The following is a 105,007-nucleotide window of genomic DNA, read 5'->3' on the forward strand; positions in this document are numbered from 1 at the left end:
CAATATAAGAAACTTTAATCCAAAATGGCCACCCAAAAATCAACTTTTTTTAGCCACTAGCTAATCTGGTTGTACTGTCATGAGTTTGTTACACAAACGGGGCAACCACCACATACTAGCACACACCCCGCTGTTATGGGAACAGATTTGAACCATGGAGGTGAAGACTGGCCCCAAGCATTCTTTCGTCCGATGTGTCGTTCAGCTCCCATTACTATGGCACTTTAAGTAGAGCTTACTGTGCAGTAACATATAAAATTTCAACCAAATACTTTCCATTACTCAATAAAATTATTTGGTTCCGAGCTTTTTTTTAAAAAAAAAAAATAATTGCAACAAATCTAAACATGCTAAAATGGAAAGTAGTTTTTGGATTGTTATGGGTTAACACTGTGAAACCTAAAGGCTGGAATATATGAAATCAAAGTGTACACACATATCTGTCTCTCTATTTATCTATATATCTTTCCATCTCTCTCTCTCTAGTGGCGGATCCAGGATATGATCAAGGGAGGGGCTAAACAATAATTTGCCGTTTTATCCAGTGTAAAGCAAAATTGAAGCCCATTTTATCCAGTGTAAACCCGAGGGTCAAGGGGGGCTATAGCCCCTTAGCCCCCCTTGGATCCGCCCTTATATATATATATACAGACACTATAAAGCAAGTGGGCTGATAGTATGGGGCGCGGACAAAATCCAAGCGGATAAAATCCAAGGAGCAGTATCATGTGCGTAGCTGTGGTATGTGCCTGTGAACACCGTAATTAAATTGTATGTTTGTTTCTTTCTTCAATTGTCATGCATTCTAAAGTTTTATCAGTAATTCTTCAATTTATTGAAATAACATTTCATTTACTTTTAAAGAACTGAAAATCCAATAAAACATGTAAGATTGTCACAGTAAAAGTGCAGATGAGCTTTAATTACTTACACGTCCATATGAAAGTATGTAAAAATATTATGTGTGTACAAATACATTGTAAAAGTATGTATTTTCTTCTCAATTTTATTATATACAGTATAATACATTTAAGACACTCATCATATTATTGTGAGACCAATCATTGGAGTGTTTTAATTCCTTTCTTATGAGGTGGGACACAAAAGTCTTGATTTGTTTGTTGGTAGTGTTTTATGTATATTTTGAAACAAATAATTATGATATACTAATCAAATTTTCGTCAGAAATGATCAAAATGTGAAATATGTAATGTGTATTTTTAATAATGTAATAATGTGTGTGAATTAAATAATGTAAAAGTGTTATCTAGAAAATCGAAATGTGAAAATGTGTCTAGACAAACTAAATGAAAATGTATATATTATTGGTTATTTTGACAAGTGTAACTGAAGTAAATACTTTGAGGGTAGAGAAGTATTTTTATCTAAATTATATCATTTTAATTTTATTTTTACTTTAATTCTCAATAAATATAATAGAATTAAGTAAGTAGTGTACTCGTTTTAAGGCTGGGCTGTTTTGCTGTTATTTGTTATCTCTGATATAGCAAGCCAGTGCTTTCATTTTCTGGCTATATTTTCTGGTTAATTTATGTGAGTATACTCTTTTTAGTCAAAATATTTCTGATCATCCTAAACTGGATTCACCTGGGCATGTCCTAGCAGTGACTAGACTATTTTATGAGTAATAAAAGCTCATCTGCACTCTTACTGTGTCAATCTTACATATTTTATTGGATTTTCAGTTCTTTAAATGTAAATGAAATATTATTTCAATAAGTTGAAGAATTACAGATAAAACTTTAGAATGCATGACAATTGAAGAAAGAAACAAACATACAATTTAATTACGGTGTTCACAGGCACATACCACAGCTACGCACTTAATACTGCTCCTTGGATTTTGTCCTCTTGGATTTTGTCCTACACTCGATAGTATACGATAGTGTCGGGGATGGTGACACCTTTACATCGAACTTTGCTTGTCGTGTAAACATTATTTGACACTAGTGTCTTCATCTCTGACGTACCTATGAGCAATTTACTGTATATTCGTGTATTGAAACTGGTGAAACAAATTTCAATGTTTCAGAATGAAAAAAAAAAAAAGCCAGGATCGAGAAGCCTCAGACAACTAACAGCAGAGATATATTATCTTGTAAACGATTTGTCCTTGCCTTGTGAGCTTATTTGAATTTATTTTTAAGACCTTTAGGCAACTTTGGCCGAATGGATGATGATGGGAAAATAGTGGAATTAAGAAAGTTGTAGGATACTAGACAACTTCGAGAAAACACATACATTCGAAAAATGAAATGAAATGAAATGAAATCTTTGAGTTTTACGTCCCACGTTTATGCCGGTTAGGCTAAAGGAGACAGTGATGATGAGTAATGAATGAAATGGTGGAATGAGGAAAGTGGGAGGAAACGAGAGAACCCCGAGAAAACCCACGCACAAAGTTCACTTTGCGGGGCTGGGATCGTACCCGAGACCCCAAGCACCAGAGGTGAACGTTCTACCACTGAGCCACCGCGGTCCCCACACACATTCAATGCTTGTCCACCAGAAAGCTCACATGGCACTAATCGAGATCGAACCGACTACCACATACGCCAGAGGTGAAGGCTTCAGGGTGTAGCTACCGTGACATTTCTTGTCTTGTGTGTTCTGGGTAATACTTGTAACTTAGTTGTATCTTGATTAGCATGGTGCAGCCTGCTACATTTTACTTTCGTTCCCATGATATGCTGCTATATTTTTACAAGACAAGACGAGACAAAACGAGACAAACAAGACGAGACGAGACGGGACAGAACCTCTCGAGACGAGACACGAGACGGGACTAGAACATTTTTTTCGAGACGAGACACGAGACGAGACATGATTTGCACGAGACGAGACGAGACAGCCTGAAGTCTCGTCTCGTCTCGTCTCGTGGCAACACTAATAATCAGACGAGAACTGTCATGTAAGGCGGAGGCTACCTCGGAATTAAAGAAATTATTACGTTCACGCCGTCTGTGTGAACCTGCAGGGGCATACGAGTTGCAAAACCGGATATTGGCCACATTTCCAGTAATAATCCGGCCGGTGGGATGTTTGTATAACTGTTCAAATTCTATATCATTACGAAATATAAGTGCAGTACCCGTGCCGTTAACAGTTTCGTTAGAAAAAAAGGTGTGCTGATAAAGGCCTTGAAGGTCGGTCATTTAATGAAATCCAAAACAGCACTTTGCTTGGTGGAAGATGTTAGACCATTAAAATTGACCGTTCCTATTTTAAAATAGTACATTAAGAGCTGCAAGGAAAGGCTTGGTGTGGAGGAAAAGACACACACAAAAAAACCGGCAGGCCCAAGGAAGGCAGCAAAAAGATGCAATATTAACAAAAACAAAAGTCCCAAACAGACAACTAGCATAGTCTCACTGGGTAGCAGGTCTGTCCAAAGTCTCGGGGACAACCTCCCCATCATTACATGTAAGAGCATCTAATTGAGACATCTGTCGTAATCTAGTGCGGGTTAATCTACTGGTCGAATCATAGGTCTTCCCGGTCACTTTCAGAACTTTCCCAGTATTCACCTCGTGACTGGAACGTTTCTTCTTTTTCAGTTGTTTACTAATAGGGGGTTTAGGAGTGTCATCAACACTGGATGTAGGCGTAACTGGGAAACCACTACCAGTCGAGTCGAGCACATCGGAGAGAGGAGGCACCGTGTCAAGGAAATCACCAACAACCGGTTCAGGCCGAGCAGGTGCTGAAGTATCGAAAGTCATTGGCTGGGGTCCGGGACACTCAGTCTTATCAGATAAGTCACCTACCTTATTTGCGTCGGAGTTAACCTCAGGAAGAATTTGGCTGGCCATACCTTCTTCATGAAACGGGACCTGTGAGGATGTATCACTTGGTCGGGACACAGAAGCTGCCTCGCAGGGGGCTGGCGGGGTAGAGTCATCCAGAGTTGTCGGCATGGTAGTAGTAGCGAGCCCGCTTTTTGTCGGCAAAACCGGAAACACACTATAGTTGTGAATAGCAGGCGCATCCTTCAGTTGTAGGATAGGTCGAGCAATTCGGCTACCCAAAGTAGAAATTCCAGAAGGATCACTGGACCGATGATCTAAACGGGCGCTAAATGTTCGGCGTTCACACTGGGACACCAAATGCGTTTCACTGTCACACCTCGCACAAGTTTTTGTCTGTCCGGGATACGTCACCCAACAACGAAGAAAACTGAGAGTAATATAGGAAGGGATATTCTTTTTTAAAATCATTTTCACAACTTTGCGGCCAGTACGTACTTTATAATAATGACCATCAGTATAAAGTTCGTCACTAACACTAAGAATTTCACCATAAATTTGAAGTACTTGTTTCACTTGGTTATCAGAAATTTCCATAGGTACCTCGTGGATACGTACCAATTTAATTGTATGAGAAGCCGAGTCAAGCGGAAGGTCGTAAGTACCTTCTGCATCTACATACGTTACTTTATTGTCAAATTTAGTAATGATCTGTTCACAGAGCTGTTGAGTAATTAATTTGATATATTTAAGTTTACGTGGAAAGTCTAGTTCAATACTTAATACTGCATCTTGTGCAAGCTCAAAGGTGGTTCGTATCCACTCATGGAGCGAAGTCGAATTGGGAACTTTGGAGACAGGTTGAAAACTAATGCGAAGAGTGTTAAGCCTAATATTGGCCATCGTAATCAGTCGTAATCTTGCACTTCACTTAACAAAAACGGGGAGAAATCACCCACATCAAGTGGTAAGCTCACTCTGCTCAAGTCCAAAAAGCACAGCAAAAACACGCACAAAAAAACTATCACTACTGGCAGAATCAGCACCAAGGCGCGAGCAACACAGGACGTGTTGCCTCGACGAAAACTCAGGCGCAACTGACCTTTGCCACACCGTCACTTGGTGAATTCGCGCATCGTACGATATATACGGCGAGTAGAAAACATTAAGACGGTTTTTCTCCGTTATTTTTGGCCATTGCGCTCTCCCAGTTTGTAATATTAACTCTTTAAATGTGCACTACCACCTCGCAAAAAATGGCCCCGAAGTTCACTTACCAAACTCTGCCTTCTCCTTGTTAGAGATACTCATCTCAGGTAAGTAAACAGAAACAAATGAAAAAGGAAGGGTAATGGAGGCCTTGAAAGTAAAACGTTGACAAATTCAACAGTGTTCAGAAGCATATTTTTAAGGACGCTCGACCCTAGCAATAGGAGCTAATTAGGCGGTTCTGATTTGGTGAAGTTATCCGTTTCTCGCCACCTACCATAAATATAACAGAAATGAACTACCTACTGTTGTCGGTCTTCGTGGCTGACTGGGTTCCGGTTCCCCCCACTATTGTTTAGTTTAGTTAAGTGGTAATTTGTGACAGCTTCACATCATCAAAAGAATGTTTCACTTCCCCTCCCCTCCCCCAGGAGTTCGTGCTGGATCCACCACTGGAATCAATAGACACTCTTGCTATTCTTTTTGTCACCCTTGATTGTGTAGGGGCTCCCTCGTACAAATAAAGAAGCGGTAATATTACAATCAAGGGGCGCTATATATTAGGTATTTTCTTAGCTACCTACCCTTAACCGCACAGGGCCATCTTTCGTAGAATAAAAAATATTACGTGATATTCCAATCATGAAAGGGGAGAGGATGCTGTAAATATATTTCTTATTCATTTTGTCTGTCCTGCTTATCAAAAATTACTTTCTGTTGGAAGGCTACTGAAATGAGAGGGGCAAAATAAAAAGTCGTACCCCCTCCTACATGGTTGCTCAAATAAGTACTAAAGAAAGCATTTTAAACTAAGATATTTAAGATTTAAACTAGGAAACTAAGATATCCTACATTATGTAAGGATGGTATATTCAGGATTATTATTATTATTATTACTATTACTATTATTATTATTATTATTATTATTATTATTATTATTATTATTATTATTATTATTATTATTATTATTATTATTATTTGAATGTTTTTGGAGCACCGAAATTTTGTGAGACGAACAATGATATGTAGAGGTTTAAGATGGGTGGTCATAGAGGAGGAAAAACCAGGATTTTTCTGTCTGACTCTCTAACGTAAAGATTATGTGCTGAAGGTAAGAAGCATCATCATTCTACAATAGGTTGCTTTTATGTAGAATATCAATTACTTGAGTTCTCCTCCTTCGTTCTACTTACCTTATGTAGTAAATTCAAAACAATTTCAATTCAATACAAATACATTGTAAAACTTTTCCGTAATTAAACATCTAGGGAAAATTAAACATTTAATAGGGAAATCTGTTATCAAAATATCCAAACACGTAGATAGAAGACTATCTAGTGAGAAATATTGTGAAACTTTATAAAATTCTCCAAATTAGAATTAACATTTACTGGGAAACATTCGTTATGCGCCAGCGAGCATATGGTGAGCAGTGAGCACAGGGGAAATAATTACGAAACTGTTTGCAAACAAAATTAGGGACGCTAATGCAAGTGCGACAACAGCATTTTTTCTTTTTTTGGTATCGTCATGAGTTTTACACATGCGTTACAATTTGATTCTTTCCCAAATAAAAAAATAAAAAAATAACCGTAGTGTAGTGATAAAATTGATAACGGCACTTCTACGGGATCGAACCCGCTACCTTCAACATACAGACTCGTTGCTTTAACTAACTGAGCTATTTGTTTTTTTACGTGAACTGAGCCTGTTCCGGTAAAGACGATATTTCATTACGATCGTCCTACCAATTCGTCCTTTTCCATAGATAATTTCCACTATTTGCTCTATCTTTATGTTAATACTTAGCATATATTCATATATTTGGAGTTTGCAGATAATGTATATAATAAGACATACTAGAAATATTCGTTAAAAGTTTAGTTTGTAGATTTAATCCACATTTCTCTCAATGACATAGATGTCGCTGCTTCGTGTTGAACTGCAGAATTCCCTCGTGTTCTTGAAAATTTCCCACTTTAGCAGAGTTGGTAATTCTCGAGATTTCTGTCGATTTAATGTTTTTTGCTTCTAATTTCTTTATTTTAAGCTAATATCTAACACAAATATTAAAAACGGGTTTGTTATTAACCTGTCCTGCTGGGGAAACCTTCCGAAATTTCGAACATATAAAGAAAACGGAGATATTTTCAAAAAACTTCAAAATAAAGAGACGCGTCATTTAATTTGCTCATGGTAGTACCGTGGTGAAGACAAATCCTACTTAATTTCTGTTTAGTCATCCGAAGTTTCAATCAAACAGGGTTTAAAGAAAACTGTAATATTTCGAGTTTGCTGTTGCTTTAATGGAAATAGTTCGTGCGCTTCGTTCTTATGCACTGATAAATGATGTGTTTTCAGGTCTAAAGTGTTTCTGTTTTTCATTTTTATTGCCACTTTGCTTCGATTTTTTGCATAGTTGCATAACCCATAGGGATGCTCCCCACTTGCCGTAACAACTTCGAAGTACACATGAGATTTACTTTTTGCGCTCGCCACTTGCGTTTTTCATTTTGCAAATTTCTTCTTACTGGACGTTTGTGGCGTTTCGTCAGCAGACTATCTGAGGCAAAGCAACTGAACGGTGAAAAACAAATCTCTCTCTTGCTATATTTATCCCAGGACGAGCCGACAAACTTTACCAGCTCGAAGGTCAAAGGTTTAAGTTTACTCCAGATAACACACACGTTTAGAATAATGTCTGATTTCCCGATAAGTAAACCTTATTCTTTAAAAACGCAGGAATGCATCGTAATCCAGCACCAATGACACATTTCTTTGTGCAACAAGCTTTGATTACAATGACATCTGTAGGGCCTGAAAACGAGTAATAACTACAGAAAACTCGAACAACCGATTTACAAAACGATATACTGTAGCTATATGCTACAGGGGAAGATCAACTCCCACGAATTGCATAAACTACTGGGAACACATTCACTCCAGCGGCATTTTTACTGAAGCCAAGAACTTCAAGTGAAAGATATAATGATTTTTCTCCTTTCTACATTCTGTAAAAGAATTCAAGTAGTACCGGTACTTGTGCAAGAGTCTTGGTCTTGATCTTGGTCTTGCAGGTATGGTCTTGGTCTTGGTCTTGCATCGGGATTTCTGGTCTTGGTCTTGGTCTTGCAGGCAAGACTCTTGCAAAAACTGCAAGACCAAGACTCTTGCGCTCAGCCCAGTACGTGTGAGACACAATTCGTTGATCGGCTTCTTCAATATTTCATGTGATCGTTTCAATATTAGTTACTTTTCCTTTTAAGTATACTATAGCAGGAAAGACACTGTCGTTTATTACCATTCCGCTTGTAACAAGATTTAAGTCTGTTGAAGGTTTTTCAAGTATCACTTTTCTTTTGTTTCGTTAATGCTTGCAGTTTTATTTTATTTTGAACAGTATTCCAGAAGTTTTCAATTTGGATTGGTATTAGAGTCTGAGATTGAAGGCAAGCGAGATGAATAGCGGTAGTTCATGATCTATTTGCACTTTCTTTGAGTACTTTTTTGAGTAAATTGTCAAAAATAAAGTGTTTTTCTTTGGCTGGGCACACTTTAGTCGTTCGTTCAATGACGGTGTCTATTCCTTCTCCAAAGTTCTTAAATAATAACATCTTCATCATTCTTATCTGCGACATAAAATCAACAACTACAGTAGTCCATTCCGGAAATTCTGGATGAAATGAGATACTCTTGTCGATTTTTTTCTCCAAATGTAATACTAACTCATGTTTGTTGGTCTCGAAGGAGCATCACCTTCAAACAACTGACTGATGGTAGGTGTCACAGTTGTGTTGTTTGTGATAAGAGTTTTGAAGGTGGGGGACACAGGCTTTTTCAACTCTGTTCGTCAGTTTCCTTTCCTTGATAACAAAGCGCTCTTTCCTAAACTTCTCATAGTTACGTCTCCCATCTCTTAATACACCTAAAATTTTTGCCCTCACATCCTCAGGAACAATTTATTTTGTCACAATGTTGTGTGTGTTTTGAATGGATTACCTTCTGTTATTATGAACTGAAGCACACATGTGACATTAGAAGTGAAACGATTGGCTTTGCTTCCCTGTTAATTGATGATGAACTGTTTCTGTGTGATTCATTATCTGTGCACTTGTAAGGTTGTTACAAACATTGACAATGGCGAGAACTTCGTGATAGATCAGTTGCCATTCAGTGACGTACTGAGTTTTACGCGTTTGTCCAATGATTCCTCTCGTACTTTTTGAGCTCGTTGATTGATTGTTCCAGTTTCATATCGGGGGTCGTTGCGTGGAATGGTGCAGTCTTTTCAGGAACTACAAACTGACCATCCAAAAACTTTTCATGCAAGCAACTATTTCAAGGCGCTTCATAAACGCCAAGTACCATGATCCATAACGTAAATAATTCAGGCAATTGAATTGCTGAAATATAGGGATTAATGACTCAACGGTCTCAACATGTAAATTCCAGTCTCCTTTGCGATCAGACGTTACAAGATTTCCTACAATGTTGAGGAAATTGTTGAGGTTACTGCAAAGTTCTTATTTCTCGATACATTCGTTCACAAGTCTTAAATAGCCTCTTAATAGTTGATTTGAGTATGGAGGAATTTACACTTTTCTTTTTCTTTATTTTGCAAGGCCAGTCGAAACTGATTTACTTCTTTGAGCAAATTGTTGCATGCTTCCTTTTCGTTACTACCCCAAAAAGCATCCCAAATCATTTTCTCGAATACTTCAAAGACAATTAACATTCCTTGAAATGCCTGGACATAATATTTTCCATTTAGTACACTCTTAACTGAATTCACTCCGAAGATTTCTGTTTCAACCAGAGCATCATCGAAACCGCTACCAAGGAGGCACCTCCTACCACAATGTAGAGCCACTTTTGTGCAATAAAACATTCCAAACATTGGCAATATGCCATGAAATTTCTCTGGGTTACTGAGAACTATGTCCGCTACTGTATAGAACACTCCTTCGTCGCAGAAAACCGGAAGGTTGGGTTGTCTCAATTGTTGTCTCACAGATTCAATTTTTTAAGGGCAGTACACACAGTAGCGTAATCAGTAACTGGAGGAGGAATAACTGGCAGAAACCCAACTTGTTTAATTGGTGCAATCTTGGATGAAATTAAAGAGTGTATACTGCTTCAAGTTGGTGATATAGGCTGTGTGTCGCCTAAAAACGCACCACATCGAGTAAGAGAAATAACAAACTCAGTTTTTAGAGCGCATGTGGATGTCTCGTCAGATGAATGAATGGTAACATCCTCAGCTACTTTAGAATTGTTCGGAAGAGGAGGTTTGATTATACTCTTTCTTCGATTTAGTATTTTTTGACACGATAGCTCACACTGAAGTTTACAATTTCTCTTCATCAGTGCAGTTTGTGAAATATTATTTTCTTTCTGTGGAACTCTTCTGACGTCTTATGTTGAAAAAGAGCCATGGCAGTAAGATGACTTCCCAATCTACCTAAGAGCGATGATTTGTCCTCAAAGTCGAAGTTGTCAAGAGCTTCTATTGTGAAATCTCTTAAGTTAAAATGACTTGGTATCGGTGTGTCAACATTGGACATTCTCCGAAATAAATTTCTTCGCACACCCCTGGCTGTATTATACACAAGACTTCAATATATCGCAAATGTAAGGTAATATTTGAATTCTCTGACCCCGAAAACCTATGATTCGACACCAAGATCACTTTCCTAGGTGACTTAGCTCCTTAGTTATGTATGCTAATTGCTTATTTGGCGGTCATATTGGAAAATGGTGTCTGGGGAGTTAAGCGACCAGAATTGAGATATCTATCCAAGAAAAAATAGAAAGCGATAGGTCGAAGAACACAATGCAACAATAAAACTTCGTGCACCCACAAATTTTTACGGGCATGAAGAAACTCGTATTTTTTTTAAATCTTGATAGACTGTCTCGTTCAGCGTCTATAGGCATCTGTTTTTGATTAATCGCAAATGCTGACGTCACCGGTGGCCTACGCGAGGAACTCAATGTGAATCAGCAACTACGCCCTTGTATGAAGCTGATAGACTAATAGTGCAGTGGATTTAATAGATTGTGTTTTGGGTTCGTTTTCCTAGGTGACTTAGTTCCTTAGTTATGTATGCTGATTGCTTATTTGCAGGGGCGTCATTTCAGACTTTGCTTGGGGGGGGGGCAAGAGCAGCACCGACATAAGAATTTCACATTTTGAACTAGTATATTAGACAATCGACTAAAGTATATGTGTTCCTCAAACTCTTGGGGGGCAATTGCCCCCTCCTGCCCTCCCTAGATGACACCCCTGCTTATTTGGCGGCCATATTGGAAAATGGTGTCTGTGGAGGTTAGCGACCAGAATTGAGATGTCTATCCAAGAAAAAATAGAAAGCGATAGGTCGAAGAACACAATGCAACAATAAAACTTCGTGCACCCACAAATTTTTACGGGCATGAAGAAACTCGTATTTTTTTTAAATCTTGATAGACTGTCTCGTTCAGCGTCTATAGGCATCTGTTTTTGATTAATCGCAAATGCTGACGTCACCGGTGGCCTACGCGAGGAACTCAATGTGAGTCAGCAACTACGCCCTTGTATGAAGCTGATAAACTAATAGTGCAGTAGATTTAATAGAGTGTGTTTTGGGTTCGTTAGCAGTCTTCCTTTGTGTCAAATTCTTGAGGGACATTTTTGTTAGTTGTTTCTCCTACGGCATTAGTATAAAAAATAGAGAGAGAGTAGTGTTGTGCGAAGCAGTGTTTCTTCCAGACATGTTTCTGGTGGTGACACTGCCTCCCGGAGCTCTAAGATTGCCCCCTGAAGGATATCAAAATAATACGTTTATAATATAATAAATGTAATAGTACTGTGTGAAAATAATGTGCCCTCCGAATACGAAGTGTGGCCCCCTCCGGGAACATTTTTTCTGAAAGAAACACTGCTGCAAAGTAGAAAACACGTGTTAGTTCAGCGCGTGCTCTGTCTGTGAAGTGAAGTAGAAATGCCTAACACGTGCTGTTTTCGATTGTAATTCTCGTGCGATTAACATTAGAAGCACCAGGGGGAGATTTTGCCCGCGAGTTCTTTTTCATGTAGTTTATACGGATTAATATGTATTCAGAATTCTCTCTTTTTTCTTTTGTTATTGTTTATTTTGATGAAAGATTCGTCTTCGCTTTTTCCAACTAGAATATAGGCCTACCTTTATTTATTTATTTATTTATTTATTTATTTATTTTATTTATTTATTTTTTTGTAAAATGTAACTCCTATTGCAGATGCGAGCATGGACTTTCTCGGGTTAAACCTGAGGACATAAAGTATCTCTTTTTATGTTACCAAGTCGTGAGAAATCACCAATTCGATATAAATTATGGCTCAGGAAAATCAATAGGAAAAATTTTGTGCTAAATAAAAACACTCGTGTTTGTTCCAAACATCTTGAAGAGTCCGACTTCGAGCACTCGTGTGTACTGAAAGAAAAGCTAATGCTAGAAGAATTACTTACATGCAAACTGAGAAAGAATGCTGTTCTAAGTATATTGAAAGGTTTAAAATCCGAACCATTGAACAAGCGCCGATCTATGTCCAGTTACCAACGTAAAAATATCGTACAAGAAGCAATTGACGTTTTTTTTTTTTTTTTTTTTTTTTTTTTTTTTTTGTAGTCAAGACGAGGCATTAGAAGTAATAACGACGGTGTCACTCATGATTCTGAAGTACCGCTTTAGAAATAAGTGTAAATACAATTGGTATACAATGTGAATTTGGGAGTGAAATATACCGGCTTGTACCAAGGTAGAAAGAATTAGTGACGATTGACAGTGCTCCTCAGGGCATTGATTCATCGTTTAATTTTTTCTGTATCAAGTGACAATGATGATGAAACGGGTGAGGACAATTGTTCTGTGGAGAGCGATGCGATGCGAATAAAACAAAAACCAGTAAAGTATTTTTCGTATTCTGGCAAACCTTACAGAGGTTATTTCATTTTTGTCACATATGTCGCTCTCCTGTACATATCTTGAAGCACAAAATTATAGGATCAGCGTTGAAAATTGCAACAAAACGTGAAAATGAACATATTTATGTTCAGGAATCGGAACCATGATTAAAGGAAAGGTACTTAGGTGTTGTAATAACCTAGTCCGCCATCTATTTACATGGTATTGGTTTCAAAATTTCAGTTCCTTTTGTGAATCGCTGAACGTATACCTTGTAGGAAAAACTACGTTTTATAATATTATAAAAACTTTTGAGCAGCACACCATCAGATATTGTCATTTTCTACATGCAGATGACATTTCTAAGTTTTTGCAATCAGTTCTGTAAATGGAAATCTCACTTTAGAACGTGCCACCACACCTCTCACAAACGAAATACTATGTGTGGAAGCCTGATCTCGCTGCTTCACCACGAATGACGTAATCACAAAATCTTTCTTCCTTTGTTACTCGCTAATGACTGAACGTATCGCGATCAAACAAACACCATTCCTTTTAGAATTTTCAACTCTACAAATTGAAATAATTTGTAAAAACGCATTTCTAAGTCGAACTGCTCCTTTAAGTTATTCAACTTGCCTAATTTTGTCCAAAAGGCTGTTTTTTCCCCTTTGGGAACTCAATCGCTGATAACGCCGCGTACACATATATCATATTTAATTTTATAACAATTTTATTATCATACTTATTTTAAATTTTATCATCGTATTCATTTGTTTATACGTTTCAACGACGCTAAGGCACATTCGAAATTTGATTTACAAGTTATTTGATTTTAAGTCCTTTTTTTTCGGGTCCATTAAATGCTTGATACAATTTAATAATTATTTACATAAATTCAAATATGATAAGAACACAAAAGTAAGGATTGCTTAAATATGAATTACTTAGGAAAATCATAAATTATTAACTTCAATATATATTTACATTGAAAGCATTACAAAAATGTTTTTAAATATATTTCAATAACATGGAACGCGAAGAATGTGATTGATATTGCGTTCTGCTATCATAGGAAAACGCATGAATATTAGGAAATACAAATATTAAAGAAAACACAATATTAAGACATTTGTTGACATAAAATTGAGTAACTGCCATTATAGATATGAATTCAAAGATTAAATGACATAAAATAAAATACATTAAAGAAACTTACATATCCATGAAGTACTTCGTTTTCCTCCTATTTGAAAACTAAGTTCCCTCTGTTAATTATTCTTTATATTAGCTTTCCTTATAATCTCTGGATGAATTAAAGTTTTGACTACATCCATCCACCGTTTTCTAGTGTTTTCAGTAGGTTGCCATAATTTAATTTCATCAATATTTCGTAATCCTAGAATTTTCCCAGTTCTTATATCCATAAGTTCAAATACTTTAGGATTAATTTGTTTCGTACATAAATAAGGTCCAGCAAACAAATCACAAAATTTATACATCCTTTTCAATGATGCATCACTCTGGGGATGTAATCTTACGAATACCAAATCATTAGTCTGAATTTTAATTTTACCCAATTGCTGTTCTTCAACTTTCAAGTTTCGAGACTGAAATTTCAGCATTCTGCGAAAATGAATCATACTCACAAGATGTGAATAATCAGTTTCATTGTTTCCATTAATTTGAACTCCAAAATGGTGTTCAATCGGTGCGACATAATCTGTCTCATTATGAATATTGGCAGGTGCAACTCCTAACGTATCAGACACCGAATAATTTAGAAAATATGTAATTTCAGTTACATATTTGACCCAATCACTATGTTTATCACGACAACAATGTCGGAATAACATTCCAAGATTTCGATGGATATTTTCACGTCTGTGAAGTTGTCCCGCCCACCTAATGAATTTTTCTTTTTCTTATCTACATCGTTAGTTTATCGTTAGTTTACGTTAGTTTTGCTAAAATTATCGTTAGTTTTGCAAAAATAACGATTTTATTCGAGAAATAAATGGGCAGGCCAACTTCACGGTTCCCCGCCCACAAACGAATTTCAAAAGTTTTTCATATCACATCGTTAGCTTATCGTTAGTTTACGTTAGTTTTGCTAAAACTATCGTTAGTTTCGCAAAAATAACGATTTTATTCGAGAAATAAAGTTTCCCGCCAACTGTGAATTAGCCCGCCCATATTGAATTCTCATAAAATTCCAACTCATATCGTTAGTTTATCGTTAGTTTACGTTAGTTTTGCTTAAACTATCGTTAGTTTCGCAAAAATAATGATTTTATTTAAGAAATAAACTTTCCCGCCAACTGTGAATTAGCCCGCCCATATTGAATTCTCATAAAATTCCAACTCACATCGTTAGTTTATCGTTAGTTTACGTTAGTTTTACTAAAACTATCGTTAGTTTTGCAAAAATAACGATTTTATTCGAGAAATAAATGGGTAGGCCAACTTCACGGTTCCCCGCCCACAAACGAATTTCAAAAGTTTTTTCGGTCATATCGTTAGTTTATCGTTAGTTTACGTCAGTTTTGCTAAAACTATCGTTAGTTTCGCAAAAATAACGATTTTATTCGAGAAATAAAGTTTCCCGCCAACTGTGAATTAGCCCGCCCATATTGAATTCTCATAAAATTCCAACTCATGTCGTTAGTTTATCGTTAGTTTACGTTAGTTGTGCTTAAACTATCGTTAGTTTCGCAAAAATAACGATTTTATTTAAGAAATAAACTTTCACGCCAACTATGAATTAGCCCGCCCATATTGAATTCTCATAAAATTCCAACTCATATCGTTAGTTTATCGTTAGTTTACGTTAGTTTTGCTAAAACTATCAATAGTTTCGCAAAAATAACGATTTTATTCAAGAAATAAAGTTTCCCGCCAACTGTGAATTAGCCCGCCCATATTGAATTCTCACAAAATTCCAACTCACATCGTTAGTTTATCGTTAGTTTACGTTAGTTTTTCTAAAACTATCGTTAGTTTCGCAAAAATAACGATTTTATTCGAGAAATAAAGTTTCCCGCCAACTGTGAATTAGCCCGCCCATATTGAACTCTCATAATCTTCCAACTCACATCGTTAGTTTATCGTTAGTTTACGTTAGTTTTGCTAAAACTATCGTTAGTTTCGCAAAAATAACGATTTTATGCGAGAAATAAAGTTTCCCGCCAACTGTGAGTTAGCCTGCCCATATTGAATTCTCATAAAATTCCAACTCACATCGTTAATTTATCGTTAGTTTACGTTAGTTTTGTTAAAACTATCGTTAGTTTCCCAAAAATAAGCGTTTTATTCAAGAAATAAAGTTTCCCGCCAACTGTGAACTAGCCCGTCCATTCTGAATTCTCATAAACTTGCAACTCACATGGTTAGTTTATCGTTAGTTTTACTAAAACTATCGTTAGTTTTACTAAAACTATCGTTAGTTTTGCAAAAATAAAGATTTTATTCGAGAAATAAATGGGCAGGCCAATTTCACGGTTCCCCGCCCACAAACGAATTTCAAAAGTTTTTTATATCACATCGTTAGTTTATCGTTAGTTTACGTTAGTTTTGCTAAAACTATCGTTAGTTTCGCAAAAATAACGATTTTATTCGAGAAATAAAGTTTCCCGCCAACTGTGAATTAGCCCGCCCATATTGAATTCTCATAAAATTCCAACTCACATCGTTAGCTTATCGTTAGTTTACGTTAGTTTTGCTAAAACTGTCGTTAGTTTCGCAAAAATAAAGATTTTATTCAAGAAATAACATTTCCCGCCAACTGTGAATTAGCCCGCCCATATTGAATTCTCATAATCTTCCAACTCCTATCGTTAGTTTATCGTGAGTTTTGCTAAAATTAACGTTTGTTTTGCAGAAATAACGATTTTATTCGAGAAATAAAAGTTCCCGCCAAATGTAAACACAATTACATAGCAGGCATACGCCTATCATGTTCCCTCAGGTACATGAGAATGTGTCCAGCATGTGCCTTATATACTTCTTACGTATGCCTGTTATGTAAATGTGCTGTTAGGGTTTACATTTGACGGGAACATTTATTTGTCGAATAAAATCGTTATTTTTCCATAAGAAACGTTCATTTTAGCAAAACTAACGATATGAGTTGGAATTTTATGAGAATTCAATATGGGCGGGCTAATTCACAGTTGGCGGGAAACTTTATTTCTCGAATAAAATGGTTATTTTTGCGAAACTAACGATAGTTTTAGCAAAACTAACGTAAACTAACGATAAACTAACGATGTGATAGAAAAAACTTTTGAAATTCATTTGCGGGTGGGAAACCGTGAAGGTGGCTTGCTCATTTATTTCTCGAATAAATCTGGTGTTTGGGGTCCCGGGTTTGATCCCAGCCCCCGCCAAGTGAACTTTGTGGTGGACAAACACCGTGTGCGTGGGTTTCCTCGGGGTTCTCCCGTTTCCTCCCACTTTCCTCATGCCACCATTTCATTCATCACACATTCACCGTCTCCTTTAGCCTAACCAGCATAACTGTGGGACGTAAAACTCAAAAATTTCCTTCCATTTTCATTTTTTCTCGAATAAAATCGTTATTTTTGCAAAACTAGCGATAGTTTTAGTAAAACTAACGATAAACTAACAATGTGAGTTGGAATTTTATGATAATTCAGTATGGGCGAGCGAATTCACAGTTGGCGGGAAACTTTATTTCCCGAATAAAATCATTATTTTTGCGAAACTTACGATAGTTTTAGCAAAACTAATGTAAACTAACGATAAACTAACGATGTGATAGAAAAAAGTTTTGAAATTCTTTTGCGGGTGGGGAACCGTGAACTTGGCCTGCCCATTTATTTCTCGAATAAAATCGTTATTTTTGCGAAACTAACGATAGTTTTAGCAAAACTAACGTAAACTAACGGTAAACTAACGATGTGAGTTGGAATTTTATAAGAATTCAATATGGGCTTGCTAATTCACAGTTGGCGGGAAACTTTATTTCTTGAATAAAATCGTTATTTTTGCGAAACTAACGATAGTTTTAGCAAAACTAACGTAAACTAACGATAAACTAACAATATGAGTTGGAATTTTATGAGAATTCAATATGGGCGGGCTAATTCACAGTTGGCGGGAAACTTTATTTCTCGAATAAAATCGTTATTTTTGCGAAACTAACGATAGTTTTAGCAAAACTAACGTAATCTAACGATAAACTAACCATGTGATATGAAAAACTTTTGAAATTCGTTTGTGGGCGGGGAATCGTGAAGTTGGCCTGCCCATTTATTTCTCGAATAAAATCGTTATTTTTGCAAAACTAACGATAGTTTTAGTAAAACTAACGTAAACTAACGATAAACTAACGATATGAGTTGGAATTTTATGAGAATTCAATATGGGCGGGCTAATTCACAGTTGGCGGGAAACTTTATTTCTCGAATAAAATCGTTATTTTTGCGAAACTAACGATAGTTTTAGCAAAACTAACGTAAACTAACGATAAACTAACGATGTGATATAAAAAACGTTTGAAATTCGTTTGTGGGCGGGGAACCGTGAAGTTGGCCTGCCCATTTATTTCTCGAATAAAATCGTTATTTTTGCAAAACTAACGATAATTTTAGCAAAACTAACGTAAACTAACGATAAACTAACGATGTAGATTAAAAAAGGAAAATTCGTTAGGTGGGCGGGACAACTTCACAGACGTGATATTTTCAATAACTGAACTGCTGGGATGATACGGCGTTACGAAATGTATTTTAATGCCAGCAGTATTCATGGCACGCATGAATATATCACTATTGTCATCCATTATCACATAATATATGTTCGACAGGACCATAATGCGGGGTATATACGTTCAAAATACGGTTAACTATCGTTGAAGAAGCTGTTCTACGTAAAGGATACGCTACTATGTAGCTTGTAAAAATGTCCATTACGGTAAGCAGAAAGGTTTTGCCAGTAGGAGCTCTTGGAAGCGGTCCATATAAATCTATAGAAATGAACGAATGTGGGCGTTCAGGTATTACGGACAACATAGGTTTATATATAGATCGATAATTATGCTTGATCTTCATACATTCCTCACAGTCATTGATATAATTTTTGATTTGAGATCTAAGCTATTTCCAGTAGAAAGATTTATTAATTAAGGAATACACTTTTAAATATCGAAAATGTCCAAAGTCATCATGATAAGCTTTTAATATGCATGGAACCAATTTTGGAGGGACACAAATTTTAATCCTACGTTCATATTTGAAGTCCTTAATTACCAAAACATTATTCGACATTTGATACAGGGTATTCCAGGAACGAGGACAGTCACATTTATCCAAACATGACGTCAAATGTTGAATGATTTTGGCATAGGGCTCATATTCTCTTTGGGATTTTTGCAATTCATTCACGGAAATACTGGCAATTTCTTCCTGTAAAATTTTGAAAACATTTATCGATAACACATGATTTTCACTAGGAAACAATCTTGATAACGTATCCACTGGAATGTTCTCAACTCCTTTTATATGTTTGACTTCAAAATCGAAAGATTGCAATTTAACGACCATCTTAATAAACGACTATTGTATCCTTGTATTTTCTTTAAATGACATAATGAACTGTGATCCGTGATGACAGTAAAATGACATCCACTAAGGTAAGGGGCAAATTTTCGTAACGAAAAACGTACCGCAAGCAGTTCAATTTCAGTAATGGTATACCCCTTTTCTGCATTTTTCAAAGTTCGTAAGTGCACCACCACATTGAACAAAAAAAGGACGATTATAATCAGGATGATTTAGATGAATATTTTTCATAATACATGTTTTCAAATGTTGAAAGTTTTGTCCTTGGGCATCTCTCCATTGCCATGGTACTCCTTTCTTTGTTATCGAGAATAAAGGTTCGGCGATTTCAGCGAATTTTGAAATTGATCTCCTAAACCAATAAAAAAGGCCCAATATCCGCCGTGTTTCCTTTAAATTAGTGGGAACGGGTAAATCTCTAATTGCTTGAACTTTGGAATCACTGTAACACATTCCACTTGCATCGATTGAGTACACCAAGAATTCAATTGACTTTTGAAAGAATTTAGACTTTTCAATATTTACTGTTAAGCCGAAATTTTCTAATCGCTCAAGAACTAAGTCCAAGCTTTTCAAATAATCTTCTGCTGATTTACCCATGATCAAAATATCATCGGCATAATAGACTACATTGCTACGTAAATCTTGCTTTAACACTTGACTCAAGCAAGATGCCAATGCTGCACTACCATTTATCAATCCAAACACCACACGATTATATTCGTATAGCTGAACTTCGAACAAAAAGGTAGTAAAGGGTTTCGAACTTTCATCCAACATAATTTGATTATAAGCCATGACCAGATCTAAATTCCCAAACACGGTGTTACCCTGTAATAAACTGAGGATTTCATCTACAGGAGGATATCTTACTTGTAATTTGACTTGTGAATTTAATTTTCTGAAGTCCATCACTATTCTCAGTTTTCCGCCTTTCTTTGGTACTACGTGCAACGGGTTTAGATGTATACTTTGAGAAGGTTTTATTATTCCTTGCTCTAACATCTCCGATATCTGTTTACGCAAATTTTCTCTAAAACGATATGGGATAATATATGGTTTCGTCACAATGGGATCTTTAGTATCTACTTCAATAGTATATACAAAATCCTTACAACAACCTGGTTTACGTGAAAACACTCTCTTATGTTTATAGATTGTCCTTAAATAATGAAATTACTTTGTTATCAACAGAACCCAATGAATTTAGAATATCATTTACACATTTATAAAAGGAAAGATCCTCATTCTGTCATAAAAGATTCTTTTCCCATTTTATCAGCATTATTTTTCTTCCACTCATTAATTTTAATATCCAAAACGTTATTTATGAAAGGCTGGCATTGGGACGCAGGCTATCCTTAGCAGGAATTAACTTTTGAATTATCACATTGTCTAAGGTGTGTATAGCAAACGTTTTGTTTTCAAAGTCCAAAACGGTACGTAGTTGCGTTAAAAACTCCAATCCAATTAGCACTTTTTCGTTTAATTCACTAATAACCAAAATAGGGATATTGATTTTCACTGGCGCAAATCCCGGGGGGACGAGGGGGACATGTGCCCCCAATCTTGGACCTGGGAGGACTGTCCCCCCAATAATCTGACTTAAAAAGTGCTTTTGCGGGTAAGTGTGATGATTTGTGCCCGACTGTCACAAAGAAATGTGAGGTGAAATTGATTTCTCTTGGCTTTTCCATTTCTTTTTAAAAAATCGTATTCTGTAGTATTTCAAACTGAACTTCATGCTGTAGTGCGTTTAGTAGTCTCACCAATATGTATTAATTCCACTTCCGCTAGTTGGGCACATTTTGAAATGAATGTCAGAGGAGGATTCCCCCATCTCCCCATGCTGAAAAGATGTTTCACTTGAAGGTACGGGCACAAATTCCGGGGAAATGGGGAGACATGTCCCCCCCAACATTGGAACTGGATTCTCTCCCAATAATCCGATTTGAAAAGTGCTTTTTGCAGATAAGTGTGTTGATTTGTGTCAGACTGCCACACAGGAAAGTGAGATGAATTGGTTTCTCTTGGTTTTTCCATTTTTAATGAAAATGAAGGTGAGCGACTGTGTGTGACGTAACCTGATATGAAATCTTATCTCCTCCTCTCCCCTAGGCTTTAGAACACGAAGAGGAGGGTCTGTATAGACTATCCAATACGAGTAGAACCCTTCTTTTCAGTAAATGCGCATTTAATCTATTTGTAGTTTCAGCGTAGGCATCTACTCATGCTTCGTAAGCCAAATCTATGGCCTATGGTACCCGGAGGTTCAATGCCGCTCCATTGAATTCTATCCTTAGCCAAATGGATCCAGTTTCTACTTTGCATTCCTACTTTTGCGAGATCCATCTTAATATTGTCTTCCCATCTGCGCCTAGGTCTTCCTAATGGTCGTTTTCCGATTGGTCTTACCGCTAACACTTTGAAAGCGTTCATACTTTCTTTCATCCTAGATATATGTCCTTTCCACCTAACCCACCTCGACTTGATTACCCTAACAATGTTTGGTAAGCCGTATAATTTATGTGGTTCCTCGTTATGAAGTGTTCGCCATTCCCCATTCCCGTTCCTCTTGGATCCGAATATTCGTCTGAGGATTTTGTTCTCAAATACTTTCAGTCTATGTTCTTCCCTCAGAGTAAGCTACCACGTTTCGAAACTATACAGAACAACAGGCATGATTATCGTTTTATATATTTTAAGCTTCAAATTCCTCGACAGAATTCGCGACAAGAGATTTTGAACTAAACACACCAATTCCCTGGTTTTAGTCGATATTTTATTTCTTCGTGAATATGATTTTCGTATGTTAATATTGATCCTAGATTTTTGAAAGTATCCACTTTATCAAAAGCAGTATTTAATACTTTAACGCATTCATAATTTGCCGTGTTACGGTCCCACCGAACTTCCATGTATTTAGTTTTCTCTGCATTTCTTTCTATTGTTCTCATATTATTCCATATTAAATTTACATCATCAGCGTACGCACAACTTGGTGAATACCGTTCAACTCTAGGCCCTGGTTGCTATCTTTGATTTTCATTGTAGCATATTCCAGGACAAAGTTGAATAATAATGGCGACAACACATCTTGTTTCAGGCCATTCTCGACGTAAAAGCTCGTGGCCAAAAATTTTCCTACCCGGACTTTACTTTGGGATTCATTTAAACATGCCTTAATTAGCTTTTTCGGCATTCCAAATTCTGTAAGAACGTTGTACAATATTTCTCTCCTAACCGAGTCGTAAGCCTTTCTAAAATCAATAAATAGTTGATGTACCGGGCTACTGTATTCCCACTTCTTTTCGAGTATTTGGCGAATGGTAAATATTTGGTCGATAGTTGATCGATTTCGTCTCAATCTGCACTGATAATCTCCAATAATTTCATCTGCGTATGGGGTCAATCTTGCTAATAGAATGTTTGAAAGAATTTTCTGGGATGTTGACAGAAGAGAGATGCCTCGATAATTATTAGTCAGTTTTGTCGCCTTTGTTGTGGATTGGAAGAATGATTGATTCTTTTCACTCTTGTGGCAATTCTTCCTTGTTGTAGGTAAGGAAGATGAGTTTGTGTATCCTTTTCCACAATGTTTCGCCTCCAGCTAAAATTAACTCAGCCGGAATTTCGTTTACACCCAGAGATTTGTGTTTCTTTAATTTCTTTATAGCGATTTCTACTTCTATTCGGTTAGGTTCTAAAATATACGGTTCTGCGGTGTGTATCTCCCTTTCTCCACACACATTAGTTTTTTGCTGCGTGTTAAGCAAATGATCAAAGAAATCTTTCCATCTATTTAAAATGCTATCTGTATCAGTGAGAACTGTTCCATCAGTTTTCTTTAATATAATCACGAGGTTGATAGCCTTTCTTAAATTCGTTGGTTCCTTTATACATGTTTTTATTTTTACTATTATCTTCAAGTTCCTTAGTTTTAGCTTTCAAAAAATTGCGTTTCTTCGTTCTAAAAGTTTTGGAAGTTTCCCGCCTGATGTCAACGAAAATTTGTGTAGTTATTTCATTCGGATTTTGTAGCCAACGTAATTTTGCCTGTTTTCTCTTCTCTGCTAGTTCGAACCATGGTTTGTCCCTACGTATTTCCGCTTGTCCCAATTCTTCTTTTGAGAGAGGAACCTTCGTAAGCAAAGAAAAGAATTCAATTGCTGGAATATTTTTCTCCATAATCTTAAGGTTACATCTGTTAACTAAAGAGTATATGACGCGTCAGATTTCTGTAACGATTCCTGTAATGTTATTAAGATTATCATCATTTTGCTCAGAGAGTATTGTTGCGTCACACATAATTGATATTCTTTCTTCATAGTTTTGGGGAAGTCATTATTTACATTATTATAAAACAATTTTAACGTGGATCTTTGTGGATGCCTAATTAGAAACATATCAATTATAAAGACGTATGTATTCAGATTTTAGAATGTGTTCACGGCAGTGATTTGTAATACTGATATGTACTACTACTTTATCTACATCGTCTAATATATAATATACCCTAAAACAGTTGATCAGATTCATCTACCGTAATATGAGTTTCATCTCCCTTCTGTAGAATAAGCCTCAAATCTGCCCACCTCCCAATGTTGAAGACAACCAATGGCGTATTTAGGATTTTGTATCGAGGGGCCATGCCTTACAGAAGGAAGGAAGTGGGCAATTGAGAATTAAATATATTTTAATTTATGCATAAATTTAAGTTATAATGGCAAGAATTTCAGACCGATAAATCCTATATGATATGATACAAAAATTTAGGAGTGAATCTAACCCGTTATTCTATTCATACAAGAAAAAGGAAGCATCTTCTTAGCCTTCCTAATTTCCCGGGCTAATTATTCCCCCGTTTTGATTTTCTTTAATTCAAACATTTCCTTCTTTTAAAAATAACTAACCGATATAATTTTTCCTTTATTATAATAACCAAAGTCCTGTCATGTTGATATCCGCGCAAGTTGGTGTGGGACACCAGTTTCGCTTATCAACTCCTCTTAGTTTTGGTGTTACTGATGACGGCCGACTTGAATCACAACTGACAACGGTCGATAAAGTATGATAAGCGAAATTAAAGAAAGTAACATCAAGAAAAAGAAACAGAAAAGTAGAAAGGATGAAAGAAAGAACATAAGGAAGCAGTTCTTACATGGAATGAAATTTGACAAATACAGTATTATTTCTGAACAAAGAGCATAAGGAAATGGAAAGTCAATGACATTTTTAGAAATGGTAAGAAGGATTATTGTTGTGCGTGGGATGCAAAAAACTAACAAATTTATCTCGGGGGGAGCTTGAGCCCAGCCCGATAGCCCTCTAAATATGCCACTGAAGACAATTCTGCTCCCGTGATCCTCCACAGCATTGTTTTTCAACTTTATAAATATTTTGAACATTGCTTATATATATATATATATATATATATATATATATATATATATATATATATATATATATATATATATATATATATTATATGGGAACGGTCTTACCCGTCCCCCCAAATGTTGAAGACAGATTTGCGCCGATTTTGATTTTATAATTTTATATTTCAATTTCTATTTGCGTTTTACCCATCACTCTCTTCTTATGCTTGCCAGTGTAATCAACCAATATTAAATTTTCTACCTTTTGTAATCTAGGATTCGAGTAATTCTTAGTATTCTCGCGCCAAAAAGCATAAGAAAAGGGATACGATAGCTCCCGTATCAATTAATGCACAAATAGGAATATCGTTAATTTTTATAGTAACTCTTTCTGTGCAAAGTTTTTTAAAAAAGACAAAGTCCTTTTCAGTGGTATCTATATCTACTTCCATATCATCGTCGAATCTCCAAAAACAGTTAACAATTGGTAGGTATTGATAAACGTTATTTGTATCTAAGGTTTTTAAATCAGTTCCATAATCAGAAAATCTATTAGAAACATTTAACGCCGATTGATTAGAGATATTTAACGCTGACGTGGATTGAACCCCTGCCACATCAGCACAAGCTAGTTTAAATTACGTTGACTCATGACTTCATTTAAATTACATTGTATTCCACAATCCTGAGTACTATCTTGGCGATTACGCACTGTTGGAACATTCGAGTTTCTATTAACGTAATTCCTGCCCTCTGAAAATCGATTTTGTGTAAAAATGCGATGATTATTGTTCATATTGAAGTTCCGATTACTACTTCTAAAATTCCTGTTCCCATTTCTGCGATTAGGTTGTGTCTCATTCCTGGTAACATTGTGATCATTTATTCTGCTATTAAAACAATACGAATTGGAAGTATTTTCTGGTTGTATATTCAAGTTGCGAACTGGAACATATTGTATATGATTACGACCAGAATTGCCTTGACCTCTGTCCTGCCCTCTATTACCATTTTGCATTACAAATTGACTTTCGTAATTTTGGACGAGCATAATCAGATGGTTAAAATTGATACATTGCGCAAACATTAATAGCTGTTTTAACCTAAAAGGTAATAAAATCCGGATAGAAGCAATGATTCGTGATTCTGGATGACTCGGATTTAACACTCTTAACTTATTAAATGTAGAAACAAAAAATTCAGTGACGCTTTTATGTACCTTGGGACTGAATGGTTTCGTTCTTAGCAATGCATCCCTATTTGCTATCATGAAATCGTTCTCATAGTTAGATAGCAATGCGTTCTTAAAGTCGGAATAAGTACGGAGACTTCTCCTAATGGCCTTGAACCAAGTTAGACACTGTGGCAATAATATATGTGGTAGTAATTTTAAAAATTGGGATTGGTCTACGCCCATTAGTTCACATTCGTCCTCAAATTTTTCGAGGAACCCCATCGCTGTTATATCTTCCGGAATACCACTACATTTTGTAAGTGATCACATCACTAAACTGTAACAATTTACCTGTGTTGGTCCTCAAATACCTGTATTGGCTTCGTTTCTGATGTAATGATTGCCTCACTCTTCTTTCTCCTTTGGTGCTATCTTCATTACAGCTCGAGGATTCATTACGTTCATAAGTTGTTCGGGGATGACGTATAGATTCCCAAGCGGTAGATGTGGGATGTACAGTATTCGAGTGTCCAACAGTCTGCATTGCAATTTCGTGGATACGCCTTTCTTTAATGAAGTTTACTTCATCTTGCAACTGCTTGGCTTGGTTGCGTGCTCATTTACCGTTGTCTCTATAATGTCTACAGAGTCTTGAACTTCATTGAATCTATGTACGATCTTGCCCATTTCTTCATCATAACGCTCGAACCTAACTGTAATTTGCTGGTTCATTTGACTTAATTGTTATTGTATTTGGTCCCATTTGCCATCGTAACATTGCTGCAATTGCTCTAACTTTTCATCAAAATGTTGAGCTTGATCCCGAGCTTGATCCTTAATCTATTGATTCATCTTTTGGTCTAATTTCTCAAATTGTTCATCATTACATTGCTGCAATCGCTCTAACTTTTCATCAAAATGTTGAGCTTGTTCCTTAAACTGTTCATCAAACTTTTTGTCAAAATGTTGAGCTTGTTCCTTAAACTGTTCGTCACTTCGTCGAGCTTGTTCTTTAATTTGTTCCGATATTCCCCTTAAAACATCCATCATGTTTTCTGGAAAATTCATATCAGTATATATATTTCGGCTATCCGTAACACTCATGATATTTCGGGATATAATCTTGCCACTTCTTAAGATGGTACAATTAATATCAAGCTCAATGTTGCTCGTTTTTACTTTTCTTCTTAACGATACAACCCATTCCCGTTGTTTCGGCACCAATATAAAACGGTTCAACTTTTTCTTCCTTACCGGGTTTCGGCACCAATATGAAACGGTTCCCTTCTAATTTATTGAGCCATTAAAAATGCAAACTCCGTTGAATAAAAATCAATTTATTTATATCTGTTGTCTTGACAACGACCTTTCAAAATCCTATTATTTAAAACATATGAATATCTTTTTTTATGTCGATATTATAATTAAAATATTTCTTTTTTCTTTTTCTTCTTCGAATTATACAATCACCCTAGTACATATTTTAAAATATCTTACGCCCTAAAATTACTATAAAATAAGGATTTATAAGTAGTAAAAATATACAGCATACTGTTGTAGGGTAAGTACTCCCTATCGTTGGTTTGGTTCTAGAGAATTTACTAATGAAGCACTAACGTCATTGGTTGGCGCACTAAGAAGCAATAACGATGCACTAATGAAGGCACTGATTTTTCGTTACTGCTTGAAGTGGAGGCACCGTGAACTTAGCTTCCCAAAGGTTTTTACTTGTAGCATCTACACTGAAAAAGCACTAACGTTATTGGTTGGTTCACTAAGAAGCGCTAACGATGCACTAACGAGTACAATAAAAGATATCATTAGTGCTTTTGAGTTTGGCGGGAATCTGACGCAATGAGAAAATTGTCCATGCATTTTATATGGGTGTTTTGGAACTTATAATTTGCTATATCTATACTAATAGTGAAGAATTCACGAAACAATCAGTGTTTTCCAGAAACACTAACGATGCACTGACGAAAAGCACTAATTTGTTCGTCAGTGCTTAAAGTAAGGATCAAGATCACGCTGACCACAAAGTTTTGTTGATGCAACACTACTTGTTGCATCAGCACTGATGAAGAACAAACGTTAGGGGATGGTGCACTAAGAAGCACTAACGATTGCACTAGAAGAAGTCATAAGTGCTTTTGAATTTGCCGGGAATTTCACGCAATGAAAAATTCCCATGTATTTCTTTAGGGAGTTTCGTGACATATAATTGGCTATATCTACTCGAATAGTAAAGCATTTACTATACTATTAGAATTTCCTAAAAGCACTAACGATGCACAAACGAATGGCACGAGTTTTTCATTAATGCATAGTGTGGAGAGATCAGCGAGGGACCATTGCTTTGGCTCTAAAACCTACACTAATGAAACACTAGCGTTTGTGGTTAGTGCAGTAAGAAGCACTGAGGATGCACTAACGAATTGCACTAATTATTTCGTTAGTCCTTAAAGTGGGGCCCAGAGCCAATTTGAAACCCTCAAGATGTTTTACTTGTAGCATGTACACTAACGAAGCACTAACGTTAGAGGTTGCTGCACTAAGTAGCACTAACGATGCAATGATGATTGACACTAATTTTATCGTTAATGCGTTAAGTGGAGACGCAAAGTTCATGGACGTGTAATTTCAACACCACTAACGGACAAATTGAAGCACGACCAAGCACCAACGATCAAGCACAAGCTGTTTGCATTAAATATAAAATTCTACCTCAATTAGCTAATAAAAGCGGGGCCAACATGACACTAATTCATTTCATTATAAGAGCGTTATTTCAACAGCACCAACGCTCAAATTTGAGCATTAACCAGCACTAACGTAGCGCAAAAGTTTGGCTTTATAAAATCCATTCTATCTCAATTAGTGAAAAAAAGCGTGGCCAGCTTGACGCTGATTAATTTCGTTACAACGGCGTTATTTGAAGAGCACTAACGCTCAAATTTGGGCACTAACCAGCACTAACGTAGCACAAACGTTTGGGATTAGAAAATCCATTCTATTTCAATTAGGTAAAAAAAAAGCGGGGCCAACTTGATGCTAATTACGTTCGTTAAAACGGCGTTATTTGAAAAGCATTAACCGTAAAATTAGGACACTAACCAGCACTAACGTAGCACAAACGTTTGACATTAGAAAATCCATTCTATCTCAATCAGGGGAAAAGGCCGGGCCAACTTGACGCTGATTAATTCGTTATACCGGCGTTATTTGAATAGTACTAACGCTCAAATTTGGGCACTAACCAGCACTAACGTAGCACTAACGTTTGGCATTAGAAAATCCATTCTATCTCAATTAGGGGAAAGGCGGGGCCAACTTGACGCTAATTAATTCCTTATACCGGCGTTATTTGAAAAGCACAGTAGTACTTGCGACACCCTGTCTCACTTTGGACTTTGACCCCGACCTTTATGACGTCATAGGTCAAAGGTCAATGACCTTGGCCCGGGGTCAATGACCTAAGGGTACCTAGGACCACCCCCTCTAAATTTTGGCAGGGGTGCCTTGGCCCACCCCCTAAATTTTGGCAGGAGTACATAGGACCACCCCCCTTAAATTTTGGAAATTGCCAAATCTAAAAATTTTTTATGGTAGCCTAGGACCATAGTATGTACCTCTATCAGTATTGGGTGTCTATGTCGTTCCCTTTCATGGGTAAAAAATTGCCAAAAATCCAAATTTCGGGGGTTTTTGATCTAATTTATCCCCTTTGATAAGGTGTTATTACCTTATATGGTTATATGGGCGTATACAGGGGTCCATTACCTTTCATAAGAAATGGGTATATTAATGCACCCCTTGAAAAATTTGGGAGGGGTGCCTTGGCCCACCCCTTAAATTTTGGAAATTGACCAATTTAAACATTGGGTATTATAGTACAAGATCCTAATATGTATTATGATAAATTTGGGTGGTCCACCTCATTTCCTTCTAGGGGTACAAAATTGCCAAAAATATAAACGTAAGCAATACGTTATACCACGTGTTTGGTTTTTGGTCGATTTTATCCCCTTTGATGAGGTGTTATTATCCTATATAGTTATATGGTCATGTATAGGGGTCCATTCCCTTTCATAAGATATGGGTATATTTGTGCACCCCGGGAGGGATACCTTGGCCCACCCCTTAAATTTTGGAAATTGACCAATTTCAACATTTGGTATTATAGTACTGGACCCTAACATGTATTATGATAAATTTGGGTGGTCCACCTCATTCCCTTTTAGGGGTACAAAATTGCCAAAATTTTAGTACAACCACGTGTTTGGTATTTGGTACATTTTATCCCCCTTTGATGAGGTCCTATTACCTTATATGGTTATATGGTCATGTATAGGGGTCCATTATCTATCATAAGACATGGGTACATTGGTGCACCCCGGGAGGGTTACCTTGGCCCACCCCTTCATTTTTGGAAAATGCTCAATTTAAACATTTGGTATTATAGTACAGGACCTCAATATGTATCATGATAAATTTGGATGGTCCACATCGTTCCCTTTTAGGGGTACAAAAATTTGCCAAAATTGTACCACGTGTTTGGTTTTTGGTCCATTTTATCCCCTTTGATGAGATTCTATGATTACAGGAGTCCATTTCCTATCATAAGACATGGGTATATTGTTGCACCCTTCTTAAATTTTGGCAATGGGGGTCCACTGAAATTGTCCAATTTAAGCATAGTACAGGATCTCAATATGTTTCGGTGGTCCTATTGTCAAAATTTTAAGTACAACCACGTGTTCGGTTACTGACTCAATTTATCCTATTTGATAAGGTATATACGGGTATCCCCTTTCAATTTGGTAGGACCCTTCGGGTGTTGTACAGTCACGTGATCGATGATTTGGTTTTGATGCGCGACGAGGTCCCTGGTCAATGTTCTCTAGGAATTAGGTGGAAACTTTGCCCAGGGTTCTCGTCTTATATCGCACAGTTCTTTAGGAGAATCTGATAACGTTGTATGTGGAATGGACAATAAAAACACTTAAATAAGCATAAATTGTATTTTATTCATTTTTCTGGTTTCTTCTTTTTCTTTCTTATTGACAATGTTTGTATATTGAGCTGGGTTTCTTCATTAGACCGCCTCCTCTTCTTGATTGTAATGATTTGTTTCCATGTTTTGCAGCATAGCACCCGTTTGCAAAGCTTCGTATTGTGAATTCTGTAAAAAAAGAACGAGGAAAAAGATGATTAGTATAGAAATAGATGATGATTAAACAAATACACTTTCAATGATAAATATGATAAAATTACCTGGAAGGTATATTGCAGCAATCTACGATCATTAACCGTGGGTACTGTTGTGAACAAGTATTGAATTTCACGCACAGATTCTCCTTGGGCTTTACAGCACAAATAAAAATAAGCATAATAGCCACATACGGATGAACCAAGACTTTGCATTTGGCTATTATTATATTTGTAGTACATACAATGGAGTTTTAAGAATGCAACATGTTGTGGTACATAAGGAGGAAGGTCATAGCTATCAAAATATTCTCCAACACTGCGATTATCAATATAAATTGCAATCCAATGGCTTCCTAGTTTTGTGGATGGATCTGTATTTACAATGATTGCCAGAGGAAGAGAAATCCGTGAGGGCAACTCATCGCTTGCAAATACCCCGGTAAAATGATTTCTGAATAATGGACTACCGTTTAAAGCACTAGCTAATTGTAATGTATTCAACATCGTGAATGGAAATGATACATAACGTATACGTACCTTGTAATTTAAAAGTCCAGGATAATGTTGCGCTGGTGGTCGATCTCTAGGAGTGAGGAAAACTCTCCATACACAATACAGTTTGCAGGTGCTGCTAATTTCTCTTGGAAATGAACTTCCAATCGGATGGCTCCATGTCGTTGTAAATTCCAATAGTGACAATCTCCAGCAGAAGAATCGGGAGTTAGGTCAAATACAAACAGTGTATATCCATTCTTGTAGTCGGCTCTTGAAATTGTATTTCCAGTATTGGTAAAATGTATGCCAGAACCTGAAAACAATGTGTGGTACGTGACATGTAGAGATTTTCTTCAAAGTTGGGTTGCAATGGTTTTGAAGATACAGCTTTTCCATCCACGTACAATGTAAAGAAATTAATGTTTAGATGTTGAAATTCAAATGGATTGGTGGTAATAGTTCCACTGGATGCTTCATTCGATGTAAATCCTACAATAATACGATTTGGCAATGTTCCCATAAACAGGTTATCAATAGTTTTGGATTGTATATCCTTCGGGATGGTAAATGATTTCATTTGAAACCTTGTCAGAGGATACTTTGCCGGTGTAGATTGTAAAATTTTATTGTGTGCCAATTTGACACTAGGGCTGATGCTGACTTTTTTCACCTGCAACGATGCATCTAGAATATTGATTTTTGCATTGACACCACTTTCACCGGCCATGAGACAAAAGTTTGGCTTTGCAGGAATAAGTTTCACACGTAATTCCACTCCATGAATTAAAAATTTATCTTGATTAAAAATGTCACAATGAAGATGTCCAATCATATCGAATTTCATACTTTGTTTTGTCAGTTCATAGCGTTGTTGAAATCCTTTGTTCTCACTTGTGGTTGCGTTCATATGACCAGCCGTATCTTGAAACCACATTGCTGTTTGTAAATGTGTATTTTTAGCTCCATCACTATAATTGAGCAGTTTTTCCAGGTACGAACGATATGGATGATTGTGTGACGGAAATGAAATCAGTTTATTGTTCAAGTAGATTTGTACGTCACTAAACATAGCATTTAGAAAATCATTGACAGGTGCAATTGCTTTATCCGTATTGGTGAAGGAGGAACCATCTGGTTTCACAATTTGTGCTTGGATGTATAATAAGGTTTGTGGCAAATCAATATATTCATCACTGCTACCACTCACTACAAATTCTATTGGTGAATTTTCAGCTATTGAACCAATTGGTTTGTAGCCTATAATACGATTGTCCAGAACACTGGTTTGCGTGGGTAATGTTGAAAAAATGTCCAATTCACTTTTTACACATTCACAGGATTGATGATGTAAGAAAGCCATCGTTGAATTAATCAAAAATATCTGGTGACGATGCCAATGATCTCTTCTTCTTCTTATGTGATAATTTACGTCTCTTTGTAGGATTGATGGTGGTGTTGATCGTTGGAAGGTCAACCTCAAACTGAGAGCAGTCATCCCATTTTCGTTTTATGGTATTCACTTCCCAGCATAGTTTTCAACTTATTTTTAGCTTTTTCTTGTAAATTTGTTTTTGCCTCTTACATACGTTGATGAAACGATTCTTCCAGCGGTTGATTCGAGATCACAACATCATTAATCATATTGGCACCTGATTTTAATAATTCTTTTCCCACAGTTTTAGCTCCTTGCTTCACAAGTGGTAACACTGAACGAAATAAACCACCAAGGAAACTTCCAATGCCATGTCCTGCTTGATAGGGACTTCCCACATAGACGTTGCCGATACCGGATAACGCTTGTTTTTGGTAGTATTGCAAATACGGATCAGTCATGACGACGACGACGGAAATGTAGTTTTGTACACACCGTTCCAAAGGTGAATGGCATACGATGACCTGTGCTATCGCTTATATCGATTTGTATTTGCTCAAAATTCATTTTTTCCACCGGAACATAATGTGCAGGATTAAAGATTTGTACTGCATGACTTCCAAAAGTATGATTCACAGGATCCATGTTGACAATTCGTAGCAAGGGTACCATTGTATCTCCAACAATGACAGATTCAATAATGTCACAATAGACGTACATTTGTGATGGTAAGCCTAATCGTACATCCGGTGTATATTGTCCCTTTTCCATATCTTTTAAATCACTTTTTGGTTCAAATCCAAGCATTAAACTAACACTTGGTGAGATTTGTACAGAAGTATGGATTTCCTTTTTGGGATGTCTTATGAGGCATATATTATTAGTTGCGTCATGAGATATAAATAAATTGGTTTCTTTATGATGTATATTAATTGCATGAATAAGATCCCGTATATTGTTATAATAGCGTACAGGGATCGTTACAACCTTCCACGGTTCTTGATCATTACTACTTGATGATTTGTAATATATTTTATTGTTTTTACTGTTAATGTTCAGCAAAGAATGTGGATAATGAATCTCTACAATTGCCACATCCCATTTCTGGCGAAACTCTACACGTCGTTGTAATTTCGTAATATATGAAGTCAATGTATTTTCTGGAAAATAATCCATGGAACTATTACTGGGAAGTGTAACGTAAAAATCTTGATCAGGTTCCATTCTTCTTCTTCTTCAATGAAGTTGCAGGGATCCACGAATTGAATGAGGAAGGATATCCTTTCCACTGGACGAGATACTCCTTTCTGCGACCTTTTGTTCTTGTACGTAATATTTTATCGATGAGGAACGTCGAAGGGAGCGGTACTGGTTGTAATTCTTCTCTGTAGAAAACACCATCGATGAGTTGATGATTTAAATCCTCTAGTCGATACACTGGTGGATTTCTTGGTACAATGGCTTTTACTCTGAATATTTCCTAAGTCCAGTTCTCGAGGTAACCCTTGTCAAAGATACGTTTTGTTTTACTTATACGAACAGTATCACCAACAGATAAATCCGTATATTGTTTTGAACGTTGTAGCTTTTTGTCGTATAAGTTATGCCACACCTCCAGTAAATTGTCCTGAGAAACGTTTGCAGGTGCCATTTTAATACTGGAATGCCGACTTTCATTGTATGCTTTTACAAGTAAAGGCAATACTTTGATGTAATTGTATGTTTGATATTTGGTAAAGTATTTCCACATACGACGTTTCAATGTCTGATTAAATCTTTCTGCGATGCTGGCTTTAATATCTGGATCCTTTGTTGTAACATGTTGCACGTTGTGTTTCCTGAGAAACTTTTGTACTGTCTTGTTGGTAAATTCAGTTCCTTGATCACTACGTAGCACAATTGGTTTCCTCTCATGGAAAATCATTTCAAATGCATTCACTATATCCTCGGCACTTTTTGATTTTAGTGGTACAGCCCACCCGTACCGACTAAACACATCAATCACTGTAAGAATATAGCGGTAATTGTCATTATAGTTTTGAAGTGATTGTAAATCATTTAAATCACATTCCCATTGATCATCAATATTGTTGACAAGATAAAAATCTCTACGGAAACGACGACGTACAGGACGATGTAACGTGTAGGTAGGTTGTTTGTTTAATCAAAGTTTTATTTTGGCTAGAGGTATAGATTTTCCTGTGGCTTGCCATAATTTCTTTACAGTAGAAAATGATGCAGGATGTGCTGGATTGTAATAAATGGATTTCAACTTTTGTTCATGGTTTGTACGTTGACCATTGTGGAATGATACGTTTTCTTTTTGGTCGGACTTCTAAAACATCATCATCATCATCTTCTTCTTCTTCTCCGGAAGAAAATAATTCAGGTGCCGGTTTTGGTGGTGCAGATCCTTCAGATGCTGTTGTACTATTATGCTTGACAATATAGTTTAATCTTCGTGGATTACCAATCAATTCTTGAGGTGTGTTTGACGATGCAAGGTAGTTGCAAAACAATTCCCAGCCTTGAGGATTAGAATGTTTCCTCGGTCGAGTCACATCACACATTAAATCTACAATATTGGATCCATGTAGTTTATTATCGTTGATGTACACTGTTCCTTTATGATCCCACGTAATTGCGTCATCTTGTTTTAAACGACGGAATAGTAGTTCGGCTTTCTTACGATACATTTGTGGTATTGCGGCTAAAATTTCTTGTTTCGTGCTATCGTCAACATTCGGGACGTCACCATCAGGTTTCATTGATGTAATTGTGAGTGGTATTGGTTCTTCTTGTTTACGTATCACATAAAGATATTACTGTAATATTCTATTGTACTGATTCCATTTTTCTTCATCACTTGGATACGATGTATTCAATATAGATTGCATTTCACGATCGAGATTAGATTCTCGATTTTCACTCACACGGGATGATGATGCATGCATTCGTTGAAGCATTTCTGGTGGCACTAAAACCATCTTCTTGCTATGTTCCATGATGTTTATTGTTTAAACAAAATACTGGATAACACACTTCCTACAATAGGTGCAAGTAATGCAGGTAAGAATCCTCCTTGTTGTACGGCTAAATGTTTCTTCTTTTTATCCAATGATTTTGTATTGTCTACGAGATAGCGGAGCGTGTTCTTGTAACGCTTTAATCTTGACTTCTGCGCACTTGTCAGTGGAACATTGCCTTTTAAGACATTATAACAACATTCACAAATACTATGAATTAATGAAGCGTCTGCATTGGCAAAAAAGTTTTAAATGCCAAGAATCTTGTTCAAAGTTTCCACCTAATTCCTAAAAAAAAAAATAATAGCTTTACGCAATCTTGGTTTAGCTTTGTGCAGAGCACGTAGCAGATCAGCGTGTTTCACTGTAGAAGACATCGTGACAGACTAAGTCATTCTTTTCACATGTACAATAATTTAAACTTGTTTTGTTGGTACGTAAACATAATGATGCAAATCGTCGGGAAAAATATTTGTACGAAATCGCATTTCATCGGGTGTATCTTGTTTAAGATCCATCAGTAAATAACCATGTGGATTTCTTGTTGCGTCTGCATAACTTTCTTGTAGAAACAGTGGATGCTCAGGCATGATTTGATAACTCATATGCTTGATTTGTGACTTGTCACGTGAATTTTTAAACAACACCAAATACGAACAATTTAAACTCATATTTCTATTTGCTTTACTTTGATGAAATACATTTTGTGTTATAAAAATCACACTAATATTTCGATGATGTGATCCTTTCGTGAACATATCAACAATATCACTATTCACTTCTCGCATATGGTCATCAATAATAATCAAATGTGGTCCATCTTGAGGCTGAAAATCTTTCATTCGTGGAAGTCCTTCGTGAAATTCTACTGGAACAGGCATTGTTGCATACACGTCTTGCCATTCTGCATAATACCAATATATCTTACGAAATTTTGCATTGATCATGGTTGGGAGATGTGACAGTAATCGCTTCACAATTGTTTTTCCACACCCACTAGGCCCTGCGAGAATACAGGTAAATGGATGTTTCCACTGTGTATCCATGATGAACACTGACACCTTGTTTCAAAAATGATGCGTATTTAAAGCGAGTACAAATTTTTTTGTTTTAGTTTGTAAATTCTTGCACTCACTGGTGTGAAAAGGAAAAAACAGTTCATCTGTTTATCGAGTAGTTGAAAAATGTTTTTTTGTTAATCGAATAGTTGAGAAACCGTTTATTTGTTAATCGAATAGTTAAAAACCGGATAAAGTTTAACGGTTAACCGTGAAAGCTGATCACTGTTTGATTTAAATTCTATTTGAAAAATTTTTCGTTTCAAATTTGTTTTGAAATTTTTTTCAAAAATGTTGTTTGAAATTTTTTTTCAAATTTCGGGTTTGAAATTTTTGTTTGTAAATTTATTGTTTCAATTTTTTGTTTGAAAATTTTTCGTTTCAAATTTTTTTTGTTGAAAATTTTTCGTTTCAAAATTTTTGTTTCAAATTTTTCGTTTCAAAATTTTTCGTTTCAAATTTTTGTTTTGAAAAATTTTTTAGTGTCAAGATTTCTGTTTAAAAGTTTTCGTTTCAATTTTTGTTTTGATTTTTTTTTAAGTGTGAAAAGTTGAAAAAAAAGTTTTAAATGCCAAGAATCTTGTTCAAAGTTTCCACCTAATTCCTAGAGAACATTGACCAGGGACCTCGTCGCGCATCAAAACCAAATCATCGATCACGTGACTGTACTACACCCGAAGGGTCCTACCAAATTGAAAGGGGATACCCGTCCATACCTTATAACATTAATTGAGTCAGTAACCGAACACGTGGTTGTACTTAAAATTTTGACAATAGGACCACCGAAACATATTGAGGTCCTGTACTATGCTTAAATTGGACAATTTCAGTGGGCCCCCCATTGCCAAAATTTAAGAAGGGTGCAACAATATACCCATGTCTTATGATAGGAAATGGACTCCTGTAATCATAGAATCTCATCAAAGGGGATAAAATGGACCAAAAACCAAACACGTGGTACAACGTATTTCTTACGTTTATATTTTGGAAATTTTTTGTAACCCTAAAACGGAACGATGTGGACCATCCAATTTTATAATGATACATATTGAGGTCCTGTACTATAATACCAAATGTTTAAATTGAGCATTTTCCAAAAATGAAGGGGTGGGCCAAGGTAACCCTCCCGGGGTGCACCAATGTACCCATGTCTTATGATAGATAATGGACCCCTATACATGACCATATAACCATATAAGGTAATAGGACCTCATCAAAGGGGGATAAAATGTACCAAATACCAAACACGTGGTTGTACTAAAATTTTGGCAATTTTGTACCCTTAAAAGGGAACAAGATGGACCACCCAAATTTATCATAACACATGTTAGGGTCCAGTACTATAATACCAAATGTTGAAATTGGTCAATTTCCAAAATTTAAGGGGTGGGCCAAGGTACCCCTCCCGGGGTGCACAAATATACCCATATCTTATGAAAGGGAATGGACCCCTATACATGACCATATAACTATATAGGATAATAACACCTCATCAAAGGGGATAAAATCGACCAAAAACCAAACACGTGGTATAACGTATTGCTTACGTTTATATTTTTGGCAATTTTGTACCCCTGGAAAGAAATGAGGTGGACCACCCAAATTTATCATAATACATACTAGGATCTTGTACTATAATACCCAATGTTTAAATTGGTCAATTTCCAAAATTTAAGGGGTGGGCCAAGGTACCCCTCCCAAATGTTTCAATTGGTGCATTAATATACCCATTTCTTATGAAAGGTAATGGACCCCTGTATACGCCCATATAACCATATAAGGTAATAACACCTTATCAAAGGGGATAAATTAGGTCAAAAACCCCCGAAATTTGGATTTTTGGCAATTTTTTACCCATGAAAGGGAACGACATAGACACCCAATACTGATAGAGGTACATACTATGGTCCTAGGCTACCATAAAAAATTTTTAGATTTGGCAATTTCCAAAATTTAAGGGGGGTGGTCCTATGTACTCCTGCCAAAATTTAGGGGGTGGGCCAAGGCACCCCTGCCAAAATTTAGAGGGGGTGGTCCTAGGTACCCTTAGGTCATTGACCCCGGGCCAAGGTCATTGACCTTTGACCTATGACGTCATAAAGGTCGGGGTCAAAGTCCAAAGTGAGACAGGGTGTCACAAGTACTACTAGCACTAACGCTCAAATTTGGTAATTAACCTGCACTAACGTAACACTAACGTTTGGCATTAGAAAATCCATTCTATCTCAATTAGGGAAAAAGCGGGACCAACTTGACGCTAATTAATTTCGTTATAACGGCGTTATTTGAATAGCACTAACGGCGAAATGTGGGCACTAACCAGCATTAACGTAATACAAACGTTTGACGTTAGAAAATCCATTCTATCTCAATTAGGGAAAAAAGCGAGGCCAACTTGACGTCAAGTTGGCCCCGAAATTTAAATTGTTCATAACTTTGTTCTTTTCATTGCACAAACGCTGAAATTTGGGCACTAACCAGCGTTAATGTAGCACAAACGAATAGCATTATTTATTTTTCTACGTCCAAAAGTGGTGAGGCCAACTTGATACTAATTATTTTGTATCAAAACGTTCGTGGACTTAGAACTAAAAGTAATGTTTTTTCTTCTGTTGCTGACTGTTCTTTTGATATTATTGCTGTAATTGAGTCATAATTTAAGCATAAACAACATACTGATGACTATTTTCTTGAAACTTACAAATGTTTTCGTTCCGATAGGAATTATATTACTGATCAACGTAGCAGAGGTGGTGGTGCAGTTAAAACTAATATAAATTTGCCAAAGGAGATTTGACTTGGATTCGGAAATCGAGTGTGCTTGGATTGTGATCGATACATTCAATGGAAAAAAATTATTAGTTGCACGTTGTTATTTTCATCCAACTTATTCTGTTACAAATTTTATGAACTATCTTAATTACATTGTCTCAAAAGTGAACTTTTTGAACTATGAAGTAGTCATTATTGGTAATTTTGATATATCTAAAGTTGACTGGACGAACAGAAATCTTTTAAACGATATAAACAATTATTCTAAAATTAAAGCTAAAATGCTATTTAATTTCTTAGATGATATCAATTTCAACGTTGATTCTGGGACGTCCGGTCTTGATTTAATTTTGTACAATACCTACGTTCAATCTAGTAATTCTGTAGCATCTCTGGTTCCGCCTGATCAGTATCACGATCCTATTGAAATTATTGTTAAATTATCATCTATATATATAAAAGAGAACGTACAAAATCCTTTGTCCGCTCATCACGCTAATACGGCTGAACCAATTTCTTTCATTTTTGGGGGGTTATTAGGATTTGGACCCTAGATGGTTTTTATCATATCACTTTAATTTTTAATTACCAGTGTCTTGAGATAATTGACCATTCAAGTGTCCATAACGTACAAATCCTTTGTTATTAGTTCATCATAGGTAAAAATAAACGTATTTATATGCAACCCGCATGACCGTGTCACTCGGCGGGTTAACATAAATGACAGGCGATATACAGCGGAAAATAGCTTGAATCTTCTGTTTAAAATTTTTTAATTGATTTGCTTATTTTTACAGACACTTTTACAATATGCCAGCACCGGGATGACCGCAGCGAAGCGGGGCGGGTTAACATAAATGACAGGCGATATAATGTTAAGATTTACTGCAATCTTCTATGGTTTTTATTATATCACTTGAAAGCGAAAAAGTAAAAATTATCTAAGTAACAAAGTTTATTGCGTTCCGGGGTGACCGCAGCGAAGCGGGGTGAACGCTGCTAGTCTCTAATACAGGAGATACCAAGAGATAGTATTTTGTTATATGAAAAGGGTGATTATCTTTCTTTATATAAAGAAGTCCAAGGGCTTCTTTGGGCCAATATTTTGCTGAATCAAGATATTGATATTGTTGCTCAAAATATTAATTATGTTATATTGAATGCAATTAGGAATAATGTTCCTTTAGTAACCAAACCAATTTCCAAGTATCCGAGATGGTTTTCTCGTAATTTAATTTATTTGCATAATAAAAAGAATAATGCTCATAGGAGGTATAAAAGAACCAGTAGCATAGCGTGGTATTCCGAAATGGGGATGCGAAAGTTAGTCACTTGTGCGATACAATACTACTAAAATCAGCAATACATAGCTATATTGATGCAAATATAGGGTTGTAAAAAATTTAGGGGGGAGGTCCCCTAATTGGTGGCCTAGTGGGGCATACAAAAGCAAATGCGTGGATTACGTCAGAAGCCAATAAGCAATTGTCTCAGCTTCTTCTTACCACTACCATGTGACAAGAAAACTCGGCCCCCCTGTTGTATGAACATTGTTTTCAGTATAGTTCCCTTTATTTCCTTCTCGTGGGCAGCTTCTTTCTCCCCATACCATACTTCATTCTCGTTCTTTAAAAAGTCACCCCTAGAAATTTGTCATCTTGAGTCCGAAACTCAGACGCCCATTCGTGAATATGGGCCTGAGTGTATACGTATATCATTTGAAGATGTAAATAGAAAACATTCGGGGAAAGGGTAAAACCGTTCCCATTTATTAAAGCGATGTTCAAAATATTTATGAAGTTGAAAAACAATGCTGTGGAGGATCAGAGTTGTCTTCAACATTTGGAGGAGGGCAGATTTGAATGAAGAGGGCATATTTGAGGCTTACTCTGGGGGGAAGGGTGATGAAACTCATATTACGGTAGATGAATCTGATTTCTGAGGTGAACCTGTTGTATATTATATACCAGGCATGTAGATAAAATTGTGATACGTATCAAGTGTCGTGAACACATTCTGAAATCTGAATACATGTATATTTATAATTGATATGTTTCTATTTACGCATCCACAATGATCCACATTAAAATTTTAGGACATTTGTTTTGTAATAATATAAATAATGACTTCCCCAAAACTATGAAAGAAAATCAACTATGTATGGCGCAACAATACTCTTATTTGAGCAAAATTATGATGATCACAATAGCATTATAGGAATCGTTACAGGAATTAAACAAATAGTTGAAAATAGACTAACAATAATAAATGATAATGAAATATTAAAAAAAACACGATTCTTTTTTAAAATGAAACAAATCAAGGGAAATAATTTCATCCCACTTTCCTTTGTGGCATTCGGATACAAATCATCACAATTTCAAATCGGGTGGAGAGGACATGTGCCCCTCATCTCCTCGGGATATGTGCTAATGACTGAAGAGCTCAAGCAATCTTTGCGAAGAGCGAGAGTGCTGGCTCTCTTGGTCTACCAGATCGGTGACCGTGATTCTACAAAATGTTTTATATTTATGCTTATGTGTGTGAGCTCCCTCAAAGAGTTTCTGGCCACGCCACTGGACATACTATGTATTTATGATGAAGATTAATAGTTTGCCTTTAATTACGATTACAATTACGATGCATTTAATTAAGATTAAAGCATAACTATTTTTATACTATTATTTACATAACCGACATTCTTCAAAAAGGCATTGAATTAGCCATTTCTGTTTTGTTCTCTTTCCTTGACGTTAGCGTTCGTACGTTCTGTACAGAAACTATAGCTTAGTTTAAAATAGATAGAGTTGGAAATACTTGAAGATATGCCAGCGTATAACTAAAGCAAAATGTAGAGTTGCAAGGGGTGAAGGGAGTTAAGAAAGAAAGTAGTTGCGCATGCGCACTCCACAGAAAGCAGACGAAAACCTCGTTTCTTGCAGTAGGCCTGGATGTCCAAAAGATAGAAAATGTGCATCTGAGTGACGCGCATGCGTAGGTTCCGCTTATCAAAGTAAGGCGAGAGAGCACATCCAGAAGATTGCAGTGGAAATAATTGTGATAATTACAAGCAAACAATTTATATACAATGAAATACGTATTTTTTCTTATTAATAGGGGATGCCGGGCATACCGGCGTTCCCTTACGCTAAGCCGCTGAAAAGAACCCAATCTCTTCAAGATTATAACGTATTCTCTAAATATCGTTCTGATTTTAAGAAGCAACTTACTATTGATAAAACTAAATATTATAGTAAAATTGAGAATAGTTTAAAAATAATCCTAAAAGATTTTGGAAGTATACGAATAACAAAATAAATGCTAAAGATGGACATAAGGCAATATTAGTTGACAATGAATTCCTTTCTGATCCTCGAATGTTATCTGAAGCTATGGCCAAGCAATTTGTAGCTGTTTATCATAAAGATGAAATTAATGTGAATGATGATAATGATACTTTTATGGCCACTCAATTTTGTAGTGATAAAATATTCATTTCTACTAAAATATGTACTTGATGTTATTAAAACTTTAAATGTTAAAGCTTTTGTAGGTCTTGATCAAATTCCGATTTTTATAATTAAAGGTATATCTGAAATAATAGTACCAATTTTGACATCATTGTTTAATTGGAGTTTAGCATCTCATTTCTATCCAAATGTATGGAAAACTGTTGTAACTCCAATTCCGAAAATTGATGGAAGGTTCGTAACTGATTATAGGCCTATCTCTATTCTTGATGTAATACCTAAAATTTTTGATCAACTTATTTATAATTATCTTTATAGTTCCGTCGAACATTGTATTATTTCTGAACAGTATTGTTTTATGAAGGGCAAATCAAGTGAACTAAATTTGAACAAATTTTTGACATTGGTTTCTCCTGTTGTTCATAATCGTGATCAAGTCGATAAAATCTATTTTGACTTTGCTAAAGCTTTTGACAAAATATCTCATTATATTCTTCTTAAGAAACTTCATTCTTTTGAAATTCCTAAATCTTTGCTACTTTGGTTCGCTTCCTACTTGCTTGATCGTGTATTTGTAGTTAGATGTATGGGTTGCAAGTTATCTGTCTACAAGATTTCTTCGGGTGTTCCTCAAGGATCAAATTTGGATCCACTATTGTTTATATTTTTTTCTAATGTATGTCAATGACATTGTAAATATTTGAAGTGCCCCTTTTAATTGTACGCGGATGATCTCAAGATATTTTCTGAAATAATAAGTAACCAGGATCACTTTAAATTACAGGCCAATATTAACTCAGTTTATCAATGGTCCATACAAAATTGACTTCCCTTGAACATGAATAAAATAAAAATTATATCGTTCTCTAGGAAAACGAATATATCCTATTTTTCATACTCAATAAATCAACATACAATTCAAGCTGTTTCAATCAACAAAGTCCTAGGTGTTCTGATGGATTTCAAATTACTATTTGATCATCATGTTTCTACCATGGTATCTAAAGCTAGAAGAAATCTGGGAGTTATCAAATGGGTTGCCAAAGATTTTAAAGTCATTTTAACACGTAAAATCTTATATTGTGCTTACGTTCGATCCCATTTGGAATTTGCTAGTTTAATTTGGAATCGTAATCTTACTAGTATCACTCAAGTTCTTGAGTCAGTCCAGATTTCTTTCTTGGCTTGTTTAAAATATATATTTAAATTACACGAGATGACTAATAGGGAGATTCTTGCTAAGCTTGGTTTACTAGTTCTTGAAGTTAGGAGAAATTTAAGGCCAATAAAATTTGTTCATGATATAATACATGCTAGAATGAATTTAATTGAATATTTATACATTAAAGTTCCCCGTATAATTCTAGGGTTTACCGATCTATACTATGTAACAATCAATTGGTTAGTTCTCCACTATTTATTAGTATTGACAATATAAATAAAAAAAAATCTCTCATCGCTTCCTACTTGCTTGATCGTGTATTTGTAGTTAGATGTATGGGTTGCAAGTTATCTGTCTACAAGATTTCTTCGGGTGTTCCTCAAGGATCAAATTTGGATCCACTATTGTTTATATTTTTTTTCTAATGTATGTCAATGACATTGTAAATATTTGAAGTGCCCCTTTTAATTGTACGCGGATGATCTCAAGATATTTTCTGAAATAATAAGTAACCAGGATCACTTTAAATTACAGGCCAATATTAACTCAGTTTATCAATGGTCCATACAAAATTGACTTCCCTTGAACATGAACAAAATAAAAATTATATCGTTCTCTAGGAAAACGAATATATCCTATTTTTCATACTCAATAAATCAACATACAATTCAAGCTGTTTCAATCAACAAAGTCCTAGGTGTTCTGATGGATTTCAAATTACTATTTGATCATCATGTTTCTACCATGGTATCTAAAGCTAGAAGAAATCTGGGAGTTATCAAATGGGTTGCCAAAGATTTTAAAGTCATTTTAACACGTAAAATCTTATATTGTGCTTACGTTCGATCCCATTTGGAATTTGCTAGTTTAATTTGGAATCGTAATCTTACTAGTATCACTCAAGTTCTTGAGTCAGTCCAGATTTCTTTCTTGGCTTGTTTAAAATATATATTTAAATTACACGAGATGACTAATAGGGAGATTCTTGCTAAGCTTGGTTTACTAGTTCTTGAAGTTAGGAGAAATTTAAGGCCAATAAAATTTGTTCATGATATAATACATGCTAGAATGAATTTAATTGAATATTTATACATTAAAGTTCCCCGTATAATTCTAGGGTTTACCGATCTATACTATGTAACAATCAATTGGTTAGTTCTCCACTATTTATTAGTATTGACAATATAAATAAAAAAAAATCTCTCAAAATTGATCTGTTTGATCCTAATTTTTCTTTACTTAAAAAACAATATTTGGAAAGTTTTATTTACTAAATATATAAAATTAACCATGGTTTGGTATATTGTCTATTGAATTCGTATTGTCTTTGTCTTATGTACATTGTTTATATATATTTGTGTGTATTATTATATATATATTTTTTTGTAATTTGTTCATTTTTATTATGTTCATTATATATTATTTCTTAATAATACATCATGATCGATTCAATAGCTATTTAATCAAGCTTATGTCGTAACTTTACAATTTAGCCTGTATCAAACTCATGTGTTAATGTCTTATTTTGTATTTGTCGAGATGATTTGATGTATTTTTAATTTATTTATTTTGTTTTATTTGTATTTCTTTAGTAATCCATCATTGTATATTATTGTATATTATGACCATTTTGGCTTCGGCTGTGGTCTTTATTATCAATAAATTCAAATATAATAATAATAATAATAATAATAATAATAATAATAATAATAATAATAATAATAATAATAATAATAATAATAATAATTATTATTATTATTATTATTATTATTATTATTATTATTATTATTATTATTATTATTATTATTGTATTTTTGACGAACCCATGAACTGATAGTTCCTAAGGCGGAAAAATAAATAATTAAAAAGAAAGTTTAGTCGATGACGCCACATAATATTTGGTATGTGTGTATAGGTATGTGGAAGCATCTTCTTCGTAATAGCAATTATTTAGCGGCCTCCATGATGTGTTTCTGGTTAGATCACTTATCAATGTTGCACTAATTATTGCATTGGTTCGTAATTATTATAATGTGTTAACGTTTAGATTGTCTCTTTCATATCTACCGGTATACCACTATGTAAAAGTGACTCACTTATCAATATAAAGACAATATTATTATAGGTATAAACATAAAATTTCGACAGGAAACACCTTTGCCAAGAAGTAAGTAATAAGAAAGAACTTTTTAATATAGGGGAAGTTCCTCTAAGAGCGCGCGACCTCTAGGAGTAAAGAATATGAAAAGGTAAGATAAGAAAAGCTGTCTGGTGTCCTTATTTCATACTTTAATTTGTTCTGTTTAACAGACCCTAAATATTGCGCGAATTACGACACACTCTCCCATTTATGATTGAAGAGATACTTTTTCCTTCTTGCGTGATCATCAAATACAAATTTAGCAAGGAAAAATACATTGACGATCAATTCAGATCGACAAACAAAAATTAAATCATTTCCAAACCAGGTTTTACAAAAGTACGGCAGAAGAAAAATTCATGATCAAAATTAAACAAGAAAGATACATTTATGTGTTGAACTACCACTTCTTGTTCTAGACTAAGTTGTTACGGAATTTAAACCTGAAACTTTGACTTCACTCTACATCGACAAAGACCTCACTCTACACCCACTGGACTGGACAAAACTTTCATTGTAAAATTGTACCTCGAAAGCAATGGTGGATCCAGGGGGGCAATCGCCCCCCCAGCAGGAAACTTTCAAATTTTATATATATAAAAAAAACCATCCCAGAGTTTGTAGCTCTAAGTAGTAGTATTACAACCCATCGCCCCCGAGACATCCGTACTGCATCCGCCCCTGCCCAGAAAATAACACACATGACGAAATAGACAGTTTAAATGCGGTTTACATGCAAACACTGTTTAAATTCATTGATTAAAATTTCGTCAATGAAGCAGTTCTGCGCTGTCGGTTGAATAACAAAATAACTAGTAGTTAAAGCCCGTCGTCGAAAAAAAAAGAAGAAAACGTTCTTTTACTTTGAAAGGGATATTCAAGAAATTATTGCAATAACATATGCCCTTTTCGAATATTTTTTCTCTCTGAAAACTAAGGAGCCCGTAGGGAAAAGAATGGATGCGATTTTCGAATTCCTTGTTCGTTTAGTAAAATCAATTAGCTACACAAATCTTCCTAAAAGCTTCCGTTTTTAGGTGAGACATATTTGGCCTTATGCAGAATCTTTCTGAAGTGTGATTAGAATTACACTAAAGAGTTGACTAACATATGTTTCCTGCAGTAGTCAGACTTTTAGTATGACGCTAATCATCCATCAAAACGACCCTGCATAAGGCAGATTAGCTCTTTCAGGTTGTAATTTTTGAATCTGAAGAGCGAAAACCGGAACAAATAGGCGTCCCGAAAACCTTTTTCGGGACAGTTAATTCTTTAATCGTAAACAGGGACGTCTGGCAACCCTAGAGGCCCCTCTCCCTCGTTGTTATACCAGAGAAAAATAACAAGTAGTTATATCTAGGTACTGGCCTTTTTAATGTGAACTTTTTATTTTTCTTATCTCCATATATTCATAAAGTTATGTTTACAATAATCTGGTTTATTTCGCATCTAAACATCTATTCGCAATGTCGTTTATTCATCTGTCTTTCGTAGTTGTCGATCAAGGATTTTATAAGATCCTTGTAGTCAATTGCCACAAATACTGGAGAAGAAGAAAAATTAACCTCTCCCGAAAAAAGAAAGAAAAAGATTATGTTTGCTGATAATTCAAAAGAATGAAAACGGTGTTCGACATTGGCCTTGACCTTTTCGGCGATTGTGTCCTTCCTTCCCAATTGTGTCCTGAATTTTATTCAATTTTGTTCCTGAATCACAAATCCTTCATGAGAGGTACAAATAAAACAATTTTACAATTGTACCGCACATGACTTTAATGCTGGTGCGCCTACCTATTTGACCGATAATGGCGTTAAGTCAAGACAAGACAAGAAAAACAATACAGCAATGTGACTACTAAAATTGAATAAAGTAGTTTTGTTATCTACTATATAAATCGTGTAAATCTTTTTTAAAATATCACGCAGCAACATGTAAGTATAATCGGTACAGGTGTAGTTTTGGCGCACCACATTTTGGAATATTTACTGGTAAAATTCTGTGCAGGTTTACTTTTGCTGCACCACTCGAAGTGATTGTTGAAAAATTTTAATACTCTCACTAATTTCCTTTCTATTGTCTCCAGTAAATGTTTAGCAGACGGGGTCAAGAAGTACGTAAAAAATATAAAATTTACTGAAGGAATAGAAGATGCAAGTTCTTAGACTTAACCCTACAAAGACACCCTGGGGTCGCCGTTGACCCCACGTGAGTTGACTTGTGCATCTGTGCCTACTCTAAATAACCTAAATAGCTAATGATTTGCCTAAGTTCAGTGCTTGAGTAGTGGTCAAAGTAGGAACATTTAATTCTTGGTTCTGCACATTATTTGTATTTATTTTGTGCAGCTGCGTCATATACAGTATGACCCCAGGGTGTTCTTTGTGCTATGAAAATTGCATTATCAGAAATTTTTAGTTTTTCTTTCGAACTTTTTATGGCTGAAGTGCAAGATATCGGCGTCAATGTTCCGTTAAGGGGGTCCAGTGTCTTTGACATCACTTCTTTCTATTGATTACATAATATAACGTTATATTAGGTTCTATTATGTTAGGTTAGGTTAGCTTAATGGGGGTCCAGTGTAGTTTTGGACCCCCTTAACGGAACATGGACCGCGTCAATAAGTAAGGAATTCTCATTGGGAGAAATATCTGCAATACTGAGTGAGGAGACATCAGAACCAAATCGTGAAAGAATCACCAAGTGGCAGATCTGGTCGGTGTTTTCTGTCCCCGGGACAAACAATATACGTATTGCTTACGCAGCTTATGTGCTAAACATCGCTGTGGAACTTGTGGCGACTGTAAAGATGTGAAGTTAGTGATTTATCTACACCACCCAGCACTCCCTAAAATTTTCGGACACCCCCCTGGAAATAAATTCCTTACACTCTCCTAATTAGGAGGGTGCAATATTAGAAAAATCCATTCTCGTTTTGCCTAAAGGCCACTGCTGCCAACTCGCTAGTGTGAAATGTCGCTAGTTTAGTACTCTGAAGTCGTTAAACGCCTCCTGTCAAGTTGCCAAAAAAAAGTCGCTATATAATTTTACAAAGGAATTAAAATAATTTAAATATTTTCCATGTACAATGGAAGACTCGAGTATTTTTTCTTTTAAAAAATGACCATCTTGACAAAACCACTGCACTATGCGCTTTGAAGAATACAAAATTAATAATTATAGCATTAAAAGTTTGCAAATACTCAAAATTTTGAATCACTTTTCCCCATTCCCTCTTATAATGTTGACTGTACGATTATCTTTTCTGGGGGGGGGGGGGGAATTTATGTTGCTTTCGTATTGGAACACTTCACCGAACTCACCCCATGAAATTTCTGTATAATTTATATTAAGAACAAGCGCAGTTAAATTAATATTTACATCACGCACTACACTGAACCAGAAAAGCACAATGTTCTCCAGCGTCACTGTCACTGTACGCACTGTGCAATGCAAGAGGTTACCAGCTATTACGCAACTAGTTAGATACGGGAAATCCTCGGGTTTCCAAACCGCAGTGAAGAAGGGCATAATACTCATAGCAGCGATGAATCCAACGAAGTCGGTCATAGCAGTAGTGCAACCGAGTGTGTAAAAGTAATTATTAGTATCGCAAACTGCAAAATTTCGAAAACTTTAATATAAATATAGAACTAAATATTTGAATTCCTAAATGTCGCTAGATTTGTCGCTAGGCGCTAAATACATTTTTTTGCCGTTAGACACTTCCGAAAGTCATTAGTTCTAGCGACAATGTCGCTAAATTGGCAACACTGCTAAAGGCCTTCCAGGACTTTGTAGAAAATATTTTAAATTATCTATCTTTAGGCAGAATGGGAATTCTCGTTCTGTCTAATCTTTGGAAACGGAATTCTATGCGAGGAGGATATATTTAGGCAAATGCAGCACGGAAAAGCTTGACTCCTAGCGTGTTTGTATGCAGATCGGAACTCGTATAAAATGGCTGTAGTAAGGAGGGCGGGAACTAGTGATGGGTAAATTCCCGGGAAGATTCCCAAAATAGGAAGTTTTCCGGGAATTTATGTACAATCACAAAGAAAAGTGCTTTCTATTACTATATTAAGATTTCGGAGTTAAATTCGTTTTTTTTTTTTTATCACAGTATATTATTACACTTGTCTCCAGGGGATTCTTTAAAATGTATATTCAGAACGAAACTATGTTGCTTTATTAAAATTTTATTATGCTTAGATAATACGCATAAATGTATATTTACTTACAATATGCTCTGTAAAAGTAAATATGTGGAAAAAATGGTATAGTAAGTCGACATATTTTTACACCGCTAAACAGTTTAAATTTATAAGTACGTGGATTTTCTATACTTGACTCTACTACTGATATTATAAACATATTAAACTTTTAAATTTTATAAAGAAATTAGACTGGGTAGCTGCCGTAAGATACATGTCTCACCAATTTATCAACATTTACGCATACGCATTTATGTTCACAAAATTTGCAAGACACTGATTTATCTTTATAATTTAGCACGTAACATTGCCATACACGACCTTTCTTCCTACCTATTTCTCGAAATTTCATGCATTAATTCACATGTAAGAGAAGTCCGAGTACCTCTTCAGAAATTCGTGACAGACCGACGTCTATTATTAACGGTGGTTCAGGATTTATTAATAATACTTCATCTCTATTTCTACATAATTCTATATTACTTTACAAAATGGTTCCTTTTCATTATTTGTAAATTAGTACTTTGCTAATTTTGGCTATTGTTTAGCATTGGGGGGTTAGCTTTTGCACCTACTTTTTTGCGATGTTCTATTCCGATGCGATTTTATGGTTTCATACGTTAAATTACGTTGTCAACATTAAATTCAGACAGCACTGCAGAGCGAGCGTTCGGGAGTGAAGGCAAGTTAGAGCCCCGCATGGCACGTTGTTATCTATCTTCGTTACCAACAATTCACTTTCTTTTCTCACATAATTTACTTCCATTTACCTTTACGGTTTGTACAAATCCCCTACTGCCCTAAAGAAAATTGTGTTCGATAGTTTCTTGACTACTTGAACACCACTATCAACTCATTTCTTCCGTAAATCATCCTACTCTTTGCTAGTATTCCCCCCCCCCATATTAGTATTATTATTACAATTACCTTACTTTTTAGTGCAAATGGAAATGGAACTTAAAAAATCATATTGTTAGTTATATAAAGTACAGTCAAAGAATTTTTAAGTTTTTAACCTCCAAATTCTTTAAAACCTAGAAGTAAATCATAATATATTAAAATAAAGTAATTTGTCATATAGTTCTTATAATTTGGAAGATAAAGTAAACAAATGGAAATAAAATCCTTCCCGGGAATTTATAGGCCAGGGAAAAAAACCGGGAATATTCCCATTTTTTTAAATTCCTTCCCACCGGGAATATTCCCACTGCCCATCGCTAGCGGGAACTAAATCCAAGCGGTCACAATGCAAGGAAAATTCTGACGAGGACAAAATCCATGGAACAAAATCACAAGAGTATATATTGGATGTACCAGTGCACACCCTCTATGATTATTTTTCAACTGAAATAACTTTTTCTTTCTTTTATAATGCTGAAAACCCAATAAAACGTGAAAATGTTATAATAAAAGGACAGATTAGCTTTAATTACTTTCATACACATCCATATGAAAAGTTCTGGGTATTCCTATTTATTATACCTTTAATACATTTGAAATATGTTTAGCATATTACAGTAAGATTATTATTTGTTTTAATTACGAAAAGTAACTGTGATGCTGTTTGATTTAAAAAAAAGAAAAAGTCGTTCTTGTGTGTTAGCTTACAGCAAGCAGTCTTTCATTTTGAGTAATGTATATTTATTTTACTTCTGAAATACTGATCGACTTTCTTTTTTTTTTTCTTTTTTTTTTAAGATTAAAATATGAAATATATACTTACTATAATAGTCTTACGTCTTTTATTGGGTTTCTAACACTTTAAAAAATGTTATTTCCGTAAAGTGAAGAATTTCAGATAACATTTTAGATACATAACAGTTGAAGAAAAAACATATTTTACTATTCTGTGCCTATGATTCTGTCGCTTGAATTTAGTCCGTTTTGTCTGAATTTTCCTTGGGGTTTGTCTTCTTGAATTTTGTCCTACATTCGTAGTAATGTTTGGTAATTCTAACAGAAGCTGTAAGAAGAATAACTACTTCTTCAAGTTCCATCATAAATGTTAGATGTTATTCTTCTTGTTGTTCTTGGAAAAATGACGAGGATACAATTCTTTATCAGCAGTGTTATTCACATCTACTTTGGTAAAGATGAATGTGATTTTTTATCATAAAATAATAACTGCGGGAAAATGGAAAATTGATTGACTCAGTTGCAAGAAATACATTTGATATTGTATCTGAAACGAACATAAAATAAACTTAATTCGGTATAATATCAAATTATTTCACATCAAGATTTTATTCACTTTTTCACAGGGTGGATTGATTTAAATCAGATTGATTTAAATCAAGATTTAAATCACTTGATTTTTTTAATAAAAATCGTTGATTTAAATCGAATTCAGAAATAAATTAATTTAAAGTGAAAATAAGTAAAATCCCGTTTCTGTTCTGTTATTTCGATTATGGAAGTTAATAATCATAATACAATAAGATTCAAATGTACAGTATAGTATGAAAACAAGTGTAATGCAGAGGATGATTAGGAAAAATCCCGTTTTGAACAGGTAACGGAGCAATCCTGCTTTCTTCTTTTCGTAACATTGGGTTTGGGTTTTAAAATCGTTAACTATTCCAACGAAGAAATTACCATCGACATTTAAGACGAATATTCTTTTTTGAACGTGTCTGTTTGTTTGTTCCCAGACAATTGGGCGTATTTAGAGGGGTCCTATCACCTCTTTGTTAATTTTATAACTTTAGGCGAAATTTATGTATTTCATGTCGCAAGCTAGTTCTGAGTTTTAAAAAATGGGCCCTTGCCAAATATCAGTAACTTTTGTGAAAAAAAGTGTCATTTTGATAAACGTTGTTGTACTTTTTCCTTAATGCTTAATCTTTATAACCTATTTTTAGGTGATAGGGTAGAATCTTCATTATTCGATTAAAAAGTACCAATAAGGCTTTTTACTTAGTTTTTTTTCAAGACTGGAGGCATTTTAGAACACGTTACATATGCTTTCATGCCTTTCTGCGTTGAGGCATAGTGTGTGATGACGTCATAAATTTAAAAATATATTTTTTGTTATGCGTATTATTATTATTTTTGGCGGGTTACATTTTGCATTCAGAAGACTGAAATTTTACACACTCGTTCAGTGCACCCCTTTATAATTTTCAGATGTTTTCAGATCTCTGCGTGGAAACAGCGGGGTCCAGAGGGGCAAAAATGTTTCAAAAAGGATATTTTTAACAAAAATAGCTTTTTTCATGATTTTCCCGCCTCAGATGGAGACATATGAATGGTACCGTTTGAAAGGCTGTTCTATTCTGAAGAAAATGATGTACGTACTATGCTCCTAGGATAAATAGGGATGTCTCAGGAAACTGTTACCTGAGATTCTGTTTTATACGGGAATCTAGGGTATTTGGGGAATATTATTTTTCGCGGGCTTACTTTTGCACCTACAAGACTGAAATTTTGCACATTTACTCAGTGTACCCCTCAGTATTTTTCAGATTTGTTTCAGATCTCTGCCTTAAAACAGGGGGAGGGTTCCACAGAGGTAAAAATTTAAGAAAAAAGATATTTTTAACAGAAAATTCCTTTTTTCGTGATTTCCCCGCCCCAGATACATGATGGAGACATTTGAAAGGTACCGTTTGAAAATTTGTTTTATTCTGAAGAGAATAATGTACAAATCATGATCCTAGGATAAATAGGGATGTCTGAGGAAATCTTTATATTACATCCGGGTCATCTGGGGCATTGTGGGAATGTTCTTAGCTCATTGTTAAAAAGCTTCCTCACCCTTACTACTCAAGATAGAATCTTGAAATTTTGTATACACATTTAGTACAGCTCTTAGTATTTCCTAGTTGATTTTGAGATCTGTGCGTTAACACAGGGGAATCCAGAGGGATTTTTTTTTTTTAATGCCGATTATTCTCAAAATTTCCCGCTTCAGGGACATGATAGGAAAATGTGAATGTTACCGTTTCAAAAGCTGTTCTATTCTAAAGAGAGTGATGAATGTACCATGATCCTAGGATAAATTGGGATGATGCTGTAGCTGCTTGACTGGAAGTCTATAATTTACCTTTAAAAAGAGTCATAATTTAAAAGGTTAAATGAACATTGTTTGGGATTGATATAGATTAACGATTGGGGATAATTCAAAATTCAACCCCAATACTTTCACTTAAATGGCATAATTAGCATTTAATACTAATTCCTAATGCTTTTTCTTCAGTTCGCGACTTGTATTATACGAGGAAAAAGATTTGATTTAAATCAAAAAAATCGATTTAAATAAAAAAAAATCAACAAAAATGATTTTTTTTTTAAAAATCATGATTTTTTTCCACCCTGCTTTTTCAGTAGTTCATCTCTAACATGCTAAGCGTCGCAGTACGGCACCAGTTCACATCCTCAAGACATGTTTGGCCATATATAAAGTAAACAATGCAAGAGGATGCATAAGTCGACCCTTAACCCTTTTAGGATTTCCACTTTTTGAGGTAAATTTTAGACTCACTCAAACAGCTGCTGCTTCCTTACTATTTATCGTAGGATCATGGCTCATACATAATTTTTTTCAAGATAGAGCATACTTTCCAACGGTACCTCTAGCTTGTCCATATTATGCACCAGAAATGGGAAAAACTGGTAATTTTTCGCCGCTCTGACCCGGGCCTAGGTTCACGTAGGGATCTGAATTAAAAAAAAAGAAAATAATACGTGGTTATGTACGTAAGACTTGTACAAAATTTCAATCTTGTATCTTAAAAACTAAGGTCGGGAAAAATTTTTCAAAGTGAAGGTGATCCATTTTTTCGTGTATATATATATATATATATATATATATATATATATATATATATATATATATATATATATATATATATACATACGAGGATGGTTCAATAATTATTGTCCCTGACCTATAAGGAGTGTTATTTTTCCAAAAAATCTCCTTTCATAGTAATGCACTTCTTTCACCTATGCTGTAAAGCCACTATGCCAGCTTCAAATAAAGTCTCTGGCTGAGCCGTGAGCCATTCCTCCACAGCTTCAATATCAGCTGCATTTGAGTGAAACTTCTTCCCCTTGAGGTGCTCCTTCAACTTTGGGAACAAATGAAAGTCACTAGGGGCGAGGTCGGTTGAGTAGGGAGGATGTTCCAAGACATCAAAACCAGCAGCATGGATTGCGGCACCAGTAAGACGGCTTTTGTGGGCCGGAGTATTATCTTGGTGGAACAGCACTGTTCGCTGCAACATCCCGCGCCGTTTTTCCTTGATTGCTTCGCGTAACTTAGAGATTAGGGCTGCATAATAGACCCCCGTGATGGTGTGTCCAATCTCCAGGTAGTCAATAAGGAGCACACCATTCTCATCCCAAAAAATTGTGGCCATAACCTTGCGTGGTGATGCTTGCACCTTGAACTTGCGTGGGGAAGGCGAACTGCTGTGCCGCCACTCCATGCTCTGTCGTTTGGACTCGGGATCATAGTGGTGGAGTGACATCTCATCCATTCTCACAAATCTATCACAAAACTGTTTCAGGTCTGCCCCCTAAACTCCAAACCAGCCCTTGAACATTGAACTCTGTCTTTCTGATTTTCACGAGATAACATTGTGGGTACCCATCGCGCTGACATCTTTCTGAATCCCAAGTGTTCATGCACAATGTTTCCACTGAGCTTACATAGATGTGCATGATATCTGCTGTTGCACCGGGATTCGTCTGTCTGCTATAATCGTATCATGCACAACATCAATGTTTTCTGGGCTGCATGATGTTGTTGGAGGACCAGCATCAGGGGTCTATTGACAGCTTTCCCTGCCGCAATGGAAGTCGCGGCACAAGTTCTTTACCACCTGGTAGGAAGGAGCTCCATCACCCAACACACTGATCATATCCTCATGAATCTCCTTTGGGCTTAACACCTTTTTCTGGAGGTATTTGATGACAGCTCGCTGTTCGGTTTTCTCCATTTTTCAAGCTAGGCGCCACCCCTCACACCTGAAACGACAAAAAAGAATATTAATATAGCAGCTATGGTTTTGAAGTTTAGCATATAGGCATCTAAGACATTAGGCTACAATATCCCCAATCAGCCATCCCAGCTCAAGTATTTTAAATATTTCGGGGACAATAGTTATTGATCCTCCCTAGTATGTATATATATATGTATATATATATATACATATATATATACATACTATACATATATACATATACATATATATATATATAAACACTTCAAAAATGTACTGCGTCATTACTATTTCACCTAGAGTCATGGATCAAACGACATTTTCTTCAGTATAACAAGCTCTTTCCAACGGTACCACTCACATGTCCCTATCATACAACTGAACCGGATAATTTGAAAAAAAAAGAAAGAAAGAAACGGATTTTTTTTTTAAATCCCGCCACAACACTTTGCACCTCAGGCCCAGGCCTGGATTCACGTAGGAATCTGATTTTTTTTTTTTTTAATCGCTGTTATGTACATAATACGTGTGCAAAATTTCAATCTTGCATTTTGAAAACAAAGGGCGAAAAAAAATATTGAAAGTCTGAATTTAGGCTCTACACATATATATACATAATATAAAAATGTACTGCGTCATTACTATTTGGTCTAGAATTATGGTTCAAACGCCATTTTCTTCAGTATAACGAGCCCTTTCCAACGGTATCCCTCAAATATCCATATCATCCACCTGAATTGGAAAAATAAGAAAACGGAAAGTGGGTGTAAAAGTAAAAATTTCGGAATTAGCCATCCCTATTTCAAATCACAATAAATATATTCTTAATTTAACTGGATGTCCACATTCTGTAAAGTCAGTGAGAGTCAGGGAAATGGCAAATTGGTCAGGGAAAAATTTATTTAGGTCCATTGGTCAGTTATTGAATTTATGAAATAGTAAGTGTAACATGGGTCTAATGCATATATTTGTAAATGTATATTCTTTTGGATTAAAGAAAATTGTAAAGGAAAGAACAGAAGTGGAGAGAGCACAAGGTCAGCTTATGAGGAAGGTGGAGACAGAAGTTTCTTTTTTCTTATTTTTAAATTATTCAATGGAACTTTGGTCACGGAAAGTCAGTTTTTTTTTTTTTTTTTTTTTTTTAATTGTATTGACACCCTGTTTAACCATCAAAGGCTCAATACTTTTTAGACAAAAATATTGATGAGATAATTTCTGAATCTAATAGCGTGATTAAAGGCTCGCGAGGAGACCGGAACATCTCATGATTTTTGTATCTAATAGCTTTCTTTAAAAAAAGAATAGTATTGCTTCTTCTATTCTTTATTTACTGATGGATCATAGTCTTACCTACTACTAACTCTTTCTGAATTTTGTTCAAGACAGTCCAGAAAGCAGGATACGAATCACATATGTGGTACTGAAAATTAATAATTAGATATAATAATAATATGAATTCATTGAATTTATGATTTTTTTTTTATTTTTCTGTATTTTTTTTTCTCTTTCTCTTTAGCTGCAAGGTAGTTAAGAAAAAGTTCCGTTAAGTCATCGAAATGTCCAAGAACACATCTCCATCGAACTCCGAGTTATCGGAAATGATATATTGTGCTATTAAAAGTCATAGAGGCAAAAAAGGAACTTCATTACAAGCCATCAAGCGTTATCTATGTGACTGCTATAGTGTTAATATGAAGAGGTGCTCCAAAGATATTATTAAGTTTTTGAGGAATGGTGTGACCTCAGGAACCTTAGTTCGAGTGAGTGGAAGAGGAGCAGCAGGTTCTTTCAAGTTAGGATCCCTTCCGAAAAATTTTGCTTTAAATAAAAAACTTCTCTCCCGTCCTAAAAACCGAAAAACTGTTCCAAGCCAGTGTAGAGGAAGAACAAGTTCATTAGCTAAAGTGCATGACAAAACGACTTTGGAATCAAAAAGTAATATACAAAAGAACAGCCTGAAGAAATCAAAGGTCAAAATACCAAACCAAAGGTAAGATTTTAGTCTGTTTCAGTACTGTTGTTGGTTAAGAATAATGACTTGGTGTTTGCTTGTGTTTTTCGAATGGTGGACCACCGTTGCCACAAACTTGGAATGCAAAGGTATTTTTAGGCTATCTACGTTGTTAAAATGAGTAACCTAAAGTTGGTGAAAGGTCTAGATTAAGATAAATATAAGATCTTTGAAATTGTAAGGCTAAGGTTAGTAGCACTATAGTCCAATTGTGCTAGTTAGGGATGGCCATTTCCGGAATTGTAACTTTCCGGAGTCCGGGAAGTAAAATAACAAAAAGATCCGGATTTCGGACAAATTCTGATGTTGGAAAAACCCGGAATTCGAAAAAAAAAACGGAACTTTGATTCTGGAAGAGTTGAGTTGAGTTGATTTTGAGTTTAACGTCCCTTTCAGCAGCGAGGCTATATGAGACGGGATTTACTAATTAACGTGGAATCCAAAATATATGAGCTCCCGCCGGGAATCGAACCCGGGTCTCCCACGCCAGAGGCGCGTACGCTAACCGCTTAGCCACGAAGGAGCTCCGAATTCCGGAAGATTTTGGCCGTCCCTAGTGATAGTATTTAATGAATGACTCAAGAGTTTTGTTAGTGCTTAAGTTAATAAGATTCTCGCGAATCTAAAGCTCATTCTTTTATCTGCTAGAATAGATGACACGGTTCTTAACACGGTTATATACCTATTTGCCTACATATTAGACGTACTTTTTCTGTTTGAAAATACATCCATAAAATGCGGCACATTATTTCAATTTCAACAAGTTTTCCTGTTTCTGAGTACCAGTAGTTTATTGTTTTCTTTGCTTTCTTATGGTGTACAACAGCATTCCAGCTTCGTAAAATTCAGTGACTCATCACCATGGGCAGAGTTAGGTATTGTCTGCTGGGGGCAAGAGGAAGACCTTTTCTCGGTTGGTAGGTGGCCATCTTATGTGGCATTTTCATTTTGTGTCAAAAAGTTGTGGGGGGCATGCCTCCAATGCCTCCCCCATAGCTCCACCTATGCTCATCACTCTATTTACCATTTCACAGTATGCTTTGTTCTCGACCCATATACTCAATAGACATTCTCAGAACAATGCAATTTTACATTTTTTTAATGTAATACATAAAAATATCATAATATATATAATATAACATGCACTGAAAATATTTTTCCTCAAAACTGAATACAGAAAATTGAGTGTGTCTTATATGCCAAAAAATACTGTATATACCTTACAAATGTATTGCTGCAAGGGCTGTTTGTTAGTTCATAAAGCAGACACGTAATTTTAACTTTCTTGCTTATACGAAATACATAAATATTACAAAGCTTACAACGACTCACCAAAGGTAGTCGTCAACCCTGGTTCGGCTAATAGTATAAGTAAATCTTTAGTGGCAATAATTGTTTACACCTTAAAATATCTTCCGTAATTATATTCACTAGTATTATCACCTTTTCTACTGAAATTACAAGTCCATGATAAGTATTAGATAATTTATTCGTTGATTCTCCTTTAACGTATATTCACACAAACTGACTTGCAATCAAAACATGTCCATTGAGTATCTATAAACAACTACATAGCAACCAACTATACAATAATAATGTATATTTCTTATATCTTAAAAACATTCTTCTTTTGTTATTTTTAAGTAACATTATATCAGGTATAGTGCTTGTGTAGAAGCACTTTCTGCCCAAGATACAGGTAATTATCGACCGATACAAAGTATCTCGTTGTAAGCTGAGACATAAGTCTTGCAGACTTCTGGTGTACACAATATAGCTGTATTTATAACAGTACAAGCAATGCAGGTTAACATTCAAAGTATAGACCCTCGTGTAGGACTGTCTGCAGCCACCTTCCTGATAGTTCCTCTATTCCAGTCGATACTACGTCTTGTCCAAAGAAGTCAGTCACTACTGTTTCCACCTCCTGCTGGTTGGTGAAGCATCGTAATTTCAGGAAATGCACTGTGGATCGAAGCAGCCGTTAATCCAAAGGGACAAGGTCGGACTATAATGCCGCATGACAGATGTTTTGGGTTGCTGCTAGCGTTATGCCCGAGTTCGAACTTACTTCGAACTCGTATACAGTAACAGTTTACGTATCAGATGTTGTTGAGCGCTCATCGTCACTACCACTATAAAGTGACCGAAGATACTGACGGAGTGGTGTTAGCTCCGTTTTAAATAGTTCGTTTGCGACACTACCTTTTGGGCCAGTTTGACCTTGGACTTACGGTCAATAGCGGCATATACACGCACCTGCAGTTTGGGTTGTGGATACATTGCAAGACTTGCAAGACATTGCATTCATCCTTGTATTACATTAACTGTGAAACACGTTAGCGTGTTAAGAACTAATAGGAAGTACTTAAACGTATTCCTGCATTTATAGTTCAGCTTATTAGTTTGTGTATGCTACCCTATTTGAAGGATTATTGAAAGATTGGCATGAATCTCAGTTTTAAAAAAGTATAGTATAACAAATAACAATAGACTGAAATAGTGTGACGTCACACCTTTTTCGTTGCTATGGTGATCGCCATTTTATTTTCTATACAAACACGAGCGAAGGCTGAGAAATAACGTAAAAATGGTTATGTGTTATGTGCCTGATTGTAAACATTATAGCGATAGCGATTTTTTCACATTTCCCATGAATGAAGCAGAAAAAGGAGATGGGAAAAACAATTAGGTAAGTAATATTTAGTTTCATACAGAGAAAATTATAGGCCTATATTGAGAAGTATTAAAATGAAATAAGTGCAAGTTTACATTCCCTCGGAAATGTTCTTTTTCATGTCGTACTTTTTTTTTTTTTTTTTTTCATTTTGATATTTACAATATCTGTCAAAGTGCATCCATCTTATTCACTGTAAGTTTAAATTTTTCACTCAGTGGTATCGATATTACATACAGTGTTCCAAGCACGAAGAATTACTGTTTTAACAGTTGTTTTAAAATATGTGCAGAACCACTCATGACTAGTTGTTTCTTGTTGTACCTTTTCCCACCAACTTCACTTCGTCCTCAAAGTATTTGAACATTCTAAATAATTTCACAGTCATTGTTCGTATGCACATGAAACTACAGAACACCTCATACTTCAACTCACGTTTGTGTAGAAAAATAATTGGCTATCACCATGGTAACAGAGAGGAAATGACGTCACTACGATTTTAGTCTGTTGTGCTAATGAAGGAATGCCGGCTCTGTGTGCCTTTTATGACAAAAGTGTGTATAGTGATAAGAACATGTTCCTGGAGCATTAGAACTTGGAAAAGCTACAAGAGGCTCAGAGTGCCTGTAAATAAGACTCAAGACTACAAAATGAAATATGATAGATTGAAGATAGAAGGTAAAAAGAGGGAATAATAATTTTATTCTGAAACAGTAACTGAGTGTTTACTGTAGCTGGCTTCATGCTGCGTGTATCTACTCGTTGTGAGAAATGATTTTGTGCTAGGAATTGCTCCAGTTAGACAGCTGCTGTACTTAAGCAAGACGTTAAAGTCACGTCTGGGGGATTTTCCAAGGCTTCAGTGGATGGACTCTCAGCTTGATTTCGTATAGTAAGGACCTAGGTAAGTCATCCAGCAACATTATGTCCTGTCACCTGTGCTGATGTTGTTAAGTTTAACATGACCCCTTAGCCCAATTACCCACAGCAGTACCGGCTATCTTGATTCAGTAATAATCATAAAGAAGAAAAAGGTTGAAGAGCCACCACGAGGAAGGAAGAATCGCATGTCGTATTACATAAATAAGCTGTATGAAGATTGTTAAATTTAATTACAGTTAGTCATTAATCTCCATTAGTCTAAAGGACAAAACCGCAGGACATTAAATTAAAGACTTCTTTTAATGTAATTTCAGAAGGCTTCCTCGTTCCTCCATACCTGGTTCCTAAAGGGTGTTCTATTTATAACCGCAACTACTGCACTCGAGGGTATTATACAGGGTGAGGCAAAAAGATGTTAACATTAAATGGGGTTTTACTCGCGTGACATAACAAGGCAAGGATTTGGTTACAGGGCTTCAATTTGGCACCCATCCCGCTTAGTGCACATATGGAGTTTGTCCATTGTTGATTGTATGGCCCTCTGGGCAATTTGGGCAGGGATAGCAACGATGACCTGAGTGGTGCGGTCCTTTAGGTCGTCCAAACCAAAAATCACATGGTGTCAGAATGTCCGGTTCCATGCGCACCATTTAAAGATAATTTATACACTATTCACACGTGCTTGCTTGTCCGCGTTTGTGAGATGCTACACAATCTGCAAGTGGTGGCTTCATTCGTAAATCACGGTGTAAAATTCTAACCACTGACATTTGAGAAGTGTTAATTTCTAGAGAAAGTCTGCGCGAGAACTTGATTTGGCTGGCTACTATCACTTCAAGGACGAGGATGATATTCTCTTCAGTTCGGACAGATTTCTTTCTACCACTGTTTCCCTTGCAATCGTCTTAACCGGAGCTCTTCATTACAAACTTCTCGTAGATTCTACCAATCGTCAGGCGCGAAGGTGCTTCTCGTCCAGTCCAGGGCGTGAATTTTTCTTGTACGATGTTTGGGGACTGAAAAACTTCCATGCAGGCAGCTAATTTTTTTTCGTTACTCAATGGAATATCGGCACGCCATGGCTTAATCTGCAAAATAAAAATAAAAAGAAAACCCATTTAATGTTAACATCTTTTTGCCTCACCCTGTATTATATATCTTTTCCCTTATTTTTATGTGTTGAGTGATAGTATTAAATCTATACTTGATTTCAAATCACGAGGGCCGCGGTAGCTCAGTGGTAGAGCGTTCACCTCTGGTGCATGGGGTCCCGGGTTCAAACCCTGCTCCCGCCAAGTGAACTTTGTGGTGGACAAACACCGTGTGCGTGGGTTTTCTCGGGGTTCTCCCGTTTCCTCCCACTTTCTTCACTCCACCATTTCATTCATTTCTCATAATCACCGTCTCCTTTAGCCTAACCGGCATAACCGCGGGACGTAAAACTCACAGATTTCATTTCATTTTCATTTTTGATTTCAAATCACAAGTTTATATATTGTTAATTAATCCTGCAGTGGATGCGTCCATCAAACTTCCATGAACAGGTGCGTTGAATTTTTACTCTGTAATTTGATTTATCATTGTTTTACTACTAGTTTTGAAACAATTTAAGGAGCTAACTAAACATAAAATAACTTACCGAGAATTAAGTTGAATAGAGTAAGTGTAGTAAATGTATTGAAGGTAATGATGATGATAAGAAAAAATAAACAAAATCTTAATATTTTTTTAAAAGAAATGAGTTGTTCACTCGTCTTTTATTTTCTGCATTGAAATATACTAGGAATCTACTCTTCTGTCTCTGCAATCCCCGTCCTCTTCCTCGATAACTTCGGATCATTCGTGACGTGAATTCTTCTCACTTCTTAGGATGCTGTCTTATACTTCTGTCGTAAAAAGTGAGGTTAAAACACACACTATTGTAAATCCCTTGTACTTTAACAACTTTTCTTTTGGAAGATTTTTCATCGTAACTCGTTTGTGAAGTCAAATGTAATGTAGAACAAATTTTGTAGAATTGTGCTGACAGCTGAAAGGCGCTTTGCAAAACTACTGCTATAATCATAAACGTACGAGATTTACTTTTTTTATTATTATTATTAATGTCATGCAGATCCTGTATTTGTAGAGTTTTGTCGACTTCAGAAAAACAGTTCATGAAATTACTGTTGAAACCTTTGAGCTCAATTTTAAAAATTAAAGGAATGAGATTCTTTAACAAGCCACAAATCATTCAATAACGTCTTGTTATTCATTGCATTAAACCACTATAAAAAGTCTTGAATGCAACTGGCTTCTGCTCGATTGGCGATAGTCGTATTTCGTATCTTTTCGTTACCAGATCTCTTGAGGTATGTTGAACTTCTGGTTAGTAACCAGATCTTGACAAGTTTCTTTCTTTGTTCCGAAACCTTGTTTGGTTCTGTTGAGAGTATTATATTGTTGGTTAATGAATAAAGTTAATTTTGCTTATGTTTCTCTGCAATTATATATTATTTGTTGGAAAAAATAGTAAAGGTTGATTTCTAGTCCTTAAAAGTTCTTGTAGTTCTTACCTATAATGGGATTTCATTACCTATCCATGCTCACTTTGTCAAAACTTTCTAATGCAATTAGAGCCACCGTCTGAATATTTTTTTTTCCTTGAAACTTACAGATCGGTACCGCCACAACAATAAGAACAATTGACAAGCCTCGTCGATTTAAGATTGAAAAATGATTACAATCTTAACGCGTCAGGAAGCTGGATACTACAAACTAAACATTTTTTTTTTTTTTTTTTTTTTTTTAAGAAGGTCAGTATAACTTTAGATTACAGATAATAGCACAAGAAACGAATATAAATGTTTCCATAAAATAATTGGTAAATTAAAAAAACAATCCTATCTGGACATAAAAAAAACCTGTTTTATTGATAAACTACTCCAGGTGTATGTCAGGCGAATTCCGAATGTCCTGAATATTGCGTGCAATGACAAAAGCAAATATTGAAACTAGAATAAAGCAGCATGTAAGAATTCAAGAAATGTAAGCGCTGCTGTGTCGAGTCTTTCTTAGGACACACAGAGAGAAAGGTTTTGCATAGATGTCATTTGAAAAATGTATTTGAGTCATTTTTCATCAGAATACATATATATAAAGTTTAAGTTTAAACAAAGTGAGGTTGGATATGCAGTAAGGATCCATTATAAATAAGAACTTTTAACAGCAAAGAAATTTTTTTTAAAAAAATATTTTTTTTCAGCAAGCACCGTCTTAATTACGTACAAACGTAAACAAACTGAATTCTTCGTCATTTGAAGACAGAACACACTCCAGGTAAAATGTTTCGGAACAGATAGCAAAATTTGTCAAGATCTAACTACTAATCAAAAGTTCACTAGACCTCAAAGAGGCCTGTTATATATATATATATATAAAACCTAGCAAAAGGCGGTTACATTAGATTTTTAGAGTGATTTAATGCAGTGTAGAACAAGAAGCTTTAATCATTAAATGGTTCGTAGTTTGTTTAAGAAATTAGGAATATTATTATTGGTTTAATTCACAAAATTAAAGTCAATCTTTTGGCAGAAACTTTATAAAATATTTTTTGACGTTAGAATAGGTCTATAAACACAGTTGTTACATTACATGCGAAACAAAATTTATAATGGCTTGGTGCAGGTATATAACAAAAAGTTTTGAGTGATTACGAAATTCGTGGTAAACATGTTAAGTTAATGATTGTAGCAATAACCTTGCACAGTGCTTTTCAGTATTCAGTACAATTTTATGAAACCAGTTATTCATTACATTTGGCCTGATGTAAAGTATTTAGTAGTAGGAAGTAAAAATCTCTCAAAAAGAAGAGATATTCGAGTACAAAGGATTTACAATAGCAAATGATTTAATCTCGTCTTTTTCAACTGAGCATACGAATGAAATGCAACATGTCTAAGAAATGACACGAGTTGTAAGCTAGTTACCCAGAGCTGCCGAGAAAAGCAACAGGCACTGTCAAAACAGTATTGTAGACTCAGTGTACTTCAGACTCAATAAGAAAACGTGAGTGAACAACACATTTTTAAAAGTTATGAGATGTGAAACATACTTTCTTTTCCTTCTTTCTATTACTACTCTATTCGAGTTTATTAACTTATTGTCGGAGGATTATTTTATGTTCAGTAGCTTCCTAAATTAAACGTTTCATAACTTTGTAGCAAAACAACGAAAACTTAAATTGGAGTGTCTGTTCGTGGAAAACGCGTTCACCGGAGAGTTAATCAACAAAATATTAACATTAGCTGCCATGTGTATCAAATTAATACGTAAGATGACTTCCCTGACAGGCCATGTGCATAAAATGGATAGAAGTATTTCATGCAGTGTGTATACCTGAATAAAGCCTTGCCTGGTACATAACTTTGGGTAATTCATATCCGGCAGCCAATGTATTTAAACACGTGGCGTGAAACTAAGTATCAGTATATTACTATTATTTGATATACACAAATAGGTATCAAATCATTACAATTCTTCCTGCAGTTTTGTCAAATGTCTCAAGCAAAGTAGTACCTGAAGAGTCGATATACGATGAACTTTCTGAAACTTAAGGAATGTGGTCAGTAAAATGTGGTGTTAACAAATTATAATTACAGTATTGCTACAAGAAAGAGAAAAAAGCCTTACAGTCAGGCTTTCGTTTGAAGCTCCTATATGTGTATATCTGTGTATTATATTATCGAAAGCTAATTTCGTCCTCTCTTCTAAGATCTTACAGATATAATTGAAAAATGTTTAGAAGATAGATTGGTTACCAGTTCCTTTTGAAAAATAATATTGTATCTTACATATCTACACTTGAAACGCCCCTTATTTATTTTGTTACTCTACTGTTGCTGCTATATATATTTGTTTATGTAGATTTTTTTTTTTTTTTTCAGCAGGCAGCTTAAGTCCGAGCATATTCCAAGAAAGCCAAAAGCTGATCTGATTTTACTTGATGTGTTACCAATCAAATGTTGGAAATGTTTATACGGTGAAACGCACGTGTGTTCAGTTAGCGAGTTAGATACAAGGAATTCAGTATTATCTGAAACGAGAGAAGCAGCGACTCCTAAGGTACAAGATATTGTAAGTACATTTGTTTTATTGAGAAGTAAAATAAAAATAAACCAAAAATGAAAACTAACAACAAATTAACTGTATGTATTACCTGACCAGCGAATGAGTGCAGGCGGCCGGTTTTGGAACCAAAATACAAACAACAGTGTTTCTAACCAGATTACTTGTAATTAATCTATCTCAGTTATTTTTGTCCTGTTCATAATAAACCACTTAACGCATATGTTCAAGTTATGGCAAATACTGTTTCAAAAGTTATGTAAGTTATTTCCAGAACATTTTAAAGGACTTGCAAACAAAGTACATGCAACGTCCATATTAATTTGATAATAACTTGCGAAGAAACTAACCTCAGTGTTATACAAAGAAACACTAAAAATTTCGTAGCATTCTAGTGTAAGGAATTCCTACTTCTCCTATTAACAAAACCTCAAAGTTCATCTTTGTGAATCAAAGTTATACTTTGGCAACTGTGCTTTTATTGTTTAAATCAAGTTCCGTTGTATAGTTTTGAGATAAGACGTATTCGAAATTGAGACCAAGTTGGACCATGTGATCTCCGATGAATTGTCTAAGGAGTATCTTGAGTAACAACATTCTTTTGCATTGAAATTATTTTCGAATGTGGTGACATCCGTTCAGAGAGAAAATGATAATCTTTGACCGCCACACTCCTAACCACCTCCGAAGGAGACTTGGATCCGCCCCTGATTGAGATGGTAGGTAAGGATAACTTTCTCTGATGTCTGACCTGTCATTATTTAGTATGGTTTGGTAATTTAAAAATCCAGTACTTCTGCCATATTTTGAAAACTTTATTTAAAAGAAATATACCCAATGCTACATTGCGGGCGGTATGGGAGCGACTGAATGTTTCTTATAACTCTAGTGAAATTCAGGAAAAAAAAGTACATATTAAAAAACAAAACACATTTTCAGGGTACCTCTCCCAAGTTTCAAGATTATTTTGTGTGTGAAAACAGTATAGTTAATTCTTTGTCACCTGAAACCTAGAGTCTCAAAGAAATTCAGACGGAGTTCAAGGGGAATTTAAGTATTCATAAATAAAAGTTGTGAATTTATTATGTGTTGAAGCAATGATATTTACGCTTACATTACTCATACGCTAATGTTTTATCAATATTTTTATTCCACATTTACCAAAAGGCTGGATTTCGATAATAATCCTAAAAGAAAGATGCATTGTAATCAGATTTTACAAGTCAATCCCGAAAGGCAAGCTATCCAATAGCCCTTTAAAGAAAATGAAGGACAAATTCTTCCCCTCCTTTTTCCCAATATGTTTATTCAAAAAATTAAATTAAATTTCTTTAGTTTAACGTCCCATGATTATGCTCTTTATGCTAAAGGAGACAGATTAATTTTGGGGCCCTCACTGGGATTTCAACCCAGAACAACATACAGCAAAGGCGCATGGGCTAGCCAATAGACCAACGGAGAAGACTTCCACAGTTTTGAGTGGAAACGTATTGGAATTCATCCTTGGTTAAAAATCGATAAAATAATTTATTTGTCAACCGATAAACGTACACTTAAAACAAAATCAAGAATCGCGAACCTCAATTTGATTTAAACTTACAAGGTATTGCGCAAGTCTCTAAGCTATCAATCCTACATTAACCTTTTAGTCATTGGCATCGTCATTCCTGCGTTTTCAGGATGCACCTGTTCTATAATGAAATCGAATAAATCGTAATCAATTTTTATACACATTTACGTACTATGTTGTTTTTAAATTGTTAATTTCCGTACATATGTCATTATACACAATACATATGCATTATTGGAAGAATGATGAACCATTCCTGCATTCAATAAGCACAAAAAAGCGCAAAAGAAATATTGCGCGCAAAAAAAAAAAAAAAAAAAAAAGGCTACTTAATAACATGTAAACTGTAACTTTCAAAAATCGTTGGATACACTGCAGAGTGACGCTCTCTGCTCCCCTGTCCCACCGCGCTTACCTAGAAACTGATGTAAACACAACAGCAGCGCCATCCTCCAAAAATCGCACTAATATCCTGGTCAGGTAATAGTTACACAACGTAAAATATAAATAGTGTCCTTGTATATTTCGTTGGCTACAACGTTTTCAGTCCATATTTATATCTACATCTATGTACCTATATATATAGGGTGTTTCAAAACAACACCGACAACATTTGGGAGGTGATTCCTGACACCAAGGTAAGACAAAAAGTATAGACCAACCTAGGTACACAAATGCATCCTTTCGGAGTTATAGGCTGCCGAAAACATGAAAAATTGAACTTTAAAGCTCCATAGCTCCAATACTATGGAACCTACCGTGGTCGGGTCAAGGAACTAATATGTACGCTATCCAAAAATATGTTTCATAATCCTAACGTACTCGTGTAACAATTTTTATAGAGGTAGTTTGGCTACGGGCATGTAATCTGAAATACTCACCAATTGCCCCATTAAAAAAAAAAGTTGCGGAAGTACCGCGGTATTCTGAAACTTGGATATTTGAATAGGGCACATACTAGTTCCCAAGTGAAGTCTTGACCCGACTACGGTAGGTTCCATAGTTTTAGAGCTATGGACCTTCAAATTTCATTTTTTCATGTTTTCGGCAGTCTATAACTCCGAGCAGATTCACTTGTGCATCCAGGTTGGTCTATACTTTTTGTCTTATCTTGGTGTCAGGAATCACTTCCCAATCGTTGTTAGTGTTGCTTTGAAACACCCTATGTATATATTAATTGTAATTCTGAAGGCTTGTATTACAATAATTTACTTACATTGTGCAAAAATTGATAAAAGCATAGTAATACAGGACATAACAGACGCTGATAGAATATAATTATTTGTCCGCAAATTACAGGTGTGCGTTACAAAGAGGTTATACAAATTTAGATTTCTCATACCTTATGACATAATTGTATGCAATATACAGCAAATAGATTAGTTATATAATTTAATATATAAATTTTATACTCAAGTGTTAATATTAATGGGGAATATAAGAGTGAAATTCACTACGTCTAAAAGCAAAAGTATCGTTGGGATGTATTCATATGGAAGTGTACTGCGAACTATACTGCGTATAATCTCTTTCTTCATAAACATATGCCGTCTCCCTTTAAACATCTCTTAATTCACATACTGACCATACTAAAAGTAAAAATCACTTATGGGTAAATCCATACGAAATGATCTAGAGGTGGTTGCTCGACGACCATCTCCGAAAATTATAAAAAAAATTATTGTGATGAACCTTGTGTATGAGAAGGCCAATAACATTATTCACGTTGTCGTATGTACAAGTGTTCCTGAATGGCGGCCATGTTTGTTGTCTGTGGAGTGCCATTTTTTTGCATTTGCAAGCATTTACAAAAACTACAGTTGCTCAGGAAGTACGTATCAGACGAACACCAAACAAAAACGAATGTTTAGAGGAGAGACTGAGGTACATATACTATACGCTGGTGAAGAAAACGTCATTTCCGCTTCCTGTTCAGCTACCTGGTTACAAACAAACCAGCTTTGAGTGGGTTATGTGAAGAAGTTTACATGGTACCCGCCTCTGAAAACGATTTGTTTCGTTTCCGTATATAACCATAACAGTTTAAGAGGTACATGCATTTTTTTTTTTCAACAATGAAATTAGAAATATTGTACTAAAGAGAAACAATAACAAAGCCACACTGTACAACAAACAATATAGTGATTAATTATTTATTGGGCGAACAGATATATCTAAATCTTTTTGAAGGACACTTTCTCTCCTTGCATATTCTGCCAGGTAGAAATTAAAGTACACATATTTTTAGCAAAAGCTCCCTTGTTCTATCTTTCTTTGTTTATCGTATTTTTAGGATAATTTCGCTAACTGTTTAATATATATTAATACTCAAAGCACTGCAAAATCGTTTCTTAGTAAACTGATAATTGAATCACACGTTTCAAGTCATATAATTTTCGAACAGTGCCTGCCCCTTCATAGAGTGTGATACTCGCCTGCCTCCGTCCGATCTTTCCGATCCTCACCAGCGTAAGTTCGATAACAATTTTACCCTTATGGTTACATATATTGTGTAAAAATTTCAAACTCTTGATACAATTCACATTTGCAGGCAATGGATGATTTTAAAATTGGCAAATCGGCGTTACACATATATGTAAGACAACCGCATTTAAATAAGCACAAGCTAACCTAACCTAACCGTACCTTATCGCATATGAATGTTGGTAAGAGTATAGTACAGGCAATATAGTAAAGTATACGAATGAAGATACGAAGTATACGAAGTCCTAGAGAATTTTTACCAATATTTTCGATAAGTCCCGAATTTGAGGGGTGGTCTTATGTATCCTTCCCAAAATTTGAAAGGGGAGTATCAGTGTACCCATATCCTATGATAGCGAATTGACACTTATCTATATAACCATAAAATACAAGTACCATGAAGTGCAAGTACAAATACCATCGAAGAAGAAAAAATAAGTCAAAAATCTCCAAATTTGGATTTTTGGCAATTTTTTTTACATAGTACGGGACGAGATGGACCAACCAAACTTACCACGGTATATGTTCAAGTGCTAGAGAACATTTATCAATATTTATTTTTCATCAATTCCCTAATTTAAGGAGTGAGTAACTTTATCTCTCCCAAAATTTAAAAGAGGAGTATCAATGTACCAAGTTCTATGATAGAGAATGGACCCATGTACTCAACTATACAACCATATAATACAATACAATTTAATCAAGCAGGATAAAATATTAACCCATGGAAGGGAATGAAATGAACCACTCAAACTTACAGATACATACTGTGGTCCTATCATACCTGACCAAATTTTTAATTTTAACATTTTCCAAACTTTAAGAATTGGTGCTGTGCATCCCTACTGAAATTTAGAGAGTGGTCCAACATATCCATTGCCAAAATTTAGATGGATGTTCCTGTGTAACTCCGGACCGTGACCTCTGAGTCAGGAACCTAGGAGCACAAAAGTGAGACCAAGTACAAGATTATTACTGAACTAAACGATACCCATGTTTGGAACATCCGTAGGAAGTGACATAACCTAACATAGCTTATGTATCAGCCGAAGATGGGCTGGAAGTGTTCTCACCGACTCCCAGATGTCAGTAATATTTCCTAATTATCAAAATAAAAAAAATTTGTAGCATTTGTAAATTTCCTTCTCTGCTGATTAATGTTCCTTGGGTTGTAGTATAAACCTTCTCTTTCAAATCTCTTTAGAAATGAGAATCACAGATCTCTGGTGATCGAGGAGAGATAAGTCTGGTGATCGAGGAGGCCATAGGCCTTTAATGCAAGCCTGTTTTTGGGAATCACTGAGTTATTGCCCGTCATACTTTAACAGTATATGTTAGTGGTCGCATCCTGATGTTGAAATACGCCATACTATTTCTTATTTTCGGTTAATTGGTTGTTAGTTGCGTGTAAAGCAACTCAAATGTCTCTCAAATCTTAAACGTTTATCATCCTTTTAGAACGCATTATTTTGTAACTACGCATTTCTCTACTTTCAGTTTTTATTCATATATAGAATTCATGTTTTGCAGTAGTTTAGTATAGATTAGACAGCTAATCTTATGTCCGTGATATCACAATCGAAGTACAATTGAAAGGTACACGGGAATAACGATCTGTCTTTTTTTCTTTTTCTTTTTCTTTTTTTTCGAATTTGAGTAGTTATTATCATTTTATACAACAAATAGTGGTCTTACATATAGTAAACTGTGTATTTCGAAAATGTGACCAATGTCCCAGGAATTTAGCTTTGGAAGAATCGTGTACTTTGGAAAACCGATCAAAATCTACAGGTTTGTCGAAAAAACGATCGAAGTTCTCAGTTCCATAGTCCCACTGATTCAATGCAAAGACGAGTTGATCACTGGATACACTGGTTCACCTTCGAAAGTCATACTTTGGTCCATATGAAACATACAAAATCATAGAAACCTCTCAACTTCGAGAACTGAGAGCAGATTCATTGCTTCCAAGAAAGCAGGAACAGCCGATTGGAATTCCCCGTACAAAATTGAAGGACTTGCAATTCTTGAATCAATTTTGTGGGCCAGAAGCACAACAGTACTTCAGTTCATTGAGAATACGTGAAAATGAGGTAGACGAAGACAGTTAGTAGGTTTCAGTAAAGAAAACCCCTACAAACAAGAGACAAGGTCAAATATTATCTCTATGCATGTATTATTTATGTAAGAAAGGTTCTGTATTTTTGTTCTGTAACTGTATTTGTTATTTGTAATAGTTAATCATTGTAATCTAAATGAGTGTAGAAATCAATAAAACTGTGTAATACTTAAGAACAGAAAAACAGACTTATTAATTATCGAGGACAAACTGAAAATGGTTCTTACACTTTACTTTTTCTCACAAAGCTTAAAAATGGACTTAGATCGGTATTTCCGTGTACCCTTCAATTATATATAGAGGCACAAGTTTTTCGCAATGCGCGATGAAACGAAATGCGTCAGAATTAAGTAATCTTTAGTTTCTTGACGTTTTATGATATTCTATGTGTACTTTCGTTGGTTTCTGTTGCGCGATGAAACGCGAAATTGGCAGTTTTGCGCGAAATTTTCAACAATACGCGATATAACGCGAAATTTTAAAAATATATTTTCATTAATTTAAAAACGCCAGTTTCGCGCTAACGGAACGGTAAAATATGGCATGAACGGTGCATTTTGGGTGATTCGGACGCAGCTATAGAGAACATTGATTGATTGATTTTTAGTTAAGTTCCCTTTCAGCAGTGAGGCTACGTGAGACGTGCACCTACTGATTAACGTGGAATCCGAACCACGTAAGCTCCCGCTGGGAATCAAACCCGGGTCTCCCACGCCACAGGCGCGTACGCTAACCGCTTAGCCACGATGGAGCACTTACAGAGAACATCTTGCGCGTTAGCTATCTCCATCGCAGCTGGATGGGGAGGAGCCGTTTTAATTAGCTAGCCAATTGCATGGGCTGGTGATAAGTGACAAGCGTACAACAATGAAGGAGGAAAATGTGGAAACATGTAACATGCTTATTTTTAATGCTTAAATGTAACTTTACCAATGTGTTTTCAGAAGAGAGCAAAAGTTTCCTACTCATAGTAAATTTTGTTACTGATTTTCCCTCAGTTTGATTTAAAATATATATACATATAATTTACTGTAAGAGAAATATACAATGTCAAGTGAAATATCAGTGTATTTTGTTTTTAGGTAATTGATGGTTTATTGCTGTAGTAATCTATGAATAAAAGGATCAATTTTAAAAAAGTCAGGGAGTATCTTTTCCACAAGAGTACAAAATGCAAAACTTTATTTGGATAATGCGACAAAACGCGAAGTATGAAAAACGAAACGCGAAATTTTCAAATTCTTAGTGCGAAAAACTCGTTCCCCCCCCCCCCCTAATTATATCCCACCGACCACAAAATCACTCAATGATTCCTCTTTACTTGAATATTTATGACAAATGTTCGGTAGAGCTAAATCGTTAGGAATCATATACTTAAATTTCAATATACAGCAGTAGGAATCATAGATGTTGTTAATGTAAATGATAGCAATTAGGTAACATATGATTTGAATGTAAATAAAATTCGAAAAGGAAATTGTGAAACGAAGATATTTATTGTGTATATAATTATACCTGAAAACTTCAAAATTGTGAAAATCAGTATTCTGAGTATACTGTAATTGATATTTAGTTATAATTATACGACTTTTTCTTCTCTTTTCAGAGTACTCGTTGCGTTGAATTAGAAAACAGCAATAGAAACTCATGTATGAAAAATGTCTCACAAGAGGACTCAAAGAAATTCTGTGATAGTTACTCAGATGTTTATATTAGTTCACCAATTGACCATTTACCAGATCAAGTACTGCTGAAAGTATTTGAGTATGTTCCATACAGTGATCTAGCGTTAAGTGTGAGCCAAGTTTGTCGACGGTGGAAGAATGTCGCGCATGATCCGATATTATGGCGTGGTTCAAAGTATGTGTTTGACAAAGCTCAGTCTAAAGAGTATACTATTCAACTTCTTGACAGATCGCCGTTGTTGGAAGAATTGCAAATCGTTTCGAATCCGCATCAGTATGAAATATTGAACAGAGTACATAGATGCAGTAGCTTGTGTACCTTAGTTGTCCAAAGTGAATTATTTGTGAAAACAAATAACTTAAAACAAATTCTTAAAGAATGTCCAAATTTAATTAATTTATCAATACATGCTCCTTTGTGGTTTGATATAACATTTGCTCAACTAGCGTATCGTTTTCGGTACCTCAAATCCTTGATTATTCCGAAGTGTATATATATAGATCTCAAGATAATTGTTGACTCTTGTAAATGTATCAAAATACTTGACATCACTAAAGCAGATAATATTAGAGATGAAGATATTTTATATTTGGTGGAAAACTGTGCAACTCTTACTAGTTTATCCGTGAGTGGAATGAATTTAACCGATGAAGCGTTCTTGTGTCTAGGAAATATGAAAAAACTTACCAAGCTAAAAGTTAGACGAGCAACATATGTCACAGATCTAAGTTTGCAAGGCATAGCTAAGCTCAAGTTAGAAAGTTTGCGTTTATGTTGCGGGAAAATGTTAACTCCTGAAGCAGTTATACAACTTCTTACTAACAACAATTTGGCAAATCTAAAAGTACTAGATTTAAGTGGTTGTTGTCAGATGACTGATAAAGTTGCAATAACTATCTGCAATATTTGCACTAAAATAGAGCAAGTAAGTATGCATTGGTGCAGGGAGATGACAGAAAACGGCTTGAATGCATTAAGAAGTATAGGTGTTCTGCGTGAATATTACGACGTGGTCAATTGTTAGTAAATACCGAGTTATGTTATCTCGCAACCGGCTATCCTATGGGTTAGAAGAGTACCTTGTTAATCTAGTGTTTGAAATGTCAGTGATATTACGGTACTCCCAATCTAGATAGAGTAGAGAAACCACACGTTCCGTTTTTAACGGGATTGTCCGTCTTTTCAGAAATTTGTTCCTTGTTCCGAGAAAACTGCAAACAAGACGCGAAATGTTCTTTTTTTTTCCCTAAGTGTCGCGTTTTTGGCTCATAGTTACGTAGTTTGCTAGTAATTTCTTGTACTGACGACAACATTATTTTCAGGAAAGACCAATCCATTAACAAGAAATTCACTTATCAAAAATGTATGAATTCAAGAAATAGTTGACGCTCCTAATTCCAGGTTGTGTCAAATGTGAAATAGGTTAATATGAAAATTAAAATGGAAATAAACTTAAATAAATAAAACTACGTAGTTATTTTAGAAAGCTAAAGATTTTTTCCTCACTGGTATGAATAATGACAATACCTTGGTGAACTGTGTAATTATCCCAATATGCCTGGTGTCTCGTTTTCCTCTTCTTCTATATCTGGCCACCCTAAGGTAGTGTATGTGTTTGGTTACTGCGTTCGAAACCTATCACAAGAACTCTGCAGTATTTAATCTACCAATGTAACATGCCATTGTAGAGATTTATTTTCAAAGATAACTCATATGCATACGTACAGGAGCAGTTTCATCGAAAGTATTTTGACGTTCAATATATCAATAATTACCGTTGAAAATGACGTAATGTTCGTGCTCATCATCGAGGGCCCACGCAGGGGGTGGGTCCTGGGTGTTCTGACCTTTCCGGAAATCCTGAATTTTCTGTAAATTTAGTCTAATTTTAGAGATCATCTTAAAAATTTTAATATAATTTATCCTCATATTGAATTTGGATCCCGTGAAAACCTTTGAAGCTCCATCCGAAATAATTTCCTGCGTACGTGCTTGCCTCGAAACACCAAGATACCTTCCATGGTTTCCCAAACTTTAGACGTATCCAACAATAGGTTAGACTTCTCACCACTTTTTTAAAATGTCTCATAAATTATATTTGACATTACTGCCTTGTACTTTCTAACAACTTTATTCTTGGTAACAACAGTAAGATGTTAATAGACGCTTTATGAGAATGTGTTTCTCGTCTATCACTTTCCGGCGTGGAGCTCTCCCTGCTGGTCTAGTGGCTAGTGCCTCAGGTGTACATGATTCCGGTTCGATTCTCGGTGTGAGAGCAGAAAAAAAGATTTCTTCATCATTAACTTTTATTAATCATCCGTTCAAACATTGTCATATGTTATGCTATTTCATATATACACTTTATTTTTGTCTTAAGAGGTTTTATTTTCATCATTTCCTTTTTTATTATTAGTTCACATTAATCTCCGCGATCTCATTTGTACCATTTTTCTCTCCGCATGATTCGTACAGTATTTCGCAGCCTTTCCCCGGAAATGGACGTCATCTGTCAGCGTGTGTAGTGCCAACAGTAAAATTCGGAGGTGGTGGTGTTATGGTGTTGTGCTTTTCTTGGAGGGGGCTTGCACCCCTTGTTGTTTTGCGTGGCACTCTCACAGCGCAGGCCTACATTGATGTTTTAAGAACCTTCTTGCTTCTCACTGTTGAAGAGCAATTCGGGGATGGCGATTGCATTTTTCAACACGATCGAGCACCTGTTCATACTGCACGGCCTGTGCCGGAGTGGTTACACGACCATAACATCCCTATAATGGACTGGCCTGCACAGAGTCCTGTCTTGAATCCTATAGAACACCTTTGGGATGTGCAGCATATCAATAAATGGAAAAGAGTATCAAGAAGTGTTTATTATTTAACTGTAACTTTTATATACTGGTACTCATGCTGTAGATATGTACATTTATTGTAAAAATAAAATAATCTAAAACAGGCATAATAACTTTACGGAAAAGAAAAAAAATAAAGAGTCTCCACCGGTACTTTTACTTTTTGTCCAAAAACATATTATACGGTTATAAGCACCCCTCAAGAATTTTAGCCGTATCTATTGAAGCTTTCCTGGCAGCGTATTGTGAACAGATCTTCTCGGGCTAGCAGCCAGGTAAATTCTGTTATATCTTGCGACGTTTCGAGAGCTGACATCGTCCTCATCTTTAGGCGAATATGATGGTGCAATGGAGTGTATGGAATATATATACTCATGTGTGTATGATTGGACTCTTCTATTGCCCATCATATTCGCCTGAAGATGAGAACGATGTCAGCCCTCGAAACATCGCAAGATATAACAGTATTTACCTGGCCTGTTTACATTTTTCTCGTCTAGTCTCTAGTCAGTATTGCCACTTAGTTCTCGTCTCTTGGGGAATATTAGACACAATGCAGTTTCTTGAAGGAATGTTTGATGACCGTCTCGTTTCAAGAAATTTGTACTTATCTTCTTCTTAAAATAACCTAATTTATGACTACGCGATTGCAATTGTTTCTATGAATTGTACGCTCTTACGTGAGGTGGGATCTAAGATGATAATATGAATCAACGTGCTTTGTACCTAAGGTCATATTGCTTGCAAGGTGAGGTAAGGGAGTGCAATTGACTTTTCCTAGATTTTCGAAGGAAGTTCAGCTCTTCGAAACAAATGACGAAACATAAGATTTGTGTGAATATCACAGTAGTGGTCGGGAAGTTATACGGCCGAAGGGGGCAGACTACTAAAAATGATACTAAAGTTAACCATTTTACTTTTGCCCGTTCTTCGTAAGTGAAAAGAGATAATGAAATATAACTTACCACAATAATAGGTAATTTTGTGGTAAAAACATACGTATCAAAAGAATTTTCAGTATTGCCATCCATGTAAATTATAGTGTGATCATAATATAAATTACCCAGAAATCTAGGTTAAAGTAGCGACTAGAAATATGAACTGAACGGTAATTGATGACTTATCATGTTGTCTTGGTTCCTTGTTAACTACTTTTTAAATAATATTTGTATTTATTTTGTAATAAACACTACAAAATAAATAATTTTGTAATAAACAGTACAAACTACAAGTACAAACAGTACAAGAATTTCCGTCAAAGTTAAGTCAGTTTCGTAGAATACTAGTGTATATAATGGGACTTTGATCTAATAGTTGAAATTGAAATGCGAAACGTTTTAAAGTCATAAAATATTAAACTGGGAGGCGGTTTCAGCCTCTACTCGGGGTTACTTTACACTGGTCCAAAATACCGCTTAGATAGGAAATTATTACTACTGGAATCTCCTACATTCTAAATTTAGGTAAATTTCCTATTTAGGTAGATGCCGGATTGAATTTCCTTATGAACAGTGGCGGGCCCAGAAAAATAGTTTAAGAATGGCTTTACTCACAAAGGCTTCGCTGTTTTAGAAATAACTAGACCTTGGGGGGGGGTGAAGCTTATACGCATAGGAATGTCAAACATTAGATTTTTAAAAAAAGAAATCATGCAATTTGGGTGGGCTTCAGCCTGAAAATCTTCCACTGATTACGATTGGTATGATATCCTTGGACATAATAAATAACCAAAGCAAATCAGTTTACGGGGATTTTCTTTTTCCTGTTCCTGAGTTGGCATGTCTGTGGGACATATGCTAAACTATTAGAATATGCTCGGGCATTGATTAGCTATTGAATATTGCTCTTTAACTGGATTGTTTAGAACAGGATCGAATTTAAATATCTTGAACGAAACTATTGAGCTGAAGACAAAAATGACGTCAGTGCTGACACTTTTTTTTTATCGTGTACAAACAACGTAAAATATTTCAGCATATAACATTAAAATATCAAACATTCACGTGCTTTCTAGATGAGAAATCGGAATGTAATTATGAACCGTTTTTTACCACAAAGGAACTCTAAACGCATAACAAAAGTGCTTCGGATAGTTATTCTGTTTGTATTACGTCGGAGAAGTTGAGGAAAGAATTGGAGGAGGCAGGCCACGCCTGCACAGTTGGAGGTTTTCACTAAGTTGTGAAGCCATAATTATTTCGTTTATTCTTTTACGCGGACATGAAATAACAAAAACAGCACAATTTTTGTATACAGTATAACAAACATGTATGATAATTTAAAGCAAAACAGAAGAAGAGTATTTTTTTAAAATTTAAGTACTAAACTTCATCATTTTACAGGTTGCTTACGATTGTATCTGGTTTCAAATGTGTCCACATGGAGTTCTTTATTTCATATTCAATATCCATAATGCCGTTAAGACAGGATAAATTAATATTACACAGTCCACAAAGAGAACCTATATTTTTATGACAAAAACACAATAACTTAATTTCTCATAAGTGTTAATTTCGTAATTCATATTATAGCTAAATCATGTCCGGATTAAGTGTGTTTTCCCATAAAAAAAAATAAAATAAAAAAAATGTAAAGCTGAAGAGTATTTTCCTTTCGCCATCTCAGTGAAAAACAAGAGGACACATCTAAATAATATTTCTGAGTCATTGCTATAAAGTAATTATACAGATATATCATTCATGAACTCCTTACCCCAGAGACTGAAACAACAGAACAACATAAAAGGAAGTACTGCTAAAGTTCATGTTTTCGCTATATAACTAATTTTCGAAAAGTTAAGTGAGATTTTGTGCATTTCAAAATCCTATAAAGTGTCGAAATGCACATAGTCTTTTGGTCGTCAATTCTACGGCCGGTCTCTAGTGATAGTGTCTAGTCCATAGTGGGTTGATATGATAATTAACCCATAAGCAGGCGCGTTGGGGTATAATGTACTCCACTCTGTGTTTACAATGTGACAACACTGTTTGCGTATGGTTTGAACTTCTGTTCGAGTTATTTGTCCATTGTTGTCTGACAGTTGAGATGGTGTAGTCCAGTTTGTTTCATAAGAATTGGATTGGCTACAGTTGTTGCTTGATTGCAAATGAATGCGAATGGGGAACATTGCACCCCGCGTGCCTGCTAACGGAATTTATCTTTACGGTTTCGAAGAACAGAACAAGTTTACAGTTTGACTGCGTCAGCACTGACTGTTTTTGATTACTTTGTTTTGTTTACTTCATGAAAATGTCAACTGAAGAAATTTTAAAATTGCTAGACGAAGTATGGGAAGAAGAAGTCGTGGGCAGTGGGAAATCCGGTAAGGAAAATGAGAAAATAGAAGAAAATGATAATAATACTGACTCTGATCAAGATTGTGTTTTAGAGGAAGGGGAAAGTTTGTAAGTTCTGGCTCTAATGATTTTATTGGAAGAAATAATGTATGTAAATGTAAGAAAACTTGTTTTCGTGTAATAGAAAAAACGAAAAAAAAAAATTAAAAATTTTTGGTCCAAAACATATTGTCAAATATCTGACAGATGAAATATCAGCCTTCCATTGTATTGTTGATTCTGATATTAACGATATAGTGGACAACACAAATGCACAACTTCAGTACATTATTTTGATTGCAATTTTTACTAGAACATATAGACACCAACTACGAATTTGAATATAAGTAAAAAATAAGTAATGTGAAGTCAGAGTCAAAAGCGAAGAATAAATATTGATATGTAAAAAAAATTGATGTGGCTCAAAAAATTTATATTTCAAAAGTTACAATAAATTCAATATAGTTGGTAACCATGAGTTTATCAAAAGCATTAGATAGTAAGATTTAATTAATGTGATTGTACTATAGCACGAACTTGCATCGTAACAATATTAAAATAAACTGTTGCACGAAAATTCCGAATAGTATACAAAAGTAGAAAAGTTACATGTAGTTGGCAACCCTGAGACAATTTTTATCATCATTGTCTTTGTATGATAAACTATGACTACAGTAGTAGTTTATATGTAATTTTGTACATGTGTTTTCTAAAATAGACGAAAATTAACATTTGGGGTATGATATACCCCCATGTGCCTGCTAAAGGGTTAAGAAACAAAAAAAAAAGTCCTGTACGTAAAGGAAAACGTCCGGTGTCGGGGGTAGTTTTATCACAACTATATAAGGAAACCTTTCTTTCACGAAAGAAACAACTATGTTGTGCTGTTTTCCTGTAAGAATAGCTCAGCCTGGTTATATTCATTGATGCATCGCAATTTAAGATGCAATTTTTTACGTTTCCATCGCAATTCTACGATTTTGTACAGCAAACTGAGATGCGATACCACTTTTGAAAAAAGACATACTTTTAATTAAAATTTACTTTTCAATTTCATTAAATGTCCTCGCAGTGTTTCCGTTGAAATAATTCGATAACCTTTTAGTATTGTCATTCCATCTTTTCATGTTTATAAAGGAATTCGACATCAAAAAAATAAATAAATAAATAAAAGGAACAGATAGGATATAAATTGTTGAGTAGTTTTATTGAAATATTTGTCAGTAATTAAGAACCTAGTGTTAACAGTGATTTCCCAGAACGTGCTGTAGAAAGACTGATTGTTTCTACTAAGTAGCTATGAGTTAAGCACTTAAAGTACTAAACAAGATTCGAAATAAAATATTGGAAATTTAGTTTGGGATATTTTGAAAAACACAAGTCAATAAATCGAGCTTCCAATATTATTTATATGTCTGTTGTGCTCTAAATTAATTTTATTTATCCTTTTTGCATTTCGTTTCACATATGAACAGAAGTTATTTGTATGTAGCTTTCATAGTATGAGGGAGTAGTTTTTCAATCTCCGTTAAGCCACTAGAGAACTACGTGAAATAGCAAAACGTCGGTAAGCCAAATCTGTTCATTGAAAATAGCGTACTCCTCATACCGTGTAACGCCCCATTGTAAATGATTCTACAATTGTATTATTAGTACAAGTTATTACTTACCTCTTGTAATCCTTTTTGTATTTGGCAACCCTGCCGAAGCATCATGTTCGCGGGTTCGCGCAAGGGATTCTGGGTACCCGAAGTCAAGCACGAAGACATCATGGCATGATTAATTTGGTGCGCGTTGATAAACAATGTCAAATCTCTAATTTACAGCCGCCATCGTTACGTTTTATAATTTGTGTGATTCACTTTATGCCTCAAGGAACTGTTTCATGGGTTTTGGCAAGTGTGCCACTATCTAGCATAGCATGAACTTCCGAATGTAGTTGGGGAAGTACATATTAGCCCAGGCTGCCACGTGAGTCATCTTTGTGTAGGTGGATGTTTTAAGTTGGCTCCGTTTGGTTGCTTCTGGATATTCAAATATCTAGTGAATAACATTCCCAGAGTGGACTGCTCATCATGTTTTTCAGTGAACCATATTTTTACTTGCAGTCAGAAATGATGTATCCAATGTACAACTAAATCTTTAGCAGCGGGGCCCCCCAACTCATTCGCAATGTCCGTGAAGCGTATCAGAAGTAAGTACTTTCATCATCTGTCCTATTCAGAAATATCCGCGCCTTTATGTAATATGGAAGCATCAGGAGTTTATGGTAAATTTGCCAGTGAAAATATGACATTCCGGAAGTGGAATCCAGAACATTGTCATCATTGTGATTTATTCGAGTGGCAAGTACGGATACAGGTTTATCACTTGTTCTTGCTAATCTTGCTTGTGCTGTTCTACCATTTAATCGTATGTAACCTGGTGACTTATGTGATCCAGTTCTCCCGAGTGATGATTTAAGAAGTCAAGAATTCAGCATTCTCCCAAGAAATTGGAATGGAACTTTGTACATAGGCTTACAGTTTGAAGTGTCTATCCATAAGAGTTAATATCTACACGTTTAAGTTTCATCAATACACTATTTGTGTTTCTTACGAAGCGTTCAATTAACATGTTCTCAGAATGATGTTATAATAGCGCCACTTATTAGTCAAGTCTCCGTTGACATTCATAATACATACTGTATCATCATTGTCTGTTATATTGTCCAGTGAACGTCATGGAGCGTCAGCATCAGGATTGGCATATTTACTTTTGGCGACGGAGCCCCCCAGCTCTCGCCTGCCCAGATCAGGTTGTGTGCAAGACGAAGAATCCTCTTCATGTCCTATCTTCTAGACGTTTTAGCTTAAGGGAAGTTCTCCACTGCAGTGATCAGTTATTCTGTCGCAGTTTCTGTGCATCGTATGCGTTTCGAATAGCAGTTAGTGTGTATATCTTTTGTGTCCAGTTGGAAATGTGTTCCGTTAATAGTGCAAGTGCATTTATGAAAGGTATAGCAGTCTCTGCTTGTTTACACCTGTCAGAAGGGTAAGTACCCTGTGTTGTGTGTTCGCCTTCGTAGCAGGCTGACCATAATTCTGCTTTGTACAGAATTATCTTTTTTGCTGCTGATCAATTGGAATCATATTGCATAGCGCCCGTATGTGGATTCGCTGATGCCCGTCTTAAAAATGTAATTTCGACGATTGTCTGTTTGCACTTATCAATGCTGAAGTAAGCCATAGGAACACCACTACCTATATGATTATCTAGTTAACTGCTGTGTATTGAGTTTATCATTGTCGGAAGTAGGAGTGTGCTTTCAGTATTTAGGAGACACCTGGCCGTCTAGCACAAGTTGATTCGATATGTTGTCCTTTTGTTTCTCCACTTAAAACTAGTGTGACTTTTACTGTTGTCAGTTTATATGGATCACGTTACCGTCGTTTCCTTTTAAGTTCTGTCCAAATACGCCACTACTTGACGATTACATGGGTTTTATTAGTCTGAGCATTACGTTTGTATAATCATGATGCTCACTTGTACCTAACATCCTGATCAGCACTGGCGTTCAGTAATACATTGTCTGTTTTACTTATAATGTCTACTTTTTACACTTGTCTAATTTGTCCACCCTTTATTTACATTCATGTCCGTATTCATTTGGGACGAGTCACTTGTCTTATGTTTACATACTACGTAGCGAGAACCTATCTAGCATGATGTTTCTTTGGGGTTCCCTACTGCTATGGTGGTTACTAGTAAGTGCATCATATTATACTTCTGAGTATTACATAATTAGTGTAAACCCGACTAGTCGTGGTAAGTAAATCTACGTTGGCTCGAGCTATTTATCCTATTATTTGTTAGTGTCATATTACTCTTTATGTAAGTTTATAGAACTATATATAGGTGCATGTTCCAATATTTTGTTTCATATGAGTGTTGAATCCCATATCATTATTTTCAATTATAGTATAGCAATATGATGGGTGTGAGTTTATTCAATTAAGTAACTAAGCAAGTCGCTAAGTATAACATTGCAGGGTTATCTCAGAAAGCAGTCTCAATGGTAACTTCAGTATAATTTTGGTGTAGTAATTGGTGAGATCCCTTATTCTAAATCTGTGAATGTTTTAAGTCAAATAAAATGTTGCAACACCCTACCATAAGTGTTATGTTGTGCGAAATTAACTCTGCAGCCTTGTATTTCAGGTTTGGCATTTTCATAAGCTTCAAATAGGTAAGGAAATCACAACACAAGGGAAGGGCTGTGTTCTGTGCATTCGTAGAGTGTACAGGGGGCAGTCTCGCACAGGTTGGATTCGTTTTACCGTTGTACTAAAAGTTTTTTTTTTCTCTCATTCTTTTATTAACGCATGGATTTAGCGCAATCTTATACAGTGTTAGCATCTTTTGCTATTCTTCTCCTGTGTCATAGCATGATCACAGGTGGCGACCCGTACTATATATTTATCATCTCAGTGCTCCGGCACTGGGCAATCAAACTTAGCTGTAGCCTGCCAGGGATTGGGCCCTCTGGGGCGCTACAGCGGTTTGTTTTGTTTTTGGCGACCCAGCCAGGATACGGGTTTTGTTGTTTTTGGCGACCTGATCGCCAGGATATCAGCTGGTACCTTTTGATTTTTCTTGTGTTCTAGTGATTTCTATTTTTATTTCTCTATATAGAATTCTGTTAGCATCATATAGCAATCTTGTTTATCAGTATCTTGTACATTTTGTATATTTCTTAGCTTCCGAAGATGGATACCGTCATCTTTGAATTTTCCGAAAAAAAAAAGTCTTGCTGTCTTAAGTCAACTTTCATCGTAGGTGAGGTGCAGCGCTCTTTGTTGACATTGTCGAATTGGGTTGGGGACCCGCATTATATATCAGTGAAGTAAAAGTCAATTGAGTGTTTAACGTCGAATAAACTATTTTTTCAGTGTATCCTTTTAATCTTAGTGCATGTGTTAAACTGTTGGTGCCAGAATGAACAAGTCTAAGAGGAAAACTCGTCAGTGTGGCCATTCAGGCACTTTATTAGAGTGTACATCCTGTAATACTTGGTACTGTAAACAGTGTTCAGGATTAAGTGACGAAGCTTTTGTTGAGAAAGGCAAGCCCGATGTTTCGTGGGATTGTAATTCATGTTTGGTACAATTCCCAGGAGTAGCAGATAATACTATTGAAATAGATGATGTAAACACTGGATCTTTAGTAGAGAAGTGTCAAAGTGGAAGTAGTAGTAGTGAAATTGGTGTTGCTTCTAATTTTTCGGAGCTCCTAGCGCAGCTCACTACTCAAATAAATTCTGTAAAAGTAGTGGTGACAGAAGAAACCGCGCAGTTAAGGTTGGACGTAGCAAACGAAACCTCCCAGTTGAAGGAAGAAGTTTCGCAGGTTAAAGCGACAGTGATTAGTGAAATCTCTGGAGTTGTGGGAAAGGAAATGTCAGAGCTGAAAGACACCGTGGATCGTCATATTAAAGAGCAGGATGCTCGTATTGTAGCCTTGAGCAACCAATTAGAAAACAATACAGCGGAATTGAATCATCAACTGGAAGTGGTGAATGAGAATTTAGCATCTCAGGAAGAAACCCTGCTTAATTGCTTGAGAGACAATAGTATGTGCAAGCGTCAATTGGAAGCGTTGTCTACCCAGGTTAAAGAAATCCACCAGACCAGCAACTCTTGTTTAGGACTACGGGACGAACTTGAAGCCTTGAAGGAAAAGGTTGACAGCCTTTTTGATCAAGACTATGACGAAGAAGTGGAAGAGCAAAGTAACCAGCTCAATTCTGATGTGGTTAACGTGGAGCGTAGACACTTCACAGACTTTGAAAGATTCTTAGGTCTTGTTAATCCCAGTACTTGTGAGGGCAGTAGTCAGTCTGAAATTCCAGTGGTTGTTTCTAGTCCTTTGATTGGAACTACTTCAGTAACCACTACTTCTTGTCTTCGCCCGGCCAAAGTCAATCTGTCCCAGGTGCAGCATTTCTTTAACAATGCTAGTTGTGTTTCCACTGCTTCTGCGCATGGTATGCCGCACAGTCATTGCATTCATTCCCAGCCTGGTAATGACAAAGGTTTGAACGGTCGGAAAGCTGATGGTTTTCCTAGTTATGAGCGAAATAATTTATTCAACCCTTTTCTTTCTCAGCATGCTAAAGATAGAAATGACTTGCCATGTATTTCGTCTGTCAATATTGGTCGAGGTGACTCTGCCTACCCAAGAACTTCCACCTTGGAGCCAGTTGTCCCCTCTTTCTTGTCCAACGGTTGTCCATTGTCCAGCATAAATGGTAATAATAATAATGGTCATGGTCTAAAATCGTTACGTCTGTCAGATTTGAGTCATTTCCCTGAGTTTACAGGTAATGTGTTGGAGATTTCCCCACTTGATTTCTTGCAACAATTAGAACAGAATTTTAAGTTGTTGAATCTTGATCCTGAATATCAAGTGTTAGTTGCTATGAGAGCTATGAAAGATTCTGCTGCTTGTTGGATCTCACAGGTCTCAGATCAAATCCATTCATATCATGACTTTAAACGTCTTTTCTTGTCGCAGTATCTAAATCCAAAAGTTTGTAGGGCTCAGTGGAGATATTTGCTGTCTACTAAATATAACCCCAGCATTCACGGAAAAGCTTCTGAGTTTGTGTGGAAACTTTCTAAAGGTCTAAGAATGCTTAAGAATAACATGTCACAAATAGAATTAGTGGATTATTTAATTGACACACTACCTCCAGAGTATCAATTTACTTTAAGTCAAGTAGAAATCACTTCTGTTTCTGAACTCGCTGAGCGCCTAATGAGGCTAGAAGTACCTGATAAAACTAAGCTATTAAATAGTCCTCTAGTGTCTTTAGAGTCATTTAGTTTTAAACGTAAAGCAGGTAATGACAATGATCCTCCTAGTAAGAGTAAGAAGCGCAATGTGCATTTTGATGTTAATCTCGCCACTACTATGATCAATGAAAACAATAATGAACAAGGTAGCTCTAGTGTAAATTCCAATTCTGAGAATAAGGTAACCACTAAAGAGAAATGGGCTCAAGTGGGATATGCTAACGTAAAGGATTACTTAGGCAATAATCCTCCTGGTAATAGTAACAGCAACAGTAATGGCAATAATGTCAATTTTAGGCGTAATAACCGAAGAAGGTTTGGTTTTGGCAACCGTAATAATAACAATAGTAGTAATAATTTCACTAATAGACAAGGTAATAATGGTTTTCAAGCTAGACAGAATAATCGTAATGTTAGAAGGGTTAACGTTAGGAATCGTAACATTAACAATGGTTTTGCTAGAAACACTAACAATCAATCAGGGAATTCTTGTGAACAGGCTGAACCTATTTCATCTTGTAATTGTAACCATTGTCCTAATTTTAGGAATAATCATGAAAGTATGGGTGTAAATTCACAAACTGTCTCTGAGCCTTATGCTCAATGTAATGCAACTTTAAATCAATAGGGCAGACTCCTGATCGGTCGCCTGGAGCCCGCCAAGATTGTAGTAAGCGACCAGAAGCTATATTATCTAACCGAACTAACGGTACATGGTTCACTCAGTCTCCTCTTCAAGTTTATTTTATTTTAAATGAAAATTCTCATGACAGTGTTAATGAAAATAGTACTTTCGTAAAGTCACCTTATCTGTCAGGCCAGATAGCAGGTTTATCCCTATCCTGTATAATTGATAGTGGGTGCGAAGCTAACCTTTTGAGTTATGATAATTGGAAAAGGATTGTAGAAGTGTTACCCACCGCCAAGCTAGTGCCAGCCAAGCACGTAACTCTGCAAGCCTTCGTGGGTGATAATAAGCACCGAGTTAGAGGCCAAAAGACTTTATATCTAGAATTCTCTGGTCATGTTCTCGAAGTTTCTTTCTTCATTGTGGAAGGTATGAAGTCAGACGTTCTTTTAGGAACTCCTTTCTTGAGTAAATACAGTTGTGTTGTGGACTTCGCTAACCGTATCCTTACCTTTAAGGACTTAGACGGCAAGCCAGCCAAGTTGAATCTGAACTCCTTATGGATAAGTTCAGTGGAACCAGAACCTTTAATACAAGAAGTGAACCAAGAAGATGATTATTTGGTGCCCGTGAGCGAAATTCAAGATACTATTTTGTCCAGAACTGATTTAACGGAAGATGTTAAGTCAAGATTAGTAGATTTATTAATTCGGTACCGAGAATTATTCTCTGAGAGACCTAGGCCAGTAAATATAAAGCCGCTGAAGATCGAACTTACAGATAACGAGCCAGTGGTGTGCAAGCCATACCCGATAGCCTATTCAATGCTAGAACCATTTAGAAAACTCTTGCAAAAATGGTTATAATGGGGAGTCATTGAAGAGAGATTGTCACCGTATTTAAATCCGGTGCACTGTGTATATAAGGCAGACAAGCAGTCTATTAGACCCACATTGGATTTAAGGCACCTGAATAGAAAGGTAATATCTGCTAACGTGCGAGTGGAGCCCATACAAGATATATTAGCTCGTCTCAAAGGTTCTATGGTGTTTTCTTCATTTGATTGTAAAGATGGATATTATTGTCTACCCTTAGAAGAAGAATCTTATGAGAAGACAGCTTCCTTATTTGAAGGAAGGCAATATTGTTTTCGTTACCTAGTGATGGGACTGAAATCTGCCACAAGTCTGTTTCAGTTCGTTATGAACAGTATCTTCGACCTGTCCACAAAACATTTTGTCTCTTGTTATTTAGACGACCTTCTTTGTTTTTCACCTTCTATAGAACAGCATCTTAAGCATTTAGAATTTATCCTGTATACGCTAAACAAGTTAAATTTCTCTTTAAATTTTCGTAAATGTAGATTTCTGTTTCCCGAACTGTTATTCCTAGGACATATCATATCTGGCCGAGAAGTTAAAGTCAACTCCAAGCTGAATGAAACTATTAGAAATTTTCCTGTGCCAAGAACTCGTAAGCAGTTACGTCAATTTTTGGGCATAGCCAATTGGCGTCGCAAATTCATTAACAATTACGCCGAATTAACCGAAGATTTAGTGCATCTTCTACGCAAGGAAGTGAAATTTCAGTTCGGCCCAAGACAGCTGAAAGCTTTTGAATTATTAAAGCAAGAGTTAATCTCTCCTCCTGCCTTAGCATTGCCTGACATGAGTAAAACTTTTCACATCTTTTCAGATTCCTCTGCCATAGCTATTGGAGGATATATTGGTCAGTTCGAGGGTGACGAATTTAGAGTTATCTCTTATGCCAGTAGACGTATTAAGCCCACTGAAATGTCATTGTCTATTTTCCAGACAGAATTATTAGCAGTAGTATTTCTGTGTGAGAGATTCGCAGACTATATTCTTGGTAGAGAAACTGTTGTCCATACAGACAACAAGGCCATAACGCATCTTAAAACTATACGTAATCTAGATGCTAGAACCACTAGGTTATTACTAAAACTTCAGGATTATAACTTGCAGTTTGAACACCTGTCTTCTGGTGAGAATTATATTGCTGATGTCATTTCGCGTAATCCTCCTGATGAGGATGAGTCTGGTAGTGCTATATACATGGTGAATGTTGTGTTTAGAAATTTAACTCAATCTTCTTTCTTACAGCTAATGTCTAAAGAACAACAGAGTGATGCTTTTGTTAGTAAATGTTTAGCTAAATTGGAAGAAGGTAATTTAAATTATTGTAAACATTTAAACTTAGTGTATGTTAAGCAATCTAATGTTTGGAAATTAATTATTCCTAAAAGTTTAGTTCATGTAGTAATAGACGAAATTCATAAGGAAGCCCATTTTGGTTCCAGGAAATGTTATTTACATTGTAGAAAACTTTTCTATTGGCCGAATATGAAGCGTGACATTGCTAAATTTATAAATGATTGTGAAATTTGTGCAACAACTAAACCATGTTCACAGGCCAAGGTACATCAAATTTGCCATGTGGAGGCTGACCGCCCACATTGTAAATTAAGTGTAGATCTTATAGGGCGTCTACCAAAGAGTAACTCTTATTCTTACATATTATCTGTCTTAGATGTCTATAGTAAATTTCTTGTGTTGTATCCAGTAAGGAATGCTAATGCTAAAGAGATCACTTCCATTTTTACTAAAAGGTATTTCTACCATTATCCTATTCCCCAGGAACTCATTACGGACAGGGGAGCACAGTTCGTTTGTTGCCTGTGGCGTCGTTTCTGTCGCAGAAATGGCATTCAACATTTGTTGTTGAGCCCGTATAATCCAAAATCTAATCCTGTAGAAAGATATCATTCAGAAGTTTCTCGCTTGTTAAGAGTATTTATTAACAAAGACCATACCCAATGGAGTCAAAAATTATCAGAGATTCAGTCATTGTTAAATAATTCTATATCTCTTACTACTGGTTACGCTCCTTCAGAGCTTTTTCTTAATTTCTCAGCTCTAGATAATTTCAAGAAAGAATTAGATTGGCCTTCAGAGTTTGGTGAAGTAGACTATAAGTTTAGACATCAGTCAGTATTGTTAAATACAAAGAAAAGTCTCAAGAAAAATGATTCTAAAGTGAAAACTAAAGGTGTCGAAATTAAAATTGGTGATCTTGTTTTTGTAAAAAATCAGAAGCATAGCTCTATGATGGATAAGACCATTAGCAAGTTTTTCTTAAAGTATTTGGGTCCATTTTTGGTCATAGGTGTAGAAAATAACGCAGTAAGTTTGGTTAATTTAAATAATGAGTGGATTGGTACTTATAATTTAGATAATGTTAAGTTGTTCAACTGTTCTCTGGAGAAGCGCCAGGAATTGTTGGTGAATACGTACTTATAAAAAAAAAACTATTTGGTCAAAGTTTTTTTTTTTTTTCTTCAACCAGGGCGAGGTTGTAACGCCCCATTGTAAATGATTCTACAATTGTATTATTAGTACAAGTTATTACTTACCTCTTGTAATCCTTTTTGTATTTGGCAACCCTGCCGAAGCATCATGTTCGCGGGTTCGCGCAAGGGATTCTTGGTACCCGAAGTCAAGCACGAAGACATCATGGCATGATTAATTTGGTGCGCGTTGATAAACAATGTCAAATCTCTAATTTACAGCCGCCATCGTTACGTTTTATAATTTGTGTGATTCACTTTATGCCTCAAGGAACTGTTTCATGGGTTTCGGCGAGTGTGCCACTATCTAGCATAGCATGAACTTCCGAATGTAGTTGGGGAAGTACATATTAGCCCAGGCTGCCACGTGAGTCATCTTTGTGTAGGTGGATGTTTTAAGTTGGCTCCGTTTGGTTGCTTCTGCATATTCAAATATCTAGTGAATAACATTCCCAGAGTGGACTGCTCATCATGTTTTTCAGTGAACCATATTTTTACTTGCAGTCAGAAATGATGTATCCAATGTACAACTAAATCTTTAGCAGCGGGGCCCCCCAACTCATTCGCAATGTCCGTGAAGCGTATCAGAAGTAAGTACTTTCATCATCTGTCCTATTCAGAAATATCCGCGCCTTTATGTAATATGGAAGCATCAGGAGTTTATGGTAAATTTGCCAGTGAAAATATGACATTCCGGAAGTGGAATCCAGAACATTGTCATCATTGTGATTTATTCGAGTGGCAAGTACGGATACAGGTTTATCACTTGTTCTTGCTAATCTTGCTTGTGCTGTTCTACCATTTAATCGTATGTAACCTGGTGACTTATGTGATCCAGTTCTCCCGAGTGATGATTTAAGAAGTCAAGAATTCAGCATTCTCCCAAGAAATTGGAATGGAACTTTGTACATAGGCTTACAGTTTGAAGTGTCTATCCATAAGAGTTAATATCTACACGTTTAAGTTTCATCAATACACTATTTGTGTTTCTTACGAAGCGTTCAATTAACATGTTCTCAGAATGATGTTATAATAGCGCCACTTGTTAGTCAAGTCTCCGTTGACATTCATAATACATACTGTATCTTCATTGTCTGTTATATTGTCCAGTGAACGTCATGGAGCGTCAGCATCAGGATTGGCATATTTACTTTTGGCGACGGAGCCCCCCAGCTCTCGCCTGCCCAGATCAGGTTGTGTGCAAGACGAAGAATCCTCTTCATGTCCTATCTTCTAGACGTTTTAGCTTAAGGGAAGTTCTCCACTGCAGTGATCAGTTATTCTGTCGCAGTTTCTGTGCATCGTATGCGTTTCGAATAGCAGTTAGTGTGTATATCTTTTGTGTCCAGTTGGAAATGTGTTCCGTTAATAGTGCAAGTGCATTTATGAAAGGTATAGCAGTCTCTGCTTGTTTACACCTGTCAGAAGGGTAAGTACCCTGTGTTGTGTGTGCCCGCCTTCGTAGCAGGCTGACCATAATTCTGCTTTGTACAGAATTATCTTTTTTGCTACTGATCAATTGGAATCATATTGCATAGCGCCCGTATGTGGATTCGCTGATGCCCGTCTTAAAAATGTAATTTCGACGATTGTCTGTTTGCACTTATCAATGCTGAAGTAAGCCATAGGAACACCACTACCTATATGATTATCTAGTTAACTGCTGTGTATTGAGTTTATCATTGTCGGAAGTAGGAGTGTGCTTTCAGTATTTAGGAGACACCTGGCCGTCTAGCACAAGTTGATTCGATATGTTGTCCTTTTGTTTCTCCACTTAAAACTAGTGTGACTTTTACTGTTGTCAGTTTATATGGATCACGTTACCGTCGTTTCCTTTTAAGTTCTGTCCAAATACGCCACTACTTGACGATTACATGGGTTTTATTAGTCTGAGCATTACGTTTGTATAATCATGATGCTCACTTGTACCTAACATCCTGATCAGCACTGGCGTTCAGTAATACATTGTCTGTTTTACTTATAATGTCTACTTTTTACACTTGTCTAATTTGTCCACCCTTTATTTACATTCATGTCCGTATTCATTTGGGACGAGTCACTTGTCTTATGTTTACATACTACGTAGCGAGAACCTATCTAGCATGATGTTTCTTTGGGGTTCCCTACTGCTATGGTGGTTACTAGTAAGTGCATCATATTATACTTCTGAGTATTACATAATTAGTGTAAACCCGACTAGTCGTGGTAAGTAAATCTACGTTGGCTCGAGCTATTTATCCTATTATTTGTTAGTGTCATATTACTCTTTATGTAAGTTTATAGAACTATATATAGGTGCATGTTCCAATATTTTGTTTCATATGAGTGTTGAATCCCATATCATTATTTTCAATTATAGTATAGCAATATGATGGGTGTGAGTTTATTCAATTAAGTAACTAAGCAAGTCGCTAAGTATAACATTGCAGGGTTATCTCAGAAAGCAGTCTCAATGGTAACTTCAGTATAATTTTGGTGTAGTAATTGGTGAGATCCCTTATTCTAAATCTGTGAATGTTTTAAGTCAAATAAAATGTTGCAACACCCTACCATAAGTGTTATGTTGTGCGAAATTAACTCTGCAGCCTTGTATTTCAGGTTTGGCATTTTCATAAGCTTCAAATAGGTAAGGAAATCACAACACAAGGGAAGGGCTGTGTTCTGTGCATTCGTAGAGTGTACAGGGGGCAGTCTCGCACAGGTTGGATTCGTTTTACCGTTGTACTAAAAGTTTTTTTTTTCTCATTCTTTTATTAACGCATGGATTTAGCGCAATCTTATACAGTGTTAGCATCTTTTGCTATTCTTCTCCTGTGTCATAGCATGATCACAGGTGGCGACCCGTACTATATATTTATCATCTCAGTGCTCCGGCACTGGGCAATCAAACTTAGCTGTAGCCTGCCAGGGATTGGGCCCTCTGGGGCGCTACAACCGAAAGAAGACACTTCCGTTCAATCATTGTAGAAAAAAAATGAAATCTAAGTTTTACGTCCACGGTTATGCTGGTTAGGCTAAAGAAGACGATGATGATCAGAAATAAATGAAATGGTGGAATGAAGAAAGTGGAAGGAAACGGGAGAACCCCGAGAAAACCCACGAGCACGGTGTTTGTCCACCACAAAGTTCACACGGCGCGAACTGGGATCGGACCAGGAACCCCAAGCACCGTTGTGAGTGCCATCGAAGCGCCCGACAAGTGTCAACTACGTGATTCACTTTTTGCAGGCGGAAGGCCATAACACAGCCGCAATTTATCGTCAAATGATTAAGGAATACGACAGAAGTTTTGTAAGTGATTGTTGTGCGCACAAGTGTTACAGAGAATATGAAGAAAGACTTACCAATGTACACGAAGAGACTAGCCAGCAGTGATACCAACCTAAAAAAATATAAAATCCCATCTCGAGAGTAAAAAATTCCATTTTGCTTTTGAATTTCCCACACTAGGTTACAAGATATTTTGTGAATAAGTATTTCCTTAATCGATAAGAAGTCTGTTTTTGGTCAGAAGTGCAGTGTCTTCATCACGCCTTAGTGCGATGGTCTCATACTGAGCCTGATAATACTAGCCTCGTTCTTCATATAGTTTGTGTGGAATGTTTCGGAAGTTGATTGTTTATCGTTTGATATTTTCTTTCTCTTTCTTTCATTCAGTCGTTCATTATTTTATTGTCTTCTTTCTTTAAATACGAGAATACAATTTTCTTTATTGGCGCTTGATTTTCGAATATCATACAGTCCAAAAACCACTTTCTCTGTAGCATAAACTTTCCTTTTTTTAAAGTTATATTTTAACAACTTTGATTTAGTTGACTTCTTATTTGACTGATTATGCCTACTTTTTCCCTCTAGAAAATAATGTTAGCGTGAATTTGATATACGTGAAAAATCCTATGTTACCAATTTCAATTAAAAAATCACTTTGTATCTTTTCAATAAATTAATTTTTAAAAATCCCACGAAATGGGATTTTTCCCACAGGTTGGCATCACTGCTAGCCAGGGATGGAAATCCGTGGCGGAAGAGAATCTTGATGAACGTATGAATCATGTGGTTCGTGAAAGATAGAATATAGTTTCTGAACTGTCTGGTCTTTGGAGTTCAGGGAACACAACAACTCCCTGCCCCGAGAAATCGAATTACATCACTTCGCAAGCACTTCCATTACACTCGATGTGTTTTTCACGCTTGCTACTTCACAAAGGTTGAAAGGATCTAGAACAGCGTTTCCCAACCGGTGTGCCGCGGCACACTGGTGTGCCGTGAATGGGCCGTTGGTGTGCCGCGAGGAAATCGAAACAAATTATTAATTCTATAGCAATCAAATTGCAAGACAGGAAAAATTATATTTGTATTTCACATTTACTATGAACCTCTACTATGAATCTACAACTTTAAGTTCCATACTGTATTACTTTTCTGTACATTTTTAATGTTGAAAAAAGTATTTGTTATCATTGTTATGACTACTATTGCTTCTTTATTGTTGCAGACTATTTCGTAACTTGAAATTTTAAAATATCATTCAATCTTTTCGACAAAGCAAACATGCATACAAATTACCTGCATTTGTGTTTTAAAACAAAAAAGAGATTTGTTTGTTCGTTCGTTATTTAGTGATCTTTCTTCTTAGTGAAACGTTGAACACAGTTTGCGAAAAAGAAAGCATAGTTTTAAAATCCTGAGTTCAATATTTCATTGCATTTGTTTTCTATTTTTAAATTAGAATGTAAAATAAGCATAATGATTTACCACGGAGAAAACCAATGATCGAGCTTTCTTCTCTATGAGAAGGAGAAAAATAATATCAGAAAAAATATCACTGTCTTTTATATTTGCAAATAATAATATCTATAAATATGCCGCGAGAATCCAAGTCACACCCGTAGTGTGCCGCCAGTTGAAAAAGGTTGGGAAACGCTGATCTAGAAGGTAAAAACTAGGGGGGCAGTCAGAACCCAGACTATGATAGCTATACCATGTTTACTACGAACTTTCAAAATATAGAAATAATAGCTTAAATTATTTTTTATCGCTCAGAAAGCTGGGGGGCCTAAGACCCTGGACCTGGCCTAGATCCGCCACTTTGTCTTTCAATATGGAGGATGCGCGATTTCCTATGAACAGATTTGGGTTATCATTTCGTTCTTCTCTTGTGGCTTAGCGTGTTTTTAAAAATACCCCCTCATATCAATGTAACTCCCATATCTAGACAATAGCATTATATGCTAGGAAAACAAAAACTTTCAACAATGCAGAACAATGCAAAGGATTGTTATATGTGATGTTTACATGCAACATGATGTATTAGATGGTAAAAACATGAAGTTTTTAATTTTTTGTACTAAATAATTAAAAGTACAAGTATTTACTATTAATGTTCTGAATGACAAGTTGAAACTGGATCTCTTAAATTTGTGCAGGTAAAAAAATGTGGATTTTTATCTTTTACAGACGCATTTAGAATCGTAAATTATTATCAAAAAATCTTCGAAGAATTACCCGCTATCTTGTCAGTATAATAAGTTTGGAAATATCATTTTCACGTGTAGTTCTTTCGTTTTTAGTATTTTAAATCCCCTTTTTAGCACCCAATCTATATTACAGTCATACAGTAAATATGGGATCAAAGGGAAATCAAAGTCGTTTGTTCACAGTTCCATTGACAAGAGCCCCAGAAGGTAGACGTTGACAAATAGGTGTAATAGAAGGCACTCGTCAAGCCCTATCTAGAGGTACTTTTATTTTTGCCCTAAAGCTTAGGAGGTTGCTCAAAAAGGGTAGCAAATGTAAAGGGGTCATTGGTGATTTAGAGACACTGAGAAGTTTTAGGAATAAGATCAGTATGCAACCGCATTTAGCATATCCGTAGAGGATAGCGATAAGCTGAAATATCAACTTCGGTGATGGGTGAGGATTTGTCCAACAAAGAAAACAAAAGTAGACGAAAGAAAAAGTATGTCTTGTATAGAACCTTTCAAGAGCTTGCATATGACATGCAAATTGTTTTAACGAAACCTTAGAAACATTGTGAAAGTAGTGAGAGATCATTCTTCACCATGTGAGAACAGCTGCCAAATCATTTCAAATATCTAGTCATATTTAAACCTTCGTTGATTGATCATGTTAAACGGCCCTTTTCAGCAGCGAGGCTTTATGCGGTTGCATACTCATTTTATTCATATATTGATTTCATTCCTAAAACCTCCCAGTTTCTCCAAATAACCAATGACCCTCTTACCTTCGCTGCCCTTTCTGAGGCTTTAGAGCCAAAATAACAGAACCTCTAAATAGGGCTTGACGAATAGTTTCTAATATAACTATTGGTCAACATCTATACCTTCTGGAGCCCTTGGCAATGGAACTGTGAATAAAACCCTTTGATCTGTTACACCAAAAGCGTAACATAACAGTTTAGCCACGAGGGGTACGTGTTACGGAGGGTTGATTCACATGAGAGGGCCAAGATTCGTCAGTTGTTTACATACAAATACATCGTGCGAGAAGGTTCCGCAGTTATTGAATGCTATACTCAGGCAAGTATAGTGTTGTGTGGAAGTAATTGTTGTAAGCTGCAGATATTTCGGTTAAAGTGATAGTGTTTTGGAGAGGGTTCATATGTGCACTGGCGATATCAGCAAACGTAGAATGAAAGATCCGACTGAAATATCAAGAGCAAGTCGTGCAATATACATGATAAAGGACGTGTCCCACCAGCAAAACACTTGTGCGCTGCCTCCCAGGAACCCTCTCCTCGACGTCACTTTGCCACAACATACAATAATAGTATCACAAAGCACAGTTAGTTGTATCATAACGAGGTATTTAGACCTGAATAAACACAAGGCGAAGAGTCACGATCTAGTAGCATTCATCTAAGTTCCAGGAGACAGACTGGCCAACGTATGAACATTATACCGCAGGTTACAAATGGCTATTGTCAATGAAGCTTGGGTCTACATCGATGGTACTTAACGGGCTCCAGGGCCATTTTTTCAAAGCCTCAGTTGACACGAAAGACTGCTTTGAGATGCTCCGAGAATATCGAGATTACTTTTCAAAGGGCTTCATGGTATGGAAGCAGCGACATAACCTCTAATGCAGGTAGGCCTGTTATGGCTTGGGGCCCCACACCCTCCTCCCTTTAGTTGTTCTAAATGGCCTAGTTTTTATGAACAACAAAAATTGTTAAAATATCAAATCATTCGGTATTTTAGTTTTGTTCTGAAGTCGTTACAGTTAACAATGTTCGCCATCTCAGAAACTAACCAGTATTGCAGATCTTATAACGAGTGGAATATAAGTGTGATCCAAAAGTTGCGCATATCAAATAATAAAACCCAGACGACATTAAGTCATACTACTTAATACTATTTGATATAGTACTATATGTTTTCACATGTATCCGCATTTGCACAATAAATGCTCAAAATGGATGTCCCGTTTAGCAATGAAAGTTCAAACTCTTTTTACCTGTTTGAGGGCACTTTGTGGAGCACGTGCATACTGATGTTAATTTCATTTCTTACGTTCATCTTTAGTTCCTCCAGTGTGCGTGACCTGTTGTTATAGACCTTACTTTAAGGGTAGCTACACAGGAAGAAATCGTGGGGTTTCACTCTGGTGAACATGGGGACCATAATCCTTTAAAGGTGATACTCTTGCAAAAATAATAATAATAATAATAATAATAATAATAATAATAATCGTGCAAGAAATGCATGATGATGTTAGATGTGTGATGTGTGGTACCAGGCCCGGATTGATGGGGTGCACCGTTGCATGTGCACTCTCCCTTCGTTGTAAATATACGCTATCTAAAATGAGAAGCTAGGAGTGAAAATACGAGTAGCAATACTTTCCGAAACTTTCTGCCATTATTTTTCCATTTGGGGCTAAAGAGAAAGCAGAGCTTTGCAAAAGCAATAGTTTAAGTCAATTTTCTTAACGTTGAAGGAAAAGGATTCACCAAGCAAAACAATATGACATTTGGTAAAATAGGGGAAGGAAACAGAAACCAGGAGGAGAGAACATTTTTTCCTGCATATCACTTAAAACCCTCTTTAAAATACTACACACCCACCCGTTCTATGTATCAGCGTTGGTAGGGATAAACAATGTCGTCGCATGTCACTAACATCCTGGATCCGAACCTGTGCGGTACTATCCTGCAGGTACCAACAATTACGTTCATTCTCATCAAGAAGCACAATGAATTGTTTAATGATATTTTGGTATCGTGGCGGACATAGGTCTTTGACCAGGTAATGGCGACTGCTTTGAAACAAATGCAGAGTATGAGAAATAAATCTGTCATATCTGTAGTTTCATGTGGAGAAGAAACAAACTTGTGAACCATAGGTTTAAGAACAACTCATGTTATTAATAGAAACTTTGCCGAAGATTATTAATTTATATCATCATCAAATTAATACGAAAGACTTTTTGAAACGAAGAAAAATAACACAACTTTGCAAGCGGAGGCAAAGAAACCTAACGTAACCAGACTAAAGACGAATTATTTAGAGCGTAGTTATCGAGGTTCACTGGTCAAGGTGCTTGGCCAGTAATCTGAAGGTTCTTGGATCGAATCCACGTCGGGCATTTTTTTTTAACTAGGAATTTTGATGGCGATTGATCGGTGATGACACACGTCCTATTATATTCAGATACTCGGATTTTTCAATACTTGAACTATCAAATCTTCAGGAATAATAATAGTAATAATAATAATAATAATTCTCATAAAAGATTAAATATTAGAAACTTATCGTTCAGGTCATACCATTACAAGCAGAAACGTGACATTAGGCAAAAAATATTTCGGTTTTGTTTAATGTTGCCCATGAGAAGAGGAATTTCTCACCTTGATTCTAAAACAAACCAAACAAAATCGGGATGAGACTTAACATTTTACTTTCGAGACGGGATAAGGCTAACTTTTCGTTTAACATTTAGCTAGTTGTAGGGACGTATGCAGAGGGTATGTCCTGATAGTCCTGACACTTCTCTCCAATCCCGACTATTTTGTAACTTTGCCTAAGGCTAGGAGCGATTTAACAGATTTTAATACAATCTGTCCTCACACGGAATTTTTCTTCTATATTATTATTATTATTATTATTATTAATTCTGAATATTTTAGAATTCAATATTACGATATATTACGATCAATCATGGACCTGGGAGGACTGTCCCCTCAATAATTTGACGTGAAAAGTGCCTTTTGGGATAAGTGTGATGATTTGTATCTGAATGCCACAAAGGAATGTAAGATGAAATTGATCTCTCTTGGCTTTTCCATTTTTTTAAAAAAAGAATCATATTTTAAACTGAACTTCGTAGTGTTAAACTGAATTTAGTAGTCTCATCAATATGTATTAATTCCACTTTTGCTACTTGGGCACAAATTGCAATAAATACCAGAGGAGGATATGCCACTCTTCTTATGATGGAAAGTTGTCTCAGCTATAGGTACGGGCACAAATTCCGGGGAAATGGGGGGACATGTCCCCCCAATATTGGAACTGGAGGTTCTCCCAATAATCCGATTTGAAAAGTGCTTTTTTGCAGATAAGTGTGATGATTTGTGTCCGACTGCCATGAAGGAAAGTGAGACGAAGTTGGTTTCTCTTGGCTTTTCCATTTTTAATGAAAATGAAGGTGTGATGTGAAATCTTATCTCCTCCTCTCCCCTAGGCCCTAGCATACGAAGAGTATATAAACTATCTAATGTCAGTAGAACCCATCTTTTCAGTAAATGCGCATTTCATCTATATGTAGTATCGGCCTAGGCATCTACTCATGCTTCGTAAGCTTACTAACTATATGGCCTATGGAACCCGGAGGTTCAATGCCGCGTTCACAAAAGCTCTCCACTGACTTCTATCCTTAGCCAACTGGATCCAGCTTCTACTTTGTGTTCTTATTGCTGCGAGATCCATCTTAATATTGTCCTCCCATCTGCGCCTTGGTCTTCCTAATTATCGTTTTCCGATTGGTCTTTCAGTCAAGACTTTGAAAGCGTTTCTACTTTCTTGCATCCTAGCTACATGACCTGTCCAACCTACGCCTCCTAGATTTGATGACCTAACATGTTAGGTAATCCGTATAAATTATGTAGTTTCTCGTTGTGAAGTTTCCGCCATTTCCCATTCCTGTTCCTCTTGGGTCCGAATATTCGTCTCAGGATCTTGTTCTCAAATACTTTCAATGTATGTTCTTCCCTCAGAGTAAGCGACCATGTTTCTGAACCATACAGAACAACAGGCATGATTATCATTTTATATATTTTAAGCTTCAAATTCCTCGACAGAATTCGCTACGACAGGAGATTTTGAACTGAATAATAAGACAAATTCCCTGTTTTTAGTCGACATTTAATTTCTTCGTGAATATGATTTTCGTCTGTTAATATTGATACTAGATATTGAAAGTATCCACTTTATCAAAAGTATTATTTAATATTTTAACGCATCCATAATTTGCCGTATTACGGTCCCAATACACTTCCATGTACTTAGTTTTCTCTGCATTTACTTCTAAATCCATGTCCCTGGAAGCGTTTAATAAGACCTCCGCATCTTTTTCTATTGTTCTATCATCTCCTATTAAATTTACATAATCAGCATACGACATAACCTGGCGAACACTTGTTCAGCTCTAGACCCTGGTTGCTATCTTAGATTTTCCTTATAGCGCATTCCAGGACAAAATTGAATAATAGTGGCGACAACACATCTCCTTGTTTCAAGCCATTCTCGACGTGAAAGTTCGTGGACAAAAATTTTCTTACCCGGACTTTACTTTGGGATTCATTTAAATATGCCTTAATTAATCTAATTAGCTTTTTCGGTATTCCAAATTCTGTAAGAACGTTGTACAATGTTTCTCTCCTAACCGAGTCGTATAAGCGTTTCTAAAATCAATAAATAGTTGATGTACCGGGGTATTGTATTCCAATTTATTTTCGAGTATTTGTCGAATGGTAAATATTTGGTCGATAGTGGATCGATTTCGCCTAAATCCGCACTGATAATCCCTAATAATTTCATCTGTGTATGGGGTCAATCTTGATAAAAGAATGTTTGAAAGGGTTTTATAGGATATTGACAGAAGAGAGATGTCTCGATAATTATTACAGTCAATTTTGTCGCCTTTCTTGTTTATTGGAACAAGCAGGGGCGGATCCAGGGGGGGGGCGATCGGGGCGATCGCCCCCCCCAGAAGAGGAAACTTTCTTATTTTATATATATAAATAAAAGCAATTCCAAAGTTTGAAGCCCTTAAAAGTGGCAGTATGACAACCCACCGCCCCCCCCCCCAGAATTCGGTCCTGGATCCGCCCCTGAGAACAAGATTGATTCTTTCCACTCTTGTAGCGATTCTTCCTTGTTCCAGATAAGGAGAATGGGTTTGTGTATCTTGTTCCACAATTTTTTGCCTCCAGCTAAAATTAGCTCAGCCGGAATTTCGTCTACACCCAGAGAATTCTTTTTCTTTAATTTCTTTATAGCGATTTCTACTTCTATTCGGTTGGGTTCTTGAATATACGGTTCTGCGGTGAGTATCTCCCTTTCTCCACGCACATTAGTTTTTGCCTGCCTATGCAGCAAATCGTCAAATAAATCTTTCCATCTATTTAAGATGCTATCCATATCAGTGAGAACTGTTCCGTCAGATTTCTTTAATATATAAGCACGAGGTTGATAGCCTTTCTTAAATTCGTTGATCCCCTTATACATGTCCCGAATGTTTTTATTTTTACTGTTATCTTCATATCCTTAATTTTAGCTTTCAAAAGATCGCGTTTCTTTGTTCTAAAAGTTTTGGAAGTTTCCCGTCTGATGTCTACGAAATTTTGTGTAGTTATTTCATTCGGATTCTGTAGCCAGCGTAATCTTGCCTGTTTTCTCTTCTCTGCTAGTTTAATGCATTCCTGATCGAACCACTGTTTATTCCTACGTATTTCCACGTGTCCACCAATTCGTCCATCATAATTCACTTGCTTTCATCATAGTCTTCCTCAACCTAACAGGCATAATCATGCTACATTAAATGTAAAGATTACATTTTCAAGCTATTAACCCAAACCAATCCGAATCGAAAAACAGTTGTATTTTCTATTGCCCATTAACGCATTTTCACAAAAAAATATAAAGAGAAAGAAATGGGAAATCGTAATTCCATTCAAAAGTGAAACAGCAGACTCATACTACCTTAACCTAAAACGAAACCATTACATATAGTTTGGAACTTTTCCAAAATATATACAGATATTCTGAAAAGTGGGAATATAGTGTCTGTTTTCAAACAAAACTGTACCAAATTACAGTTCGTTTCCTGAAATAAACACATTCTGTTTCAAGTTTAAACCGAACCCAAACCAGTTAATCCAGAGATGGCATAGGTCAATAAAAACTTGACCCACGACCCACTGACCCACCATCCACCGTGACCCACTCTGATCCATGACCCATTCTGACCCACTCTGACACACCATCCAGCATGAACCACTGACTCACCAAAACACATCGTCATCAACTCTG

At 35.9% G+C, this 105,007-nt stretch overlaps 1 protein-coding gene and 1 long non-coding RNA gene across 7 annotated transcripts; one reads left to right on the forward strand and one right to left on the reverse strand.

The window, feature by feature from the left end:
• Positions 1-48,023: 48,023 nt before the first annotated feature.
• On the forward strand, positions 48,024-76,907 carry LOC145690425 (uncharacterized). 6 transcript variants are annotated; one of them, XM_081765288.1, is made up of 4 exons: positions 48,024-48,104; positions 58,423-58,896; positions 67,402-67,591; positions 75,362-76,907. In XM_081765288.1, exons 2-4 carry the CDS (start codon positions 58,463-58,465, stop codon positions 76,463-76,465), a joined length of 1,728 nt encoding a protein of 575 aa, XP_081621414.1. In that variant the 5' UTR covers positions 48,024-48,104; positions 58,423-58,462; the 3' UTR covers positions 76,466-76,907. The 6 variants fall into 6 exon arrangements, with proteins under 6 accessions (XP_081621414.1, XP_081621417.1, XP_081621416.1 ...); XM_081765291.1 differs by lacking the exon at positions 48,024-48,104 and adding an exon at positions 48,315-48,675 and having other exon boundaries at positions 67,402-67,579; XM_081765290.1 differs by lacking the exon at positions 48,024-48,104 and adding an exon at positions 48,315-48,675 and having other exon boundaries at positions 67,405-67,591.
• On the reverse strand, positions 58,890-96,186 carry LOC145690426 (uncharacterized). The gene is made up of 2 exons (XR_014132211.1): positions 95,801-96,186; positions 58,890-63,564 (listed from the first exon to the last, which is right to left on the reverse strand). It is a non-coding gene; the product is annotated as an uncharacterized LOC145690426 (long non-coding RNA).
• Between the last annotated feature and the right edge of the window lie 8,821 nt (positions 96,187-105,007).

This window comes from Thermobia domestica, chromosome 7 (assembly GCF_964235325.1).
Source record: "Thermobia domestica chromosome 7, izTheDome1.hap1.1, whole genome shotgun sequence".
NCBI classification, from domain to species: Eukaryota; Metazoa; Arthropoda; class Insecta; order Zygentoma; family Lepismatidae; genus Thermobia; species Thermobia domestica.

Coding starts and splice junctions, on each gene's coding strand:
- LOC145690425 (XM_081765288.1), top strand. CDS start 58,463: ATGTCCAAGAACACATCTCCATCGAACTCCGAGTTATCGGAAATGATA. Junction 58,897..67,401: donor GTCAAAATACCAAACCAAAG/GTAAGATTTTAG, acceptor TTTTTTTTTCAG/CAGGCAGCTTAAGTCCGAGC. Junction 67,592..75,361: donor CTCCTAAGGTACAAGATATT/GTAAGTACATTT, acceptor TTCTCTTTTCAG/AGTACTCGTTGCGTTGAATT.